General features: G+C 46.2%; 2 protein-coding genes and 1 long non-coding RNA gene across 3 annotated transcripts; all 3 read left to right on the top strand.

Moving 5' to 3' along the window:
* The first annotated feature begins 67,025 nt into the window (after positions 1-67,025).
* On the top strand, positions 67,026-69,107 carry LOC142803383 (uncharacterized). The gene is made up of 3 exons (XR_012894085.1): positions 67,026-67,079; positions 67,626-67,693; positions 69,007-69,107. It is a non-coding gene; the product is annotated as an uncharacterized LOC142803383 (long non-coding RNA).
* A 16,099-nt stretch (positions 69,108-85,206) lies between these two features.
* Positions 85,207-90,020, top strand: LOC142803382 (endothelin-converting enzyme 1-like). Its single transcript, XM_075888504.1, has 4 exons — positions 85,207-85,268; positions 85,529-85,633; positions 88,622-88,692; positions 89,793-90,020. The coding sequence occupies exons 1-4, from the start codon at positions 85,236-85,238 to the stop codon at positions 89,890-89,892; spliced, it is 309 nt and encodes a 102-aa protein (XP_075744619.1). The 5' UTR covers positions 85,207-85,235; the 3' UTR covers positions 89,893-90,020.
* Positions 90,021-104,443: 14,423 nt separating this feature from the next.
* On the top strand, positions 104,444-132,951 carry LOC142803381 (uncharacterized). Its single transcript, XM_075888503.1, has 4 exons — positions 104,444-104,523; positions 127,856-128,161; positions 129,294-129,579; positions 131,995-132,951. The coding sequence occupies exons 1-4, from the start codon at positions 104,491-104,493 to the stop codon at positions 132,450-132,452; spliced, it is 1,083 nt and encodes a 360-aa protein (XP_075744618.1). The 5' UTR covers positions 104,444-104,490; the 3' UTR covers positions 132,453-132,951.
* The last annotated feature ends 11,228 nt before the right edge of the window (positions 132,952-144,179 follow it).

The following is a 144,179-nucleotide window of genomic DNA, read 5'->3' as shown; positions in this document are numbered from 1 at the left end:
GGTTGGCGGTAACATCTTCAAGGCACAGCTGCCGTGTCGGCGAGTCACATGAAAGAACACTCGAGGCGTGGCGCCACACGTTGTTTCTACCTCGCAGTGAGCCGGCTTGCACCATACCAATACGAGAGCAGAACAGAACATGTTACCATGTATGATTCATCCTCACCGCTGTGGTTTAGTGGATAAGGTACACGGCTGCTGTGGCCACAGGTCGCGGGATTGACTTCCCGCAGCGGCGCCTGCATTTCCGATAGAGGCGAAAATGCTGTTGGTCCATATGCTCATGTTTGGGTGCATGTTGAAGAACCCCAGATCATCTAAATTTCCTGAGCCATCCACTATGACATTTTTTATAATCATATGGTTTTTTGGGATGCTAAACTCCGCATATCAATCAATCAAATGATACCATCATTCCTACGGGATGATACTAGGCAACTACATTTGGGTTTGTAAAGATGATTAGCATAAATTACAAGCGCCCACTTCTATCGCGTCACACTGAAAGACATCACATAGAATTCCTCACCTTTCTAAAGACGTCATCTCGATGTTTAAATGAAATTATTGCCGTGGCTGCGAGCAAAACGATGCAAACAACAGCACAAATCATGATAAATACAAGATGTGAAATAATGTGTTAGTGCTAGCGTACAAAGGAAGTTGTCAAACGGACAGTGTGCACCACTTCAAAGTGCGGGTGACGTCATTGCGTAGCGTTCATGTTATCGGGCACAACTCAGTAGTCCGGAGGACCTAAACACTGTACAGTTTTATAAGATCGGAAGTAAAGGCGCAAAAGTTTTTTACGGAGTCTTCGCTTTTGAACAAGCGTCCATACGCGGTCACCTGGTTGGTATTGCTGGTCACGTCGGCGAAGATTGTATCGTCGGGCGTAGGCTTACTGCTCTGCTTTGATACGGCGACAAGCTAATTGTCTAGCCTCTTGTACAAGTTGTATGAATTACTGTAGGTAGAGAGAGACGTCCAAGTTTCCCTCGTCGGTCACGTTCGGAAGCTTGACGTCGTGGTACGTTCTTTTTCATAAAGTAGTTTGAATGACATCATTTGGATCGTTTCCTGTACTGCGGTGTTGTAGGCGACGCATGGTAGCAAGCTATACAACAAATTATGTTCGATGTCTACGTACATCGATAGCCTGTCGGCGATGGTTTTGTCTATGACACAGTAAGGCAATTTGTCTTAGAGTGGTATGCCGTCGTCTTTCGGTGGCTTGTTTAACTTACACTATGAACGCCGTGCCTTTGTCAGTTATGAGCACCTCGGGCGCACAGTGCCACAGGGTGATGTTTTCGACGAAAAACTTCGCGACTGCTGTGGCTCACCCCTGTGCTAGAGCTTTTGTTTCGACGAAACGAGTCAAATAATCTGTTGCCACGACGATCCTTTTGTTGCCTTCTGCGGACATCAAGAATGGTCCCAACAGGTATATTACAATTTGTTGAAAAGGCCTTCATGGTCGCTCAATCGTCTTAAGCTGCCTAGCAGGTTCAACGAGGCCCTCTTGCGTCTTTGGCAGTCTCTACAGGTCTTAAATTACAGCATAGTGTCGGATTGCAGTTAGGGCCAGTAGTATATATTCTGAATTCTCACCAGTGTGGGGCTGTATCCCAAGTGACCCGTCACTGGTTCGTCATGACACGCACGCAGTGTTTCTGCACGAAGTTGCGGTGGCACGACAACTATAGGACATTGGCAGTCTTTGGGGAAAATGTTCAGACAAAATGAGGAGAGTCTGTGGCTGCACGCTTTGGGAACAGATGTGTTCCCTTTCAACTACTGAATGGAGTGATGAGTATGAGGGTCACATCAATGTTGTTCGGCAAAGCAATCTTCACGGATCGCTCCGAGAAAAGCATTGTCATCTGCGTCCTTTGGGGCAACGTCGATGGGAGAGCGTGAGAGACAATCGGCGTAGGCGTGCTTGCGCCCAGATTTGTAAACAACCTGCATATCGAATGCTTGAAGCTCCAAGTTCCAGTGCACTAGGTGATAAGGCTTGGAAGACAGCAGAGCCCGTGATGATCTGTGACCACGTTGAAAGGACGCCCGTTTAAGTAGGGGTAGAATTTCGCCTTTGCCCAGATAATTGCAAGACATTCCTTCTCTGTTCCTGAACAATTGGATTCACCTTTGGTGAAAGACCGGCTAGTGTGGGCAATAACGCTTTCATGCGCACTTTTCTATCGAAGAGCACTGCGCCGAATCCAATGATGCATGTTTGCAGCGGTGTGGATCTCTGTTTCAGTGGATCCATCGCATTCCGTGAGCACCGATGGTGATTGAAATCGGCTTTGAAGTTCGGCAAATGCGTCTCCTTGTGCAGTTCCCCACGTAAATTCAACGTCTCAATTCGGTAAATGTGTGCGAAGTTGAGCGATTCCGAAGAAATTCGGGACGAACCGTCTCTTATGTGCGCACAACCCCAAAAACCTTCGGACTGCTTCCTTGTCCTGAGGCCGCGGAAAACCAGCAATGGGTGACTATTTTCTGTGGATAAAGTTTCACACATTCTTTAGTGACAACGTGGTCGATGAATAGCATTTATTCGTAAGCAAACTATCACTTCTCTAGTTTCAGTGTCAATCCAAAAGATTTGAGTCGTGTGTAAGGTATTCAGCCGGCTTAAGTGTTTCTTGCGACGATAACAACGTCATCTAAGCATACGAGCGACGTTTGCCTCTTCAGACCAAGTAACACAGTGTCCATAACTTTCTAGAATGTGGGTGAGGCTGTGCAAAGTACAAATGGCAATATTTTGTATTTATAAAGGCCATCAGCGTAATGAACGCAGTTTTTTTTTATGTTGTTTCATCAATTTCGACGTTCCAATATCAGCTCTTTAGGTCCATCAATGTGAAGTATTTGGCGCGACAAATGCGGTCGAGGGTGTCGATACGTGGTAGCGGATAAACAACCTTCTTTGAGACGGTTGTTCAGCCAGCTGTAATGGACAAAGAATCTCAGTGTTCTCTCTTCTTTTTTTGACTAACACAGCCAGTGATGTCCAGCGCCTTTGCGACGGCTGGATGATGTCATCATACAACATATTGTCGCCGTTCAACGTAAGCAGTTCACCGAGACGTTGAGTACGAGAACCGACGGTGTGTGTTTTTATGCAGGAGCCAAAAGCAAGAGAGCTAAACAAAAGCACGTCGTCTTCTTCAGTGTCCCTTTTCACGAGAGTGTTGGCGCGCACATCGTCTTCGTTCTTTGTTTCGGGAGTGGCATTTGCGCCCCCTCTTAAAAAAGCATCGCCCCGATGCTATAGCTGAGCTAGTGATTCGCACATAAAGTCACTTTGTAGAAGCGACGGTGCCTCGCAGAGCCACTCGCTGACGGATGGCTTAATTCGCACTACGAGCACAAGTTCAGGTCGGTTTTGGCGATGCCTTGTACAGTTTGGGCTATCCGGAACTACTTCGTAGGTAACGTCACTTAGTCGTCACTGCACTCAATAAGGTTCGAAGTACCTTCTGAGCAACTTTTCGGATAGTCCCTGTTTTCGTACAGGCGTCCACATCCATATCCTGTCCCCGGTTTTGTACGTTACAGGTGTATGACGTAGGTTATAGCGGCCTGCGTCGTACTCTTGCTGGTGGTATATTCGCAGACGTGCGAGCTGCCTGGCTTCCTCTGCGCGTTGAGTAAACGCGTCAGCACTCGTTTCATTGTCATCGCATTCGTGTGGCAGCATTGCGTCCAACATCGTTCTTCTCGTCCGTGAACAAGGCTGAATGGGATCATCCGTGTGGTTTCTTGTTTAGCAGTATTGTATTCAAACGTTATGTAAGGGAGAATATCATCCCAGTTTTTGTGTTCGATGTCCACATACATTGAAAGCATGTCTTCCAGAGTCTTTTTGTGTCGCTCGGTCAACCCGTTGGTTTGTGGATAGTAAGCTTTCGACTTGCGATGAATAGTACCGCTGAGCACCAACACATGATCTAAAAGTGTGGCCGTGAATGCGGTTCCGCGATCTGTTATAACGATCGATGGCACACCGTGTCTCAGCACAATGTTCTCTATAAAGAACCAGGCCACCTCCTCCGCTGTGCCTCTCTGAATGACTTTTGTCACGGCGTAGCGAGTGAGGTAGTCGGTCGCCACTATAACCCAGCGGTTACCAACACCGGAGGTGGGAAGTGGGCCCAAAAAGTCCATTCTGATCTGGTCAAATGGCGTTGTCGGGATCTGGACAGAGTGTAGCGAACAGGCTGGTTTTGTCGAATATGACTTGCGCCGCTGGCAATAGAGGCAGGTCCGAACATGATGCTTCACGGCAGCGATGCTTCACGGCAGCGGGGAGTCTAGGCCAGTGGTACCTCCCCCGAACCCTGCCCAGTGTGCGCGTGTAGCCTAAATGTCCAAGCAATACTTTTTTTGCAGACTAGTTGGTTCATACTTGAAAATTGATTTGCTGCACAAACTGGAAGGAAAACAAGGAAAACTGCGCTCTTTCCTGTCTTCCTTGTTTTCCTTTAGGTTTGTGGAGCAAATCAATTTTTATAAATGTCCAGGTGTTACTTTGTTGTGGCACGCTTGCAATACCTCAAAACGAAGAGTGGTAGGAACGACAAGCAGGTAGGTGGACCCGTCTGACGAGAAGTTCATTTTGTAAAGGACATTGTTTCGCGAACAGAACAGAAATATTCCTCTTGCAAAGGCTTTGGGCGCATTCTAGCTTCGTCCTTCTAAATAATTAATCAAGCCAAGTAGCTCAGGATCGTCATGCTGGTGATCTGCGATGGTTGACGTGTCGAAGATTCCGAGGAACGCTGTCTCTTCATCAAAAGAAGTAGCCGACTCTATTGGTGATCGAGATAGGCAGTCAGCGTCCGTGTGTCGTTTTTGCGACTTTTACACCATCGTTATATCAAACACCTGTAGTCTAAGACAACAGCGTGCCAATCGCCCGGAAGGATCTTTCAGACTAGCTAACCAACACAACAAATGGTGGTCACTGATAACCTTAAATGGGCGGCCGCACAAGTATGGGCGAAATTTCATAACTGCCCACACGAAAGCGAGCATTCCTTTTCAGTGGTCGAGTAATTTGCTTCTGTGCGTGACATAGTTCTGCTTGCGTAAGCGATCACTCTTTCCTCGTCGTCCTGGCGCTGCACAAGCACAGCTCCGACGCCAACATTGCTGGCGTCAGTATGGAGCACTGTAGGCGCTGTCTCATCAAAATGGGCAAGCACAGGGGTCGTGAGTAGACGTTGCCGCAAGTCATTTAAAGCACCTTCCTGGTCGTCACCCCAAACAAATTCAACGTCATCCCTCGTGAGATGAGTTAAAGGCGACGCAATGCGCGCAAAATCTGAAATAAACCGCCGATAATATGCACAGAGACTCAGAAAATGCCTAACTGCCTTTTTATCTGATGGTGTTGGAAACTGTGCGATGGCGGCAACATTCTCGGGATCTGGACAAACTCCTGCGTAACTGGCGACATGGCCAAGAAACTGCAGTTCCTCAAAGCAAAAGTGATATTTCTCCGGCTTGAGCGTCAGACCTGCGGCCCGTATGGCCTGCAAGACCATTCGCAATCCTGCAAGGTGCTCGTCAAACTTTTCAGAAAACACAATGACGTTGTTAAGGTATATTAGGCAGGTTCTCCATTTAAGCCCAGAGAGAATGGTGTCCATGAGACGCTGGAAAGTAGCAGGCGCGGAGTACAAGCCGAATGGTAAATTCTTGAATTCGTAGTCCGTCTGGCGTCACGAAAGCGGCTTTTTCACGATCCCTGGGGCCGACTTCGATTTGCCAATATCCGCTCTTTAAGTCCATGGAAGAGAAATAACGTGCGTTTCGAAGCCTGTCGATCGAATCATCTATGCGGGGAAGCGGGTGCACGTCTTTTTTTGTAACCTGATTTAGCTTTCGATAGTCCACACAGAAACGCAGGCTGCCGTCCTTATTAACTAGAACAGCAGGTGATGCCCGAGGGCTTTTCGACGGTTGAATGACATCGTCTTCAAGCATTTTTCTTACCTGCTGTTCAATCGCTTCTCGTTCTTTTGAACCCACGCGGTACGGATTTTGATGGATTGGTCTAGCCGTGTCCTCGTTGATGATTTGGTGCTTGGTCAAGGACGTCCGGCCAACTTTCGAGGTCGACGCAAAACAGTCGTGGTACTCGGCTAGCAGCACAAGCAGGCGTTCCTGCTGTAGCTGAGTTAAAGTAGGGCTGCCGTCAAGGTTAGGTGCTAGGTCATGTGGGTCTTGTGTAGGTGTTGCTTCGAGTGCTAAAAAGCAGTCACAAACATCTGCGATCTCGTCAAAATGTACCAACGTTGGGCCTTTTGGAAGGTGTTGTCGCTCTGAGGTGAAATTGGTCAGCAGCAAGTTTGTTCGGTCGTCGGTGACATTGACTATTCCTCGTGCTACGGAAATCCCGCGAGTGAAAAGTAGCGAGGTTAGTTGGTCGGCGACTCCTTAACCGTCGAACGGTACGTCACATGCTACCGAAACGAGGATACATGATTGAGGCGGCACGACTATATTGTGGTCTTTGAGACGAAAGCATTTGTGCTCTGGTGATGCTGGATCAGTCAGAAGAGCACTCTCGTAAAACAAAACCACGCGGTCAGGGATGTTGAGTATTGAGCCATGCTGCCTGAGAAATTCCATTTCTATAATTAGGTCTTTGCAGCACTTTGGGAAAACGATGAAAGTCGCGACGAAAGAATAATCTCCTATTCTGGTTCTTGTTGTGCATCTTTCAGTAGGGAGCACCAATTGACCACCCGCTGCTCTTATATGTGGTCCTGTCCATGGCATTTTTACTTTTCTAAGATGATCAGCCAGCTTGTGACTTATTATGGAAAAATCAGCACCCGTATCGACTAAGGCTGTCACTTGCTCTCCATCAATAATTACGTTGAGGTCGGTGCTCACCATTTCGTCGTTGTTATTATTCGTCGGCGTCGAGTTGTTCTGTAGCGGCAGTACTGGGGACTTTTTATCGTCTTGTGGTTGGGCTGCGACCTTACCCCGAGAGGTCGCTGCCTTTAGTTTCCCTGGTAAGGGCTGGGCGACCTTGTTCTCCGAAGCTCAGAAAAAGTGCGTCAATTCGGTGATGATGTCTGAGCAGGGGATGGAGAGCGTGACCTGTGGGCAGAATTGGGCTGGCGATTAGGAAGCGACTCGTGATAAGAAGACCACGTTGTTGAAGGTCCTCGAAAACCGGGGTCGTTATGGCGAACAATGTAGTCAGCGTTGGCACGGCGATCATCGTACCCTGGCCGAGACGGGTGAAGCGATGTGTCGCGCTACCAAAAATAGCGAGCTATGTGACCGGCACCACTACAGATGAAGCAGAGTGGGCACCGATCGACAGTGCGCCAAGCGTCCGTTCTGCGAAATCATGGGCGTCCCATGTCCCCTTGTGGTGGTGGGTAAGGTCTGCAAGTGGTGACTGGTGGCATGAAGACATCGGAGATATGGGCCGAAGTCTGAAAGCCTCCTTTGCGGCTTTCGGCTGTGCGGCTGTAGGTGGCTGGTAGTATGACGTAATAGGCAGGACGGGTGGTGGACGACGGACAGCGTCGGCGTAACTCGACGCTGCTAGCGACCGAGATCAGCTGCTTAAAAAGCGTGCCTAAGTTCGTCACGAACGACTGCGGCAATGGCGGTCACTGCTGTATCCACTGAAGGAGCCCAAAGATTCTGAATTTCTTCTCGGACAATATCTCTGATCAGGTCACGTAGAGCCCTGATTGTCCAGAATCACTGAAGCGGCGTTGACTAGGGTGGTAGTGGATGAGCGATCACACTGCCTCGATCTTTGGTGCAGAGCATGCTCAATGGCAGTGGCTTCTCTTACAAAATCGGCCACTGTAGTTGGGGCATTGCGCACAAGTCCAGCGAACTGTTGTTCTTTCACGCCACGTATAAGGTAGCGCAACTTCTTTTCCTCGGACATATTGGGATCAGCCCGACGACATAGACGCGTCACGTCTGCAGCAAACATTGCCAGTTTCGTTAGGTTTAGGAAGCCTTAACTCGAGCAACTGCTGAGCCCGCTCTCTACGGTCGACGCTAGCAAAGATGTCAATCAGCTGCTGACGAAACTCATCCCATGTCGGTATACAGCCTTCTCGATTCTCAAGCCACGTGTGAGCGCTGTCATCGAGAGTGAAGTACGTGCGGGCAAGCTTCTGTCGAGAATTTCACTGGTTGATGTCAGCAACACGTTCGTAATGCTCAAGCTAATCTTCAACATCTTCATGTGGGGCACCACTGAAGTGACCAGGCACAAGTGGCTGAAGAAGTGTTACCAGGGCTGGATTGGAAACGGGGCTGCCTTGTATCCCTTGGACCACTTGTGGCTGGCTGGCGGAGGCCAATGGTATAGGTACGTAATGCCTGGTAGAATGTTCATCGAAGGAGGACAGCTCAGGAGAGAGGCCTAGCAACCGCCGACTGAAGCGGTGCACTGGTGTGGTAACAAGTAGCTGCGTGTCGGGACTTGATGGAGAGCTCCCAGATGAGGTGTTGAGCATCGGCAGGCTTGCTACCCAGCACTTCCACCAGTGTCACGGTTCAACGTAAGCAGTTCACCGAGACGTTGAGTTCGAGAACCGACGGCGTCTGTTTTTATGCGGGATCCAAAAGCAAGAGAGCTAAGCAAAAGCATGTCGTCTTCTTCAGTGTCCCTTTTCACGAGACTGTTGGGACGCACATCGTCTTCGTTCTTTGTTTCGGGCGCGGCAATTTTATTTACTTGCTTTCCTATATTGTGCAGCTGTCGTGATGAGACTAAATAAGCGCTTCGATCAACAGGTTGCACTATTTCTTCTGTTATGATTTGGTGCTTAGCGATTTTAGCTTTCCTTTCAGCTGTTCATGTCTGTGCATTGGTAGCGGAAGGCTTATGTAGAAAACAGGCTCCGCAACTGATGATTCGGCCACGTGTTCCGCTGACGAGTTGTCAAGACGCATGATTAGCTGATTTTAGTGAAACGTTCCCGGAAAGCGAAGGTCAGGCAATTGTTCATGTGCTTTTTTTTCTGCAGCAAAGTTTGTGAACAGCACTTTTGAGCATACGTTTCTGAAGTTAGCGATACCTCTGGCGACAGAAATGCGACGTTCAAAAAGCAAGTCTGCGTATCCCTTGCTACGTCCGGCGACGGTTCCGAAGTGCTGAGCTGCGAAATCCAGTACCTGAAAGAAAGCCACTTTTCAATGCTTTAAACAAGAAAATCCTTCTCCACTCTGCCGAATCACACGCCCATGGACGGCAGATGACTGGAGTCGAGTGATCTTCTCGAGCGAATCAACTTTTACAACTTGTCACGGCCAATAACACATGCAATCTTGGAGAACCAGCAGAGCCGAGCGAAACTTCAACCGAAAAGTACGCATGTTTTCACGCTCCCGTCCTTACCCCGATCCTCGCCGCATGCTTTTAGCGCGCAGCTTTTTTAGGGCTACAAACAGAGCCTTTGAGAGGCAACCGGAAGAAAACGCCGCAGCGAAACGCCGTCGTGGTATCCTCGGCATTGTCATTGGTGCCAACCCAGCAGCAGCTGGCTCAATTCAAGCCGGGGCTCTAAGCAAATTCAGCTGCAAAAGGACAGCAGCCATCACACTGCGACTCTCTCCCCGGCTTTGAGCGAAGCGAAGGTGCAAACCGGAGCCTGCTTGTCTCCTGCCACGGCCACGGCTACCTGCAACGGATACCCCCCTCGCAAGTAGCGCTTCCTTATCTTGTCTTTACCACTGCGGCCGCCACCCCACCTCCGGTGCACGCCTGCCCCCAAGCACGTCTCCGTGCTCCGATGGTCCCTACGTCGTTGGCGGCCTTCCTCCGAATACATGTGTGGTCACCATTGTCTTTCGGCCTGTCGGGAAGAAGGTCCATTTGCTGGCTGCGTCGATGGATGCGATCGACGCTTTCTTCTCGGGGTTCCCAGCCACCCAGCACGTGCCGGTGAATTTCCTGCGGAACCTCGTTGCGGTAGAAAGCCACCTTACCGCTGATCTGACCTTCCTACTCAAGGTTGACATAATGCGCGAAACCAAGGTTCGGGCCAAACTACACGACCTGAACACCTGCGTTGGCATGGTTCTTGGAAGTGGACTCAACGATCCCCTTCGATGACCTCACCAACAACATTGCGTCACCTGTGCCCTCGTGTCTGGTGTCGACAGAGGCAACTGCCTCACCCTCACCTGCGCAGGGACCATCGTCAAGCCGGAAATATTGCTTTATAAGGAAGGGTGCCCTGTTCGACCTCGCCAGCCCCAGTTTCTGCAGTGCTCCCGTTGTGGCCGCTTCGGGCACGCATCCGCCACCTGGGCACGATACGAACGGTGTTTGCGCTGCGGCCTCAAGCACGCCCCAATATTCTGTGCAGCACACCCTCGTTGCATAAACTGTCGGAGGAAAGCTCCCGCAACCGAGCTAGGCTGCCCATCCAGGCAGCTCCAGCGGAAAGCCGTGGTCATCATGGCCTCAACTGACGGCACCGTGACTCGCCGCCAAGCCCTGGAGCACAATAGGACCCCTGGCAGCATCGCTACCATAATCTAGGGACTCTCTTTCCCAGATGAGCTCGTCGGTACCGGTGACACGACCTCGGAGGCCGCCTCTCATGCAACAACGAGTGCGCCCGTCGTCCCCACTACAACGACGATGGCCTCGCCCTCATGCACACTTCAGCCAGCCCCTACCGTCGTCAATAAGTGCTCGACGGCAACGCAGACACCGCACGCTTTTTCGCCACCACTGGTTCCCGCCGCCGTCCCCAGGAGCACGATGACTGAGCCCGCTTCATCGACCTCCCGGGAACCTGACATCACAACCAGGAGTAGCATCTTGACCGGCCTTGCTTCGGGCCTTTGTGTGGCACTCAGGGCCCTCCTGGGTGGCTTCCACGAGCGCAATTTTTATCTTGTGCCCCTGCTCGCTCGCCTTCGAGGTCATGGCTCATTGGTTTGGCCTCTCACTCGGGCTCTCCCCGGGCGATCCGGACGCACTTCGTCAGTTCGTCTCTGGCCCGTGTTAAAACGTGCACATCACTATGCCCCCGGCCTCTTCTGTGGTCTTGTCGGTCGACTCTGTGTGGCGTGCCGGTGTTCTTGCGTGCGTACGAGTGGCAGATCGAATGTTTTGTTTAGTTACGAGTAAGTTATGTGTAGCACCGTATAGGCCTCATCTGTCCTCCTAACCTCACTGAGCCCTATTATATCCCATTTAACACCCTCTAGCTCCTCGAATAGTACAGCTAGACTTCCCTCACTAGATAAGGTTCTAGCGTTAAACGTTGCCAAGTTCAGGTTCCAATGGTGGCCTGTCCGGATCCAGAGATTCTTAGCACCCTCTGCTGCGTTGCAGATCTGACCGCCGGCATGGTCAGTTGCTTCGCAGCTGCTAGGGACTGAGGGCCGTGAGTTATTTGACGTAAGCATGTGGGAGGTTCCTAATTCACAGAAACATAGCTGGCAACATAGAGGAATACTATAGCATTCTTGAAAGGGTGGTAGGTATCGTAATTAAACTGAATAAAAGATACAAAATCAAGGTAGTACAGGCTTACACGCCTACATCCAGCCATGATGACGCTTCAGTTGAAAGCTTCTATGAAGACGTGGAATCGGCAATGAGTAAGGTAAAAACACAGTATACTATTGTGATGGGCGACTTTAATGCAAAGGTAGGGAAGAAGCAGGCTGGAGACCAGGCAGTAGGAGATTATGGCATCGGCACTAGAAACGCCAGAGGAGAGCTACTAGTAGAATTCGCAGAAAGCAATAATTTACGGATTTTGAATGCCTTCTACCGAAAACGAGAAAACCGCAAGTGGACATGGAGGAGCCCTAATGGCGAAAATAAGAACGAAATAGACTTTATAATGAGTGCACACCCTGGAATCGTGCAGGATGTGGAAGTGGTTGGCAAGGTACGATGCAGTGACCATAGAATGGTACGGTCTCGAATTTGCCTAGACTTGAAGAAGGAACGACAGAAACTGATACGCAAGAGGTCAATCAATCAGCTAGCACTGAGAGGGAAAGTACAGGAATTCAGAGTGTCGCTGCAGAACAGGCACTCAGCTCTTAGTGAGGAAACCAACCTTAGCGTAGATACAATGAATGATAATCTGACGAGTATCACTACGGAGTGTGCAGTAGAAGTTGGAGGCAGGGTAGTTAGACTGGACATTGGCAAGCTTTCCCAGGAAACGAAGAACCTAAATAAGAAGCGTCAAATCATGAAAGTGTCAAGTACAACAGACAAAATAGAACTGGCAGAGCTTTCGAAGTTGATTAATAGACGTAAGGTATGCGATCTAAGAAGGTATAACATGGAGAGAATAGAACACGCTCTGAAAAACGGAGGAAGTGTCAAAGCATTGAAGAGGAAACTTGGGATAGGCAAAAGTCGGATGTATGCACTAAGGGACAAAGAAGGCAAAATAACTACCAATATGGATAGGATAGTTAAAATAGCGGAGGAGTTTTACAGAGATCTGTACAGTAGCCGAGACAACCACGACCTTAATACTATACGAACTAGCAGTAACCCAGATTACACCCCACCAGTAATGATAGAAGAAGTCAGAAAAGCTTTGGAGAGCATGCAAAGGGGCAAAGTTGCTGGTGAGGATCAGGTAACATCAGATCTGCTGAAAGATGGAAGACAGATTGTGTTAGAAAAACTAGCCACCCTGTTTACGAGGTGTCTCCTGACGGGAAGAGTACCAGAGTCTTGGAAGAACGCTAACATCATCTTAATACATAAGAAAGGAGATGACAAGGACTTGAAGAATTACAGGCCGATCAGCTTGCTCTCTGTAGTATACAAGCTATTTACAAAGGTAATTGCTAACAGAGTAAAGAAAACATTAGAATTCAATCAACCAAAGGAACAAGCAGGATTTCGGACAGGCTACTCAACAATTGACTACATTCATACTATCAATCCGGTAATAGAGAAATGCTCAGAGTATAACCAACCACTATACATAGCCTTCATAAATTACGAGAAGGCGTTTGATTCTGTAGAAATATCAGCCGTCATGCAAACACTGCGAAATCAGGGCGTAGATGAAGTATATATAAACATTCTGGAAGAAATCTACAGGGGATCAACTGGTACCATAGTGCTTCATAAAGAAAGCAACAGAATACCAATCAAGAAGGGTGTAAGGCAGGGGGACACGATTTCCCCAATGCTATTTACCGCGTGCTTACAGGAGGTTTTCAGAAGCCTAGAATGGGAACAGTTAGGGATAAGAGTCAATGGAGAATACCTTAGTAACCTGCGCTTCGCCGATGACATTGCATTGCTGAGTAACTCGGGGGACGAATTGCAACTCATGATTACGGAGTTAGACAAGGAGAGCAGAAAGGTGGGTCTTAAAATAAATCTGCAGAAAACGAAAGTAATGTACAACAACCTCGGCAAGGAGCAGCGCTTCGAGATCGGTAATAGTGCACTTGAAGTTGTAAAAGACTATGTCTACTTAGGGCAGGTAATAACTGCAAAGCCAAACCACGAGATTGAAGTAACTAGAAGAATAAGAATGGGGTGGAGCACATTCGGCAAGCACTCCCAAATTATGACAGGTAGATTGACACTATCCCTCAAGAGGAAGGTATATAACAGCTGTATCTTGCCGGTACTTAGCTACGGAGCAGAAAGCTGGAGACTTACAAAGAGGGTTCAGCTTAAATTGAGGACGACGCAGCGAGCAATGGAAAGAAAAATGGTAGGTGTAACCTTAAGAGACAAGAACAGAGCAGAGTGGATTAGGGAACAAACGGGGGTTAAGGATATCATAGCTGAAATCAAGAAGAAGAAATGGACATGGGCAGGGCATGTAGCGCGTAGACAGGATAACCGCTGGTCTTTAAGGGTAACTGACTGGATTCCCAGAGAAGGGAAGCGGGTTAGGGGGAGACAGAAGGTTAAGTGGGCAGATGAGATTAAGAAGTTTGCGGGTATAAATTGGCAGCAGCAAGCACAGGACCGGGTTAACTGGCGGAACATGGGAGAGGCCTTTGTCCTGCAGTGGACGTAGTCAGGCTGATGATGATGAAGTTTATGTGTGGCTGAAATTGCGTGAACGTGTGGGACGTGATATCGAGGCATGTTCTCAAGACTCTGCATCGTATAGAATGTGCGTTTCCGTCGCAGCGCCTGTGGACAAAAATTTTGGACAATACGTCCACAGCGCCTTTCCCGATGGCGACTTTGTTTCAACATGACCTAGCGAAGGTTCACACCGGAAAAGTTGTCAAGGAACATGTGAAAAACCGCAGAATTGGCTTGCTTTCCTGGCCGGCCAAAGATGCTCACATGAACTTCTGCGAAAATATATGGGACTACGTCAAAGCAGGGGTGGTACGAAAACCAGTGCATCTAATGACTGGAGATGAGCTGTGGGCACCCGTTCGACAAGAATAGGCGAACATTGGAGTGCACTATGGCTTTGTGCCAGCGCTCTTCGCACCACTGCCCTGTAGGATGGCAGCAGGCGTTCTCCCAAATGGTTAAATGATGAAATATTAACAACATGAAATAGAAACTCATTCCGGCTTACTAATACTATACTTCTAAACGGATGAATGTTTTGCTTAACTTGCACAAATCAAAAGTTTGGATGCTAGTGTTCCTTTGCCTGTCCATTGCACGACAGGAGCACAGTAGAAAAAAATAAACTAAACACAGGTTTAAAATATTAACAAACAAAGGAGCACATTGCTCGGTATTGAAAGCATCAAAATTGTTGTTCCTGTCAATGTTTGGTTTCTATAGAAAAAAACAGGAAGCAGACGACACACGCGCGCTGCGATGACATCATGTGCGGCAAAGACGCCTTACTTCTTCGAGCATGCACTCAGATATTGTGGCTGCCGCCTGACGGCGCTGGTGATATAGAAAGCCACGCGCTCCTGTTTTCACCCTCAAAAAGATTGCCACTGTACATCAGCACAGGTTCGCAAGGCATGCGCGTCTGAAGCAGCACCTTTGCGCGCTCGTTGTCATTTTCGCTGCGAAATGACGTCAGGAAACAATGCTGCTTAAAGAAATACCAGGTAGACAGTGATGCTTTGCCGCTTTCGAACCATGCTTTGACGGTCTCTTCGAAGGACAAAAAACTCGCCTCAGCTGGCCATGATCTTCTAATTTGTGGAGAGTGGCTAGCCTTCCTAATATTGAGAGTCATTGCTGGGCGGCTTCTGTTGGTGAGCCGTAAAAATTCAGCACCTCTCGTGGGTACTCAATGAAGTTCTTTGTCCGTCTGTCTGTCTGTCTCATGGCTACTAGAGCACAATTGGCGTCGTAGCGGTGTCGATTGTGTTAGTTGCTGCAGTTTTCGTCATATATATTGCGAGGACGCCGAGTTCCACAGCACTCTGGAGGTAATGCCCCGTTTCCGTGGTCTAGTGGCTAAGGTACTCAGCTGCTGCGGCACGTGCATTTCGATGGAGGCGAAAATGCTGTAGGTCCGTGTGCTCAACAAAGTTGGGTGCACGTTCAAGAACCCCAGGTTGTCAAAATTTTTGGATTCCTCCACTACGGCGTCTCTCGTAATCATATGGTGGCTTTGGGACGTTAAACCTCACATAATATTTACCTACGGAGGTCAGTTCAGCAAACAGCGGCTTGCTCGCTGCACAGTAGCATGGTCAACGTTAAGCTTGCGATGGGAATTGCTGCGACTGCTTCCCGGAGGTGTCAATAGGGTGTTGCGACTCCGAGTCCTGCGGGTCTCAGTTTGGTAGCGGGCCCCCGTCCTAGGACCCATCGTTGAACAAGTCAGATGAGGCGCTCGTAAAACAACAATTTACTTACATGGTTAGTAACTGAGAATTCAAAAAGAGGTGATCAAGTAGACGTCAAACACTGTACATGAGAACCGTTGAACTGTAAAACTCATAATATACAAAAGTCTTCCGTTTATATAGCGCCTCGTTGCCAACCTTGGGCGCATTGTCCACTGCTTCAGCCAATACGGTGCTCCATGGTCTAGGGGCTACACCCAGCCCCGCCGCGGTGGTCTAGTGGCTAAGGTACTCGGCTGCTGACCCGCAGGTCGCGGGTTCGATTGCCGGCTGCGGCGGCTGCATTTCCGATGGAGGCGGAAATGTTGTAGGCCCGTGTGCTCAGATTTGGGCGCACGTTAAAGAACCCCAGGTGGTCAAAATTTCGGGAGCCCTCCACTACGGCGTCTCTCATAATCATATAGTGGTTTTGGGACGTTAAACCCCACAAATCAATCAATCAATAGGGGCTACACTCACGAAGGCAGAGAAAGACACCACACAATGCACGTCGAAAGGGCACAGTCTACACGATGCCCAAATATGGTCACAAACATACTGCACCGACGTTTCGCACACGTCACCAAGATTTCCTGCACGTCCGATGATCTAGATAACCTTACTTTCGAAGAACTCTTCTAGCAGTTGGGTGAGATTCAAAAAACCCGCTCCCGGTACACGTGTCCAACTTGCCTGGCTGCGTTCGGGTAGGACAATGTAGTGGTGCGCCAGCATATCGTCAAAACATGCTACTCTATTCAGCCGGCCTTATGGAGAAAGGGGGAAGAAGGAATGGTCCACTAATCCCTCGCCGTCGAGGTGGGCTCACGCAAGGGCTGCAGCAGATAGTGCATTATCCTTTCGCTCTACCACACATTCTAGTCCTCCTTCTTTGCTAGAAGCTATGACTTAGCTGCGAATATCCGGGGCTCCGATTCTCGTCGCAAGGTGCAGCCACAGCCAGTTTGGTTTTAGCTTTCAGCCCAAACTGCAAATACCACGCTGGTTCAAATCTTTCCAGATCCTCGGTGACCTCGAAAATAACCCAGCTGCTTTCTTGTTTCCCTGTAAAGCCTTGCATAGAGTGGAGCTCACAATGGTCTTTCTTGGCTTGTGCGTTTTCCTTGTGCAGACCGGTCTTGGACCCCTTTTTCACGTTTTGCTGACAGGAAACTAACCCGTCTTGACGGCATATCCTTGCTTGGATTGCGTCGAAATATTTTCGTTCAGTTCACAAAGGCCGAAAGACTTCAATAGAGATTACGGTCATAACAAGAGATCGGACATCAGCAACTCCTACAGATGTCACGTAGTGTTGGCTTGTACCGCAGGAACTTGAAGGCAGTATTTAGGCAACCCCTTTATTTGGGCATAACTGGGGTCCTGGATGCGGTAACATCCTACTGCAGCAGCTGCCGCGTCGGCGTGTCTCACTAAAGAACACTGGAGGCTCAGCACCACACCATCCAGTAACATATAAAGTTCGGAGAGAGGACTGCCGTAGGCTCCTGTGGCTGATTTAGGTTCGCAGCACTCCAAACGATCATCGGAAATCTTCGCAGCTGCAGAGATTGAAGACCACAGAAAACATGTCTCGAATTCTATTTTGTAGTGACTAGGAATATTACACAGCCTCCCAGACCACTTCTGCTAGTGTGCTCGTCTCTGAGACCATACTTTAATTTTTTTAACGCCAGATGTGTTCAACGCGTTATGTGTGTTTATCCCAACACATTACGTGGCAATATCTTCGCCATAGAATATTAGCTCATTTATACCCTTCGAAACATAAGACATCGGCTGAAATGTAAGTTTTGGATCCGTGCATTGCTTCGGACACATATTGAGGGGGCTAGTCAAAGCGTCATGGCCTCAAAATATTACTCTTTAGAGAGTCACGATGCCTACATCCCATTCCAGTCGAGAAGGTTAGAGTGGAACTTTATCGCAAAACACTAGAATTACATTTATGTATTCTGAGAGTGAATTCAGCGACTTATTGTGTTTAGTGACCTACACCAAAGATAGATCGCAGTCTATAACCTGCCATTGCCACGGTGGCGGATATAATGCTGGAGCTATCAAACAGTATTCTAGAAGTGGCTTGGTTGTTTCCTCAGCGAGCCTCCTGACACGGAGTGAGCACGGCTGTCTCAGCAAAGAACGATTGTGGAATAAAATACAATTGGACAGATCAATTATTTTGGAGTGAGTGGGACGTTCCTCGTCTCCGTTCACCCTGAGATAGTATGCAAAAGACGTATAGCATCTCTGCAGATGGAGCGACCATTCGTTTGACTCTGCATACAGGCTTTCTACGAAGCTACAGCGAAAAACACCCATAGAAAGGCGAATGCCTAGATGGTGGACTGGGCCAAGCATCTTTAAAGCTGATGTTGTCACAGACTGGTTGGTCAAAGCACCGCAATCGAGGCGCGTGCGCATAAGGCTTCTATACAGATTCATCAGGCATTTCCTCTACTACCCCACGTAGTGCGTGACAACAGTTTCAAAATACTCATTGTTTTTAGGAACCTGTTTCTTAAATACTTGATGTGGGGTATGAAGGTTAGTTTTGTGTCTAATATTACACCCAGAAACTTGTGCTCAGACTGTAGAGACAGACGTTGACTATTGTTGCGACCGGGGTTTGCAGGCACCGGAGGTCCGGAAGGAAGTTGTTGAGGCAGGAGGAAGAGAGACTTGATCAGGGTTTATTTGCATTATATACAAAATGAGCTCTCGTACATGACGAGCTCTTCCTTACAAGGCGAGCTTTCGAATCTGGCGTTCCTCTACATGGCGCTCCTTCGAATGAGCCGGGTGGCTCATTATAAAAGGTATACGCTTCCCAGATCCCTCAATCAGGGAACACGTTCGGATGGTACTGTTCAGGTGTTTTAGCATTTCATATGACACACGGTCGGAGCCTAGGGCAGACTTGTTGCAGCAGTTTAGTGAGTCCTGTAGCTCAGCTGAACAGAAAGGTGCATTGTATGCCTCGTGGGTTGCGTATTTGTTCCGTAGTTTCTCTTTTTCTAGTCTGACTTTGTATTGTTGAAACCCTGTGGTATAGTGCGACAACCTCGAGCTCGAGACCTACTCGAAGTGTTCGCCTGGTCTTCCAAGCAGTCGCCCGGCGTGTTTGCAAGTGTGAGTGAATGTGCTTGTCTTTCTGCTCCTTTACCAACCATGTTTCAAACTTTAGCTTCATCTGTATAAGAATTAATACCTGGTAAAAAGTTCTGCCAGCTCTCCCGCCTAGCCTCTGGCGCACTCTTCTACCTTGAGGCTTAATCATCTTGAAACGGTCGAAATTTTTGAGAGTTGGTGAGTCCCGAAGCAACTTCCACGCTTGGTTTTGTCTTTTACGTGAATCTCGACACTCACTATTCCACTAACGGACGCGTCGTTTTAGGCCAAGTCTTGTTTGTGGGATACACTTTGTTGCAGCATCAATTAGAAAAGCTGTAAGATTGTCTACAGCTGCGTCTATACGCTTAAGCAACACATATCAGACCACCTTAAGTTGCTAGCATTCCGAAACGTTTCCGAGTCTGCCTGTAATTCTGTCTTCTAGGAGCCTGTGGAGGACCTTTTCATCTATTGTTGTACTCAAAATTATAGAAAAATGGTCACTTCCGTATGGATTATTTATGACTTTCCATGTGAATAAAAGTAGGAGTGATAGAGAGACAGTGCTGAGGTCTATCGATGAGTAGGTGTTGTTAGCGAAGCTATAGTATGTTGGGTCCTTTCAATTTAGGAGACAGGCACCAGAAGAGAAAATGAACTGTTCAATTTGGCGGCCTCACGCATCACAGCGAGAGTCACCCCATAGGCTACTATGAGCATTCTTGTCCCCTCAGGCGAGATATTGTTCTGGGAGTTCATCTATTAGTGATTGGAATTCATGTTTGTTCACTTGATGTTATGAACGTATGTAAATACTGCAAATTGTTACCAGTTTATTGAAAATGGCAGCTCGAACAGCTACTGCTTCAAGAGACGTTGGAAGTGGTAAATGTGTGCAGCCTATTCCTCGACTAACTATTACGGCAACACCACCGGATGAAGCGACAGCATCATCTCGGTCTTTTCGAAAGAAAAATTAATCGCGTAGAAAGTCAGTGTGTTTTGATTTCAAGCTCGTTTCTTGTACACACAGCACTTTTGGTGTATGTTCGTGCAAGAACTCCTGGGTATCGTCGAGGTTCTCAACAGTCCTCTGACATTCCACTGTAGTACTTATGTCATTTTAATAGTGCCTGCTACTGTGTGTATAAAAGTGTTGCCTTAGGTAACAGGTCCTTTTTGGGGCTACGTCATTCAGCATTTTTTTTTCTTAGTGCGGTCCAAAGGGTTCCGCCTATCCTTCGGCATCTGAAGCTCCGGAGTAGTCGTACTTGTATTCATCACCTCTTGTGAGGTGGTGGATGGTGCCTGCTCGGAAAGCACGTTCACAGAACTTTCGGACTTAAGTACGCTTGCAGTTCTCCCAGGTTCAGCAGACACAGGGGGTCTGCCGACCCTGTTTGTCAGATGGCGGAGAAGTACAGCTGCTTCTGCCGGGGGCCGAGTGTGGCCTGACTGCGGACACACTCTGTGTGACATTCGCGAGTCCAGAAACATGCGGCGCGGCGCCCCGGCGCATTATATCTGCAAAGGATGGGATAAGAGGGCTTGTGCTGTGATAAACGTTTCCGCGCCTGTTGGAATAACAGAGTGAATTTGCCTCAAGTTCTACAATTTGTTTCTCTTTTTTCATGTGCGCCATGATTGTCAGTAGGCAGGGTGATTTCCTTCACAGTTCGAACGATGAGTTGCTTCTGAGGTGCAGTCGTCAGATATGTGTTGAATGGATGCACACCCTGCGCAAGTGGCGCACCCTCTGCAACTCTGCGGTCCGTGCGCGAAACGTTGACACTGGAAACATCCACGAGGATTGAGGATATATGGCCTTACACGGAGCTTACAGTAGCGGGTTTCAATTTATTCTGGTAAGTCACTAGTACCGAATGAGATAATTATGTGTTTGGTGGGTGCTTATTTTTTGCTTCGTCGTATAATAATTCTCCGTACTTTGAACACATTCTGGTCTTGCCAGCTTTCTCATTGTTCGTTTTCTGAGAGATAGAAAAGAGAATCATCATAAATGACGCCACGGATTGTGTTCATGGATCTATGTGGGCAAACTGATAATGGGACGTCCCCGAATGCTACAAGTTCGACAGATTGCCATACTGAAGCTTGTCGCGGACCTCTAAAAAAGGTCGCCGGTTCCCATCCTGGTTACATTATATCGCGAGTCAATTGCTTCCATGAGGGTTTTCGATACAAGAAAAGGGGATATTGATCGGACTGTCTTATTTTCTTTTTGGATAAGTACTCCATGATACTTCGGGAAAGATTGTTCTGGTTTGAAAAGTAGAACCTTTTCTTAGGTGCGCCATCTTTTCGGGCAGCGATTAAGGAATAGGGAAAAAGTGTGCCATGCATAGAATATAATGTTCGGCAGCGATGTTGGCCACCCACCACCGAGCCCAACAATGGGACGTTGCAAGGTAGAACACTTAAAGACGCCAGCCATGCATCGCCGCTACAACCATATATAACTACCCAACTTTGAGCAATTACACACGGTGAACCCTCGCCACCAGGATGTTTGGAAGTAAACGGACGAGAGTAGAAGACACGACAGATAAAAAGTGAGAGGTAAAGACAAAGTTGTAGGGAGAGAGAGATAGGAAAAGGTGACTGCCGGTTTCCCCTGGGTGAATCAGCCCAGGGGTGCCATCTACGTGAACCCGGGGCCACAGGGGTGTGTTGTCTCTGCCGGGGGGCTTGGAGGTCTTATCACTCGGCGTCAGCTTCAGATCAGGATCCCCTTTTCCCCGGACATGGCAAAGCCACGCACGGCTGGGCGTGAAAAAAAAATCGACCCCCCCCCTGATAGCTCGGGTCTGTGGTGTCAATACACACCGAACGCCTGCTTGCACAGACGCCCCAGCGGGGACTTGTTGCTTTTTTCTACGCCCACCGCGTAAAAGCTCTGTAGCTATACGTTGTGATTACTCCTCTATTTCGTGACGCAAATTTCTCAAGATTCAAAACGCAAGGTTTCACAACTAGTGAAAGCTTTTGAAGCTGTAAGAAGTTTCCATAATTTAGCTTGGGATCGGCAGACTACCGTTCGAACGGAAGATTTACTGTGAAAATGGTGATACAGGAGAAGACGTTCTTTGTTTTTATTGCGTACACCACGGAATGGGTGTTAAGATATGATAAGTGGTACTAACGTGATTTTACCGAGGCACAGACTCCGGGAATAGAACCTATCTATGCCGAAGCATCAGAAATAAAACTGGGACGTTTTCAATTCACTTAATACATTGCGCTTTACCGTGCAAGCAATGCCGCATCGGGAAATAATATAAATGGTTTCACAGAACTGCACTTGCTCCAGCAGGAGACATTACATAGATATGACTGTCGTAAGCCCTCACCTAACATATTTGTCAAATAAAAAAAACAGCACTGCCACACACAAAATGATTTCAAAAATAATGAGATACTTTCCATTTACTGGGATCATATGAACAGGTTTCTTGTCAACAGTTGCCCGAGATTATGTAGTCGTATACCCCAATATAGGTGAAATGCTGAAGTGTTCTACCACCGCGTCACAAACATTTAATGGGAGCTTCACGTGGGAGTACCGCCGATAGCAACGCTTCCAACACCAACGTCAGAAAGTCTGAATGAACTTTTTTTTTCTTCATGATCTAAAAAAGCCAGCGCAAAGGGAACACAAAGAAGAACACAAGTTGTCTTGCGTTAAGATCGTGGAGCTTAACCAACTCGCCCAGTTATGTACGCTGCTGCAGAACATTTTTTTTTTTCGATGGTGCACTCACCGACGTGGCTCATGCACGGCGAGACCAGGGGATGGTGCCCCGGGCTTGTGCTCTACCCCCAAAATATTTCCCCATGTAAAGAGAAAAATTACCATTTCAAGGGGGTGCCCTTCCCTCGAAAAATAAAATCGAGCCTACACTCTTAGTCAAATCCTGGCTAGACTACACGCCCGCAGGCATGAAATAAGTTCAAATTATTATTGCTCCATTATCACTGCTTCTACGTGGCTCCGTAGCCCTGTCCCAGAGAAACCGGCCCGATTTGAAGGGGCCTTCAGAATAACCGGGACAAAAATTAGCCGGGATTTTAGGTTAAATTTTTTCTCGCGAGATATGGCCTGTGGTTAGGTGTGACATTTCTGGAGGCGGCCCGGCCCTGATGCAATGGCGGAAAAAAAAGCATTATTTTACGCTTTTGAGAGCGGTTTCTCGCCGAGAACGCAGCGGAAATTACGACTACAGGTAATTAGAAGAACATAAGTATCCCACGTACTTACATTTTCGACATTAATTCTAGGGCTGTGATTTGCATAATAAACTCAGGACCACATGCACGTGAAGCAGATGTCTTACCAGTTTCACCACAGCGCCAACGCATGAAGGCGAGTCTTTTTGAGGGGTATATATCTACCAAGTGCATTTTTGTTAACCTTCTTCAGAACCTTGAAATGTTTTTCTGCCATGTGCATGCGTTTGATCAGCGAATAGTTTAGAGCACTTCATGAACTCGAGACAACCACTGAGAGCGCTTTCGGCTCCAACTTCGGTTCATGGTGCGCCGTTCCGCAAGACCGATGAATGCATGTTTGTGCTTCGTTTTAGTGCTTCCCCGTAAACTGCGGGTGTTACGCTCACCGAAATTCGTGGACGAAGCTGTGTTCGCCTGTCTAAACTTGCATATGATTCTAGCACGTGCCTGTGCTGTGAGAAATTTCGCTGATTTGTGTCGGGAGGTACACGCGTGTCAGTGAGAGCAGCCTATTTCAGCTGTTTGAAGACAATACGCTTTCGCACGTAAATGTTGCATGGGTATATTAGCGTGCCAACTCTAACATTTGCATTTCGTACGCGCGAACTGCCACTAACTGCAAGCTGGGGCAGCAGCACCTTTCGCCATTTCAACGATTACTTATTTTTGCAATTAAAATTTATGTGCATTATTTCGCTATATAGAGTGGTTTTTACTCATTTTCAGTCAATAACTGAACCTATTTATGGGGAGTGGCTACTCTTACCTTTATTCAGCATCACACCGCTGTTCAAGTGACTGCCGAAATGCGCGCCAAGGTCAAGTGTGACGCACACAAATTAGCGACGGACAGGCAAGTCTCCCTCCAAATAAATATTGCCTCTGCACAGGTCGTTTGCGAACGTCAGCGTGCAGTTGGGGTCGAGAAACGGTGCAGAAAAAAACTTCAAAACATTTATTGTTACTGCTAGCAGTTGCTTTTTAGAAAGTGGGGATTTCTGTAGCTGGTACATTCTTTCCATAGCAGTACACTCGTTTTCTTGGTCGTGGTTCACTGTTACATATCCATGCTGGAATATGAGAGCTGTGATTAATATTCAAAAGAGTGAGCAAACGCTTTCTTGCTGACTTCGATTGATTGATTGATATGTGGAGTTTAACTTCCCAAAACCACCATATGATTATGAGAGACGCCGTAGTGGAGGGCTCCGGACATTTCGACCACCTGGGGTTCTTTATCGCGCCCCCAAATCTGAGCACACACGCCTACAACAATTCCGCCTCCATCGGAAATGCAGCCGCCGCAGCCGGGAATCGAACCCATGACCTTCGGGTCAGCATCCGAGTACCTTAGCCACTAGACCACCACGGCGGTTGCTTCTGCTGACTTTTGCACCTGACTTCTGTACTTGACGTTGATCATCAAATTACGCAACCACTAATCAAGCATCGACCAATCGATTTTCAATATTGATCTTTTTGTGTCTCGTGGTCTCTGGTTTGTTTCTTTTAGCTCCTTATAGCGGCACCCGTTCGTCCCTCGTAGTCGTAGTCGTAGTAGTAGTCGTAGTGCGTAACAAGTCTTACACTTTGACCTCCAAGGTGGTGCCAGTGAGAGATTTCTTCTGTGCGTTGTTGAACAATAAAAAATTCGCAGCGTGCGCGTTAACTAAAAGCCGAATCCTCCTGTCTCTCATTCCCCCTTAGCAGCCATTCGCATGTATATTGAGCACAACCTGACAAGAAAGGGTTTCTACGTTATACTCGCTGGGCATAACCTCATTGGTTTTAGAAAGGTTTAGCGAGCGTTGGGCCGCAGTGCCATGAATACAGTGAACTAGTATATACCATGAACTTGAGGTGGTTAAAGGTGGGAAGTAGACACGAAGCGCAAAGCGTAAGGAAATGTGCGTGTGCCACCTCTCATTTAGTCCTTGAAATGTCCGCCGGATGGCGGTGCTTCTATATGCGGAATATATGATGAAACGATGCGAAATAATGGTACTTGGAGTGTTGACTAGATGGACGAATAGACACACAGACAGATGCATGGACGGACTCACGGATGGCTCACCGACGGATGAACACATGGACGGACGCAGGGGCGGATACATGGACGAACGCAGGGACGGACGCACAGTTGGACGCGCGGACGCACGAACATACGCACACATGGATGAGCAAATGGACGCACGGACGGTCACACAGACAGACGCATGGACGGACGGAAGCACAAACAAATTGACGGACGGATGCTTCGCCCCACTCTCCATCACTCACTTCGTGGATATGCTGCCGTTTTTCGCCATGCTTTGCTAAAATCATCAGTTCAACTTGTTTCGTAGAACTTGAGCATCAACATACGTAGGCCAGTGTTTCAGTAACCTGTCGTGCATGCACTAGCACTCTTTTTTTTAGTGCATGACACAGTGTCATACCTCGACAACTGGTGAACGGAAAGCTGTTTGTACTCATTTATTGAAGTAAAAAGAGTAACAATGGGTCTGCACATCCCAGTGTACGCCCGAATGCAGAGAGATGTATGATATCTTGAATAAAGTGGGCCATATAACACTGAAAACTGTTTCCGTCCCAGCCCATCCTGTAGAAAAACGGCCATCACAAGACACAGGGACGAAACGGCGACGCACAAATGCCACGGCATGCAGGCGACGGTGAACGTGAAGGCAGCGCCGGGCGCCCAGCTGGCGTGGCGGCGGCGGAGGGGAGGGGGGCGTTTCTTTAATTTTTTTGCGCGCTTGCGCTTGTGGCTGAACGGTCCTGCGTAATTTGATACCGGCTCTTGGCGCCAGGCTGGCGCGACGGAGACGGCGGCTCCCCTTTTGAAGACGATAGTATTTTTTGGGACCTTCGACGCCAAAAGTTTGGTCTGTCTGTCTGTACATTTGTCTGTTTGTCCAACCTAATAGTACCCTAAACGGCACCAAAGATGCCAAATGACACTCCAACAGCCGACGCCATCCGCGGCGCCCACCAGTGTTGCTCAAAATTTAGCGTTCATACTTGTGCGATGTTCGACAAAAAAAGGGCAGCATATCCACGGAGTGAATGATGGAGAGTGGGGCGAAGTATTCGTCCGTCCATGCGTCCGTCTGTGTGACCGTCCATGCGTCTGTTTGTGCGCCCGTCCCTGCGTTCTTTCATGCATCCGCCCCTGCGTCCGTTCATGCGTCCATCCATGCATCTGTTTGTGTGTCCGTTCGTTCATCTATTCAACACTCCAAGTCCCACCATCTCGCATCTTTTTATCATATATTCCCCATATAGAAGCACCGCCATCCAGCGGACATTCCAAGGACTAAACGAGAAGTGGCACACGCACACTTTCTTACGGCCTGCGCTTTGGGTCCACTTCCCACCTTTAACCACCTCGAGTTCATGGTATATTCTAGTTCACTGTATTCATGGCACTGCGACCAAACGCTCGCTAAACCTTTCGAAAACCAAGGAGGTTACGCCCAGCGAGTATAACGTAGCAACCTTTCCCTGTCATATAGGGCTCAATTTACATGCCAATGGCTGCTAATGAGAAATGAGAGACAGGGGAATTCGGCTTTTTACTTTCTTACGGCTTGCGCTTCGTATCTACTTCTCATTTTTAACCACCTTGAGTTCATTCATGGTATATACAAGTTCATTGTATTCATGGCACTGCGGCTCAACGCTCGCTAAACCTTTCTAAAGCTAAGGAGGTTACACCTAGCGAGTATAATGTAGCATCCCTTTCTTGTCCGATAGTGCTCAATGTACATGCCAATGGCTGCTAATGGAGATCGCAGCGTGCGCGTTGACTAAAAGCCGAATGCTCATGTCTCTTATTCCCCATTAGCAGCCATTGGCATGTACATTGAGCACTATTTTTTATTGTTAAACAACGCACAGAAGAAATCTCTCACTGGCACCACCTTGGAGGTCAAGTGTTATACCTATTTCGGGTATGTGCCACTGGTGGTTACATACGAGGGACGCCCAAGAAACGCCATAAGGAGCTTCGCCCCTAAAAGCAATTATTGCGCATATCTGAGGTACCATAACAGCACGTATATGATCTGCATGTGCGTCTCTTACTACAAAAGGCACACATAAGTAATTCTAAGGACCGTAGCGTCTATCACGCTGCACTGACCATGCAACGCTTGCACGAAAAGGCGAGAGTTTCCAACGCTTTGCTAAGGCTACACGGTGGTGGCACCTACCCGTCGCCTTGCGTTTACACCTTATCAACTCTGAGACGGGCGAGCACGCCCGTCTCGAACGCGCAACGTTTTGCAAGAGAACTGCCAGATGGCACTCATGTCTCACGTGTGACGTGACTTGATGCGCTCCTTTGCCTCCGCTGCAGGCTCGAGGCACTTTGACACAGCGCCACCAGATTGATTGATTTGTGGGGTTTAACGTCCCAAAACCACCATATGATTATGAGAGACGCCGTAGTGGAGGGCTCCGGAAATTTTGACCAACTGGGGTTCTTTAACGTGCACCCAAATCTGAGTACACGGGACTAAAACAGTTCCACCTCCATCAGAAATGCAGCCGCCACAGCCGGGATTTGATCCCGCGACCTGCGGGTCAGCAGCCGAGTACCTTAGCCATTAGACCACCGTGGCGGGGCAGCGCCTCCAGAATACCATTCACCGATTTTCTGGCGCAGAATATCAAATGAATGTTTTGTTCACTCTCTCCACATACAACACTATCGTATTTCGACTACATTTGCAGGTTAACATGCAGATACGGGGCCAATTTTTTTTTCTTTTTTTTCTTCTTGCGCCTGCACTTACCAGCTGTATGCATGACTTCCGCGCCACGCAGATGTCACTGGTATTTTTTATTGCTGGGCTTCCTATAGACACTATTTTAGTCAGTACGCAGGAGCACGCCGCCTATGTGCCGTTCGTTATCCTACACCTGACTGAGAGTGTATAGGCTTCTGGGCCCATGTAATAACAACCTTCACCTCCATGAGGCGACGACCAGTCTCACACGTCTTGTCTGCCAATAGGTAATCAATTGCAAGAAAATTCAACATATGAGGCTAGCTATCTAAACTGGTAGTTCGGAACGCCACCGCACCGCTGCTACGATTCTGCACGAAGACAGAATCCGACCGCAATAGGAATTTCCGTACCTAACCTCCACGACACTTAACCTGAATAATTACGGTCAAGTAAAGCTTCAAATGCATTGTGGGAGAAACGTGAAAATAAAAGAACAGTTCAGTGAGCAAGTACACGAGGAAAACACACAACAGCGGTAGTGGAATTCAAGGGCGAGCTTATTCCGATATATGTTGTGAGACTCGATACTTAACGTGAGCTCGGTGCTTGACGCACAGGCCTGTGAAAGCGCTGTCCGTATATACGTGGATTCCTCCGGTACAAATTATTTTAATGGAGTGGAAGCCCTGATATCGCTGACTGCGAAACGAATCACCTATTCACATTTACACTTAATAATGTAGATATTGTGTTTCATTCCTTCGCAAAATCACATGATCGCGCACCAATGAATTTGTTGTATCCAAACAGAAGAACAGAAGCGTTTTCTTGATTTTCACACCTGTCGGAATGCGGCTGTCGTCGCTACGAATGGAATTCATAATCAGGGTTAGCAGCGCGACAGAGACGTTTTTTTACTTCTTTGACATTGCTACACGACCCAGCGCGTGATTGTGCAGAAGGAAAAGTCAAATTTTTATTGTTTTACCTTGAACATTACCAATTCTGTTACCTTTGTTGCTTGAGGCAAGCAAAAAATCGGTCGCAAACCGCGGAACAGAGCACGACGCGAGCATAGACGCGCCGCGGCTGGCATCGAGGAGTTCATGCCGTGACGTCATCCGCCAGGCGGCGCCACTCGAGCTTCTCGGAGCAAATAAAACCTGCCAAAGGACCTCTGCTCCTCAATACTGCTTGGACGCAGGCCACAGAGCATCTTGATATCTAACAAATATTTGGGATGTATTATTGCAAAAGAAGCAAAATCTAAAGACAAAAATTTACCACAAATCAACATTGCATCACAACTTCATTGTTACATAACGTGAAAATACAAAATGAGATACTGATTGATTGATTTGTGGGGTTTAACGTCCCAAAACCATCATATGATTATGAGAGACGCCGTAGTGGAGGGCTCCGGAAATTTTGACCACCTGGGGTTCTTTAACGTGCACCCAAATCTGAGTACACGGGCCTACAACATTTCCGCCTCCATCGGAAATGCAGCCGCCACAGCCGGGATTCGAACCCGCGACCTGCGGGTCAGCAGCCGAGTACCTTAGCCACTAGACAGACCACCGTGACGGGGTAAATGAGATCCTGGTAGCATATTGCAAATTTATAAACAAGATAATAGAAAATTAAACCAACTTTATATAGTGTACTCACTGTCATGATGCATTAGTATGGTTTCGATAATGGTGTTAGAAGGTATGTAATTTTAGACTGCAAAGACGAGATGATACCGTGACCAACCACGTGGCTTCAGAAATTCTTGCGAAGCTGACATGCGTACTCTGCGGACTATCATCCAAAATGCGAGTTGGCTCACTCTTCATGAAAATTTCGGGTCTCGCGAAAACAAATCAGTTTTATTATGTCACGGACGGTTATGTTTAGTCACCGAGGCAGGAAACACGCGAAGTGGTTTGTGTTCGTTTTTTGCTAACGTATTAACACTGAGGCTAGCACAGCCCAACAATGGAGCGTCTGATCATCCTCGAGAGGACGCTCCTGATTTCTGCCTGGTGGAACGACAGTCTAGAGGCATGATAGGCCAGCAAAACGATTAGGCGGCGCAGCGAGTGCATTTCCGGTGAGTTTAGTCGCTTTTGTTTTCATCGAGGCCAAGTGTGAAAGCGCTAGATGTAAAAGGCTTTCTTTTTTATAAAACAAGTGAAGCAATTAAAAGTTATAACTAGTTCCTAATAGGTAAGTACTTTCCAGCAGCCATGCATTCATATCTATCTATCTATCTATCTATCTATCTATCTATCTATCTATCTATCTATCTATCTATCTATCTATCTATCTATCTATCTATCTATCTATCTATCTATCTATCTATCTATCTAACTTTTTTTTTGTATTTATCTCTGTTATATCTCCAATTATGTAGATTTGATTTCGCCATAGAAAAAGTATGGGACATGCACACTCCATTAGAGCAAATCTTCTGGGCGGCCATATGGTTCGTCATCATTATGTTGTGCATCACCACAACTTGGCTCTGCGACCTCGTGGTTATGCACAAAAAGGGTGAGTGATGTTTCTTTTCTGCTTTACTGCTATGTAACTTCAATAATTTTGGGGACATTGAATCGCAAAGAAGACATTCACATATATTGAGAGATGCAAGACCAGCGCAAATTTTTATCTGTCTTTATTTGAAGCTTCTCCCGCAAATTGACACCGAGAAAACAAACGTGCACAGTAATTGAAACGCACGGTCGCGTAACATGAAAACTTCACAAAAAAGATGCTCAAGATATTCAGTCCGTGCTTTTGCAAGCTTCTCAAATATATCACGCAGACTTCACCTGTTTTCCGTGCCTGACATTCTTTTAATTATTCTCTATATAGCTGTCTGGTTTTAACAGGCTTTCATATATGTGCAGTAGTGAGCCGAATGAGTCTGCCTGCGCTTAACTTGAAAATTCTCAGTGCATAAACGTACATGAAAGTTCGCGCCCTTGCTGTTTCTCTGTATCTATGTCGATGTCTGTTTTTAGGTTGTGATGTTCCTAAAATATGAGCACCATGTCGCCGAATATCAAGTCTCGTTGAACTTTACCGCATGGTTCTAAAGGGGAGATGACTCACTAGAGAAATAGGCGTTAGAACACAGAATAATTTCTGTTCGCGCCAAAGTAAACTGATATTGCGATAAATGAAAGGGCCACGCCACACGTACTCGTCTTATTTGCCAAGTACGCTATACGTTTCTTGCTTTATTTCCTCATCTAACAGCTCGCGAATGACGTTAGCGCCATCGCACGCCACTAATTGTATCTGTGCCTATAGTTATTACGGAAGTCAGGCATATATAAGCGAACACACGTGGTCTCTCGTAGGCATGAATGAGGGACAAAACAATTTTGCATAAACATGTTGTATGTTTTTGTCTTTATTGTTCTTTAATATTTTTTTTGCTTAAGAAGCGACATTTTGTTGCGTGTTTTTTCATCGATGAAAACGATAGTTATGTCTGTCATGTGCAGCATAATTGAGATCATCATTATTCATCGGCCTTGGTACGAGCGAGCGAAGACGAGAAGAGCAAAATGGTGGCGTCGACGTTTTAGCGCTCATGACGAGGCTACCGCATTTCAGTGTTCGTAAATATGCAATAGTGATACTCTGTAATAATCACTGCAAGCTAAAACGAAACTAAACAGAGGGAAATAATTGGATCAAGTTTCCCATCCTGTACTCCAGACTGTACGAAATGAAAGATTAATTATAAACGTGTTTTTGAAACACATACGTCTCTAACGTAGGTATTGCGGTGCGTCTAAAACAATGTCGTTTCTGCAAAGTGCTCGTGTATCTATCAAGCAGTGGTTATAGCGAAAGATATCTTTGAACCAGCTTGAGTGGGTGAGAGACAACACTTTCATCAATGCAGACGCACATTTTTGCGTTAGAATTGAATATATTCTGAATATATTTACGGTTTATTTGGGTTGGCTAGTAATGGCGTTGGTGGTTTAGTGGTAGAATACTCGCCTGCCACGCGGGTGACCCGGGTGGGTTGGCTAGTAGGGCTGTTTTGAGTATAATTGAATCCCAGTCGGTAGATATGTGTGACAATGCTATGATGATGATTTAACAAAAAGTATCCTCTATTTCGCAGCACTTCACGTTAGGCACGAAAGTCCCGAGTACGATTTTTGCACGAAGCCATGCTGTCTGACCTACGGTAAGCCGACGATGCACTGGCTTTATATCCGTAGTCTTAATAGTCATGGTAGTTTTCCAAGGCATCCTTAAACATTATTCCCAATAATAATGTAAAGACCTCGGTATCCGTAATTATTGCTCTATGACTCCATTATCTTCAAAAGTTTTTCGAATCCGTTAATTACTAGTGGGGTTGCGCGTAGTCACATGCTTTAGGTGCTTTCTTTTTTTTTCGTTCTTGAGAACTCACTGGAAGCTGCCCCGGAGTGAATGAAAAGGGGGCAGGAAGCTACGTAATTATGCAACATGAACATTAACGCACGCAAAGCGTTCGCTCACTTGCGGTGTGATTCATTGGCGCGATAAAGTTAGATATACTGCGTATGTGCACACTAGCGGAATGCTTGCCAAGCGGAGGCACCGACTGAAATGTGGACGGCATGTCACTCGGCATGCTGTCCACATTGCCGGCGCGATGTGTCACGAGATAAGAATGGACCTGTCGAAACGAGCGCCCGCCAGCTTATCGCTTCTCCCCGACAGACGGAGAGAGGTGGCACAGCAGAGGAGAAAAATGTTTCATTTGCTATGACGACGCCCGTGGGATGGCGAAGAGGAAAATAAAGAATGCGGTCATTGGTGGTTAGCTTGTGCGGCAAGCGGTGGCAGCGGCAAAAACAGCGGAGAGAGCGATTCACGCTAGAAATAGAGAGAAAAGCGCCTTATTGGGGGCGATGTGGGGCGCGCGGGAAAAGGCCATACCACCAGTATGTTGTGGATGCCCGGAGTGGCATCCACAACATACTGTTGGCATGGCCTTTTCTACTAAATAACGTAATACACATAGTGCCGGCCACTTGAAAGCGCTCGAGGACGAAACTGTACATGAATATAGTGCACATGAGAAAGGGCCAAGTTCGCGCCGTGTTCCTGACATCAAGCGCCACGTGCCGCTAAAACATTTGGCTGGGCTTCGAAATCAGTAACGTTTTTGCTGATTTTGTGTTTATTATTTACTCTCAGTTGTTCGTATGGTAACCCTGAAAAAAGAAGCCAATTTCACTACTCTACCCATTTGTAGTTCTGTTCATTTAGTGTCATACTAAATCTCCACATATCACCTGGGTATCCGAAATGATCTCATTAAAAAATGGTCCTGGATCTGCATGTTTCGCTGCAAATATCGAAAGACGATAGTCTTGCGTCTGCAGAGAGTGAACAAAACGTTTATTGAAGGTTCTGCACGAGAAAATCGGGGAATAGTATTCTGGAGGAGCTGCGTTAGAGTGCCTCGATGAGTGCAGTGGAGGAGAACTAGTGCATCGAAGCACGTCACACGTGAGACGTGAGCGCTATCTGGCAGTTATTTCGGAAAACGAAGCGCGTGGCGTGCACGCCCGTCTTGGAGGCGATAGTGAGTAGAACGCAAGGCGACGGGTAGGTGCCGCCACCGTGTCGTCTTAGCAAAGCGTTGGAAACACTCACCTTTTCGTGCAAGCGTCGCATTGCCAGCGCAGCGTAATAAACGCTGCGGTCCTCAGACTAACTTAAATATGCCTTTTCCACTATAAGAAGACACTTGCAGAATACGGACTTGTTGTTATTGTGCCGTCAGATATGCGCCATAATTGTCTTTTAATTGACAATCACACAAGTATGAACTCTGAAACTTGAGGATAGGCGCTGCGGATGGGGTTGGATTTTGGCCGTTTCGGGAATCGTTTCGACGGACAAACTGACAAATCCACCGGCAGACAGAGAGACCAAAATTTTTGCGTCAAAGGTCTCCAAACAAGACTATCGTCTTTAATACACATGTGCGCCGCCAGCGCGCTAGCCACGAGGCCGTCCATATTAAAAGCATCGCCTTGTAAGCAATGTATAGTCGCAAGACGTGGGACAAGGACGTGAGGACACGTAATGTGGGTGTCAAGAGACAGAAACGTGAGGGAAAATAAGATGGTCTAAGAAATGGTTTCCTTTTTGGACATGAACGTGCGACAAGCTGGCCGTTTCTAAAGCCAGCGTCGGCGAAGGGCACTGCTGCACACTTCCGACAAGCTTCCCGTTCACTGTTACGCACTTCCGACAACTTTCACGTTAAGTGCAAGTGTATAATTTTTTTTTTGAAATTGACCATAGAGTAGCCAAGTAGCCGCGGTAAAGTTTGTGCTTCTAACAGCCCGTAAAATAGCAAACTTTGCAAAAATTAGTGAAATTTTACAGCGCTGCTGTTATTTTCACATGAACGTTACCGGGAAGCCCACAGCTGAACAAATTAGATGTCCTTCGGAAGTGCAGTTTCACATTGTGAAGCCGCTATTTCTTAGCGTCTGAGTTCCTTTCGAGCATCAACTACAGCGTGGATCCCTGCGACGACTTCGAGGGCTTTGCGTGCACTGGTGCTCGGCAGCCTGCTAGCTTGGCCTCCAGACGACGTCACATCAGCGATCCGTGGTTGGTTCAGTTCGACAACGCAGCCAAACACTTGCAAGGTGGGAGCGTTCAGACCTGAAACAGACCTCTTCACGTAACTTCTCGGTGATGGCTAATGGTGTCCTGATTTCAAATATTTCTTCTGGATAATTTCATTGTACAATGTGAATTTTAAGGCTTTCGGTTGTCACATCCGAGCTGTCCATAATTTCTGTGAATAACTCGAATAACCACCGTACAGCGTACATATGACTACGTAACGGATGGGTTTCAACGCCAACACACTGAACTACTTCGGTTGGTTCATTCGCCATTTCCTGAGTTTGTGCATTCACGTCATAAGGTGCTCAAACAAGAAAACGTTCGTTTGAAAGCCCTAGGTGGCATCGCAAATACGTTTTACAAGGACTCTGGTGTTACGTTATATCGTTTGTAGTCAACGCATCTTGCTGGGTTAATGAATACGGATGCTCACTTTGATGTCCTGCGGAAGTAACACTTCAATAAACACCAAGCGATCTTTTTCTCGTTGTCCCAGAAGCTTTTTTTGCAACACGACGAATCAACGATAAGGACGAAACGACCATATACGGCATCGAACTCACTCCGATTCTTCGTACTTCCATTCTTTTAATCAGGCTACAAATGGTGCCTCGTTTGCTTTTACATCCTGCCTGCTCAAAAAATAGTTCTCAATCCCTGCGTGTTAACCTCAATCGATGAACATGTTGCATTCGAGCGTTCAGTGGGAATCCGTCAAGAGTAGCAACTTGGTAGAAAAACAAAAATCAGTGTCATCATCAGGGCGACGAACCATTGCGATAGAGACAAGTTAAAATATTCTACTAATGCAGACAGCCAGCTTTTTAGGATTCAATCTCACGTAACTCTTGAAAACGATAGTGTGAAGAAGACGGCCACTTCAGAGATAGAAGCACGTTTTGGCGCTGTCTCTTCGCGTGGAGAGAACAGCACGTGGACGATCAAGTCGTTTTCTGATGCTTGTCCAGATAGGGTGCACGCCAGCGATCGCGGCAGTGCCCTTGAACTAAATGTTGACTCTGTTGGGCAGCTGCTCGAGCGAGACAACACGGTCCCCTGCCTCTGACGTTACCTCATGCTCCTTCAAGACGCACGGTGCATTTCCTCTGTACTTACGTGGCAATCGGCGGAAGGCCTGCATCGCGCGTTCTTATGTACCCTCCGTGCATTGTGGATGAGCGTGCTCATCTCATCTCTGCTACTGTGTTTGTCGCCCCCCCCCCCCCCCCGCCACTCACGCATTTAACCGTGGGCAAAACACACGATGTACTTGGAGTCATTGTTCATTTAAAGTTTTTTCCAAATACGACGGCGCCCCGCCGCGGTCGTCTAGTGGCTAAGGTACTCGGCTGCTGACCCGCAGGGCGCGGGTTCGAATCCCGGCTGTGGTGGCTGCATTTCCGATGGAGGCGGAAATGTTGTAGGCCCGTGTGCTCAGATTTGGGTGCACGTTAAAGAACCCCAGGTGGTCCAAATTCCCGGAGCCCTCCACTACGACGTCTCTCATAATCATATCGTGGTTTTGGGACGTTAAACCCCACAAATCAATCAATCCAAACACGACGGCGACGCCAACGGCGAATTTCTGTAGAATGTATCCGTGTCATTGGCATGGCAATAAAGACCATTTCGAAATTCCAATAGACCTTTCCCTGTTTGTAAACAGTGTGATGTCACTGCGGGCACCCCGCCCCCTACACCCTCTCTCGGAGCAGGTGCTGGTTGCCAAGAAAGTTCCTCCGGCGGCATCTTTATGCATAGCAGAACTGCGTGTCTGCATTCTTTCGACAGAAACTTCTACAATGCTGTGTTCTAAAGTCACAGCTTTTGAAAAAAGGGGGTCGCGGAAGGGTCACTGCTCATAGTGTGGGAATTTTCTCGTCTTTGTTGGATGGAAAAACTTTGTTTAGAGTACTGAGAGATGTGACTAGTACGCAGTGGGCTTCACCTACGCATATGGCAGCCATAAAAAAAAAATCTGATCTTTCTCGAAAGCGAACGTTTCGAATGTACACGATTACTGGCACTTTGAGAAATATTTGCATGGCATGAATGTAAACTTACTCAATTTCTATCGTGGCATGTGCAATGCAGTTTTAAACGAGGTACAGGTTTGGCAGCAGCATGGTTTTGAGCTGCTGTGCGCAAAGTCACGGATAAAATTCTCACTCATTGCCCAAAAGTCTCATCGAAGATGATTGAAAAAAAAAAACACTTCTTGCCGTGAGTTAGGCGGAGGTTAACATATCCTCGTGAAAATTAAAGTGAAGTTCTGCCACTGCGTTTCTCGATAACCCAGTGAAAATGCATGTGATGTAAAACCCAACATCTTAAGAATATATAACATTATTTGGCACAGTTACTTTGCTGCATTTGACACCTGTAACGTGTTTTCGTACCTATCGCTTCTGTAAGCCTAATACACAAACTTCTAACGCGCATTTTCACTTCATAAGGATCCAGCCGTAAAAGTAAAAGTAGATAAGAAACCAAAACCTCCGCTGTTTCCAATAACACGTATCAGGTATCCGTTATTACAAATTATAGCCGTGCTTAAGCATTTATGCAGACTTGGCAACGCTACAACATGCTTATAGCTCATGCGTAGTCGTACATATCACCCGGAGATCATGTACTTTTACTTATCTGCACTCCGCGCATACGATGAGATGTACCCACTAACAGATGACCACGCCAAATGTATTTTTACCTTGACTACAATGTCAGATCGTAAAGTTCCATCGACAATCGGTTACTGAAACCAGCCCAAAACGAATACCAGTGTTTTGCACAAACAGGACGCATCGCATTATTCACACTGCACACACCACGCACAATATACCCAGTTTCACCGTCCGTAAAGATGAACCAATATTGTCGATGCCTTTCAACGCACACTACACGCCGCAGTCAACACTACACGTTTTCGAAGAAGATGACGCTGTTCCTCGCACAGGCCACCACGTGTGTTCCCTTCTCGTAGATAAACAGCCAGCCAGCTTGACGAATATTTCATCGCGCACTTTATCACACACCTAGATGTTCTCTGACGCATGCCACAGCTAATGTAGCCACTGCGAGATGAAGGTTAAGCTTTAAAAAAATTGCCCCAAGCACTGAGCGACTGCACCCCACTCAACCACCGGCGGGAGTGTTTTGCCAACTGCCACTTTGCACGCGCACCGGTGACGTCCCGCTGTGACGTACCCTGGTACAGGTCAATTACGTCGTATCGGAAGCCCTTGGAGTTTCCGGTTCACTATAGGAGCAGCTTGCCCACATCATGTGCACAAGAATGCTGAGAGGTTCTCTCACATAATAGTTGCGGTGTTTACTTGACCTGTGAAGGCATTTATTGTCATCTGTCTGCTATGTCAATGCAAATTTCGAGGAAGCAATCGGGTGGAGAACCAGCTAGACAGGAACAAATTTTTAGTCACCTGTGCTATTGACTGAGCAGGAACGCAGCTTCGTTATTTTGCCTAGGAGAAATGGAGAAACGTCATTTAGGCTGAGCCATGGTAAGATCGCCGAAAGCTTTACGTATATTGTGGCGAGACAGTGAATATTATTGGGTGAAATCACTTTCCATGGAGCGCTTTCCGCACGCGGTGAAGAAGAATATTAGTTTAATTCATTTTTTAATCCCGGAATGTGTCCGCAAAACTCTTTTCTTTAAGCCCTAATACTTAAGACCTAAGTTTTACGTATTCCAGATTGCGGGTCAATTTACAACTTCACACATGCGGCGCTTCTTTCAGATGTTCTTGTCAATTTTGACTTTAAAGATGAAGAGCCGCGCTCGGCCGACTACAACTTCATGCGTAGTTTCTACAAGAAGTGCAAACCCGGTAAGTTACGTCATTACTGGCATGTGAGAAAAAATTCATAAATTAAGTCGCAGCGCATTTGTGGAAGCCTGGCACGAACATGGTATCGACCGTACCTAGAAAATCATAAAAGCACGCTCATAGAAAAAGTAGTGGCGTTACCGAAAATGTAGCCACTCTACCAGATTTTCACTTTTTTAAATGCGGAGAATTCTAGAGTCACACCTACTCTCACCTATCCAGCGTTGGCGGTGTCGTCGACACCCCCACTCGTCCCGCAAGGCCGATGCCGTCAGCGTCTGCTAGTAAAAACCGACTGCTCGCGCTGCTAAACCATTCACTGGTGCCACCACGTATAAGTAGGCACTGAATCGCGCCTTTGGAATTTAGTCAAAGGAGTCCTCACTCTCGCTTTACTTCACGCTTTGCATGACTCGAGTAGATGCGATGGAAGCAACGGTACCCTTACAGTATACCAGTAATGGGGAACAACTCAACATCAGCGTCCCACCACTCGTTGCAAGCAACGCTTTTCCTTTATTTAATAAATAGGAAAAATAACGATCAAATAACAGTTAGACATTCCCAAACCATACCCAACTATGCTTCATTGACGTGATACCCTCAGCGCTGTGCGACGGATTTAGGCGAGTTCACCTAATGGGAAGCCGCGGGCGGCTTTTTTTACCAGTTTGCAGTGTTTAAAATATGTATCATTTCTCTACCTTGTCCTTCTTTTCTGATACTCTTAACAACTGAAGTCCTTTCATTCATCTTAGTAATGAAACAGTAGGTGCTTCTGGATTTTTTTCAGTCTGATAACTATATTATTCTCTATTGGTTGTCTATGCCGTACTGATACAGTTATATCTAAACAGCACTTTGCGAATATTTCTTGTTTTCTCGTGGTCTCGTTTCTTTTATACATGAAATGCTTCCATCTGAAAAAATAGTAGAAAAAAACGTCAGAAAATATTTGTGCTTCACATGATGCACGCTAGACTCTCACTTACCGCCGTTCTTTGAGCTGAATGTCTTACACGTTGCATGTGCGCCACCTGCAATGATTGATAATCTGACGCAGTATACGTTCGTTCTCCCCAGAGGTAACAGGCACGAATATTTCTTGGGTAGTAGAAAGGATAAGAGCTGTGCTTCAAGAAATCGGTCTGGTGCGGTGGCCAATGCTGGAGGTGGACGACAGCCTCGACTTGTTCGATGTGCTACAGAAGTCCTTTCTACATCTTGGCATCACGGGGCTCTTCACGCTGCAAGTAAAAAGAGACCTGATGTTTGGACAGACGGGTCACGCCATGCCGTACAGCATTCACGTAAGTAGAAAAACTCAGCACCATTGTGTTCATCAAGAAGAAACAAAAAGTGCCGGTAGTTTACACTAAGCCACGCAAAGCTTGGCACAGCGAAGCATACGCGGCTAGTAATCCCCGTCAACCGACACGTCTAGTCTCGAGATGCACTGCTTCCTCTTCGGCAGTAGGCACGTTTTCTGGACACCTGATGAGCCATGAATATCTTTACACAGTCAGGCACAGGCAGGCCACGCACAACAAAGCGGAGGTGGCGCGCAATGCCTCCGTAGGTGCGCGTGGCTTTTCGGCTGCGCACGAGCGGCTTCTCCAGGTGGTACGGTATCTGGTCGCTAGACGGTGCTGTGGTTGCTTCCTCTCTGTTGCTTTGTTTTTCTTCTCGCTCTCAACTTATTTCGCTCAGAGTTACTCAATCATATTAGTTGCCAAACTGCGTACCGAAGATAGTTAGTTATAGCACGAGAACAGAACGGCGACAAAGAGACAAGAAGGACAAGAAGGATGCGCTCCTGTCTTACTTGTCTCTTTGTCGTCGTTCTGCTTTCGCGCTATAGCTATAGTCATGTAATACCAACTATAGCCCAAAATGCCACACTTCTAAAATGCGTACGGAAACATGGACACGCACTTGGCCGACCTTGCAGGAATGAGCTTACTGTCGCGCCATCTGGGAGCGACAATGCAAAACACTGGATCGTCACCTGTGCGCGCGCTTTTCTTAGGCTGCTCAACGCGGCACGCAACACTGGCGTTGTCACCTCAGTGGCCCTGGCTTGCACGGCGCCCGCCACCCCTGTCAGCTGTTTTCGCTCTGCAAAGGCACAATCAAAGCCGTGTCTAAGCGTGTAGTTTCATTTCCTCGATGGTGGTGCTTATGATTTCGTGCTATGGTGGTTTTAACGCTGCGCCCTGATTATTTTTTACTCCTCGTTTGAAAGTTTGTGCTCGAGACATATTGCTTGCGGGAAGTTTGAGATTACAAATCCTCTAAGCCTTCTGCTCTGCGGTTCACGATGTGTCTCACAAACACGTCAATGATAGTCGCACAAACAAGACACTGATACGGTAGAGTGCGAACTAAAGCACAGCAGTACCGATCAGTACTTACCGCGAATTGGCCGCTTTGTCTTGCGCGCAGTGGCCAAATTCCACTTATCGCGAAACCAGTGAAACACAGGCTGGGATACCATATAATCATTACAGTACGATGGCAAGAAAGTGGAAACATTGAACATTCCTATTCACTTAAAACTACCACTGCAAGCGCTCTTTTCTTTTCATGTGCGATGTTCGTGGAGTCTTTCCGAAGGCATCTGTGTTTGCTCCTCGGGCAACGTTGTCTGCTGTCATTGAAAGGCTTACACTTTCAATCCACGTGGATCAACGCTGCACCCCACTTGCTTCACGCTCTACCGCTCGTTATTTTGCCGGAATGTAAACATCGTGGGCTCTCCACCTGAATCTGGTAAACTACGGACTTCACTGCACCGTCCACTACGCTGTGTGGTCAATGAAACTGAGCAGCGACGGATGCTGTGCAACGGATGTATAAAAAAAAGCACGTTCACAGCACGAACACACCGCCTATAGCCACATTACTTCTAGCGTAATGCGGAAGACGTGAAAAGAGACAGAACACCAAGAGAAAAGGGGGCTCCTCTGTTCTTTATCACGTCTCCACCACTGCGTCAAAGTAACATGTTCAGCACACTTAAGCACCTACTCACCTAAGAACATAGAGGAGGTTGTGCCACAGAACAAGTTATATAGGCGCTGCCATGCTATTTATTTATTTATTTATTATTTATTTATTTATACATACTGCAGCCCCTATTAAGGCTATTGCAGGAGTGAACATACAAATGATCAGGTGATAACAAGCAGAAACAAAAACATGAGCATATGGCACAAATTTGTGGTTCATAGTGCTACACAAGATAAAGAATTAACAAAGCAAGAGCACAGAAAGCAAAAAGAACATGCAAATATCTACTTAACACGCATGTGATATTGCACTCAGCAACTGCTCCAAAGGGAGCCCGTGGGTATCGCCGGGTAGCAAGTTCCAGAGCTACATAGTGAAGGGAAAAAAACTATACTTAAACAAATCAGTTTTGGGGTGAAGTGGCGTAATATTTAGCGCATGTTGACTCCTGGTGTGAACAGAGGGTGGTGTGGCAAACTGCAGATACCTGTGGAGCGAGGGCAAGCGCAGCTAATTAATCAAGGTGTACAGGAGCTTTAAGCATTCTGAATGGCGCCTGGCAGATAAAGGAGTTAAAGCCAAAGGTGCTAAGTTGGACGTAGGCGAAAAATCCTGGTCATATCTTCGGCAGATAAAACGGACGGCTTTTTTTTTGTATGGATTCTAGTTTTGCAATGTCGGACGCTTTGTGTGGATTCCACACGACACAACCGTATTCGAGTAATGCCGTACTAACGTTTTAAATGTTAAGAGCTTGGTTTCTTTTGGTGCTACACGAAGAACGCGCTGTAAGTAACCTAATCTTTTCAAGGCTTTATTATACGTAATATCAATGTGTTTGGACCAGGACATGTTGTGAGTGAAAAGAAGGCCAAGGTACTTATATTCCATTTTTCTTGTTAAATGACAACCATCGAATGAGTAGGGAAATAGATGAGCGGATGACCGAGTAGAAAATGTTATGCACACAGTTTTTTGGAAATTTACATTCATTTGCCAGGTTTGGCACCAAGTGCGAAAATTGGAAAATGAGTTGTTCAGTTTCTCGTGATCCTCAGCAGAAGTAATTTTTTGATAAATCACGCAGTCATCGGCGTATAGCCTAATCTGAGAAGTTATGTTACCGGATATGTCATTAATAAATAATAAGAAAAGAAGGGGCCCAAGTACTGAGCCCTGCGGAACACCTGAAGTTACATCAGCGGTACTGGATGCCGTTGAGTTAAAAAATACATACTGCGAGCGGTGCGAGAGAAAACTAGATATCCAACCTACGAGCAGCGGGTTTTTAAATATGAAATTAAGTTTAAGTAAAAGTTTGGAATGGAGAACTGTATCGAAAGCTTTCGATAAGTCAATAAAAATAGCATCTACCTGATAACCCGAGTCAATGGCTTCAATAACATCATGACTAAATTCGGTAAGTTGAGTCATTGTACTGAAACCGCGTCTAAAGCCGTGTTGAAACTGGTTTAGAATATTATTAGCTTCCAGAAATTCTACTATGTGTTTGTATATGACGTGCTCCAATATTTTGCATGAGTGAGATGTCAAGGAAATAGGCCTGTAATTAGCCAGCGAGGATTTGCATCCAGCTTTAAAAAAAGGGAGCACTTTAGCAAGCTTCCATGATAATGGAACTGTTGCTGTTGCTAGGGATTTTTTGTATATTATCATAAGGTAGCGGCTTGTACATGAAGCATATTGTACTAAAAAGTTGTTGAGAATAGTATCTGGGCCAGGGCTTTTTTTAGTGTCCAAGTTAAGTATCAAATTTAGAATGCCTTCTTCAGATAAACATACGTCACCAATTGAGGGTGCTGGGTTGGCCAGTGAAAAGGTAGGTGTTTGAAAATTATCAATGGTGAAAACAGATTTAAAATAAGAATCAAATGCATTGGCTATTGTGACAGGATCGCTTGTGGAAGCTCCATGAATGTCCATTGTGTTTGGTTCCGTTGAACTCGGCAAGATGGAGCTCCAAAATTTTCTTGGATTTGTTACCATCAGGTTTTTCATTGTCACTTGGTAATAGAAATCTTTGGCGGCTTTAGTTTTGGCTCTTAATTCTTCTTTAAGTTTATTGAACTCATTTAGTGACGGGGAGGTCTGACGTCTAATCGAACAATGTAACCTTTTTACGCGACGTGTCACTTGTAACAACTCCCTCGTCATCCATGGCAACCGGACATTTTTTTCTTAGTTTTTATTGGAATAAAGCGGGTGATACAAGAATGCACAAGACTTTCAAAGAAAGAAACCAAATCGTTGACGTCGCTAGATTCACTAAGCCGTTCAAAATTTTCAAATGAATCCTCTAGAACTGTTAAGATACTGACGTCATCCACACGATTAAAGTCATGATGAGTTGAATACACAATATTCGGTGTGGGTACACGACATGAGAGTGAGACGAAAGCGGCTTTATGATCGGAAATTCCTTCAGTGACAAGGCAGTTAAACGTGCTTTCTAAGAGAGTAGGGCTAACAAAGATTAAATCGAGAACTGCAGACTCTCTTGTAAATTCTCGAACAACTTGGGTTAGGCCGAGAAACAGAAAATTTCAGCAGCTCTGTGTCTGTTAGAGAAGGTGAATCGCTTATAGACAGGGTGGACCATTGAATTCCAGGCGCGTTAAAGTCTCCCATAAGGATTATATTTCCGCTAGTGTAGTTATGCTCACTAATAAAATTTGTCAAGGTGATCAAAGAATATGCTGACGATCCCGGAGGTCGGTAAAAAAACGCCTATTATGATAGTGATGTGCTCAAAGTAAAATTTGCACCACACTGACTCTATTCCGATAGGCCCTTGAATTGCACGAAACTTCAAGTCTCAACGAAAAAAAAGTGCCACCCCGCCTCCTCGCCCACTGTACCTGTCCGACCGAAGTACGGTAAATCCAGGGGGAGCGATTTCACTATCAAGGATACTCTCATGCAGCCAGGTCTCAGTGACACCAACAATGTGCGCTCCATGTGCTAAAATTATTGATAAGAAATCAGGAAACTTGTTTACTATACTTCTAGCATTGATGTTTAAGAGGTGTAAGTTAGCGTTCTTCTGTTGTGGTAGTGATCGAGGACCGGGAGGTGGCAGTGCAGTTCTAATACCTTTTGTGCGGCTGTTGGACCGAATGAGACAGTTAGAAGCATTGTCCCAGTCGTGACGAACATTGTCAATGAAGACGTGATCGTAGATAATGCGGACGTTTGTGCCAGCATCTCTAAATGACTTTCTTGCTTCCCGCAATTTTTTACGTATTATGTGTACGCGAGCTGTAAAATCCTCAGTAACGCGAACATTTGGGTCTTCGATGTTCCTGGCACTTTTCATAATCGCAACTTTGTCGTTGAAATCGAGGAGTTTAATGATAGTAGGAGGAGGACGGCCTTCGCTACCTTTCCCTAAGCAATGGCATCTTTCGATTCGCGGGCATTCTATTTTAAATTCATCTGTAATCAACTGTGACACCTTTGAAAGCAGTGACGTATTTGTTTCCTCGGGTTCTTTCGAAATGCCATGAAAAATAACGTTGGTTCTCCGGGATCGGTTTTCTAGGTCACCATTTTTTGCGGTAAGTTGTTCCACGATGGATTTCACTGAGTTAAGTTCTTGTTTTAGGGAACAGGTCCCCTGAGAAACAGCCGCTGATGCGGAGGTTGATTCAAGAGAAGCCACTCGAGATTCGAGGGCATCAAATCTAGAATTTACGGATTGATGAAATTGCTTGATTTCAGCTATATCGTCAGCCAGTTTTTTCTGTCCTGATAGTAGCTCATTCAACATGCTTTTAACAGAAGCAATGCTGTCTGTCTCCTCAAGCTTTTCGTTGTTATCCATTGCCGAAAGGTTAGTGGCAGAACTGCTGCTTGAAGCAATATTATTGCCTTTGTTGGCTGAACAAGACTTTGCCTGTCTCTGAGGGCCTGGATTTGTTTCTACGTCCCCGCTCTGAAGCAGTGTGCAAATGCAATGGAATAGATGCGAAAGCAATGAAAGGCACTTCATAGCAAGACCATCAGAACAGTCAAATGGGCAAGGAAACAGCAGCAAGAAGCGATTATCAGAGCGAAAGCAGTAAGCATTTTGGAGGTAGTTTATCTGCGCAAAGAAAACACGACGGATGAGCATCGTCGAAGCTTCGCTGTTTCCTTGCCCACTGACGTGCAGATGCGGCGGTGGTGCTTTTATATCCGCGGCCGGTGACGTCACGGAATGGAACTTGCCGAACGATGGACGGTGAAGCGAGGCATTATCAGTGCAAGGGGTGGGTGCCTTCACCGACAGGCCGTGACCATCGTCTACTGGGGCGATGGGGCAGTCTGTGAGCACGCAAACTGTAGCGTCCATGTGCTGTTCCAACGGTAGAAACTGTATTCCGGACACCGGGGTTGGGAAGTCAGGCACAGTAGCAGCGCGGCAAATTGAAGCACTCAAGCTGGCGTAGAAGAACTGCGCAAAGAAAACACGACGGATGAGTATCGTCGAAGCTTCGCTGTTTCCTTGCCCACTGACGTGCAGATGCGGCGGTGGTGCTTTTATATCCGCGGCCGGTGACGTCACAGAATGGAACTTGCCGAACGATGGACGGTGAAGCGAGGCATTATCAGTGCAAGGGGTGGGTGCCTTCACCGACAGGCCGTAACCATCATCTACTGGGGCGATGGGGCAGTCTGTGAGCACGCAAACTGTAGCGTCCATGTGCTGTTCCAACGGTAGAAACTGTATTCCGGACACCGGGGTTGGGAAGTCAGGCACAGTAGCAGCGCGGCAAATTGAAGCACCCAAGCTGGCGTAGAAGAACTGCGCAAAGAAAACACGACGGATGAGTATCGTCGAAGCTTCGCTGTTTCCTTGCCCACTGACGTGCAGATGCGGCGGTGGTGCTTTTATATCCGCGGCCGGTGACGTCACAGAATGGAACTTGCCGAACGATGGACGGTGAAGCGAGGCATTATCAGTGCAAGGGGTGGGTGCCTTCACCGACAGGCCGTAACCATCGTCTACTGGGGCGATGGGGCAGTCTGTGAGCACGCAAACTGCAGCGTCCATGTGCTGTTCCAACGGTAGAAACTGTATTCCGGACACCGGGGTTGGGAAGTCAGGCACAGTAGCAGCGCGGCAAATTGAAGCACTCAAGCTGGCGTAGAAGAACTGCGCAAAGAAAACACGACGGATGAGTATCGTCTAAGCTTCGCTGTTTCCTTGCCCACTGACGTGCAGATGCGGCGGTGGTGCTTTTATATCCACGGCCGGTGACGTCACAGAATGGAACTTGCCGAACGATGGACGGTGAAGCGAGGCATTATCAGTGCAAGGGGTGGGTGCCTTCACCGACAGGCCGTAACCATCGTCTACTGGGGCGATGGGGCAGTCTGTGAGCACGCAAACTGTAGCGTCCATGTGCTGTTCCAACGGTAGAAACTGTATTCCGGACGCCGGGGTTGGGAAGTCAGGCACAGTAGCAGCGCGGCAAATTGAAGCACCCAAGCTGGCGTAGAAGAACTGCGCAAAGAAAACACGACGGATGAGTATCGTCGAAGCTTCGCTGTTTCCTTGCCCACTGACGTGCAGATGCGGCGGTGGTGCTTTTATATCCGCGGCCGGTGACGTCACAGAATGGAACTTGCCGAACGATGGACGGTGAAGCGAGGCATTATCAGTGCAAGGGGTGGGTGCCTTCACCGACAGGCCGTAACCATCGTCTACTGGGGCGATGGGGCAGTCTGTGAGCACGCAAACTGTAGCGTCCATGTGCTGTTCCAACGGTAGAAACTGTATTCCGGACACCGGGGTTGGGAAGTCAGGCACATTAGCAGCGCGGCAAATTGAAGCACCCAAGCTGGCGTAGAAGAACTGCGCAAAGAAAACACGACGGATGAGTATCGTCGAAGCTTCGCTGTTTCCTTGCCCCGCCGCGGTGGTCTAGTGGCTAAGGTACTCGGCTGCTGACCCGCAGGTCGCGGGTTCAAATCCCGGCTGCGGCGGCTGCATTTCCGATGGAGGCGGAAATGTTGTAGGCCCGTGTGCTCAGATTTGGGTGCACGTTAAAGAACCCCAGGTGGTCGAAATTTCCGGAGCCCTCCACTACGGCGTCTCTCATAATCATATAGTGGTTTTGGGACGTTAAACACCACATATCAATCAATCGCTGTTTCCTTGCCCACTGACGTGCAGATGCGGCGGTGGTGCGTTTATATCCGCGGCCGGTGACGTCACAGAATGGAACTTGCCGAACGATGGACGGTGAAGCGAGGCATTATCAGTGCAAGGGGTGGGTGCCTTCACCGACAGGCCGTAACCATCGTCTACTGGGGCGATGGGGCAGTCTGTGAGCACGCAAACTGTAGCGTCCATGTGCTGTTCCAACGGTAGAAACTGTATTCCGGACACCGGGGTTGGGAAGTCAGGCACAGTAGCAGCGCGGCAAATTGAAGCACTCAAGCTGGCGTAGAACTGCGCAAAGAAAACACGACGGATTAGCATCGTCGAAGCTTCGCTGTTTCCTTGCCCACTGTCGTGCAGATGCGGCGGTGGTGCTTTTATATCCGCGGCCGGTGACGTCACGGAATGGAACTTGCCGAACGATGGACGGTGAGCGCCGATGAATTGTGAACAATAGATTGTGAGCGCCGCCGCAGAATGCGGCGGCGCTCACAATCCCGCTGAACGCAAAAACGCAGAATATTGCGTGTTTTAGTTAGTTTGCCAGTCAAGAAACGGCGCGACAGTCTGCTCACTCCCACTATTTCGGCCTATGCCGTGTTCGGATTTTGATAGATGGAGCCTACGCGGAGTTTCACAACTCGTGTAATTAGGACTACTAATGTACGGTCTCTTCTTTCCCTCTGTAATTCTTTCTCTCTCGTTTTTTTTTTCATTCCTTCCGTGCTAAGCTTTACTCTCTCCTTTCTCTCTATCTTACATTCACTCCCCTTTTCGACCCGCTTGCTACAACATACTGTACCATGCTCTGTTATATTCTCTGTATAACCGAGTGGTTAGGATGCTCGCCTTCGGATCTAGAGTACGGGAGTTCGAATCCAGCATCGTCAAAAAGTGTTTTGGGCAAACGTTTCTCTTTATTTATATATATTTGAGTATCTCTCTTTTTCTTTCTTTCTCTGTGTCCGCGTACTTGTTCTTTCACCCTCCAGAGTAACTACAGACCACGTCATAACGGTGAGTTGTGGCATTTGCGCTAGTTCTGTGGCACATACTAATTCGCGACTAAGATAGTTTTACGGTGTGGCCACGCATTTCACGCGAGCCGGTGCAGCCTCACTGTTGAAAGTGTGGGCAAACAAAGCTTGACGTGTGCGTGCTTGGTACATTTTCTTTGTTTGAAAGCTAGGCTGCTTAAGCTAGCCGTAATTTACAAATTTATCACCATTACAAACGGGTATATGACAAAAATATTGGGTAAATTTCACTACTGACCGCTGTTTTGTTAAAAATGAAGGAGGCGAACGGTTGCCCAAATAATCATGAATTGGTATGTGCCACGGAATCCGATTAAGTATCACTACTCGCCAGTCCACTGAAAATTAAAGAGGCAATAGTTTGCCTAACAAGCGGCTACGAAGCGACGGTGGTGAGCCGACAACCGCGAGTACGTGCAACGACAAAATAATACGGTTCGAGAAAGGCGACGGCGCCAGCGAGAATATAGTAGCAGTGAACCGGCGAATAATATAACGATGTATACTGGTTCACTCTGCCTACGATTATCTACTTTATAGAAAGGGCTAAGTTCCTTCCGTGAAGTCGCAAACCTTAGCAAAGGCCAAATCACAGGCTATTGAGACGTCGCAAAATTATAGTAACACAGCTATACAAGAGCTTAAGTCACTAATAGAATAAATGGAAAGCGCAATAGCCCAGTTCGCAAACTTAAAAGGGGCTGCGACAGAATGCAGAAAGAAAACTGAAGATACGCATAGTTGCGTAAAGGATTTATCCGCTGAAGTGGATGACTTGGAAAACCGCAGCAGGCGATGTAACTTGGTATTTTGTGGTGTCGCGGACCGTGAAAGTCGTGAATTGCCCACTGCTTCTGAGAAAAAAAGTTCAAGAAATCGTATCCGGTTCAGGATTATCGTCAGTGAAGATTGAGCGGGCTCACAGGCTTGGATGGTAGCAGAATAACAAACCTCGACCGCTTATTGCAAAGTTTTCAACGTACAAACACAAATAGACGATCTTAGCCAACGCTAAGAAGCTAAAAAGCTCCAGTATTAGTATATCGGAAGATTTCTCAGAGGCAGTGCTCAGTAAAAGAAAGTTTCTCTGGGAATTCGGCAAAAGGAATGCTTCTAACGGTGCTCGCGTACATCTGAAATATGATAAACTGCTTTTAAATGGGCAAATATACGTGTACGATGAAAGTCGCGGCCAGGTTGTACAAACTACATGGCGCATGCGCCGCTCTATAGCAGATGTAGCTTTCCTGGTTGTCAATCGCCGTAGCATGAAAAACAAAGTGGAAGATTTCCATAACCTGCTTTGCATGGTAAAATCAAGCATTGTGCTTGGAACCGAGTCATGGCTAGATGCTGACATAAGAGACGCCGAGGTCTTTCCAAGCTGTTACAACTGCTTTAGGAACGATAGAAATCGTCATGGTGGTGGGGTCTTTATACTTGTTGATAGTTCGCTGTCTTGTTCCGCACTTGATTTAGGTGGCGGCACTTGCGAGGATGTATGGTGCAAGATCAGATTGCCAAATGGAAAAACGTTATCAGTGTGCTCATTTTATAGGCCTCCTGCAAGTTCTACAACTGTCATGACCGATTTTTCAAAGACACTAGAGACCGTTCATACTGCTTATCTTGGCATAGGGGGGGGGGGGATTTTATTATTCAAGAGCTTTCGTGGAGTGATCAGTCTTCTAGTGCGGGGGCTACATCTGCAACAGCAAGGGAAATAAATGTTGCACATGCTTAACAGCTTTTCCTTAACTCAGATGGTAAAGCAAATTACGAGACAAAATGTTATCTTAGACTTATTTTTATCTAATCAGCCAAATTGGGTAAAAACGGTTTTGGTGGTACCTGGCTTTAGTGACCATAAAGCTGTTTTGTGTGAAATGAAGCTAACATACGAAAAAACTCAGAGAGCCGCATCAAGCAAAATGTATAATTACAGCCAGGGAAACGTAAACCAGATAGGCCTTGCATTGGAAGCTTTCTTTCCAGAATTCGAACACCGTTCCGGTGCTTGCATCATTCAAGAGTTATGGCTCCTTTTTAAAACAAAAATGCTTGACCTACAAGAAAAGTACGTGCCTTCATGGTTGCAGACTACACGTCGCACTAAATCGAAGCCATGGTTTAATGGTGAGCTGCGGCGCCTTACCCGTATATGAAATAGGGTATATACAATATTAAAAAAAAACTCCATTTCTGAGACTTGCCAGCAACTTGAAACCTTCACAAAACTTCTGCAAACAAAAATCCGTCATGCGAAAAGAGAATTTTTCAACGATCTGCCTTCTAGATTCGAAACAACAAAAAAAGTTGTTCTGCAATCTGGTCAAATGTAATAAAAAATATGGAGTGTGTATTCCTTCGCTTCAGCATGACGGTAAAGAAATGGAAAATAGCTTAGATAAGGGCAGCTGTTTTAACACATTTTTTTTTCTCCATAGTTTTGTTGTATTCGTCAAACTGCGTTTTGCCTACGCCTACTAACAGATGTATGACAGATATGCATGATGTAGCTGTTGATGAAAACGGCATCCAGTGTCTTATCGAACACTTAGACCCTAGCAAAGCGGGAGACCGGATGGATTGAGAGGCGGTTTTGATTGATTGATTGATATGTGGGGTTTAACGACCCAAAACCACAATATGATTATGAGAGACGCCGTAGTGAAGGGCTCCGGAAATTTTGACCACCTGGGGTTCTTTAACGTGCGCCCAAATCTGAGCACACGGGCCTACAACGTTTCCGCCTCCACCGGAAACGCAGCCGCCGCAGCCGGGATTTGATCCCGCGACCTGCGGGTCAGCAACCGAGTACCTTAGCCACTAGACCACCGCGGCGGGGCAGGTTTTCTCAAAATGTGTGCACCGTTCATCGCACCCTTCCTTAAGGTTATATACTCGAAATAATTGAGAACGGGAAGCCTGCCGCGCGACTGGAAGGTGGCATGCGTTGTGCCGGTGTATAAATCAGGTCCTCGTGAACTAGTCTACAATTACAGACTGAAATTCCTGACCAATATAGCCTGCAAAATATTAGAGCACGTCTTGTGCAGAAATGTATTGACACGCATAGCCAATGAAATCTTCTTAATCCAAGACAGCATGGTTTTAGACGAGGGCTTTCCTGTATAACTCAAATAACAGAATTTGTTCACGAAGTTTGTTGTTCACTGGATGAAAGCTCCTGTGTTGATTTGATATTTGTTGACTTCAGGAAAGCGTTCGACCTCGTAGATCACGGGCTGCTTGTATGTAAGCTACGTTAGTTTAATATCAATTAACAGGTGATAACATTGATTCGGGAATACTTGGCCTTGCGTTTTCAGTAAGTAGTGGTAAATGGCGCAAAATCGAGTATGGCTAGCGTAACATTTGGTGTCCCTCAGGGCTCTGTTGGGCCCCTTTCTCTTTTTGTCATTCATAAATGATCTTCCCGACACCATCGCTTCTTCCACCAGATTGTTTGCTGATGATCTAATAATATATAAGGAAGTTACAAGCGTCGATGATACTGTTCTTTTATACAAAATGATTTAACAAAAATGGAAAACCAGTGCCGTGATTCAGATATGCAAATAAACGTGCAGAAAACTGTTCATATGCGTTTCACAAAAAAAAAACGTATAGCATCGACATTTTATAGTCGGTCTGGTTCTCCGTTACAAACTGTTTCAAAGTATAAGTACTTGGGCGTATTCCTTACATTATCCGCGTGTTGGCACAGGCACGTCGATTACGTTACTGCAAAGGCATGTAAGGTGTTGGGATTCTTGCGGCGTAACACAAAGCTGTTTCCTCAGCAGGCCCACGATCTTCTCTACAAGAGCTACGTCAGACCAATATTAGAGTATGGGTGCACTGTGTGGGATCCTCCCACAAATGCCGATTGCGACAAGCTTGAGCGAGTTCAGAACATGGCTGCACGAGACGTTATCGGTAGCTATGAGAGAAACCTTAGCATTACTGCTACAAAGGAAACATTAAATAGGGAGCTTCTAGAAAAAAGAAGGCAAATTTTGCACTTGAAGCTTTTTCACAATATATACCATGGCCACCTTGGAATAGACCATAATCAGTATATTCTTCAGCCCCATTATGTATCAAGACGAACAGATCTTGAGCTCAAGGTTAGAGAATATAGCTGCAAGACTAATCTTTTTAAAAGCACTTTTCCCCCCAAAACTATTTCTGAATAGAAACATCTGTCTGCTGACCAGGTCAGCATAATAGATAACGAAGCTTTTGCGGCCGCTCTTTCACATCTCATTGTGTCTTCAGCTGCAGTCGAATTTTATGCTGTGTTTAGTTCTTATCACATCGTTTTTGTATTTTTTATGTTTGTACAGTATAAATTTAATTTTTGTTTTCTCTCTTTGTATGGGTTAGCCGATATTTATGAAATTCATTTGTATTGACAACAATGTATGCCGCTATTTCTCCTTAGTTTTTCACTACCAATGTTCATGAAATGTATGATTTATAAATTCACTGTGTATCCCCCCACCCACACTGTAATGCCTAAATGGCGCTGTGGGTACAAGTGTAAATAAATAAATAAATAATTCAGCTGTGAGGTCGACCATGCACACGCGTCTAGTATTGGAGGATAACGGTTATAAACGATAGTTCTGCTAGAATAAATTGGCACGGTAATCAGCCTAATGCAAGTCTTCCCATATCATCTAGTCTTTTTCCAGTTGCTCCATGAATGACGTACCAAAAATGGCGTCGCCTTTGACCCATAACGCAGATCGGCCCACCACAGCTTTACCTGCCAAATGAATTTCTGCTTCTCCGCGAAGAAAACAACACCACCGTCTTCGAACTTTATAGAGATCGAGTAAAGGACGTGACTCGTGCCTTCAGAAGGCGCGTGGAGCTTACCGGTATTTCTCGGGAGATCATCAGACTGCAGTACTATTTGAGCAAGGTAAGCAACGAATCAAAAAGAATACCCCCCCCCCCCTTTTTTTTTGCTCAAAAGAAATGGCTACCAACACTCTAAACCTTCTTCCATACTGGCGTTTTGTGTACTGATGTCAGTCTGGCGGTGGGTACTTGGTAACATCTGTAAATAGCTATAAATAAATCATTTATACACTATACCTCAGACGTACACCTTTGAATTTCTGTGCAATTCTAGATGATAACGAGGCAGATAGGTGTCTTCTCACGCTATTCCTTACCAAGTAGTTCCAAAAGTGAAATAGGAATGACACAGCAATGTAAATTTAGGCCTCGTCTTCTCGAATGCCGTGAAGCCTTCTGTGGACGTGCTGTTCACACCGTTACTGGGCCGTACCACTGATCAGATATGGTTTAAGCACCTATTGTGACAGCACGTCTAAGTAAAGCAGCTTCTTTTTGCTTTCATTTTTTCCTTTCTTTTTTTCTTCGCTAAGTGAAGCTCCGCTAAAAAGGATGCTTGGGGAGTTGGTTCATGTTTTGCTAAGACTAAAAAAAATGCTCAAAAACATACAAAACCAGAAAACGCCGCATTGCATCGCTGCTGTATCTATATGCGGCATTCCTGCTGTAAATATAGTATTCTGTTTATTATTGAAAAGCGAAATCTTCCCTGTTATTGGCTGCTATACATGAAAATATTTATAGTTCCACCATTCCTTTAGCACACCGCATGCAACCGAACGTGTTTTGAGATTATGGGCAGTCACACGGTGGAGCAAGGCGGGGGATTGGAAGCTTCAGGGCAAGATTATTGTGAACTGATCACGTGATACATGACAAGAGAGATGGAAAAATGGGGCAGCCAACTGCTACAAATGATATGCAGGAGTGCAACACGCAGTTACATAGATACGTATATAAGTCCCAAACCAATCCACCACTGTTGCTTCTTTACGCAACGTGTGCGCTTTCGTATCCACTTCAGACAAGCTTTGTCACGCGTTCGAGTTTCTCAAAACTTTCCTTACAGCGCTTTTTGTGCCAGTATTCTGAAAAAGTTTCTGATGCGTTGTATTTATGGGTTTTTCCCACAATTGCAGGTAACCAAAGCTGCAAAGCTCCCTATAGCTATGTATGACAGTTGTGGGATAATAGTCACAGATACATAGATGACTCGATGTGCAAAATGGCATTCACGGGGAGAAGGTGGCGAGGTCGATCGATTAATACCATGGTTAACGTGGGTGTTGTCTATCCATGTACAAATTAAGAACAAATTTCAAGCGTGAGGTTGGTTTTGCGCTTCGTGTACGTTGAATATGCAGCTGTCATTCTGCATACATTGCTGATAGGCGTACCGGCTCTTCGGTGTTGATTAATTGGACATGAATAACCTACCTCAGACCAACGGGTCTGCTGGCATGTGTTTTTTTGCCATGCATACAAGCGCAGCATTTGCGATCAAGAACTAGGTGAGTAAGATAGTGTCATACAATATCTATTACAAGCAGCAGGTCCATATTCGTGCTTAGGCAGCAATAATGGGGCAGCCTTCTGACCAAAAAAAGTGCATCGTGAGGCTTTTTTAATAGATACATGGCTATTTCATGAATCACCGCCCATGGTTTGTACAGCTATACTGATGCTCCAGTCAGACTCTTCGAGCATACATCAACACTTATGTGAAGGCGCGTTCACTTCACCTGTCGGTTTGTCAGTTTCCTGATAGGGTCACGCTGCCAAATGTCGCCACATATTATTTCGACATTTTTAAAGTAGTGTAACTTGAAGTTATGAAGCACAAATGGACATGTTGGAGGTGCAATGATGTTTCTCTCTCATGTGCTACAGTAGTATACATGGTTCGATCACTTCGATGAGTTAGATGCTTACTGTTAATGTTGACTGCGGGGCATAAAGTTGGACAATCTGGCAGCCCAACCACATTAACGTAACGAATCTATTCGACATTGGTATTGACAGTGACGCAATGGTTCAGGCGCTATTCACACTTAAGTATTTCTTTTGCTTTGATTTTTCCCAGATGTTTTTACTGGCACCAACTCTTGAAGATTATTACATCGGAAGTGTTCTACTACAGCAGCTGGCTGAACATGCTCCTTTGGTAAATTTTTTCTTATTCGTAAAACAACGCCTCTTCTCTTTTATCAATGCCAGACATATGCACCCGATCCAGACGTTCACTACCCTCTCATCTAGACCTTTACTGTCCTCGCCCATCGCGTATTGCCTTCACGCGTGTTTTGTGATCATGGGGGAGAAAACCCAATGCAATGCCTCATGACGGAAAACATATGGAGTATTTTGTGTTCAGTTTAGAACTGATGCGTGGGGCGGCGTCTTGCGTTTCTCGTGTTCACAATACTGGTTGTAACTCTGGCTCTGAATTAGCGCTTTCCATTGGGCGAGCAGAAGCAGTTCTTACTGCGCTCAAAATGTTCTCGCCATTTGAGGCGCCTTCCAGTGGTCCGACAAGAGTGGGGGTGTCTTGTTTCATTGGTCCAAAAGGAGCACTTTTTTGGTTCCAAGAGCAGCCTAGAGCAGTTTTTGGCGTTCCACCTCCAACAGCGCAGTAAAAATAGCTCGGGGGAAGCGAAGTGACCTTTCTCACGTCACTTATAGTTATATGTCTGCGTAGGCGAAAAAACCAGCGCACCGAGAAGGCGAGCGTGCGGGGCGACCATGGGTACGACTGATCATGTCAGCTAATCGACCGCGGTAAAAGAATTGGTCACATGACGCCTGACATCACGCGCCTGCAACCAGTTCTGCCCTCGGAGTAGGGTGATTCTTCATTCGGGAGATGAGAGCACATGTCCCCGCTGTCCCCGTGTGCTTATCTGGCTGCTCATTCCCCTTACTCCTGCTCGCCCGATGGAAAACACTATAGAAGATACGGTGTTTTGAGATAGCGCGTCGCCGTTTATGGACCGTCAATGACTGCATACGTTGTGATGTGCCGCGGCGGTGGCGTTGCTTCGAGCTACAAAGAAGGAGGGCAGGAGCACGTAGGAACAAAGCTGACAGACATGTGATATTGTAATGGGAAACACGTATATCGCATCCGCGGGGGAAAGCGATTGGACGCAAGCTGCGCTACACCTCATGTATAGCGTCGCATCGCGACCCCTCTCTGAACAAAGAGGCGGACCGACGGCTCCCGTCGAGAAGCGAGCGTCGGCACTAACATAGAAAGAAATAAAGGAGTCATTGCCTAGAATACAAAAAATATTTGAAATATAGCCTAAATAATGGCCCAAACCAACCACAGAGCTCTGTTGCGTTGCGGTCACCTTTCTTAACTAGTAACGTCCGGCCTGGATCAAACGAGAAGGTCATGGGTTAGATACAGGTCATGGCGGTCGAATTTCGCTAGAGGCGAAATGCCAATGACCCGCGTTCTCTGCGATGTCGTAGTGCGGGAAAGAACAACACATGGTAGGAACCTCCACTACGGCGTTTTGCTTATTCATATCGTCATTTTGGAACGTAAAAGCGCGCATATTATTATTATTATTATTATTATTATTATTATTATTATTATTATTATTATTATTATTATTATTATTATTATTATTATCATGTCAATACCTCTTGGCAGAGGGGCTGGCACTACTTCTTTGCTGGTCTCTACGACAGCCGCGATAACGAGTCCGTTGCTGACGCAGCAATAAACGTCTGGAACGTGGCCTACTTGGAATACCTGTCCAGGCTTTTCAGCGACCCCTACAACAAGCAAGTACTCTTTTTTTTTTGCATTCATTGGGGCAAATCAGCCTCTATTTCGTTTATGCGAGACCCCGCGGTTCTAATTCACCTTATATTTTTTGTGCAAATTATCGATGCACGATATCGTAAGACGTATTCGTGGTCTCGCAATCGCAATCCTGAATACGAAGAGTAGGCGTAAGATAGACTTTCGACTGGTGTTTGTGGGTTGCAAGGACATTACCAGCTGCTACGACAATGTGCTTTTTGCAAGTTCATTAGAAACTATCTCTCTAGCATCATCACCATCCCCGCAAGCACTACCACCGTCATCAGGAATAGCGCGCCCATTGCCAGATAAATGCCTCTGCCATGTTTCTCCAATGAGCTTGATAACGTGCTGGCTCCTGACACGTGATATTCTAAGAAATATTATCATCTGTCTAACTGTCTATCTAACTCATTTCAGCTAGCGGGCTGCTGTAACAAAGTTTAGTACCACAATGGCCTGGACTGATTAGATCGTAAGAGCAGAGAAAGGGCCGTTCAGCCGAAATGTCACTTAAAGTTGCCATTAAAAAAAACGCCTAGTTCACGCCGCATGTACGGGTAATTTTTTTGAGAGGATTCGACGTCAGGTTTCGTAGAAAACATAATGATGCCGATTTCCTGAATGACAAAAATTTCGACGCCGATTCTAAATTATGCCACATTTCTTTCACGGTGATAATTAAGCTTACAGTGAGTGCATGAGGTGCATGAAGCAGAAATATTGTTTGACACTAGTACCTTCTCTGTAGCTTATCCGAAGAAATCACTATTATTTGCAACAGATTAGGGAATAAGGCGAAAACAATTTTTCAAATTCACGAAACTTTATGCCGCATGTATCAGACCCCTTCCTCGTAGCAACATTTATTTCAAGAACACGGCATCACATATAGCTGGGTTTGCTTTTTTCCGAACTCACGCAGGCGCGCATTGGTAAATTACCTGGGATGGATAATTGTGGATAGCCTCAGCGGCACCGCCTTCAGACATCAACTCGACTTTTACCGCACCGGTGCCGAAGTGGTCAGCACGCGCAACACCGTGGAGACGTGCGCGAGGCTTGCCATAAAAATGGCACCGGCCACCAGCGCAAGAATCGTCTTCCATGCGGAAGTCTACCGCAGGGCTTGCGTGAGTCTCCTGCGCACTGTCCTTACAAAGCGGATGAGACATGTCAGTTAGCATGAGAACAGTACAACACTACAAACTGCACAGAATTGCGACATATGCAAAGTTAGACTTCGAGGAAAAGATTGAACTTGATAAACAGTATATCTCCAACCTCGATTATTACTTTATTTTCATCTGTTCGCGCTACCGCCACAAAAACGGCTAGCAACTCTCGGCGCCGTCCACACCGCAATGTTTTGAAACCTTTGCGATTGTATGAGATTATTTTGTGAAGGTGACGCGCAAACCGGGAATAGTCAAGTTTGTTCGAGAGCTCAGGCGAGCACCAGTGATAACTCTGGAATGTTCAATGACTGCTTTATAAAAGACGACGTGTCACACCGCTGATAAGATTACTCGACAACCGGGGACTGCTGTTGCTGCTATCAGCTTAAAACGGGAACTGCTGTACCTTGACTGTTCATTTTTCTGGCCCAAGTTTGCCCAATAAGGGGTTCAGTATTGCGCTGCAGTCTTGCTGCAGTCTTTTTTGACGCCACAATCACGTTACAATATGCTCGTAAAGCAATTTTTCATTAAAAGTGTATCAGCAGAAGAACAAATAGCAGTACCTAAGTGCCCAGTGTAGAGCGAATACCTAGGTCTTTCCTCTACACTAGACACTTTTAGAGCTAGCTAGCTCTAAAAGCAACTTTTGAATTGACCTGTTCCTGCGGAAATTTGCTTTGTTTCATTTTATACTTGCCCAGTTTTTTTTTTTCCTTTCTCAAGCACACCTCTGCCGTTTTGGGCCGCGTTTCGCTTATTGCCATCAATTCAGTAGTTCTCATTATCTTACGGTTTTACATTATTAGCATTTCAATTAAATAGAATTCTTGCGTAGATTAACGTTGTCATGAAATTATGTTCGCGACATCCCATAGGCAGTGTTTTGAGGTTCGATCACTTTTGTAGACAACAAACTTGTGTTTTAACCGTGTCATAAGTTAGTACAGTAAATAAAGGTGGCTCACTGCTGGAGCCGCACGACCCGGATAGACGTTTTGTAGGTAATTTCGTATGTACTTGGCCATATGACCTCGGGACGCTCTTACATACGCCCTGTCCACGTTGCAGAACAGCGCGCGCATTGCTGACGTTCAACGTTAACTTATTACCTCCGTAGCACGCAATGAAACCTTGGGTGTTCCTCGGTATTGAATAATCCGAAATGATAAAACGTGTATAACAACTGGAGTACTGTAACACGGGCCGATGTTTCCGTCCTGAGTCTGGCCTGGTCCGAAAATTTCATGCTCCGACCTATCAGAGCCTGGCTCGGTGTTTTTAAATACAGCCAGCACCTGGACCAGGCTCCAAAGGTGGGGCCAGCTCAGCCCCGCCCGTTTCAACCAGTTATGTCTTGAACATAAACTTGGCACTTTCCACTCTTCAGTGTTTGTGAAGATACTTGCCTCACACAAGATATACTCTATAGTAACTGTTTTGGAACATCTTTAAGTAGCACGACTTTCACTGGTACTGGCTATGAGGACATACCGCGGCGCCACTTCTGTGGGGACATCACTCATAGAATGCCGGGTTGCGTCATCCGCTACAACATCACAGGTTTTGCGCTTGTGCCACCACTCGCTTTTGTTGTGGACACCATGCTTGCTTCGCTTCATATTGAATCCTATCAATTGAAGAAGTAATATGACTTAATAATACGGGCAAGCAAACCATAATTTGATGCCTCCGGGGGCATTCTCGTGTCTGATTCGCATCGTAAAATTGCGACCAAGAGACAGCTGACGCCATGGAGGAGGGTGCAAATGGTGTCGCAAAAGCCAAACTGCTAACATAATGATTAATTTGTAAGCTTTAGCTTCCCCAAAGCACAAAACCACCATATAATTATGAGAGACGCCGTAGTGGAGGGCTCCGGAAATTTCGACCACCTGCGGTTCTTTTACATGCACCCAAATCTGAGCACACGGGCCTACAGCGACCTGCGGGTCAGCAGCCGAGTACTTTAGCCACTAGACCACCTAGCCGGGGCAAGCTGCTAACATATCGTGAAATACTTTCTCCATAACATAAATATAATCAGACATTGTATAAAACACACGCGTGAGCTTACAGCAATGGGCGGAACGTGTCACCAAACGGTGATATTGCTCACCATTTTTGCGGTACACATGCACTGTCGTAAACAGACACGTGGGAATGGTGAGCGGAGTAAATCGCGTAACGAGCTTGGACGTCCTCGTGGGTTGTGTAAAGGGATGGCTTACGATACACTGTTCATTTATTTCTGCTCCGATCTTCTGATTGACGAGCATCAACGTTTCGTGTGTTTTTTTTCGTTGTTTTGCTACTGATACGCTTACTTTTCGCCTTGGTTTGCTGTTGTCGGCAACGTATCGATGTAGGTTTTCAGTGCCTTTCCTGCGAGCGTAAAACAAACTTTTTCATAATAACGAGTCGTCCGTTCGCTTCTTCATTTACCAGTGCTTAGATCCGATTGAACATCGTGCGCGTAGCTCTTTGGATTTTTACTACTGATATGTTTACATTTCTCCTCAAGTCGGCAACGTATCGACGTGAGTTTGCACCGCGGGAGGTTTCGTCCATTTACAGCCGGGTTCTCAACATCGCCTGAGCTAGCGGGCTGTAGTCATGAAATTCAGTCCCGCGAGAGCCTCGACCGTGAAGAAGTCTAAAATGTGGGCTGCTTGAACAAATTGTTATCTGACGTCGCCATTTGAAAGACTTCTTTTCCTCTGTCTCCTGCTCACGTCTCTGAAGAACATTTGGGGTCGGAATTCGTGAAACATGTTGATACTGATTTCCAAAATGACTAAAACCGGTATACGCAGATTCTGAAATGTATACAGTTTTTGTTCCATTGTTTTGTTTATCAAATCATGACTGCATGATGCGCCTAGCGCAAGAAATGCTTGAGACTATATAGTCATGGTTTAGTAGCTTCTGAACATATTCTTATTAAATAAGTTTGAAGAAATCTTGAGACTAGGACAGTCATGTGCGAGCCGGTAGCGAAAGGCCGGTGGGCCGCATGCGACCTGGTTGTTCATGTCTTTCAGAATCCTACTTTACAGTGCGTCTGTCATTCTCCGGTATGAATAAAGTAATCTGAAAACGTCTGCGGTAAGCTACCGGGAGCGCTCGCGAGCAGCTGTTTCTGAATATCTTAACGGCGGCGGCATACAGAAAATTTTGGTCACGAAAGTCCGCAAAACAAACCGCAAGCTAGCGTTGTTGTCTCTACCTATTTTCAGCGTCACCAGCTAAGTATCGCGCATTTCATAACAATTCGGGTAATCATGAAAACACACAGCGGGATCTGTCGGATACGTCTCGCACTGCGGCATAAAACAATACCTACAACAAGCTGCTCAGTGGTTTGCACGCTACCGAGAACTGATTTTACGATGATAACATCTCCAGGTGGAAATATTGGGCTTCACAGGTAGTGATTTGAACTTCGCGCAACACTATTTCACCCGAATGCCTAAATTCATCACTAATTTGAAACAGGGCGAGTGACCGCATCCTAACAATCGCAGCGCTGGCCGCTGAAGTGAAGGCACTTGCAGCCAGCATTCAGTATAAAATCAGTTAATTATGCTCGTAACACTTTTGCGTAGTAATTTCAGGGTAATTTATTTGTAGTCATAACTGGCTGTCTCATGTACCCAGTGCTAACCTCGCCCCGCCACGGTGGTCTAGTGACTGAGGTACTCGACTGCCGTGATCAAACTGCCGTGGTCACGTGATCAAATCCCGGCTGCGGCAGCTGTATTTCCGATGAACGCGGAAATGCTGTAGGCCCGTTGGCTCAAATTTGGGTGCACGTTGAAGAACCCCAGGTGGTCGAAATTTCCGAAGCCCTTCACTACGGCTTCTCTCAGATTCATATGGCGGCTTTGGGACGTTAAACACCACATATAAATCAATCAGTGCGAACCGCACAATCTGTTTTTTATTTGCATTCTAAAGACGAGCACAAAATATACTACCCCTATAATGTGGTTTATATATACTCAACCATTGCTTACGGTATGCAAGGCCGTATTTCATTCAGTATAATGATGTAAACCTATAATACCAGTTTTTTAAATTACTTGTGGCATTCCGATGGAGAAAAATTCTAGACGTCTTGAAAATTTTCATTTCAGAGCGTGCTACAGCACTTGATTGACCAAAGCCCTCAACTACGGCATTTTTTATAACCTGGGTCGTTACGGGATTTAAAACACCACGAAAGAAATAAACCAAACAGTGTAGACAAGCCATTATACCGGTACACAAAAAACCCGGGCCTAATAGGGGCCTGACTCAGGCCCGAGCCCCAACCCGATCCCGAAGCTTATGTGTCCAAGCACGATCCAACAATGCATTACCCGGCCCGGCCCGGGACAGTGCACTGCTCTAATACTAACCACAGCATAGAGCTATTTTCTGCTCATGGAGTTATACACGTGTGAAAGTTCTATCTTGGAGGCAGAGTCTGCAGATACCAGAAGCAATTCACCTCCATCACAACTCTGCCATTACCGTGCATTACACGTGATCTGTGCGGAGTTGTCGTACACCACCTTTTACTATAGAGTTTTTAGGCGCCACAGCAAGGGGGTTACGGATCAATTTCGACCACCTCTTGTTATTTGAGCTATCATTCAGCTGGGCGGTCAAATACCAATGGGCCCGTGCATTGTGGGTGACCTCACATCGCGTTCCCAGTCACTGACAAAACTGAATGCATATGGGCACTTCGATATATCGCGTTGAATATCAAGAACTCTTTTTTTTCGTAGGTATACATATTGAGGATTGCCAATGAGCTCCGCGAAACATTCTTGAGTCAAGTGCGCTGGCTGGACTGGATGGACAAAGAAACAAAGGACGTCGCCAGGAGAAAGGTGTAGCCAACACTTGTGTCTTCTTTGTTATTCGTTCTAACGTACCGTGCTGCTGCAAGCTTTGGATAACGTCACTAGTTCAAAGCAGCGCCTTATTTTCAATCAGTTTGACTACAGGGTGCTTTTTTGTGCAGGTATACGCTTTGACGTTATGCTCGTGTAATGACCAATTTCATTCTAATTTCTGTGGTCAACAAGCGTTATCATTTCGCTGGTTCTCTCTGAAAGTACAATCGTCGTCAGCGGAATGCTCATTAAGGTCACTTATAAGGGAACATTTAAGCGCAAACTGCGACAAGGACAAGTCGGGCAACTACACCAGCTCGTCTGTCCTTCTCGTTCGCAATTCAAATTTCAATTATGCACATTCATTGTCTAGATTTTTTTCAACCACCTTCAGCTAACTCCGAGAGCCTTTGGGCTAAAAGGCGCTCGCTTCTCAATGGGCGCTATCACGCACCCATAAAAAGGGGGCAACAATTGCTCTTTTAGCTGTTTTCGTCTTTTGTTTTTATACTGGTGGAGTGTGCGGACGAAGATGCAGTCGATAAGCCTTCCTTTCGCCAAGTTGATTGATTCATTCATAGCAAACACGTTATTTTGAACTGTTGAATGCTCAACGTTCGCGTCCATTTCGATGCAGATTGAGGCCATGAGAATTGAAATTTCTGATGGAGTTGCATCCCAAGACAGGGTAAGCAATAAATTTTGAGCAATTTTTTTATGCATCAATTTAATTTCGACTGCTTTGTCCACCCTATAACGGCCTACAACAAATATTCAACGTAGGCATTCGAAACAGTTTGTGGTAAGTGGGCATGTGCATTTTAACTAGTAAAATGCATATGCAATCGGTGTCTAGCGCCATTTAAACAAAAATGGTGCTAGACACCAATTGAGAATTGAATGAGGTAAACTTCTGCCATGCATGAGTAGGACCGACAAGGAGGTGGCAGTCATCAGCGTACGGCACAAGCCACACAATTTCGGCATCCGTTTGACTGGGGGGGCCTATCGACTGGTTCCCGGTATTATATTCAATGCAGAAGCCAGCCGTGCGTGGAGGAGCGCAAAGAGCTGCCTCTTGAAGTTATGATCATGAGATCACATGCAGCCTTCATCAGCTCATAGGGCTCTCCGCAAGACCTCTCTTTGTCTCTCTCTCTCTCTCCATATATATATATATATATATATATATATGTATATATATATATAAGATAGAGAGAGAAAGAGAGCGAGAAGAACTTTCAGAATGTCTTGTATATACAAGCGAAGGTGAATCAACATCTCCGATTTGTGTTGATTAACGCCACAAGCAAGAAAGCAATAGCGTTGACATGCGCGTGTACAAACTGGCTCTCTGTGAACTTTGTGATCGGAAATGCCTGTTCGTTTTTTTCTTTAAAGGAACTTGTCGAATTGTACCTTACGTTTTCCAACGTCCTATTTGCAGATTGTTGAACTGTGGCATGATGACATGTCTTTCGTTGAAATGGAGCAGAAACTAAGGCAAAGCTTGCAAGCGAAATCAGTTGAACTGCTGCTCAAAAATGAGACAGGCGATGACTGCGAAGGACAAGGGTAAGCGCTGCACGACATTCAAGCGCAAGTTTCTCAGGGCCGCAGCGACTTGCACGTTTTGCTCGTTTATGTGTTTTTCATTGAGTGCTTTCAGAATTCACACTATTGACAGAATAGTCTTGGTCAAGTTCTCACTTTTTTTTCCGTGGCTCAGGTGGCATAACGCGTGGCCGCAAATTTACACACAGATTAGGATTAGTCAAACGCATATTCTACAACATTGACTTTTGAACTTGATAGTTTATTAGTTGTATTGCAACCGCCACGGTGGCATAGTGGTTATGGAGCGCGACTGCTGACCCGCAAGTAGCGAGATCAAATCCGGGCTGCGTTGGTCGCATTTTCGATGAAAACGACAAGGCTTAAGGCTCGTGTACCTTACATTTTTCTGCACGTTACAGAAAACCTATGTGGTCGGAATTTTCAGAGCCTTATACTACGGTCTCTTATATAATGTCCTCATTTAGCACGTTAAACCCCAACCGTTAATAACATTAGATACATACTGTTCACGTTGGCGCAATCTCAAATTTACACTTCGTCTCACACTCTCGTGGAGCGTGTTTAGAGCGTGACTCGTCGAAAGTGTACGGCGCGCAACGACAGCGTGTGCAGCAGCAGAACGTTCCGTACTCTGCATATTGCCATGATGTAATACCTAGATTCCCGATATTGGAGGGACACTGAGACCTCCCGAAAATACACCTGCCTTACTTATGAAAAAAAAAATTACAGCATATCTACGTAGTGAATCATGATGAGTCGGGCGAAGCGTCCGTCCGTCTATCTGTCTGTGTGTGCGTTTGTCTGTATGTCCATCCGTCCGTTTGTCTGTCTGTATGCCTGTCTGCCCCTAAAACTAGCACAATCTAGTGACATTATATGCACATATATATATATAGAGAGATGGACACTTATGCTATATATTGAACACTTTATAAAAGTACAGGTGGCCATGTACGTCTACATCGGATGAAGGTACAAACCAATGCCATAAGGAGGTTTTCTCCTATAGAAGTGTTGAGAAGGTGGCAAACATAGTGTGTGGGAGAACGGACGTGTGAATGTCCTCTACGCATGTACCACATATAAACGCTTGCTGGAATCGTGAACGCAAGTAACTAGTTTATCCAAGGCCACTTTCGAAAACCAATTAATTTAGCGAACACGTAAATGAGACAACTAGTGACGTCTCCCGTAATATATCCTTGCCCCACTCCCTAACCTACGTAATCTATTAGCAAGCGGAGCACTCGCTGACCGCAGCAGTGCTTTTTCAGGTATAGTGTTGCTATAAGCAATTCTTTGCGAGGTGTTATATTTTGGCATAAACACTTCTACAGGGTTTGCTGGCATAAGCCATTTGTGTTCAGGTACTCTGAAGGCCATGAAAACTTCGACACTTATTTACAGTGTCAGCAAGGCTATCACACACGAACAAAGCTTGGCCTTAAACCAGAGATTTCCAAAGCATGTTTACTCTAGTGACAATGGCTCCTTCCACACGTAATAATAAATATTACGCTTTTAAATAACTCTTAACTGCGCTTCTCTGTGTACCCCCTTTCCATTCACAAGAGAAAGATGATGGGCGCTTTGACGACGCCGATAACTTAGATGTGTTTTTTTTTTGCGCTTTTTCGGTTTTGCATGTTTTATCTAATGTTTCGTGCTAGACGTTATTATTAAAAATTGCGAATACCGAATAGAAAAGCTCACATTTTGATATATAACTTCTTTGCCATTTTTTAGTGCTGCTACTTCATTGAGAGCTTACATGTATCGAGTGGACTAGTAAAATAAACCATAAAACAAAAGAGTGGGAGCTTTACATCAAAAATGAAGAAAGAGTTTATTATTGGTGGAGAATTGTGAAGGTATTTTTCTATTGCAGATCCACGACTCCTTTTTCAACCAACGTTCATTACATACACTGGTGCAATAAGATAGGTAAGGCGCAACAAATTACTGGGGTTTATATTCCTCAAGCTAATTGTTAGGGCTTATCTGCACTGTCTTTTTTTTCATGCAGTGATCCCAATTGTTATGATTCACAACGCAACGATGCTGACTGAACTTCCTCCGTACGTATTGGGCTTATTAAAATAACAATTATAGAACACTGAACATGTCTGCTCCGCACATGTTCGTTTGGTTGACAACACTCTCTTCATGCTGCATCGGCAGTCTAGAAAGGGGCTTCAGCGATGCTTGAGCAATTACATCAATGCGCTGCAAGATTACTCAGGTTTGCTATAGATGCGATCATGTTTGTGCAGCATGCAGAAACGAAAGCTTTAGTATAGCAGAGACAGAGAGCACAACACAAGCGAATACGTTATGCTTCCCCTGTATCCGTATGCGTTTCCCAGCTTGAGTACCAGTGAACCGTAATGTGCATCATTAAAGTACTCACTTAGCTCCAACCTGTGCTCAAGAAGTTTTTTAGGGGTCCAGAACGTCGCCAAGAAGTCAGAATTAAGTCTTTTCTTCATCACGATGAACGGCCATAGCTGAGATCGCACTGAAACAAAAGAACACGTGCGCCAGGAAATTAACCAAGCTATCAGCCAAATTACTGAAGAGCATTCGATTGAAGTCCTGCAACTCTGTCTTTTTATTTGTTGCAGTATCTACGCATTTAGCACCATTGGCGCTATGATATCGATCAAGTTTATGGAATCCATCATGTTCACAGGTGAGAAATAGTGTATCTGAATTTCGCGAGGCACAATCGTCGCACGTGTAAAACGCTAAACAGTTGTATAGGCGCAGCGGGCTCGCACGCAGACGTCGCAGCTGGAGAAGGCAGGGCAAGCCGGCCAGAGCAACAAGCGAACACAGCTGGGTACAGACCTAAGATCCAGGCTCTTGTTCAGTGCTTGATGTACTTTTCTGCCTGATGGAGACCCCATGGCTAGCGTTGATAGCCAACCCAATTTTAGCCTGGCTGTCCAGCCATTTTTTATTTGCTGGCTTCACTTTCAGCGCGCAGCAGTCAGCAACTAAGGGTTGCGACATGCCTATGCAGCTTGAATGCACTACCAATGTCCTTTAAGGTGTTACTACCGATGTCCGGAGGTGGCAGCAGTCTGACTGCCACCAGATGTGGGAAATCTTCAGTGGGGCGCTTTAGTGCTTTGGAGCCGTTGTGATCGTCGAAGTGGTTTAGCACTGAGCTCTTCAATGCACAAACGAAAATTGTGATACCGGCAGCATGCGCTGCGACTGGGCTACGTATTAGCTACCAAGGCATCACACATGTTTTTATGGTTTGCAGTCGCTAGACTGTTAACTACTAAGAAAAGTTAGTAGTCAACAGCAGCTAGTAAGCATCGCAGTTTTTTTGTTGAAGTCACCGTAGTGAGTGTGTATGAAAAGATTGCGAAACAGTTTCCGAAATGTGCTACTCTTTGCACTAATGTTATTAGTCGTGTAATAAAGGCGTAGACTAATGGTAGATGCTTCATCCATAGAAATGTCCCAGTTCTTGGCCAGCTATGAACAATTTACTTAGTGGCAAAATAGAGCCTATTCGCACTTTGTAGATTTAGATTGAGTTCGAATTGTTTCTCTTGTTCCTCACTAGCATTGATATTGTTTGCAGTTACGTAGAACTAGAGATACTGCATATGCTACCTATACAGTAACTCCACGTAGAGCAAGACCGGTGTCACCACACTTAACTGTGTTGTCATTCACCATCACGTTACAAAATCGCACTCGGTGGAATCCACCGCCTCCTCTCAAATGGAATCTGTAGATCTCCTGTTCCTTGATATGAGGTACAGCATTACAAAGCAACATATATGCATATTATTATAGAAAACTGCTTTAAACTCCTGGTTACGAGTGAAAAATATTGAGTGGCGTTGGCATTATTTTGTTTCACGGTTGTTGCTACTGCACTTCAAGGTTGAGAGACGTATGTGTTGTGCACAGAAGCAAAGCTTCCGACGTTTAAATGACTTTTCAACAAAATTTTGCCCGCTTTTTCTTTGAACTCTGCAGGTGCATATATCAATGACCGAATCGAAATTCAAAACTGGCATTCGAGCGACACCAGGAATAAATTCAGCGATGTGGTGAACTGCACTGCTCGAAACGTTGACGCAATCGCGGATCGAAGTGCCCTACTTGAGGTAGGTTGTGTCATGCCATTCCGCCGCTTATATGCAGCAGCATGAACTCTAAAACGAAGGTCCACCACAGTGAGTCGGTGGCTAGAGGGCTCTGTCGCTGATAAAAAGGTCGCGGGTTTGATTAAGGCCGCCGCGGTCGCACTTGGTGGAGGCGAAGTGGTAAAAGCAACATAGCTCAAGCTTGAGCATGTTGCTCAAGCTTGAGCGTTCATGCTTGTGCAATTGTCAATTGAAAAGCAATTATTGCGCATGTCTGGGGCACCAAAGCAACACGTATATATTCTGTGTGACTTTTACTTGAAAAGGCATACGTAAGTAATTTGAAGGACCGTAGCGCTCACGGTGCGCTGACCATGTAACGCTTGCACGGAAATACGAGTGTTTCCAACTCTTTGCTGAAACGAGACGGTGTTGGCACCTACCCATCGGCCTGCGTTCTACACCTTATTACGTCTGAGATGGGCGCACACCCCCGTCTCAGAGCCACGCGCTTTGTTTTCTAAAAAACTGCCAGATGGCGCTTATGTCTTACGTGTGAAGTGACTTGATGCGTTCGTTCGCCTCCACTGCACGCTCCAGGCACTCTAACGCAGCGCCTCCAGAATATCATTCACCAATTTTCTTGCTCAGAACATCAAATAAATGTCTTGTTCACTCTATCCACATGCAAGACTATCGTCTTTCGACGACATTTGCACATTACATGCAGATACGGGGCCATTTTTTGCTTAAATCATCTAAATACCTACTCTGAACTAGAATGTGGAGTACCGTAAAAGGATCTCCACACCTCTCACAGATGGCTTGGTCATCGCCAGACAAAAGGTATGAATGTACAGTATTTGTGCGTCCTATCTACATCTTTGTACGTGTAACTTGTGTGCATCGTATTCTGGACACTGGTGGCCAATTCCAAGTATCAGTTTAATAACACGTATTTCGTTGCCTGTTTGCCTATTCCATAGGCGCTGCTAGCACGCCCTGAGCTCCCGTCGTAAAAAAAATAAGGTTTCATGTCAAGTGAAGGCACAGCCACGTGTGTTTTGGCGGGTGCGTGGTCGTGTGCAGACGCAGCTAGCTGGTCTGCTGCCCCGTTTCCATTGATCTCACGGCGACCAGGCACCCAGCACACAACAACAGGTTGTTTGAGGGCGTAGATACTGAATAAAAGATAGTGAAGTGACACAAATACAAGATTCTTCTGTTTTTTTAGTGTTTTCAGAGCTGTCAGAACGTTCAGTTAATCCGTGTATGCAACCGTGCGTTGTGGTTGTAATTCATTAATATGCCTGACAGCCACAGATACTGCATGGGCTGCTGCAGTGAAAACGCTTGTTTTGGGGTGCAGTATACCGGTATTTGAAAAAGATGGGCCAACAGTTGCAAATGACACGCCAGTGCGAGACTCAGAAGCATCTGTAAAGAATTCTGGGCAAGTATACTTGTGTTGGATTTCGAGAGAGTACATGCGTATATGTGGAGTAGGTGCGTCTTTAGTGATTTCCACGAAAGATAGAATGCAGTCTATAACCTGCCATCGCCACGGTGGCGGATATACTGCTAGAGCCATCAAACAGTGTTCTACAAGTGTCAGGGCTGTTTCCTCAGCGAGCCTCCTGACACGGAGTGAGCAGGGCTGTGGCGAAGGACAGTTGTGGAATAAAGTAGAATTGGACAGATCATTAATTGTCGAGTGAGAGGGATGTTCCTCGTCTGCTCTCACCCTGAGATAGTACGTAAAAGACGCATAGCATCTCTTCAGATGGAGCGACCATTCGTTTGATTGTGTATACAGGCTTTCTGTGGGGCTAGTTCGAAAAGCACCCGTAAAAAGGTGGATGCCTAGGTGGCGGACAGGGTCAAGCATCTTTCAAGCTGATGGTGTCGCAGACTGGTAGGTTATAGCACCACAATCGAGGCGCGTGCGCACAAGGCTTCTATACAGATTCATCAGGCATTTCCAGTCACTACCCCACGTAACGCGTGACAACACTTTCAAAATATTCATTGTTTTTAGGCACCTGTTCTTCAAATACTTGACGTTGGGTATGAAGGTTACTTTTGTGTCTAATATTAGACCCATAGACTTACGCACAGATTGTACAGACAGACGTCGACCAAGCAGGTCAATCTCATGATCGGGATGAACACTCCTCTTCCGGCAGAACGAGACGCATGTGCTCTTTTGCGCGCTAGGTTTAAACCACTTTAATCTGCCCATCGATAAACCTCGTTCAAACCTAATTGAACCTGTCGTTTACATATCCAGAGATTTCGCTATTTAAAACCAACGTATACATCATCAACATATGCGCAGTAAAACTTACTGGGAGGGACAGCGAGGCGCATTGAGTTAATTTTGACCATGAAGAGTGTGCAGCTCAGCACACCCCCTTGCAACACTCTTGTTTTCTGAAAGAATGTTCGCAACAAAACAGTGCCTAATCAAACACGGAATGCGAGATTCGTTAAGTAGCTTTTGATTACGTTCAACATTTTACCCCGAACACCGAAGTGTTAGAGGCCTTACAGTATGCCAGAGCGCCACCTGGTATCTCTCTGAGTTCCCCGATATGGCCTTCGCCATACCGAGGAACGCCCCGCCGCGGTGGTCTAGTGGCTAAGGTACTCGGCTGCTGACCCGCAGGTCGCGGGTTCGATTCCCGGCTGCGCCGGCTGCATTTCCGATGGAGGCGGAAATGTTGTAGGCCCGTGTATTCAGATTTGGGTGCACGTTAAAGAACCCCAGGTGGTCAAAATTTCCGGAGCCCTCCACTACGGCGTCTCTCATAATCAAATGGTGGTTTTGGGACGTTAAACCCCACAAATCAAAAATCATACCGAGGAACGCAGAAAAAAAAACTGATTACGAACGAAAGCATCAAGAATTTGAGCCTCGATACGGACAAGGTGGTCCGCGGTGGACGTAGCCTCTCGAAACCCACACTGCTACGGCATGTTGTTTTAACAAGCTTCAGATGCATGGTTCCACATTCTGTTATAACTCGGTAAATGATTGCGTTGTCATGGTGTCAGCAAATGAACAATTCTCTCTTGAATGACCCTGTAAAACACGTCACCACACGCCAAACTTGTCAAAATCGGTCTCACTACTTTTATTTAATTTTCGCAGCGTTTATAAAAAGCTTGATGTAATAAACGCTCTCATGTACACGTGCTCAGCTGATATAGTCGTAGGTACGGAATCACGGTTGACCAAGAACGTAAAGAACAGCGAACTTTCGTTCCCCTCATCGTTCGGTCTGTTTCGTAATGATAGGACGGGTTGTCGAGGTGGTGGCGTTATTATTGCCATAAAAAAATCTATCAGTCATCGCCTCTTCCCTCAGAGTCCCTCTCGGAATTGTCTGGGTTTCATCATAGTTTGATCACATTCATTGCATAATTGGTGCCTGTTACCGACCCCATGATTGCCGGCAGGTTAGTTTAGCTTCTTCAGGAAGCCATTGATTCCATTCTCCTCAAGCTTCCTCATTGTTTTCTAGTACTTGGTGGTGACTTTAACCATCCTTCAATGAACTGGTCATATCCTTCAATGAACTGGTCAACTTTATCTGTCCCTCCTCATCCTAATTGCCATGAACAGCTTAGCTTTTCGCGCCTTCTCCATTATCACAATCTACAACAAATTGTGCGGGAACCAACACGTGACAGCAATTTTTAGACTTTATATTACCAATCATCCCGACAGCACTAAGGTTGAGATCTTGGAAAAAATAAGTGATCATAGGGCAGTTCACCGCTCTCTGCCGCTTCCGCATTTCAAGAAAACAAACGTTCGAAAAAATATACTTAACTACTCACGCGCAGACACAGATAAGCTTAACAGATTGCTACAGTCTTTTTCGGATGAATTTATATCTAACTTTCCTAATAAGTCTACTGGACAAAACTGGTGCTTATTTTGTGACAAATTAAAAGAATTAAAACGTCTTTGTGTGCCGGTGATTACAATAACTGAAAGATCGGACGATCTATGGTTCACCCGTAACATTAAAAGATCAATTAATAGAAAAAAAGAGCGTACACTAAAGCGTCGAGAACGAACGCGTCGGAGGACTGGCAGAACTATAAAAACGTTTCCAAAGAAACTCAAGCTGCAATTTCTGAAGCGAAAAATAAGTACTACAATGACACACTACCAAACATGTTCAAAACTGACCCTAAGAAGTTCTGGAGCAGTGTAAATCCTAAGAAAAGAGAGTCGGTGCCAGCACTCTATTGAGAGGATGGCAACACCCTGAGCTTAGCCGGCTGTGCTGAAAAACTTGACCATTTTTTTTTCTGAAGTTCACACAATCGAGAGATCGCTCGATAGAAACCTAAATATGCCACAGCTAACGATCTCTAATGAATTTTCCCCTATCACAATTACTGCGTACGCTGTAGCTTGTGCAATAGATCGTTTAGCTCCTAAAAGCAGCCCCGGCCCTGATTTTCTTAAGCTAAGCTTTTAAAGCTAACCAGCCACTTCTGAACCTCTTTGCTCGCGGTAATTTTTCAATTATCTTTAGATACAGGTTGCTTGCCAGAGGACTGAAAATCGGCTTACGTAATCGCAATATTCAAATCTGGTGATAATACTCAGCCCAATAGCTACAAACCAATCTCTTTGATGTCCTTATGCTGCAAACTTCTCGAACATATCCTATTCACAAATATAATGGCTTATCTTAATTTAAATAGCATGCTCCGAAACAAACAACACGGTTTTCGTCAAAGCTTCTCATGTCAATGGCAAATTTTCGAACTAATTTCTGACCTTCATTCTGCGCCTAACTCTTCCCGTCGTGTTGATGCCATCTTTATTTATTTCTCAAAGGCATTTGATAGGGTCCCCTACAAACGTTTAGAACTAAAAATGTGTAATATAAAGCTTGAAAACAATACAACATAATGGATACTTCAAATTCTTACTAACCGCTTCCAATCTGTAAAATTCAAGAGCTACAGTTCTAACCCTACTAGCGTTTCATCCGGTGTTCCACAAGACTTGGTTGTAGGTCCTCTTTTGTTTTTAATATATATTATTGACAAAGCATGTAGCATAAAATCGCAAAGTCGGCTATTTGCAGACGACTGCGTAATTTACAAAGAAATAACTTGCCCTGCCGATAGCACCATTTTACGATCTGACCTCGATAGGCTGGCTGAGTGGTGCGACACGTGGCTGATAGAAATTAATATAAAGAAAACAAAGCAGTTGGAAATTAGTTCTGCTCTAATCCCTTTGCATAACTTATACACCATGAACGACATTCTAATTGAATCAGTACAATCCTTTAAATATCTTGGGGTATTTTTCACAGCCAATCTAAACTGGACCACTCACATTGAACATATCACTACTAATGCAATAAAAAAATTTGGCATCCTCAAAAGGCGATTATACGTTGCCAACAAAAAAAAACTAGACTCTATTCATACATTTCACTGATAAGACCATTGCTGGAGTATGCTTCAATAATATGGCATCCTCACACTGAAAATTCAGCCTACCTGGTTGAATCAATTCGAAACAAAGCTGCGCGCTTCATAACGTCATCATACTCGTCGTATGAAAGCGTAAGTTTCATACTGAAATCGCCTAATCTGCCCTGCCTTGCCACACGCCGTAACCTTGCAAGGCTATCAATTTCCACTCACTCTTCCACAGCAACTCCCAGTTTGCGCGCAAGCATATCCTCTCACCATCACACATTTCAGCCCATGTTGATCACCCTAACAAAGTTAATCCCATCTTCCCGAGAACAAAAAATACCAATACTCGCCCTGAGCCCCGTCAATAACCAACTGGAATTCCTTGCCAGCTGATGTAGCCACTCTAACAGAATCTTCATCCTTTCTGAAAGCGGTAAAAGTTTTCTTATAACTTCCAAACGATTAATGTAGTTATGCAGTGATGTTGCTCTTGTGAATTACTTGAATATTTTTGTGTGCGTTATTTGCGCCTACAATTGGTTACCTGGAGCCTATTGTATTTTTATTACCGTACCTTTTCTTCTACAGAGTATATATATATATATATATATATATATATATATATATATATATATATATATATATATATATATATATATATATGTATGTGTGTGTGTGTGTGTGTGTGTGTGTTTATTATCACTACTGTCGTGTGTACTTTTTTTCATTTAAGTTTTATATAATGATGCTTCCGAAGTTTTAATGTATCTTACACATGTTACGGGTCCTTAGGGTATGCAAATAAAATAAATAAAAGTAAATAAATATATAAGCAGGCCATTATACTCAAGAAAGTGCATAAGTTATTTGTTTATCTTTTTTTAAAGACCTTGCAAAGACAACTGGTTAATGCTGTTGGCCTGTAGCTTGAAACTGAGGACGGGTCCTTGCCTTGTTTTGAGATAAGAATAACTATGGCGTCTTTTCAGGTCGAGGGCATCTCGCCGGAAACCATACAGCATTATAAAGGCAAAGAAGGGCTTTTTGGGTTTCGATGGGCAGGTGTTTCAGCATTTCATATGACACAAGGTCGGAGACCTGGGAGAGACTTCTTGCCACAGTTTAGGGAGGCTCAGCTAAACAGAGAAGCGCATTGTACGCCTCGTGCGTTGTGGATTTGCGCTGTAGTCTCTCCTTTTTTATTCCGACTTTGTATTGTTGAAACCCTGCGGTATAGTGCGACGAGCTCGAGACCTCCTCGAAGTGTTCGCCTGGTCTTCGAAGCAGTCGCCCGGCGTGTTTGCAAGTGGGAGTGAATATGCTTGTCTTCCTCCTACTTTACAAACCGTGCTCCTAACTTTAGCTTCATCTGTATAGGAATTATGGCATGTTGCGAATTTCTGCCAGCTCTCCCGCCTAGCCTGTCAGCGCACTCTTCTATCTTGAGACAATCATCTTGAAACTATCGAGATTTTCTACAGTTTATGAGTCCCGAAGCAACTTCCACGCTGTGTTTTGTCTTTTACGTGGATCTCGACACTCATTATTCCACCAAGGGATGCGTCGTTTTGTTCCAAGTCTCGTTTGTGAGATACACTTTGTTGCAGCATCAATTAAAAAAACTGCAAGGTAGTCAACAGCTGCATGTACGCTTGGGCCACACATATCAGACCACCTTAAGTTGCTAGCATTTCGAAACTTTTCCGAGTCTGCCTGTCAATTTGCATCTGGGAGCCTGTAAAGAACCTGTTTTATCTATTGTTGTACTCAAAATTAAAGGAAAACGGTCACTTCCGTATGCATTATTTATGACTTTCCATATGAGTAAAGGTAGTACCGATGGAGAGACAATGCTGAGGTCTATCGATGAGTAGGCGTTGTTAGCGAGGCTATAGTATGTTGGGTTTTTTAGGTTTAAGAGACATGCACCAGAAGAGGAATAGAGCTGTTCAACTTGGCGGCCTCGCGCTTCACAGCGAGAGTCGCCCCATAGATTACTAAGAGCATTGAAGTCCCCTAGGACGAGATATGGTTCTGGAAGTTCATCAATTAGTGACTAGAATTCATGCTTGTTCAGTATGTGGAGGTACATAAACACTGCAAACTGGTACCAGTTTATAGAAAATGACGGCTCGAACAGCTACTGCTTCAAGAGATGTTTGAAGTGGTAAATGTATGCAGGTTGTTGTGCGACTAACTATTATGGCAACACCACCGGATGAGGCGACAGCATCATCTCGGTCCTTTCGAAAAATAACGTAATTGCAATGAAAGTTAGTCTGTTTGATTCTAGGTGTAATTCTTGCACACGCAGCAATTTTGATGTATGTTTGTGTAGAAGTTCCTGGATATCGCCGAGGTTTCTCAGCAGTCCTCTGACGTTCCATTGAAGTATCTGTGTCATTTTATTGTTGAGAGGTGCTGTGTGTACAAAAAGTGTCACCTTAGGTTACAGGGCCTTTCCGGGCTCAGTGGTTTGATGTTTTTCTTTTTGGGGGCGCTCCAAAGAGTTGTGCCTATTCTTCGGCATCTGATGCGCCGGAGGAGTGGTACTTCTGTCCATCACCTCTTGTGAGGTGATGGATGGTGCCTGCCCGGCAGGCACGTTCACAGAACTATCGGACCAAACTGCGCTTGCAGTTGTCCAAGGTTCAGCAGACACGGGGGTCTGCTGGCCCTGTTTGTCAAGTGGAGGAGCAGTAAAGGCTGCTCCAGCTGGGAGCGCTAGTGGCACTACCATGGGCACACTCTGTGTGACATTCGCGGGTGCAGAAACGTGTGGCGTGGCACCCCGGCACGTCACATCGGCGAAGGACGGAAAGGGCGGGTTGTGTGTGCGAAACGTTGATGAGATTTTCGGAATGACAGATTGAATTTGACCTTAAGTTCTACTATTTGTTTCTCTTTTTTTCATGTGGGGCATGATCGTGTATTAGCAGGGTGATCTCCTTCACAGTTCGAACAATGAGTGCTTTCTGAGGTGCTGTTGTCGGATATGTGTTGAATGGATGCACACTTCGCGTAAGTGGTGCGCCCTCTGCCACTCCGCGATCAATGCACGGAACGTTGACACTTAAAACATCGACGAGGATTGCGAATGTATTGTCTTACACGGAGCTGATAATAGCCGGTTTCGATTGATTTTGGTAAGTGACTTGTTCCGTGTTTTATTATTACGTGTTTTTAGGGGTCTGTTTGTTGTTGCGCCTTATTGTTATTTGTTGGTCTCTGACTACGTTCTGGTCTTGCCAACCTTCTACCAGTTCACTTTCAGAAATTTCAATGAGATCATCGTCAGAACCCGTGCCTTACACAGTATTCATTGACCTGCGTCGGCCCACCAAAACAGGGGTTTCCCCAAACGCTACAAGTTTAGACAGCTTATCATATTGAGCTTTGTCATGAACCTCCAGAAGATCTCCACTTCTCATCTTTGTCACTTTATAACCTGGGCCTGTTGGTTCTGTGGGACTTTGGACACAAAGAATTGTGAAATGGCTCGGACTGTATTCTTTTCGTTTTGACTGTGGATAACTTGGTATTTCGGGAAGGTCGGACTTGGTGTGTTGAGCATGAATGGGTCTTCGGTACACCACTTTTCCAGGGAGCGATCAGGAAAAGGGGAAGAAAATCATGTGTCATAAAAGCCTATAAAGTTCGGTGGCGATGGTGGCCGCCCACCACCGAGCCCAATATGAGCATGCTGCAAAGCTGAACAACATACACTTAGAGACGCCAGCCATGCATCGCCGCTATAACCTGCTATAATTACCAGAGGTTGGACAGCTACACCAGGTTAATCCTTGCCGCCAGGAAATTCTGAAGTAACCAGAAAAGAGATGATGACAGGACACATAAAAAGTTTGAGAGAGAGACCAAGATGTAGTGAGAGAGAGATAGGAAAAGGGGACTGCCGATTTCCCCTGGGTGAGTCAGTCCAGGGGTGCCGTCTACGTGAACCGGGGCCAAAGGGGTGTGTTGATTTGCCGGGGGGCCTTAAAGGTCCAATCACCCAGCGTCGGCTCAACCCTCAGGATCCCCTTTTCCCCTGACACGGCAAAGCCACGCACGGCTAGGCGTGGGAAGGAATCGAAACGCCCCCCCCCCCCCCCGTTAGCTCGAGTCCGTGGTGTCGCTACCCACCAAACACCTACTTGCGCGGGCACCCCTGCGCGGGCCTTGGAACTTTCGATCCCCTTTTACCACCATCTGCCAAATAAATACTAATTGATAATGCCACGTTCCATTTCCCAAGTTTTTGTTATCGTCCCAAAACACCACACGATTCTCAGCGCAAACCGCACCTGCAGTTTTCTAGAGGGTTCCGGACTGTAGTAGATCATTTCGATAAGATCACGCCCACTGTGCGAATGGTACAGATTGTTCTGGAACACACGCCGCCACCAGCGATAGCGCTAGAACATTCGACGGCGGGAGTATAAATGCCGACGCGCTTCGCCGCTTGTCAGTTGTTGATGGAAGGCCGACGCTCCGTTCGCCGCTATCAGTCTGAGACTGCTATCTGTGCGAGACTGCTGCTGTAATTGGACTTTCTGTTTACCGGGCACAGGTTCGCCCAAATAAACAGTTAAATTCTAACAAGAAGTCTCCTGTCTTCAGCCACGTCACCACCCCGTGACATTTGGTGGAGGTGCTGCTTCGTTCATGTACCGGACGCCCCCGTCAAGCCGTGAACCCAGCCCACGTCACGGAGAAGACACCGACGCCAACCAGGAGCAGCGAACAAGCCGCCGACAGCAAGGGCTACCACCGGAGTACGGGCTTCTACACGACAAGCCGCGGAAGACCAAGGCCATGACCGCGACTGCAGCGACAATGACAACCGCAGCGTCCCAGCCCACGATGGTCATGCATCAACCCAGGGAACCACCAATTTTCCATGGGTCATCGTTCGAAGACCCGGAGTCCTGGCTAGAGACATACGACCGTGTGGCCGCCCTCAACCACTGGGACCATGACGAAAAGCTGCGTCGTGTGTTCTTCTATTTAGAAGACACCGCAAGGACCTGGCTCGAAAATCGGGAGTCCACGCTCCGAACGTGGGATGTTTTCTGCGGCGCATTCCTGCAAACGTTCGCGAGTGTCGCTCGAAAAGAAAGGGCCGCTGCTTTATTAGAGACCCGGGTTCAGCTTCCAAATGAAAATGTCGCCATTTTCACAGAAGAAATGACCCGACTTTTCCGTCACGCTGACCCAGACATGCCTGAGGAGAAAAAAGTTCGTTTCCTCATGCGAGGGGTCAAACAGGAGCTCTTCGCGGGGCTGATGAGAAACCCACCGAAAACCGTCCAAGAATTTGTAGCCGAAGCGACCACTATTGAAAAGACTCTGGACATGCGCACCAGACAGTATAATCGTCGTCTGACTGTAGACTGCGCTGCTGCTCAAGCCAGTAACTCTGGAGACCTGCGTGAAACGATCCGAGCGATCGTGCGGGAAGAGCTGCGCAAGCTGTTGCCTTCGGCGCAGCCTCAAGTGGATTCGATCGCCGACATTGTGCGAGAAGAAGTTCGGCAATCGCTTCAAATTCCCCACGCACCGCTGCCCGAGCCGGAAGCTATGAGCTACGCCGCTGCACTGCGCCACAACGCTACTCCCCGTCCACGCCAAAACGCCGCCCCATCGCACTTCCGTCGACAGACGCCACCGCCGCCACCACCCCCACCGACGTCATACCGTTCGCCAGCGGCCCAGCGCAGTGCACCGAGGAAGACTGACGTCTGGCGCACCCCTGACCATCGCCCGCTCTGCTACCACTGCGGCGAGGCCGGACACACATACCGCCGTTGCCAGTACCGACAGATGGGATTGCGTGGCTTCGCCGTCAATGCACCGCGCCCACAGCCAGGAGAACGACCACGTGACATCGCCGACTACCTGACAAGAGCTCGGTGGACACCACGAAGCCCTTCGCGTTCGCCGTCGCCCAGCCGCCGCACGTCACCGCACCACCGACAGTACTCTGGCCCAACGCGCGGCCGGTCTCCTAGCCCGTATCCGGGAAACTAAGGGCAGCAACCGGTGGAGGTGCGGTTGCTGTGCGACGAACTACCGAAGATCCTCCGACGACGACGACGCCGCGACGGAGCTTTCCGAACACAACGCCAACCAGGCAAAGCCCTGATGACGAAAGCTCACTTACCGAAGGTGGCCTGACGACGCAACATGGAAGCAGCGGAACAAGTCGACGCAGCCGTGACCCGACGCCACGCCCTAACTGTAATGCGAGACGGCGAATTAGCGACCTCGACGTTCTTATCGACGGCCACAGTGTGACCGCTCTCATCGATACTGGAGCCGACTATTCTGTCATCAGTGGGTCGTTCGCCGCGAAGTTAAAGAAAGTTAGGACAGCTTGGAAAGGCCCTGAAATCCGCACAGCCGGAGGTCATCTCGTAACGCCTGCAGGAATCTGCACAGCGAGAGTCACCATTAACGGCCGTATTTATTCTACAGACTTCGTAGTCCTACAGCGTTGCTCGAGAGATGTCATCCTTGGCATGGACTTCTTATGCCTCCATGGTGCTGTCATCAACCTAAAAACAAAGTCGATAACGTTATCCACAGAAGAAGCACTACCGCCGCGCACGCCGTCTAGACACCATGCCTTGAATGTGCTGGAAGAACAAGTCACCATTCCGCCTCGCTCAAGCGTCATTATTTCAGTCGGCGCTCCTGAACCACCTGACTTCGAAGGCGTCGTTGAAGGCAGTCAGCATCTGTTGGTCACCCGAAATGTTTGCGTCGCAAGAGGAATTGCAGAGTTGCGGGAAGGCAAAGCAACGGTTATGCTCACAAATTTCAGCAATGAGTACAAACATGTTAACAAAGGAACAACGGTCGCATACATCGAAGAAATTGTCGAAGCCACCAGTGCTTTCGCCCTCGCCGATTCTGCGGAACCTGCTCAGAGGAACCAAGCCCCTCCCATAGCTTTCGACGTCAATCCCAGACTTCCGAACGATAAGCAAGAACAGCTCAAGGCCCTGCTCCTGCAATACGAAGATTGCTTTTCGTCGTCATCGAAAATTCGGCAGACCCCAATCACGAAACATCGCATCATAACCGAAGAAAATGCCAGACCACTCCGTCAGAGTCCGTACAGGGTTTCGACGCGAGAACGTGAGGCCATCAAGAGACACGTTGATGAAATGCTGCGGGATGATATTATCCAGCCGTCCAACAGCCCATGGGCATCCCCCGTGGTGTTAGTGAAGAAAAAGGATGGGACCCTACGTTTTTGCGTCGATTATCGCCGCCTGAACAAAATCACAAGAAAGGATGTGTATCCTCTCCCACGAATAGACGACGCACTTGATCGGCTCCATAACGCCAAGTACTTTTCGTCAATGGACCTCAAGACTGGCTATTGGCAAATCGAAGTCGACGAAGAGACCGAGAGAAGACGGCGTTTATAACACCGGACGGCCTCTTCGAGTTTAAGGTGATGCCCTTCGGCCTTTGCTCAGCGCCTGCAACTTTTCAACGCGTTATGGATACAGTACTGGCAGGATTGAAGTGGCAGACTTGCCTTGTGTACTTGGACGACGTCGTCGTGTTTTCTTCGAGTTTCGACGAGCATCTTCGGCGCCTTGAAGCTGTACTTCAAGCCATCAAGACTTCCAGACTCACACTGAAGCCAGAAAAGTGCAGATTTGCGTATGAAGAGCTCTTGTTTCTGGGGCACGTTATCAGCAAGTCTGGAGTTCGTCCTGATTTACGGAAAACAGCCGCCATCGCCGAATTCCCGCCGCCCACTGACAAGAAAGCCGTGCGCCGATTTCTGGGCCTGTGCGCCTATTATAGGTGGTTCGTGAAAAACTTCGCCCGCATCGCCGATCCTCTCACTAACCTTGTTAAGGCCGACGTGGAGTTCAAGTGGGAAACGCCACAGGAACACGCTTTCCAGGAGCTTAAACATCGCCTCCAGACGCCTCCGTTACTTGCCCATTTCGACGAATTCGCCGAGACAGAAATACATACTGACGCAAGCAGCGTTGGTCTTGGCGCCGTTCTTGTGCAGAGGGCTGACGGACTTGAAAGGGTTATTAGTTACGCCAGCCGATCGCTATCCAAAGCAGAAGCAAATTATTCCACAACAGAAAAGGAGTGCCTCGCCATCATCTGGGCTACGTCGAAATTTCGCCCATACCTCTACGGCAGGCCCTTCAAAGTTGTGAGCGACCACCACGCCTTGTGTTGGCTAGCCACATTGAAGGACCCTTCAGGTCGCCTCGCACGATGGAGCCTGAGACTTCAAGAATATGACATTACTGTCATTTACAAGTCCGGCAAAAAACACTCCGACGCCGACTGTCTCTCTCGTGCGCCTGTCGACCAACCGCTACCCGATGACCCGGATGATGACTACTTCTTGGGAACGATAACTACCGACGACTTCGCTGAACGACAGCGGGCCGACCCGGAACTTAAGGCCCTAATAGAATACCTCGAAGGCAGGACCGCCGAAGTCCCGAAGGTATTCAAGCGCGCACTTGCGTCGTTTTTTCTACGAAATGGTCTTCTACAAAAGAAAAACTTTTCACCGCTTCGGGCTAAGTATCTCCTTGTGGTGCCTTCAGCTCTGCGACCAGAACTCCTGCAGGCCCTGCACGACGATCCGACGGCAGGGCACCTCGGTGTTTCTCGCACACTCGCGAGGATACAAGAAAGGTACTACTGGCCGCGTCTTACCACCGACGTCACTCGTTATGTGAGGACATGCCGGGACTGTCAGCGACGCAAGACACCGCCGACAAGGCCAGCGGGACTTCTGCAGCCAATTGATCCACCTTGCCGACCTTTTCAGCAGATTGGTATGGACCTATTGGGGCCGTTCCCGACGTCGGCTTTCGGAAACAAGTGGATCGTGGTAGCCACCGACTACCTCACCCGCTACGCCGAGACAAAAGCCCTGCCAAAAGGCAGTGCATCCGAGGTAGCTAAGTTCTTCGTCGAAAATATCGTCCTACGTCACGGCGCCCCGGAGGTCCTTATCACCGACAGAGGAACGGCATTCACTGCCGACTTAACTCAAGCGATCTTGGCATACAGCCAAACAAACCACCGCCGGACGACAGCGTACCACCCACAGACCAACGGCCTCACCGAGCGGCTTAACAAGACGATCGCCGACATGCTGTCAATGTACGTCGATGTCGAACACAAGACGTGGGATGCCATTCTTCCGTATGTGACCTTCGCATACAACACGGCGGTGCAGGAGACGACGCAGATATCTCCATGCAAATTGGTCTACGGAAGGAGCCCGGCAACGACGCTCGATGCCATGTTACCCAACGTCACCGACGAAGAAAACCTCGATGTGAGCGAGTACCTTCATCGCGCCGAAGAAGCCCGACAACTTGCGCGTCTCCGTATCAAGAATTAACAGACGACTGACAGCCACCGTTACAACCTTCGACGACGCTTCGTGGAATACCAGCCCGGTGAACGTGTTTGGGTGTGGACGCCGATACGCCGACGTGGACTAAGTGAAAAGCTTTTGCGACGGTACTTCGGACTGTACAGGGTGGTTCGACGTCTCGGCCCACTTGATTACGAGGTTGTCCCCGACGGCATTACGAACTCTCAACGACGCCGATCGCGACCTGAAGTCGTCTATGTCGCGCGCCTCAAGCCGTTTCATGCGCGTTAACAAACTGAACCAGTGTTTTTTTTTTATTATTGTTGTATCGTAATTTATTCATTGTACTTTCTTGCATTATTATTGTACCTTCATCTTTAGTTAAAGCATCGAGACGATGCCTTTTTCAGAGGGGGGCAATGCCACGTTCCATTTCCCAAGTTTTTGTTATCGTCCCAAAACACCACACGATTCTCAGCGCAAACCGCGCCTGCAATTTTCTAGAGGGTTCCGGACTGTAGTAGATCATTTCGATAAGATCACGCCCACTGTGCGAATGGTACAGATTGTTCTGGAACGCACGCCGCCGCCAGCGATAGCGCTAGAACATTCGACGGCGGGAGTATAAATGCCGACGCGCCTCGCCGCTTGTCAGTTGTTGATCGAAGGCCGACGCTCCGTTCGCCGCTATCAGTCTGAGACTGCTATCTGTGCGAGACTGCTGCTGTAATTGGACTTTCTGTTTACCGGGCACAGGTTCGCCCAAATAAACAGTTAAATTCCAACAAGAAGTCTCCTGTCTTCAGCCACGTCACCACCCCGTGACAATAGTCAGCGTTCTTTTCTGCTCTGCCGTTTTTGATGCATTCTGGCGTTGTAAAATTTCCCGTAATGAAACGAATACAGAGCAGTAGGTCAGGCACTAATGCAAGTACGCATGCAAGTACACTACGCCAACGTAGCTTTCATGACATAGGCACGCTCTTAATATGATGTCATTCGTCATTCTGTGGGAAAGCATGATACCGAGTTTACATCTGGAAAGTGTAATGTAGTGTTTTCGGCCGTGGATATGACGAAGACTGCTGAATTTTTATGAGTATTGTTTAGGACAACTCGCGTGGTAAAATTGTCATTGAATCAGGCTAGATTACGTTGCTTACGAGAAATTTTAGCGTGAGCGTTTATCTAAGTATAACCTTCTAACTTTTTCTTTGTTCTTTTTGTTCTCCCAGACAGACTATCCGCAACTACTAGAGGAATTGGTCATGATGTCTGGCGGCCTGTCACTCGCTTATAAGGTACTTCATGCTTGACGTATGTGGATGTCGGATGTAGCGCATATACTTTTCACACAAGGCTTTCCTGTAGGCAGCCATAGCAACACATTGTTAATTGTTGGTAACACAATGGCTTCAAACGTGGCCATTCATTCTTGCTGAATAAGTTGAATTCTTACTAGCAAATAGCGCATAAATATTTATTGACACATAGAGAAGAGCGCTCGTTGACTACTTGTCAAAGCCTAAAACCATTTGAATTTATTCAATTTTACTTCCAGAGCTACCTAATATTCATGGCTAAGTACGAAGAGGAATTTGTGAATTCCAACATTCCTGACATGAAGCTCACCTTAAATCAATATTTCTTTCTGCAGTTCTCTATGGTAAGTACTCAGTATTTTAGCCGCAAAACAGCCAATCGGTTAAATCTAGTCAACAAGATAGCATGTGCGTCCGAACACTGTTGTTTTGAGAAGAATAGTGCTGTGAAAAGAAATTGTGATATAAGTAAGCATTGTTTTTGCATTCATAAAGTGCCCCTTAAGCTTAAGGTTATATGCTTACTCATAAGCATATAAGACGCAGAAAATCACAGTCATACCAAATAACTGTTGATAAGTATTGAAATACCTAATTTGATCATGTCTCAATAGATTCACGTTGTCTGCCAAAGGTGTTCTGATTGAGCGATTTCTCGCTAAACCTCCATTTGTCTTACTTAATATTACATGTTGAGAAAAGTATTCAGTACATATAAATGGCTCTCAGCGTCCTATGTTAGCATTTTAGGCACTTTCACGAATAACTTCGGCGGCTGATGATGTGTCTATTTTGGACTATCTTGAAAGGTCCTTTGATGAATTTCAGGTCCTTTACAACACTGACTGCAGCACTGATAGGCTATGGCATTTCTTTTCAATTGTTGTAGGGAAGTGCATAGACAGCTATGTACCTAGGATTAGAAAATGCATTTGTAAAACCAATCCCTGGATTACCAGAGAAATCATTCACACAAAAAGAAAACTAAAACGGAAACGGAAATCTTGTGCAAAAAATTGTACCCCTGAAGGAACAGCTTGCATTTCTTCAATGAGACAAGAACTGAAACGTCTGATCAAGCAGTCCAAGGATCGGTTTTTCAATGTGACATTGACGAAATACTTGAAGGAAGCCCCCTCAAGGTTTTGGCGCTTTGTAACTCCCCCAGCAAGCTCTCCGAGGCCACCTGAAATTACTCAACAACGTGTTGATGACTTCAATTCTTTTTTCGCTTCTGTGTTTACTCATGATAATGGCATTTTGCCCGAGTTTTCTACGCCACCATTGCAGCGGCCGATCGATGATGTGGTAATTAGCGAAGAGGGTGTCCTAAATCTTTTACTTAATATAAATATAAGAAAAACCCCCGGCCCTGATGGTATACCAAACGAATTTCTGTACAGATACGCTGAATGGGCGGCTCGCTTCCTTACAAAAATATTTCAGTCGTCCCTGCGCAGTGGCTGTTTCCCACTAGCGTGGAAGCAGGCTAAAATTACCCCTGTTCACAAAAGTGGCTCCTCTCGGGACGAGCGCAACTACCGTCCTATTTCGCTTATCAGTACATGTTCAAAGATACTCGAGCACATTATTAACAAACACTTGATGTCCTATCTTGATACGCACAATCTATTATCTTCGAAGCATCATGGCTTCCGCCGAGGCTTATCTACAACAACTCAGTTAATCGAATTTGTTCATGATCTTTCAAAAACAATCAATTTGCGTGGTCAAACTGATGTGGTATATTTGGATTTCGCAAAGGCATTTGATAAAGTATCGCATTCAAAGCTACTGTTTAAAATTGACAAAACGTTTCAAAATATTCACTTGACAAAATGGTTTTCATCCTATCTCAGCTGCCGTCAGCAGTTTGTTCAAATAAAAAATAAACAGTCTAGAGCAGTTGCAGTGAATTCTGGAGTTCCCCAGGGGAGCGTGCTGGGTCCCCTTTTATTTTTGTTATATATAAATGACCAACCAAACCGCGTTACGGTCCCGATAAGGTTGTTTGCCGATGACTGTGTTGTTTATAGCAGAATCGAGACTGAACATGACCAAGTTAATCTAAACAACAATCTTCAAAGAATAAAGGATTGGTGCGAAGAATGGCAAATGAGTTTGAACACAGAAAAAACAGTCTTTATGACTATAACTACAAAGAAAGCACCTCTAGATTACAACTACCAGATTGGCAATGCTTTCCTCAAGCGTGTACAAAACTATAAATATCTTGGGTTATGGTTCACGCCCGACCTCCGGTGGAACACTCATATTGATAATGTATGCTCCAGGGCTACCAAGGCATTGTATAGCCTTAGACGTAACCTTTATACCGCCCCATCTGATATAAAGTGTCTTGCTTACAAAACTCTTGTCAGACCTATTTTCGAATATTCTAAAATTGTCTGGGACCCTTACACAAAGACAAACTGCAATAAAATAACAAAAATACAGCGACTTGGTGCGAGATTTATTTTTAATAAATATCGCCGACATCATTCTCCTACTGAACTTTGTAAAAAAGCTGGACTGGATAGTCCTGAACTTAGGACGAGGATTGAGCGTCTGAAATTCCTCTTCCAGTTAATTCATAATCATTTTAAACTAAACTATTCAGATTACTTCCAGGTCAACACACAAGAACACTCCAGACATCGCCATAATATGTATATACCACCCCTAGTCCCACGTAACGATTGCTTTAAGTTCAGTTACTTTCCACGTGCTATTGAAGATTGGAATATGCTGCCAGAGTCTATAATTGGTTGTTCCTCGCTTACATCATTTGAACAGAATCTAAAACGTTTATTTTCCGAATAACAGTGACATATGTTTTTTTTTTTTTGGCGTGTGTGTGTACTTTTTGTTGGTTGCATGATTCTGCAGTAGTTGTCTTTCAAATCTTCAGCGCGGTGCAAAAGTGCCGCCTCAAATGCGTCATGTGCTGTTCTGCGCGTATGTATTGCATCGCATGTGTGTTCCATTTATGTATGTTATGTATAACTTCGAGTTGCTGGTCACAATAATACCGAGAAATTATCTCGAGACCTGTACGGTACTTCTTTTTTGCAAAGAATTGTTTGTACTTCCACCCTGTAACGGCCCACTTCTGGGCTAACAGTATAAATAAATGAAATGAATGAAATGAAACTTCGTGAAGCCAATGACGAAATTACTTGAATGAGAACTTTAACCAGTTATAACCTAGATTTTGGTATACCTGGTTCGTAGCATGTTTTTTTGTATAAAGTGCTTGTGTTCTAGTGTTAAGTGATGCCGCATCAAATCATTTGAGTCTGTTTACTCACCCATTCACATTTTATCGGCAGAACTTTTGCACAGCGAAGGCAGAAGAATACAATAACATGCTCAACCAGACGGAATTGATCAGTAAGCTTAGGTGAGTATAGTGTGAACACATCTTCAGGCAAACATCATTACCTTCTTTTTGAGCCTGTTTTAGTCCACAGCACGAAGACATCTCCCTCTAATCTGTATTTTCACCATCATGTGCGAGCCTACTTTATTTTGTACGTGTGAAATTATTTTTTACTCCGTCAAAATCGCCTGTTTCCAAAACCTTAGTAACCTTATTGTTGGTCTCACTGTCCACCATATAGGGTGACGATCCCTGTTTGTCGGGTAGACGCTGGCTGCAAAAGCGCTTTGTAGCTTCCCATACAAAATCGCTCAAAACTTGCAGTTTACGGGACCGAATAACTAGTCTGTAAACAGAAAACCTGAGCTCAGTTAGAAATACAATTTACCTTTCTACAAAAAAAGGAAACGTCTAAATATTCTGTTATCACACCAAATTTCTCTGCTAGTGCAGTCGCAGTAAACGTTTTACATACAGGGGGAAGACTATTTCATTCAGAACAAAGTAAATGTTATGTTCTTTTTAGCTTTTGTTGTAGCGCATCTACAGCAAATTATTACTTTTGAATTATATCACTGCCGATATTTGATAGTGAAACTGCAAGTACCACAAGAACCAACGTTTATGCATCAATATGGTGAAGAATATCAAAGGTCACCTAAACATTTGTTGAATATAGGTAAGTAATGCAATCAGAAGCAATAAGAGACGGGGTATATCAACGAAATAATGCTTAATAAGAATGAGAAAAGTTCTTTTATAGACGCAGTCAACGTGTGCAGACAGGCCCTGATTTTAGACAACAGTATTGTACGTCTTCAAATGCCATTTCAAATATCCCGCACGCTAATAGTGAGTAACGAACTCTTGCTATTGATTCGCGGACATTTCGTCGCGTTTGTTTTGTGTCACGCCAAAACACGTATCACTACCTTGTGAAGTACACGTACTCTCTCTCGCTCTGCTCATATGAACTCTGATCGTAAAAGTATGTTACTTCCAGAGTTTTTTCAGTCATGGGATAGTTCAGCACTAGGCGCTACATTTTGAAACGGACCTCTGTAACATAAGGTGATGACTGTTTATCATGCTTTCTGCTATGTTTTTTTACCTTCACGCAGAATCGTGATACCGATGCAGAGCTCCTTTCGAATGTCGAAAGACTTTGTCTGTGCGGATGCGAGCGTCCTCGGAACACCCGACAAGTGCTCTGTTTTATAATACCTAAAGCTGCAGTCACAGCGGAATATCTGGGAAGGGTGCATAATGACGAATATTTTGAACATAGCGTCTGCCATGTTAAATGTCCGGTGATTTTCTACTCGACTCTGAATATGTATGCACTAGTGTTATAGGATATTCATATGTATAAAATGTGAAGTGTTCATTACAGTACAAATAAAGTGAAAATTTCATTAGTATTTCTTTCGAGTACTGCTTCGCTGTTGTGATGGTTCCCTTATGATATACACTGCGAGAATCTGAACTCTGCGTACACACGTTTATCCCTAAAACCATCCTCCTAGCACTCATGTGGCAATGACTCATGAAAATACCTTGGAGGTAGTGTGGGCACCAATCAGTCATTCTTATTGATTACTGCAAGCGTGGGTGCTACAAATGCAAATAACAATGGGGGCTTTTTGGTATGGCACTCCAGAGTAATAGGGTGGTGCAGATAAACATTCACACAGAAAAGATCCAAGAACACATGTCCACGCACGTGGGAGCGCCGAGTATTCGCGTCTTGTGTGCCAACATGACTGCCTTTTTGTTTGCACACATTATTAATCAGAAATGCTACAAAGGTAACGTGACTCAAACGACGCCCGCATAATACGAGTCCCAGGTGGCAGAGATTGAAAACGCAATATTAGTGCAAGTGGTCGAAACTGATGATTGCTAATGCTGCAGGCGCCGTTAACATTCCCACACGCATCTTTAGCGCCAATCTGTGAGAGGCCCTGTGCAAAGAAAAGACTATCACAGTACACAAAACCTGCACACACAAATTGTGCATTCGCCCTCACATCATCTACTTGAGTTGAGATTTCGTCTGCCTTCCAACATCCATTGACAGTCCTCCTATACAATGCGTGGGCAGTTATGTATATCGGTAGTGAAACTAACCGCGTCACACCACGAATGCAATCAATGAAGAATTTGTGAATTAGGGAACTAAGACACCGAATTCCCATAGTGCATTTGGTCCACATACCCCGTTCAATCCAAAGGTTCTTTTGCGTCCGGAGGATTAGTCGAGTTTGATAATTGGGTCAAATGCAGGGGATGCCGCATTTGGCGAAATTAAAACAACGCAAGTCGTGGGCCTTAATGCATCGTGACCCACGTTGCGTTGCGTCTGCGCTGTCTCGCTGGCGACGTATGGCACCTTGAAAACCCACGCCAGTTTTTCTTTTCTTTTTTGTCTGGGTGCTAGGCGAGGCAAAAGGAATTGGTCGTAGCGCGGAATTGACTCGAAAGCACCAGAAGACAACACACATGCATTTGTGTCAAGTGCGCACTACAACCGATTTCTCATGGATTGCCAACAGCCAACTTCGCAACTATTGCCGGGGCAAGAGCCCAAAAGTGGCTTGGGTTCTGCAACCTGGAGGCTCGTCAATTCCTTGAGTTCCAAGGCTCCTTTGGCTCCACTTCTCAAAATCTAATGAATATGTGTGAGCATGTACGGTTACGAAGATATTTGTACATATGTATTAAACGACAGTACTTCAAATGTACATTTCATTACTTGATATATTTCAAAATGGATGCGAGTTCGTCATCCTCTGATAGTAAGCTTCAGTACATCACCCTTCAGTAACTACGACAAACACGCTGCTTCTTAGCAGCAAGTATTTAGTTTTCCAGTAGAATTATACAAAATTTTCTCATAGGCAACTATCGTTCAACGTAGATCTTTCCCACTTGAGCACGGCAGTAACAGTCAACCACACCATCGTGTCACACACAAAAATGCATCAATTAGCATATATTATGAGGAAGGACAGTTCCAACTGTAGTGCTGCTTTACAGAGCGTTACCGGCCAGCTACCATCGCCACACGACCAATGGAGATTGTACGGGCCCTGCTTCAGAAAAGTCACTCTTTCTGCACAAAGCAGAAGGTATGAATGTGATAGCAACACATTGGGCTCTTGTACGAACTAAGTCTAGAAGATTTAGGAGCCATACAAAATGTAGTAAACATGGTGGATTGTGCTTGAATTGACAGTAATGCAGTAACCACAATATCTAAACAGGCGTTGTGAATACTTGACTCTGTGTGTCCGACAGAAGGCGAAGTCGAAGTTCATCGTCTAAAACACAATTCACTGGTTTTCGCGTCGTAGTACATTAACCTTGAAGTCTCCAGTGAGTATCACCAGCACATCCTGTAGGCACATCGCGAGAAAGTTGTGCAGCAAGAAATTCATGGCATTAATCCGCAAGGTTCCTGGTTAGATGTACGTTGTTTTGACGACGAAGCTGTGAGATGTGTTGCGTACGATTGCAGCCGCACGACAACGAGCAGGACAACCGAAGAAAGAGGAGATTATTGATTGATTGAAATGTGGGGTTCAACTTCCCAAAACCACCATATGATTATGAGAGACGCCGTAGTGGAGGCCTCCGGAAATTTCGACCACCTGGGGTTCTTTAACGTGCACCCAAGAAAGAGGAGGTTAGGCACGAGCCCTAGGAATAAAAGGACGTTCTTGGTGTATTCAAGACTCGGGTCTTGAATACACCAAGAACCAGAGAGACGCCGGCACCAGAAAGACGTCACGTATTCAAGACTCGGGTCTTGAATACGTGACGTCTCTCTGGTGCCGACCCCCCCCCCCCCGTCACGCCCATCCAAGACTTCTAGTTTCGATGACGTCGTTGGAGTGGCTGTGCATGAACCTTGGCGTCGTCAGGGCCAGCGTCACAAGAACTATCACGCTCCTGACCGACGAGCTGCAGTCCTCCGTTCCCGATGCCAGTCAGGTCGACTCCCACGTTGCCTACCTCAATCAGAAGAACGCCGAACTGGTCACCTTAAACAAGGAAATGTTCGATGCGACTGACGATAACGACGACTACGAGGAAGAGCTCGAGGTCGCGGAAGAGTACGACCGAAGGGTCGCTTACGCCGAGTCCCGAGTGCCCTTCTTCCTCCGAGAGGCCGCAAATATGGCTACAGTAACGAGTGGTGCGAGGTCGGTGGCTACATCAACCAACGCCAACGCCGGTGGTGCCAGCACCGCAGCCCAAAGCCAGGTCAATAGTCTTCTCGAGTAGCCGATGTGATTCCCGATGGGATTCCCATCGCTGCACAGTGGTCCTGCCAAAACTACAGATCCCCACGTTTTCCGGCGTACTTCGCGATTGGCAGTCCTTCTGAGACCGGTTAAGTACTACGATTCACCTGAATGAAGACCTTTTACAGATCGATAAGTTCAAGTACCTTCAGTCGTATTTGAGTCGTGCAACAAAGAGAGCAATCGAGGGCATCCGAATAACCGAGGACGCGATTTGCTTCTAACGAGCACGTTGACCACCTGCTCGCCTTAGCTCCGGTGAAGTTGTCGGCAGACGTGGAGAAGCTTCACCTGCTCTAGGACAAGGTCAACTTCCGAATCTCCGCGTTGACCTGTTGGGGTGTCCCGCCTGACCAGTACAACGTGGTCCTCAACCGCATTCTGATGAAGTGTCTGTCGGTTGCTCCCGCAATTCTCTACCACCAGAAGGTGCACGAAGCACCACAGGAAACGTCCGGCATCGCAACACCTCAACAGAGAGCTCGCCAGGCTGCCGATTTGCTAAATATTCTGCGCATTCAGATTGAGGTTCGAGAAGAAGACAGGCCAGAACAAACGACGTCTGGTTTTTCGCGGTCATGGCGTGAAGAGGTCGAACCTCCATCGGCACCGATTGGACATTCTCCTACGGCGTCCACACTTGTTGTCAAATTTGTTACAGTTACGAAAAAGGTGTGCCCTTTATGCAGCAGTTGTCAGCAAACCATCGCAGACTGCAACATTCAACTCTCGGCTGAAGAAAAACGGGCTCGGTTGCGCGCGGCTCGCTGCTGCTACCGTTGCGGCTTGCAAAACCACATGGCGCATTTCTGCCGGCGTGCACGCAGCATCACCTGTAGTAAGTGACACCAAGGACACCTACCTCACTATGTTCTGTGAATTGTTCGCAAGGGCAGCCCCAACCCGTACAAACGCAACGACAGCGAATCAGGACAACCCGCGCATCGCCGGGCGATGCACGAACACGCCTTCAGTAATATCAGCCCCAAGCGTCATTAGCGAAATCAACGCCGTTCTTCTTCAAACAGGACGAGTCTGGATCAAGTGCGGGTCCCGGAATCGTCTCGTGCGCATTCTTCTTGACAGCGGCAGTCAGCGCACATTCATCCGAGCAGATGTTTCAAAGGACCTTAGATGCCCTGTCATCGGAAGCGAAAAACTTTCCTTGGTTACGTTCGGCCACTCGAATCCCCGCGAAGTAACACGCAGTCGACGGGTGGCCTTGACGCTACGAGGCCAACGTAGGGACATAGAGATAACCGTGGAGGCCTTGGATGTACCCGAAGTGTGTGCACTTACAAGCCCGCCACTCAGTACTGATGTTTTGCAACTTTTGTGTCACAAGAGCTATTATGCTGCAGGCAACTTTCATACCGATACCTGGCACCCACAGGAATTAAGCGTCTTACTTGGTTCCGACGTTCACTGGAAGGTCGTGACTGGAAGGGTTGATCATTTAACCAGCAACCTGACGGCTGTAGAAACTAAGTTCGGCTGGACCGTTCAGGTTGCCATGAAACGCGAGAGAACTTCAGCATCCACAAGCGTTCTATTCCTTGACTGTAGCACGATATTTGTTCCAGACGGTGATCTTTTTGCGATGTGGCGTCTCGACGTCATGCGGATCAAGACGCCTGATGAGGAAAAGGGCAAGGATGAACCAGAACTTCAGACATTTGAAGAGGAAATTATCAAGCCTAATGGGCACTACCAGGTGCCACTGATGTTCAAAGATCCAGGAATACCTGCTGGCATGGACAATCGATGGTTGACGGAGCGCCGGCTGCAAGCACAAACTAATGGGTTCAAACCACAGCCCGAATTCCTGAAGCAGTATTACAGGGTCATCAAGGCATACTTTAACGAGAAGCACGCAGAGTGAGTCGAAGAAGAGCAACTACCAAGAGAAAATGTGTATTATATGCCTCATCATGCCGTTATATGAAGAGACACGGTTACGACAAAATTTCGGGTGGTGTTTGACGCTTCGTCGCACGTGCATGGCCACCCCTGCCTGAATGAAGTCTTGTTCAAGAGTACGAGGCTGGGAGTAGACATTGTGCAACTGCTGCTCACCTTTCAATGTCACCCGGTGGTCCTCATCGCGGATATCAAAAAAGCATACTTGCAGATGCTTAATCGCTCGGAAGACCAAGACGTGCTGCAATTCCTCTGGATTGCTCGGTTGCCCACGGACGATGATCAATCTCCATGTGGTGACGTGGAGAATGATTTGGGTCCCATTCGAAGCCTCGCCTAGCCCATTTTCGCTCGCAGCAACCATTCGACATCACCTAGCGTTTTGTCGAGAACGATATCCGGAGACTGTAGCACTACTGGAAAAGGCCTTTTATGTTTATGACCTTAGCTTCGGACTTCCAAGTGTGGACGAAGCTGCCCAGGTGTACAATGAAGCACGCAAGATATTTTCGGAAGCAAGCATGGAATTGCGCAAGTGAACTTACAATGCACATACCTTCCGGAAAATCTTCCTTAGAGACAAGATTGCTTTTGAACACAAAGCCGGAGAGAGCAACCGAATCAAGATCCTTGGCATACCTTGGGAACGCAATGGTGACGGAATAATTCTCATGGTGCGCTAAGCGTCTGACTTCGCTGCAAACAAGCCTTCAACCAAGCGCGTTGTGCTCCAGACGTTAGCAAGAGTGTATGAGTCGTTTGGATATCTAGCTCCATTTTCGCTCAGGGCAAAGCTACTGTTTCAAGACTTGTGGAAGAAGAAATGCGCAAGGGACGATGTCCTCCCGCCAGAAGAGCAAGCAAGCTGGAACAGTTGGTGCAATGAATTGGAAAGAATGTATCCCTATTCTGTTCACCATTACGTATTCCTGCAAGCAGCTAATGCGAAGATTTCAATCGAACTACATGTGTCCTGCTACGCAAGTTCCAGAGCGTATGGTACCTGCATCTACGTACGGGTGCGCTCAATGAATGTCGAGTGCAACTCACAGCTCCTCATGAGCAAGAGCCGCGTGGCACCACGTAATTTTATTTCACGGCCACGTCTAGAGCTCTTGGCATGCGTTGTCGACGCAAGGTTAATGTGCGCACGCGTGAAAACTGTACCAGTGCTAAACTCCGTTCCTGTACACTTCTGGACCGACTCACTCGTGACTTTGCATTGGATTCGGAACACGCCTGCCAAAAGAGAAATGTTCGTACGTCATCGAGTCTCCGAGATTCATAGCCTGACATCGCCAACCCAGTGGCATCATTGCTCGGGAGAGGACAATGCCGCTGACATGGTTACACCGAGATGTTTCATCACCTCATCTTCTTGCGTCAACAATGTGGTGGCATGGTCCAACTTGGCTTCATGATTCCGGAGAGTCAATGCCTACTGAGCGCGCTGAACTGACAGAAGAATTTGCAGTCTTCAAACAAAGTCCAGAACAAACGTCGGTGTGTCCCGCGTGCTTTGTTGCGAACACTATATTATCTGTAAGCAAGTACAGCAAGCTTGACAGACTGCTAAGAGTCACCAGATGGGTGTACCGCTTCGCCGCAAACGCGTCAAGGAAACAGTGTTCTACGGCCGGACCTTTAAATAAGCACAGCTTCGTGATCGTATTGACCTTTTGGGAGTATGTTGCGGATGATTGCAGCCGCGTGCCAACAAGCAGGAGAACCGAAGAAAAAAGAGGTTAGGCACGAGCTATCGGAATAAAAGGACGTTCTTGGAGTAGGGCTCGGGTCTTGAATACGCGACAAGTTGTTTTAACGGCGCAAGCGTCAACATAACTCATCTGGAGCATCGATGGGAGTTCGTACGTCTAAAGTGAAGGTGGTGCGCATTATGATGGGAACCAAATTCGCAGGCATGACAGGTCCAGCAACTTCCCGAATAGTCCTAGACTTGATGCGAGCAATTCTTCCTGATGTGCATCAGAGTTAAAGAAGGGCCAGAGACATCTTCAAATGCGGCTTCCACCCAGCCGTATGGGCTTCAGTAAACTCGCCCCTCCAATCATGCCACGTCAATGTACGCGTCAATGGACACGCCAATGGACACGTCAATGGACCCGTCAAAGTTTAGAAAAAGCATATCTGGCTTCTCCAAAGTGCATGATCTGGTCGAGAATGTTTGTTTTAAGTCCATCGAGAGTAAGTCAGTAGTACACGGTGTATATACACAGCTCGCTATTGGTGAGTTGGACAGCATAAGCAGCGTGCTGAGGAGTGAGGCGTCGCTGCTTCATGATGGTGATGATGTTTGATGTTTTGTGGCGCAAGGGCCATTTTATGGCTAAAGAGCGCCAGTTCTTGTCGTAAGAAATATGGACACTGTTTGTTATAAGCGGCTGTACATCGGCCATAAAATTCCTCGCTCTAAGGCGGGTAAAAAGATAGAAGTAATAAAAACATGATCATGCCATGAACAGTGTGTGGTGTTAATGCATGACAAAAGTTTGTGATAATAAAAACGATGATGGACATGCATGGAATCAGCACAAGTGCTTCCACCATTCACACTCTTGCGTCCAAGGGCCGTGAGGAAAATGCTTTGTTGAGTGTAGCCACCGCAGCGGGGACCTCTCGAGCGAGGTCATGCAACGGAACTCCCGGGTATATAATATGAAAAGAATGAACCTCTTCTAAAAAGCTAACAATGATTTACGTGTAAAAAGTGATTCCCTACCGACGAACATTGCAGGGTGAAGGGGTATCTCCTGTCGGTAGGGTAATGGAAAGTGTTGTCTTCTTAGCGTGTCTAACTCCTTACACGGGATAAAAGGTGAAACACGGTGAGCGCATCTTTACACCTTTCACACAATGGTGGATCGCCACCAGACAAAATAAATGAATGTGTAGTGTATGTATGTCATGTTCTTAACCCTGTGAGTATTACTTCTGTGTGGCGTGATTTTGATGCAGGCCGCGAATGACCAAGTTGCGGCTTGATGACCTGTAATTTATTACATGTTTGTGTGTACCATGTGCTCTGCCAATAATCCCTGAGCTTTTGTTTTAGAAAGGCTTTTAAGTCGAGTGCAGGAACTGGTATCGATGTATTGCTAGCTGTTTTGTTGGCAGATCCAGCTAGCTAGTCCACTAGAACGTTGCCTTGTATTTCGCGGTGTCCAGGCAACCAGCAGACTACATGCTGCTTGGATGAGTACACTGTGCATAGGAGTCAATAAAGCGAGACAAGGACAGGGTTTTTGTGTTTTAGGTGTTTTCAGAGATTTTACTACGCTTAGAGAATCTATATATATATATATATATATATATATATATATTATTGCCTTCTGTATATTTATTTGTTTATTGTGTTTAACGGCCGCAAATATGGCATAAGCTTTGCCGGTGAAAATACTTGTATCAGAGTGGAGAACGCCGGCTTCCGAAAAGGATGGGCTGACGGCTCTTGTGGGTGCTGCAGCGTTGGCAATAAACCACTATCACCCGCCCATCCCCTTATCACTAGTTAGCAAGCTAGCCCCAGATGTACTTGGCTGTCACCCGTGCCTCACGTGGTTTCAGACTATAAAAAGATCATGTATCAAGGAATAAACGGTTGAGTTCGTGTTGCCACTACGTTGCCTCACTTCACTTGCGGCGAGGATGGGATAGAGGCCGCCAGAGTTTGACGAGGCAGCGAACAGCTGGGATGCCTACCGGGTGCGTCTCGAGGCATACTTTGAAGGCAATGATATCACGGACTCCTCAAAGCGTCAGGCACTCTTGGTAGCCTCACTCAGTGAAAGCGTGGTTCAAGTCCTTCAGGGACAATGCCCGTCGACGCCCGTGAACAGCCTAACGTACGAAGACGTCTCAAAGGTGTTGGAAGAACACTACAAGCCATAGGTGAACGAGACTGCGGCAAGTCACGCATTTTTTGTGTGGAGGCAAGGAGACAACGAGACGGTCAAAGATTTTGTCACAGACTTGTGACGTCTTGCAAAAGACTGCAACTTCGGCAACTTTCTGGACAGAGTGTTACGTGACCGGATAGTGTGCGGCATACGGGATGATGAGGCCAGGCGATTTCTGCTGACCCAAAGGAAGCTGACTGTGCAGGAAGCTGAGGAATTCGCCATGTCGTCAGAAACAGCCGACCGTATGGTCCGGTCCATGAAAGATGTAAACGGCGAGAACGACGCGGGTAACGTGTACCTGGTTAAAAAGCGTCGTAGCAGCGGACAAAAAAAAAGTCAGCAGGTACGACATAGGCGCACCGCGTCAATCGTGCTGGAGGAGCGGCTCCAACCACTCAGAAGACAAATGTCAGCATGTCGGGAAGGCGTGCCACAAGTGCGGTACTAAAAGACACTTGGCTAAGATGTGCCAGCGCAGGCGCAGTGGCCGGCAAGGATCGTACGCGCTCAGAGAGCTTTCGGGCGGAGAGGACAGTAAGGAAGAAATGCTTTTCGCCCTTTCTGCCCAGAACAACGTTGACCAGCCAGATACACGGCCCATCGAACGGAGCCTTGTCTGGGGCAGCAGGACATTGCGGATGCTGATCGACACGGGTTCATCAGTTAGCGTGATTCCAGAAAAGGTCTTCAGGAAAAACGGTAAGTGGTGGCTAAGACTAGAAAAAACGCCACTTCGGCTATCCTGCTTCTTCGGTCTTCTTTCAGTAGTTGGCAGAGTCGTCATGAGCATCGAATACGACAAGACTCGAGCGAATAGTTCGCTCGTGGTAGTGGATTGTGACGGTCGACTTCTGTGCGCCCGAAAGAAACACCATTCAGGCTTTCCACGAAGCGGGCGTGTCACTTTTAGAAGAAAGGGCTCCTCCGAGTGTCTACGTGCTGCAGGTGGAAGTTGACCTAAAAGGGCTGCTGGAAGAGTTCTCAGACTTATTTCAAGATCGACTCGGCTGTTACAAAGGTACGCCTGTCAAGCTGTACAAGAAAGAAGGGGCCATGCCTCGGTTTTTGAAGGCCCGCCCGGTGCCCTTAGCGCTTCCCAAAGCAGTCTCAGCAGAAATCGACCGCCTCGTGCAGCAAGGTGTGGTAACTCTCGTGAGCGTGTGCGAATGGGCTGCTCCCGTCGTACCAGTGGTGAATAAAAACGGAGACATCAAATTGTGTGGTGATTTTAAGCTCAACGTGAATCCGGCCACTCACCTGGCACAATACCCTTTGCCTAAGGTGGATGATATTTTTGCCGCACTTTACGGGGGAGAAGTCTTCACTACACTGGATTTGAGCAATGCCTATAACCAGCTCCTGCTTGATGAAGAAGCGAAGACGATGACCTTTATCAATACGCACCGGGGCTTGTACAACCGACTAGCCTTCGGCATCTCGTCGGCTCCCGCATCGTTCCAGTGGCGCATTGAGTCGTTATTCCGAGACTTGACAACAGTACATGTATACCAAGATGGCATCATAATCGTCGAGAAAGAAAGGGACACTGCCATGCTTCGACAATTTTCTAGAGACTTCGTGACAATGGCCTCCAACTGAACAAAGCCAAATGTCGGTTCCGTGAAAAAGAAGTGCAGTTTCTGGGGCACAAGTTTGATGCGACTGGCCTTCACCCACTGCGGGACAACCTCGAAGCCGTAACAGCTGATCAAAGGCCAGCATCGGTAAGTCAACTCAAGTCATTTCTGGGGCTCGTAACCTATCACTCGAAATTTTTGCCGAATTTGGTCACGACCTTGGCTCCGCTCTATCGCTTACTGGGCAAGGGATAATGCCGGCATTGGGAAAAAGAGCATCAAAGAGCGTTCGAAGGAGCGAAGCGCGCCTTGTTAAGGACGAATTTTCTGGTTCACTACGATCCGCAGAAAGAGTTGCGGCTGGAGTGTGATGCTTCATCTGATGGCTTAGGGGCAGTATTACCGCATCGCATTGATGGCGTGGATAACCCTATAGCTTTTCGTTCAAGAACGCTGACGCCAGCAGAACGCAATTATTCCCAAATAGAGAAAGAACCGCTGGCCTTGGTGTTTGGAATTTCCAAATTCCGCGATTTCTTGCTGGGAAACCGTTTCACGCTGGTGACAGATCATAAGCCACTAACCGCGTTTTTCCACCCGAACAAGCCCATCTCGCAGATGGTGGCAGCTCGAATTCAGCGTTGGGCGCTTCTTCTATCAGCTTACCAGTACAATCTAGAATACCGCAAGGGAACCCAAAGCGGTAACGCAGATGCCGTCAGTCGCTTGCCTTTGCCAGGAGACCATAAACGTGGAAGTCAAGAAGTAACTGAATACGTACTGTATACGCAGGGTTCGGACGCAAGTGCACTTACGTCTAACCAAATCATTACTTTGACCCAGGAGGACGGCACACTTCGGCAAATCCGGGAGTGGATCGAGCAGGGCTGGCCATCACGTCTTACAAGGCAACAGCAGCATCTGCAACTGTACTTCACGCGCCGACATGAACTCGTCGTTAGCCATAGCCTTGTTTACTGGGGTCATCATGTGGTCGCGCCAGAGGGAGTCCGTTGGTGCCTACTCAACGAGCTGCACAACACGCACCCAGGTGTTGGGACCATGAACAGGCTCGCTCGCACGCTCTTCTGGTACCTAGTATTAGCCAAAGATATTGAAAGGTTGGTGCAAAACTGTCCTCAGTGTGTGCAAGGGTGGTCCATGCCGGCAACGCAAGTGCTATCACCTTGGCCCAAGACAGGGAAGTGGTGGTTTCGAGTGCACATGCATTTTGCAGGTCCTGTTAATGGGTACCTAACTTTTGTCCTAGTGGACGCGGAAACAAAGTGGATAGAAGCAATGCCGCTAAAAACAGCTACCACAGACACAACTATTCAATTACTTAGGAAAATTTTTGCTCGTTTTCGTATCCCACAGTGTGTGGTTTCTGACTACGGCCCCCAGTTTTCGAGTGCGACGATGGCAGAATACATGCGTGAAAATAGCATACACCATGTCCGTACGGCGCCGTACCACTCTCAATCAAATGGAGAATCTGTCTTGTTGGTGTGAGTGGCAAATGACTCTCGTAGCTAAGAAATTCGTTACGCTTACTGTAGCTAGAAAGAAAGCAATTTCTTATTTCACGTACACTATTAATGACACACCTCTTACTCGCGTATTCGAACATAAATATTTAGGCGGCACTTTAATGCACGATCTTCGATGGGATGTCAACAATATAACCTCAAGTGCACTAAAGCGGCTTTTCTTTTTGAGAAGACGCCTTCATCTGGCACACCCAAATAAAAGCTGTTGGCATACAAGATGCTTGCCAGACCAATGTTAGAATACGCCAATATTGTTTCCGTACACAAAGGAACTAATTGCAAGAATCGAAGGGGTGCAGAGGAAGGCAGGAAGGTTAATTTATAATAAATATAGGCAAAGGGATTCTCCTACAGAATTATTACACAAAGCTGGTCTGTCAACACTACAAAGCCGAGCGAAAATAACAAGACTAAGTTTTTGATTCAATTAATTCGTGGAGACATAAACATCGATGCGTCAAAACTAATCTTTTTCAGTCGATCTAGGTTAACACGTTACCGGCACTCTCAAGCAATTTATGAATACACTTTACCTTCAAACTGCTTTAAATATTCATAATTCCCGCAAACCATAAGAAATTGGAACCAACGTAGCCCTTCTGTAACCAACACTTCATCTTTTAATGTGCTTTTAGATATGGTAGAAGCAAAGGTACACGCTGAGGAGTTTTTCTGAAAATTGTTGTTCTTTTTCTTTTCTTTTGTCCTCTTCTAATTCGTATGCAGGCTCTGTATATTGATAACGTGATTGCATCATTGTACATTTTTGTTTTTATAGTTGTTGTAATTCGTAGTTTTGCAGAGTTTTGTGCCCTCACCTTGCTCATTGCTACTACTGCTTCTCATGTATCGATTGCTTGTTGTTTTGCATGCTAGAAATGATTGCTTCGTGTTTCTTTTCTGTATCATATGTATGCCCTCCCTGCAATGATCTCCTTGTGAGATCGGCAGTATTGCTAAATAATAATAATAATGAGCGTGACATGTAGTCACATTGTTACATTACACGCATCTCATGATTATCATGTTTGCACCAGTCACATACCTTTGTCATTCATTCACGTACTGTAATACCAAATTCCGTATATGTGATGCTAGCGAAACGGCCGTGAGTGCATCATGAGCGTGGCATGTAGTCATGTTGGTACATGACACGCATGTCATGATTTTCATGATGGGGTCTGTTGCTTGTTTTCGCCATGCAATCAAGCCATACCATGCCAGTTTTGCGACATGTCATGTGTACGAAACCACCGCAAGAGCTGCATGACCATGAAATCTAAATCATGACATTGATGACAGAACTATCATGATTTTCATGTTATGACTAGTCAAATATGTTTTTCGTACAGTCATGTTAAGCCATACCAAGTTTGGTATCGATACCACTATCGAAACAGCCAGGAGAGCTAAAAGTCTTAGGCAGCTAGATAGATAGATAGATAGATAGATAGATAGATAGATAGATAGATAGATAGATAGATAGATAGATAGATAGATAGATAGATAGATAGATAGATAGATAGATAGATAGATAGATAGATAGATAGATAGATAGATAGATAGATAGATAGATAGATAGATACGCTCAATGTCGCCGAAGTTCGCTAACAAATGATTTGCATTTAATAAAACGGCCGCTTGGTACTTACTTTTATTCCTGTTGCAACGTAACACGCCTTGGACGTTGTGCAAAATTTAACTCCTTGAGTGTGCTGGTAGTACATCGTAAAGTCATGAATACCCGGAAGGCGACCACTTGCTGTAGGGTACGCTAAGCCTCATCCACAGCTGTGCTGGATAGAACGCTGGGGTGAATACAGTGCGGCCGTGCCCGATCACACGTCCTTCTTACATTGGTTGCCCAAGTTCAAAACAGCAAAGGTGAATGGGCATATTCAGTGCACCTAGTAACGATGCTAAAAATCTACACAGTGAACGCCATGGCATGACTGGTACTAAGGTGGCCCTTACCCTCCAGCAGTCAGGATGTTTTTCGCGCAGAATAGAGAGGCTACGTTATTACAGGGACTTAGCAGACTTCTAACGTGGGTGGCACTGATAAGCATTCTAAATCCTTTCATCTCGCATACGACAGAGCGAACGCCACGCCTTGACTTGTACGCTGGTGGCCCTTACACTGGCAGGCAGGATGTTTTTTTTTATTATTCGCCGCTCACAGAGGCCACGTTATTACTGGAACCTAGCATATTTTTAACGTAGGTGGCGCCTATAAGCACTCGATACCCTTGCATTTCGAATTTCTGATTGAGTGATACGCAACAGGGTACGTTAAACTAAAACCATTGTCACACGCTTTGCTTGCAGTGTACACAACGTAACTTTCACAGGGTACGCAACTTCTCCGTACGCTCAATTAAAAGTGTCCAATAATAATTATCCGCCTGACTCTTGGCCGATCCCCTTGAGTGGGTAGATGCGAATCTGCCAAGGAACATCATCATCATCACCATCAATAGAACGCGCTGGGATCCCGCGTGCGACGGCGTTGTCATCTGTTCAGTGATCTTCTCCTGGGCCAATGCAGCGTGAAAAGAAAACACCATCTGCCAAAGTAAGCTGTTGCGTTCTGCGTTGCTTTGCCGGCTGTTGACCTAGCTGCCCAGCAGGCTATTTCATTTCAATGTCCTACCGCAGATTGCGATTGGCTGCAAGAATTTCCTTCAATGATACTAAGCCTGGAGTAGAGGCTTTCTCTGTATTACATCATAAGATTCCCAGGGAATATTAGTAAGGATGCACCGCGTCAGTATAGATGTCGATAAATCAGGTCTCTACCTGAGTCGCCTGCTGAAAAATCACTGCGAGATTTTGACGAAGCTGCAGGGGAGCATTGTCGTCGCGTCAGTGTTAATAAGCGGTCGACAACACGCATTCAAGGACATAGCGGCACCTAGGTTTGAGCTGGTCGTTTGAGAATTGTTCACGGCAGTCAAATGGTAATACATACACCATTGTTGGCCAGCTTACTGCATCGAGCCTGTGTAACCTACCTATTACATGTAATACATTGTAATATGACAATATATTGGGTGGTGGCCTTCGGTTACAGTCATGTTTTGCATATCGTGTGACGCTGTTGCTTACTTTGTTTGCATATGCCCAGCTTTGTTCTGCATGTGCCACAATACAAATGGTGTTGCGAAATTAAGCCAAGCTTGTTTCCTGCTATGGTGGCTACAGAAAAAAAAAGGCGGCTGATCTTCTCTTCTAGGAATTGGTATAACACGAAAGTAGAACTTGAGTTCACAGAAGCCACTTGGCTTTTATTGCGCATTGTTCCGCCTAAATGGTGCGACAAATTTTAATGTCACACAAAGAACGGCAAGCAATTCGAAACTTGCAGCACACACTTTAAACAGAAACTACTCAAACAGTGAGCATACATAATACAAACGCAGACTAACAACGTCAGAGCTCGACACTTCCAGTACGCTGTTGAAACAGAAAAAAAAGGCAGCATATCTACGGAGTGAATGATGGAGAGTGGGACGAAGCATCCATCTGTCCATTCGTTCTTGCTTCCGTCCGTCCATGCGTCCATCTGTGCGACCGTCCGTGCGTACAATCGCACGTCCGTGCATGCGTCTGTTCGTGCGTTCGCACGTCCATCTGTGCGTCCATCCCTGCGTTCGTCCATGCATCCGCCCCTGCGTCCGTCTATGCGTTCATTCGTCGGTGCAGCCATCCGTGAGTCTGTCTATGTGTCTGTTTGTGTGTACGTTTGTCCATTTATTCAACATTCCAATTACCACCATCACATCTTTTCACCATATATTCCGCATATGCACCGCCAACCAGCGGACATTCCAAGGACTAAATGAGAGGCGGCAAATGCACACTATCTTGCGGCTTGCGCTTCGTGTCTACTTCCCACCTTAAACCACCTCGAGTTCATGGTATATACTAGTCCACTGTATTCATGGCACTTCGGCTCAACGCTCGCTTCACATTTCTAAAGCCAAGGAGGTAATGCCCAGCGAGTATAACGTAGCAACCCTTTCTTGTCAGATAGTGCTCAATGTACATGCCAATGGCTGCTAAGGGGGAATGAGAGACAGTAGAATTCGGCTTTTATTGAATCCGAACGCTGCGAATTTTTTATTGTTCAGCAACGCACAGAAGAAATCTCCCACCGGCACCACCTTGGAGGTCAAATTGTAAGACTGGTTACACACTACGACTACTACTACGACTACGAGGGACCAACAGATGCCGCTATAAGGATCTTCGCCCCTAAAACACGAAAAAAACGCATAAGTAGGCACAAGACGAGCGTGAGAAACTGTCACAATTCTTACTTCGTGCGTAAGTAGCGCACTGCTTTCGTAAATGCGGCAGCAGTAGCAAGATAAAGTGACCTTCGTGCTCCTATTCCCCAGCGTAACCTCAAACAGAATTGTCGCTGGATGGACGAGGGTCAAAACGCGTCCAAAAAAAGGAAAGGTAAAAAACAAGAAAATGTTCTGTTGCCGGGAGTGAAACTACTACCTCGTGCTCTGAGCGCGCGTCGCTAAACCGCTAAGCCACAGAGGGTGCTCTGTGCAGCTCCCTAACGGCGACTTACGTATATACACCATGTACCGTTCGCGTACCTCAGAGCTCAGCAACTTCAGCGTGTTTTTGTCATTAGTGGGGAAATGGCGCTAAAAGTGCGCGTCAGCTTCGCTGTAAAGGTCGGCGCCCCATACGTGACGATGCACGCGTGCCTCCGCAGGGCATGGTCCTTAGTGCTTGCTTTGCTTATCTAGTAGATGTGGTGTTTTGCACGTCTTGTGCTAACACTAAAATTTCGCTTTAGAGCTGCAATATTTGAAGAGAGACCGAAAATCACGGCGGACGCTCGCTGCCGCCACTTCACTTACGAAAAAAAAATTGTTTGATCCCACGTAAAGCGGGAATCTATGACATGCGAAGCACGAGGGAAAAATGTTTATATGTCACATTAAAATCAGCGCAACGTTCCGAGGTGTAGGTAAATGATACTGTACATGACTTCCGTGTCATGATTATTATGTTCAGATGTGTCGGTGACCTTCGTCATCAATTCACATCACGTGATATTAAACTTAGCATATGTGGAGCTAGCGAAATGGCCGCGAGCACGCTATGAGTGTGGTATGTTGTCATGTTCTTACATGATACGCCTGTTAGGATTATCATGTTTGCACCAGTCATATATTTTGTCATTCATTGACGTCGCGTAACACAAAATTTGGCCTATGTGGATCTAGCAAAACGTCCGCGAGCGCATCATGAAGACCCCAATATACTCCAATGCTGCGTTGACGCGCGCGCATGCTGGGCACAGCGACGCTACGTTAGCAAAACGCGACCACTGTAGTAGTCTGATGCCAGGCGCAACCAGCCTCCGTCGACGTGGCCCGACGGCAACCGGTGCGTAATGCGACATGTTGCATTTCGCGTTAATGGGCTACCTAGACAACTCTGTGTCTGCCTCTTTTCGACACGGAAAGATTCCGGACGCCATGAAACGCGCATGCGTCCAAGCAACGCAGCGCGGCGTGGGCCTGCGAGTATATGACAGGACCGGTGCCTGGCCTGGCAACGCCACGTGACGCGGCGAAAGGAACTCTAGCAAGCGCGTGCACCGCATCACGTCGAAATGTATTGACGCCTTGGCTGTGGCATGTAATCATGTTCTCACATGACACGCATCTCATGATTCTCATGTTTACACAAGTCCATACCTTCGGCATCCATTGCCATCACGTAATACCAAATTTGGCATATGTTAAGCTAGCGAAATGGCCGCGAACGGATCATCAGTGTGGCATGTAGTCACGTTGTTACATGACACGCATGTCGTGATTATCATGTTTGGATGCGTCATGTACCTATGTCGTCCGCTCGCGTACTGCATTACCAAGTTTGGTATATGTGACGCTAGCGAAACGGTCACGAGCGCATCATGAGCGTGGCATGTAGTCATGTTGTTACATGACACGCATATTACGGTTTCCATGTTAGGGTCTGTCGCTTGTTTTAGCCATGCAATCATGTCATACCATACCAGTTTTGCAACATGCCATGTGACCGAAACGATGCAAGAGCTGCAGGATCATGAAATATAAACCATGACATTCATGTCATACATGTCATGATTTTATGTTATGACTAGTCAAATATGTTCTTCATACAGTCATGTTATGCCATACCAAGTTTGGTATCGATACCAATATCGAAACGGCCAGAAGAGCTAAAAGTCCTAGGCGGATAGATAGATAGATAGATAGATAGATAGATAGATAGATAGATAGATAGATAGATAGATAGATAGATAGATAGATAGATAGATAGATAGATAGATAGATAGATAGATAGATAGATAGATAGATAGATAGATAGATAGATAGATAGACGGACGGACGGACGGACGGACGGACGGACGGACGGACGGACGGACGGACGGACGGACGGACGGACGGACGGACGGACGGACGGATGGATGGATGGATGGATGGATGGATGGATGGATGGATGGATGGATGGATGGATGGATGGATGGATGGATGGATACACTCAAAGTCACCGAAGTTCGATAAGAAATGCTTCGCATTTAAAAGTGCGCTGTTCACGCTGAAAAAATTGTGACAGTTTTCCGCGCTTGCCCACTGTAGGCTTGTCTGTTCGTTTGAAGCGTCTTTTTTTGCGTGTTCGTGAGCAGCACACTTCGGGTGCCGTGCTATGACAGTTGTTAGTCGTAGCGTCCAGTGTATGCTCATTTTGTACGTGTTTCCTGCTTAATCCTGCCGTAAGTTGCGAGCCAATCGAAATATATCCTGGTAAACACTTGATATACGCTTTCTGCCTGTGTGGAGACAAATTTCACTTTTGTATCTGACCCATTTCCAGACAAAGGGACGAACCACTGTTGTTTTTGCGATGCTTTAGTGTATATTGTACACGAAAATACGCAGATATGTGGGGTATAACGTCCCAAAACCACAGTATGATTATGAGAGATGCAGTAGTGAAGAGTTCCGGAAATTTCGACCACTTGGGGTTCTTGGACGTGCACCCAAATCTGTGCACACGGGCCTACATTTCTCTCTCCATTGGAAATGCACCCGCTGCAGCCGGGATTCAATCCCGCCACCGCGGAGACGCAAAAAAATAAAAGAAAAAAATGCGCACTTTGCCTTCTTGTTTACATGAATATGCGTGCCGGTGTATAAGTGCCTCGCTTGAGGTCTTTGCAGGCGCTACTGTATGTTTCTTAATTTCGGAAACAAACGTGGAATTTCAGGGCCTTCATCACGAAATTCTATGCATGTTTTAGAGGTCTTGATGCGCTTTTTTCCCTTTTCTGACCATACAAGTCGTCAGCGCAGACAAACTGACATAAATTTATAAGCTCTATTGCATTACCTGTAAATACAGAGCACGTGTTTCATTCAAGGCAACATTGTTTCCTCATGTGGGGAAAAATGAATTGATACCATCATCGCTCCACCGCCCACACATCTCCCTTTCATAGTGTTTGATGTGGCTTCTTTGTCTTTTAGATGATTTATAAGGTATTCGAACGAAATTCAAGCAATTTTACATTGGCTAAGATTGTTTTTTTTTTTTGCGAGCATTGCTTTTGATCAATACCACAATTCCTTACACGTCTCAGTGTATTGAGTGCTAGAAACATTGTTGTTAATCTCTGCAAGTATTTTGTATTACTCTGTATTTTCTCTGTCCTGTTATTCAGGCTTTACTTCCCTGAATACTCTACAGAACCAACTAGGACGCATCTAGACGTTAAACGTTATAAACTGTTACTCCCGCAGAGTCAGTTTTGTGTGTATGGTATGGTGCTATTGAATGCAAGGCCTTGGGTTCAACTCCACGGCACGACGACCGCATCTCAATGGCGACGGATTCCACGAACACCTATGCTCTGAAGAGTGTGCGTGAAAGGGTTAGGGTTCACTTTAAAGAACCCCATGTGACCACGAAAGCTGACAGGATGCCTAGACCATTTGCCTAAACTATGTTCTATTAAATGCAAAGCATGCCTTGTTGAACCAAAGGCACCTTCAGCGTCTCTATGTACTTCATATCTACTAGCCTATGTCTGGGTGCTCTCATGAATTTCCACTTGTCTTGGCGTCGACAAAAATTTGCATGCCTGTCTGTGTGTGGGGAAGGGGGGGGGGGCTAAGAAGGTTTGATGAATGTGACTCGCTCGTCATGACATTAATACCGTTCCAATCCTGTAGCGAACACCGTCAAACCCCTCCCTTCGGGCAAGCGTGGCACATAGACGTATACCACAGACGACAGCATGCGGATGTATGCCATAGGTGGTGGACAGTTGGTACTTACCCAGCAACGGCGAGAGCTGTCATGGGTAGATTGATTGCGAGAGCGTTAAGAAAAACTGGCATTGGTAGCGTGGACAACACCAATGCAAATAATGAAGATATCAGTATTTTAGCGAGAGCAAACATATAACAAGACCTTACCGTGAAGGTCAGGTATTCCACCACAGAACCACGCCACGTGTTGAAACTGCTTTCTAAAAATTCGCATTCCCGCGTAGGCGTAATGTCAGTGCTAACTCAATTGTGGATTCAGTGCTCGCTATTCAATTTTATTGGAAATGAATAGCATAACATATATGTACACCTATAATAGAGGTGTCATGTCGGAATAACGTCAAATCTGGTTCCAGAGTTGGCTCGGCTTTTTGCTCCACAGTCAATGTACTGATCCTAGCTTGCTCGCTACCGAGTGCTTTTTGTCTACCTTATTTATTCATGTCATGTTCTCCCGAGGCAGGATACAGACGAGGCTTGGTTCAGTTGCCGACTGACTTATGCGGCAAGCAGCAAGTTTATTTCAATGGTCACAAGAGTGGTAAAAAACGCCATCTTGTGGCGCCATGTGAAACTCATTAGGCTGATGGCAGCAACATAACATTCCTTTCTCCCTAATAAAAGTGTAAGAAGAGAAACAAACAAACAAAATTAAAAAGCGTTATAATGGGCCAGCACAGAGTTCAGCTTGATTATTGGGGCATATAACGTATAACTGGTTTCTGCACTCTCGAGCTGCGGTGAATGAGAGTCTGAGAAAGGGCCGCTGGCTTCGGAGCGTCCACTTTCGCACTGGCACAACCACCCGGATCCCTAGTCAAATATGTGCCCTCGAATTCATAGACCTCCATAGACCTCTATAGTAACAGGGGTCAAGACCTCCATAGTTGCAGGGGTCTCAGTGCTCTTTGTTGGCCCCGCCGCGGTGGTCTAGTGGCTAAGGTACTCGGCTGCTGACCCGCAGGGCGCGGGTTCGTATCCCGGCTGCGGCGGCTGCATTTCCGATGGAGGCGGAAACGTTGTAGGCCCGTGTACTCAGATTTGGGTGCACGTTAAAGAACCCCAGGTGGTCAAAATTTCCGGAGCCCTCCACTACGGCGTCTCTCATAATCAAATGGTGGTTTTGGGACGTTAAACCCCACAAATCAATCAATCAATCAGTGCTCTTTGTTGGTGCGTAGGACGTGGCAGCACCCACAGCCTCCAGAGGCACGGCTTGTTTCACGCTTGAAGCATCTGGGGAGTCTGTGTAGGAGCGGCCAGAATACTCTGACAGCTCAGGCTGCCACGGCACCACCCGCAGATGATTATGGTGCCATGTATATTGGCGACCATTAGGTAATCTTAGCACTGCCGCATACCCTTTGTCTGCTGCCGTTGCCGGTACCCAGGCAGGACTTGGATGAAAATTACGAGTGAAAACAGTGGTTCCTGGCTGCGTGGCTACGGATCCTGCCGATCCTCTGTTGACCCGGAGATTCTGAGAGATCTGTTGAGACATCACCATGGTCCGTAAGCGAGGCCTTAGTAAGTCTAATACCGCTTTAAACTTCCGGCCCATTGGATATTCAGCGGTACTCTAACCTGTTGCTTGATGCGGAGTGGTCCGGTATGTGAGCAAAATTCTCGCTGTCTGTAGTTGGCAAATCATCTTTTGGCTGCGCTTTCTTCAACTTATGTTTAATGGTCTATACAGTCAACCCAGCTGCTTCATTAGAGGCTGGGTGGTACGATGGTACAAGAATTTGTCGGATGCCGTTTTTACGCAAGAATACCTTGTATTATTTGACAAGAATATTTTGATGACAAGAATAGATCGATGATAAGAATATCTTGTCATCGTCCATGGCTGGCCACCAAACATGGCTGCAGGCCGCCGCTCTCATTTTCGCCCCTCCTGGATGTCCTTCATGTAAAAGTCGCAGCACGTCGACCTTCATAGACGCAGGCACAACCACCCTGATTTCTAGCACAATGCAATCTTATTGCACAATCATTTCATGAAGACGAGTGGCATAATGTTTCCATAGAGCTTCTATGGAAACTCCCCTACCAGTCCAAAGTTGTTCGCGAAGGCGTGACAGCAGCGTGTCTTTGCTCGTAGCGGCCGCAACAGCTTGCGCTGACATCACTCTCTGCCAAGACCCTTGAAGCATAAAAATCTCCGGTGGATTCTCAATCTGAAAATCAGCTGTTGAAAGCGGAAGTCAGCGCACAGCATCGGCGTGTGGAATGTGACCAACAGGTCTGTACTTTAACGTGTAATAATATCCCAACATAAAGAAAGGAAGGAAAACAGGGGGAAAAGAACGGCGGGGAGGTTAACCAGCCTATAGGCAGCCGGTTTGCTACCCTACGCATAGGAGAGGGGTGGGGGAGATGCCCAACTTAGAGTACCCAGCGGGATAGTGGAGGTAAGCGAGACTCTGTAATCGGCTTATTTGCCACCAGAAGCCGCAAAAGTGGCTTGTGATCAGTTGCTATCTCGAATCGCCGTCCACAAAGGAACTGCTTGAAACATGTTACCCCGAACCCAACACCTAAGGCTTCTTGATCAAGCTGGGCGTAGTTTCGCTCAGCTGTGGCCAAGCTTCTAGACGCAAAAGCGATTGGCCACTCTTCTCCCGACGCTTCCCGCTGGGCTAGAACTGTCCCAATACCATATGGCGACGCATCTGTTGCAAGCGCTGTAGGTTTTTTTTTTGGTCAAAGTGCGCCAATATCTTAGCAGATGCCAAGAGCTGGTTACTTCCGCGGAAGGCCTCCTATTGAAGTGGTGCCCAGGTTCATGGTGTACCTGGTACCAATAGACTATTCAATGAATTTAGCACCACCGACAAGCGAGTGATGGACTTCTGGTAGAAGTTTGTCAACCTCATAAAGCTTTGCAGAGTATTCACGTCTTGTGGCCCTAGTGCTGAAAGGATGGATTCAACGTTCCTGGGGCTGCGATGCTAGCCTTCGGCAGTGGTGACGTGTCCTAAGTACTCAACGCGCTTCTTCATATATTCGCACTTTGCTAGCTTCAGGCGCAAGCTGCCATCTTATGAGCGCTTGAGAACTTTGCTTGCGTTTCTGCAGCGGTCCTCGTCTGTGATTCCCCGTCACCTTGATATCGTCAAAATAGACAATGACGTGAGAAGGAACAATCAACAAGTTTCCCATTTCCCGCCGAACAACGCGAGCGCTGAAACAACACCAAACGAATTGCTTTGATATGTGGGGTTTAACATCCCAAAACCACTTTATGATTATGAGAAACACCGTAGTGGAGGGCTCCGGAAATTTCGACTACCTGAGGTTCTTTAACGTGCACCCAAACTGAGCACACGGGCCCACATTTCCACCTTCATCGAAAATGCAGCCGCCGCAGTCGGGATTCGATGCCGCGGCCTGCGGGTCAGTAGCCGAGTACCTTAGCCACTAGACCACCGCGGCGGGGCAACACCGAACGAAAGCCTCGTGAATTGAAACAAGTCTATCACTGTGTTGATAGTAACTAGCTTCTGCGATTGCGCATCTAGCTTTATCTGCTGTTTGGCGTCCATCAAACCTAATTTTTTAACTTATTTCCGCCACAGTTTTGGTGAACAGTCCTAGGAATCGGGTACCATTCAGTGGTCACGACGGCGTTGATGGTGCCCTTAAAATCACCACGCACGCGTGGTCTACCATTTTGCTTCACTACTGGAACTACTGGCGCGGCCCACTTGGACATCTTCAAAGGACGTATGATGCCATCGCACTGTATCCACTGCAACTATTCGACATACTTTTAGACAAGCGCCACCGGCACTGGTAGCACCTTGAAGAACTTTGGCCTGGCTACATCTTGCAGTGTTATCCTGGCCAAAACTCCCTTCATTGTACGAAGGTTGTCTGAAAAGACGTCAAAAACTGTCCGACCAGGCCTTCAACGGTGCTGATTAATTTCATGTCTAACGGCTTCAAGATGGTAATACTGAACGCTTCCATCCAGTCACTTCCAAAAAGTGTCGGGAACGCTCCGCTCACAACTAATAATTGAAAACTAGCCTCCTCTGCACCCGCATTTACTGTGGCTGACTTCTCCCCAATACTGCCGACAGCTCTCCAGAATAGCTTTTGAACTGCACGTCCGTATGCTGCAACGGCTTTCCTGGGAACAAAGCGTTAAATTTCGCGTCGCTTATTATTGAAACACTGGTGCTGGTGTCAAGTTCCTCACTAGGGGTACGTTATTCACACGAGCTTCAATTTTGATGGTATCCGGTCTGGTGGCAAGAAAAGACCACAAGGTGTATTCCTCACCTTGTCCATGCTTTGTTGCTCGAAAGTCGTTCGTGTTGTGCGCGGTGCGAGAGCCCATCCAATTTTTTCGTTAATCGCAACTGTCCTGGAAACCCTTGCAAAGTGACCCTCCTGACCGCACTTGAAGCAGGTAGCGTTGCGGTGTCGGCAGCGCGTCATCTGGAGTCTGCCACTGCACTGGGCGCATCTTTCTTGTCGGCTGACCTAAAAAGTTTGCTGACTGTACCACATCTGCAGGAAATGACAGGACGGCTATACCATGTGCCAGTCTCTTCTTGCGCTTTCTATCGCCACGACAAGATTTTTTGTCGTTTCCAGTTTTAAATCTACACTTGCCAAAAGGCGAGTCTGCATTCCGGCATCGTTAATACCACGGACAATCTGGTCGCGCATCATTCACTCGCGCACTGCGCCAAAGTGGCAATCGTCCACCAGCTTGTTAGGTGCAGCTGTGTAGTCACTAACGGCCTCGCCTTCGTACCTTTTTCTAAGAACAAAGGCGTGAAACTTGCGACCACTTCAGAAACTTAGGGCTTGAAGTGTGCGCAAAAGGCTGCGAGATAGCTGCACGTGTCACATCACTCGGTTTTGTAAGTGACAGCAGATTCCGTAGCAACCCCCCGCAGGGGCGTTTCACGAGCAGGCATCTGGTGTGTAGCGACAACACGGACCCGAGCTAGCGGGGAGTTTCGACTCCCTCCCACGCCTAGCCGTGCGTGGCTTTGCCATGTCCGGGGAAAAGGAGATCCTGGGGGTTGAGCCGACGCCGGGTGATTGGACCTTTAAGGCCCCCTGGCCGAGGCAACACACCCCTTTGGCCCCGGCTTCACGTAGACGGCACCTCTGGGCGGGGCCACCCAGGAGAAATCGGTAGTCGCCTTTTCCTATCTCTCTCTCTCTCTACATCTTCGTCTTTTCTCCTCCTTCAATCTACCCAGTCTTCTTCTCTTTTCCATTTACCTTATTGATTCCTGGCGGGTATGGTTAACATCGTGTACGTATCCAACCTTGGGTATGCTATATCCGGCTTTAATGATCGCGTACAGCTGGCGTTGTGCAGAGTTGGTTCAAGTCTTGCCGCGTCCCCTTGTTGGACTCCATGGTGCGCGGTTGGCGCTGTCTCTGAACACATGCACTGCTCCCATGGCTAAACAAGCTACTTTACTCCTTGATCGCCATCAAAAAATAGGGCGCACCGAAGCACCCTTCCACTTTTTTTCTGAAAAGCAATGACACATTTCCAAAATATTATGTGATACATATTGAGGGCAACCAAACTGCTCGCAAATTGTCTCCTTTTGTGGCGGCGAAATGCATTGGAAACACCATTGGACCAGGCTACAAGGCCACGAAAATGACTAGCGGTGATTGCTACTTGATTTTAAGGACAAAGATCAATTTGAGAAAATGAGTTGAAATGGATTGGTGGCGTACCAGTCACAGTGTCTGCACATAGAACAACGAATATGAGCCATGGTGTAATATCAGATGGCTTCTTGCAGCTTAGTGATGAACTTTTTGATGGGTCCCAGAATGAAAACGTTATAAAGGTTGAAAGAATATTGATTCACCGCAAAAATGAGCAGATTCGTACTAACCACATAATACTAACCTTTGACAGCTGTGTGCTTCCTACCAAACTGGATGCAGGCTACATCAAACTTCGCGTGAGGCCGTACATGCGAAACTCGGCGGTGCTATAAGTGCCAGCGGTACGGGCATAGATCGCAGACATGCCGCGGAAAGCAGGCATGTGCCAAATGCAGCTCAAATGAACGCAAGTCGGACGATTGTGAATCATCTCCTCATTGTGTGAACTGTGATGGAAGTCATCCAGCCTACTCTACAACATGTTCTAAATGGAAGATCGAAAAAGAGATCATCTCACTAAAACTAAAAGAATACATAATATTCCGTCAAGCAAGGAACCGTCTCTCAGACCTTGATCACACCAGTTTTGCCGAGGTGGTGCAACGGAGGGTAGTGCCACAGGTGCCTCGGTAGCCTACTGCGGTCGCCCGCCCAGAAGTAACTTCCTCCACCTCCCTGGTGGCTGCTTCTATTGCCGCGCCACCAACATCAAAGATGAGTCCTCAGGCTTCGGCTCAACAGGCCCCGAAGCTGAATCGAATTCCAAGGCAGGAGACGCAAGTGTCTGTGCCCAGTCCTCGACCTTCCAGTGCCTCGGAGAAGGCAATGGAAATCGATGGACGAACACCAGCGTCCTTCGACGTCCAAAGATCAGTGCTCCTTGGAGCTCAATAAGAAAGGGAAACATGCCGTAACCACTCCACCCAAGGGGTCGATAACCTGAAGGGTAGCCTTCCTTTAACACACATTTTAGCACATTCATCTGAACACAGGACACATACATTTCTTCGCAATATGACAACACAAATACTACAGTGGAATACCAGGGGCCTATTTAATAACCTAGATGATATGAAAGACTTGCTAAATGGCTATCAGCCAAAAGTGTTCTGTGTTCAAGAAACCAATTTATAGTCAACTCATGTGAATTTCTTAAATCGATATGTGGTTTTTCGTAAAGATCGAAATTGTGCCAATTTCTGTTCTGGAGGTGTGGCCATCATGGTACAAAGAAGCGTAGCATGCCAGCACAATGTGCTGCAAAGCTCTCTTCAGGTTGTGGCTGTTCGCACTGTTCTATTCAACCATCTTATATCTATCTGCTCGGTCTATATAGCCCCCGATGAACCATTCAATAAAACAGAGTTCGAATAGCTTATTGATCAGCTTCCAGAGCCATATGTGTTAATTGGAGATTTCAATGCTCACAGTTTGCTATGGGGTTATGCCAGATGTGACGCGAGAGGTCGTGCAATAGAAAAGTTTCTTCTCGCATCTGGAGCCTGTTTGCTCAATAAGGCAGAGCCAACATACTTCAGTACCACACACAATACATATTCATGCATACATTTAGCCATTGGGTCACTGTCACTCCTGTCTTACTTTGATTGGAAAGTTATTAATAATTCATATGGAAGTGATCATTTTTCAACTCTTTTAGTAACAAGACAACGGGATGACCGACCATCTTATCCTAAATAGTGCAACTTTCATGTTCCAAACTGGGTGAAATTTAGAGAGCTATGTACTACGCCTCGAGGAGGTAGACCATTTGGAAGTAGAAGAGATGGCCAACTATATCTCCGAATATGTTCTTACATGTGCAAAAAAGTGCATACCGCAGTCCAGCAATGATAAGCTTAACACAAAGCGATGGTAGAATCGTGAGTGTGGAATTGCTTAAAAACAGCAAAAGAAAGCATGGACGACTTTTTCTCGCTACCCAACAGCAGAAAACTTGAGAACCTTTAATAGTTGCAAAGCGAATGGCAGGCGTATTCACCGTATAGCCAAAAGGGAAAGCTGGACACACTACATATCCTCAATAAACTCCTACACAGACGTCAGCAAGGTGTATAATAGGGTGCATAAACTTAAAGGACAACTCACAAGAGTGGGAGCTTGGGCTTGTTCGTGCGTAGTCATATTTGCAAGATTGTTTCAGCGCGTGAACAAAGGAAAAAAGGACAGGCTAGATAGAAAGAGCGCTGACATCACACTAACTTTATTTCACAGAGTGACAAGAATCTAAAAAGAATGATTGCAAAGCATGAAGGTAAAATGGAAGCCTAATCTACACATCAGAACAAAGCACGTGTGACGGGCTCTCTATTGCCTCAAATTCCAGCCAGGTAATCACGTTCAGCCTGTGATAAAGCTACCGATGAAACGCTTACGCATTTATCTCCTAGCAAGTGTATGTTTTTCGGCTTCCATAATTTCTCGGGTGAGCTGGTCCCTGTGCCTTGCCAATATAAAGCACTGATCAAAGAGGGGGGTGCGCCCACAATCTCGGCAATGAATGTCAAGATGCCCTTGTACCACATTGTGCATATTATTTCGGTGTTCCTGGAGGCGGTCATTTCTGCACGGGAATAATTGCAGAGGCTTTGCAAACAGGTCAACACACCTCGCGCAAATTCTGCCTCGTGCTCTGTCGCGCACAGGACACGCTACGTGCCATGCGCAGTGGGAGTCGTATACTTGATTCCACTGACGTGTGGGTGCATCTATGTCGGCCAAACCGGCAGGTGCATAAATGACCACCTCCGAGAACACCGAAACAATGTGCACAATGTGGTACAAGGACTTCTCGGCATTCATTGCCGAGATGGTGGGTGCACCCACCACTTTGATCAGTGTTCTATATTGGCAAGGAACAGGGACCAGGTTACACGAGAGATTATGGAAGCCGAAACAATACACTTGCTCAGACATAAATGCGTAAGCACTTTATCGGTTGCTTTATCACAGGTTGAACGTGATTTCCTGACTGGACTTCAAGACAATAGAGGACCCGTCACACATGCTTTGTTGTGATGTGTAGATTGGGCTTGCATTTTACCTTCATGCTTTGCAATCATTCTTTTTAGACGTATATATTCTAGCCACTCTGTGAAATAAAGTTAGTTGGAGGGCCATATCTGCTCGGAGGGCCATATCTGCTCATCTTTTGACCTCAGCCATGGTAATCATCGTATGGACAGCGCCGTAAAGATGAACGAAAATTCCTGCTGTTTTACGGAGCCACCTTCACTGGAACCGCCCATCCTACCTGCTGACTTCCACGTCACCTTCCGGGGAGCGTCATCGACGGAGGACCTTATAAATTCGCCGGCTTGGTCCTGTAGCTCCAGTGGGCAAGGTGGCAGTGCGTCTGCAACTATGCGCTACAAGCCTTTTCTGTTTCTTATACAGGTCCTGACCCTTGGTTGGATCACGCATGCATCAACGGAGGGCCGTATCTGCTCATCTTTTGACCTCAGCCATGGTAATCATCGTATGGACAGCGCCATAAAGACGAACGAAAACTCCTGTTGTTTTAAGGAGCCACCTTCACTGGAACCGCCCATCCTACCTGCTGACTTCCACGTCACCTTCTGGGGAGCGTCATCGATGGAGAACCTTATAAATTCGCTGGCTTGGTCCTGCAGCTCTAGTGGGCAAGGTGGCAGCGCGTCTGCAACTATGCGCTACAAGCCTTTTCTGTTTCTTATACGGGTTAGTTATTTACCTGGAGATAAATCATTTAAAAGTAATAATGTTTTTCTCGTGCTGCTACCTTGCCCACAATGTCTAGAGCGTATTGTTGTGATTTGCCTACACTTACTGAATTTATTATCCCTCTGTGGTGACGTTGAGTCGAATCCTGGACCCAAGGGATCTAGTGAGTCCGTGCGTGGCAAAGAATCATCATCAAAAAACTTAAGGGATCGCAGCCTACTTCTCGAGGTACTCGCGGGCCAAAAAGAGTTGATGAAGCGAATGAACAAATTTGACCGTTCACAGAAAGACATAACAAACACATTAGCTCGATTTAAAGATCGACTAGAATTATTGGAATGTGGTTTAGAAAATCTATCAGTATGCCAAACCAAGGTTGCTGCTGTTGAGTTGCACGTAAGCACGATGAAAAGCGCCATTACTTTCATAGCAGAAAAAGTAGATGACCTTGAAAATCGAAGTCGCAGGAACAACATTATCATTCATGGTGTCTCTGAACCTCTAGATGAAACACTGCCATCGCTTACTTCACGCATAACTGATGACTTCTTTAAGGGCAAGTTAGACTTAACAGTAACCGGAATCGAAAGATGCCATCGGCTTGGCTCAAAGAGGCCTAATAAAACAAGACCTGTAATCGTCAAATTAATAGATTATCGCGAAAAACTGGAAATTTTGAGGAACTGTGTGAAACTTAAAGACTCGGGCTTATATGTAACTGAGGACTTTTCACAAAAGGTGCGTCAGGCCAGGAAGAATCTATGGGACAGCACAGTTGTAAACAGGGAACAAAATGAACGTGTTAAACTACTCTTCGATAAGGTGTCTGTGAATGGAAAGCTGTTCGTTTGGGACGAGGCCAAGAATGATATGGTTGCCCTTCCCAGGTACGTGCCGAAGTGACAGGAAAGCCCGCGTTCATTGAAACTGTTAAATGTGAATTGCCGTAGCATTCTAAATAAAGAGCTCGATTTTGAACACCTGATAGCACTTCATGACCCCGACGTAGTCGCACTCACAAAACATGGCTTCATGACGGTGTCTATGACAGCCAAATTGCGCATTCGGGGTTCAACGTGTACAGAAGGGATCGTGATTCCAGAGGGGGCGGAGTTGCGTTGCTGGTTAAAAATATTTACAGGATAGCACGCATGCCTGATGCCCCTGGCGTTGACGCTTTATTTTGTAAGCTTATCGATAGAAAAGGAAGCCTTGTTATTGGAGTTGTGTATAGGCCTCCTGCCTCAATCCCTGAGGTTTTAGAACAATTACAGCTGTATATTTCGTCTAAAAAAATCAAACTACCAAGCTTATTTTATGGGGAGACCTCAACCTTCCAGGCATCAACTGGTCTTCGTTTAGCGCAGGAAGTTCTGATCCCATTAACGATGAAGCGCTTATTGACATTGCCTTCCGTTTTGATTTAACGCAACTAGTTAGTGATTGCACTCGTGTGCAAGATAACAGTAAATCTATTCTTGATCTTGTCTTTGTGAATGGTAATATTTCCGGAAAAATTGACTGCGAAGTGGTTACAGGTATTTCAGATCACATAGCAGTCTTGGTTGAGCTTCACTATCTGAAGTACAAAAATGGTGTTAAATACACACGTGTGCCAGTATTTCATTCTTCCGACGATGCATCCATCATAGACAGACTGGAGGTAGCCTACGACAAACTTTGCGAAAGTGTTAATCTGGGTTTGAGTGATGTTAACGCTCTGTGGTTAAAGTATAAGAACACTGCGCATGCGTGCATACAGCTTTTTGTTCCTTTCAAGAAAACGAAGGTACATATGTCGAAACCCTGGATTACACGAGATATAATTCACATTAAGAGAAGAATTAATTGTCTTCGGAAATCACTAAAAAAGCACACGAGTATCACAACACGTTCTCTGATGCGCGATTTGTCTCGACAACTAAAAGATAAGATAAAGATCGAACAACGCAGTTTTTACGATGTAAAGTTAACTCGCATGATGAAGGAATCGCTGTCTCATTTTTGGCATTTTATGAAGCCTAAGTCATCCAATAGAGACACATTTGTTATAAATAACGTTTGCACATCAGGTGAAACAGAAATAGCCAATGCATTTAATGAACACTTCGCATCTGTTTTTACTTGTGATGACAAAACCACCCCCACTTTTAACAAGTTTAAGGACCTGCCTCCCATTGAAAATCTGGAAGTCACAGAAGCTGGCGTAATTGAATTATTACTGAATTTGAATGTAAGAAAATCTTGTGGCCCAGATGACTTACCAAATGCCCTTTTAAAGAGATATGCTGAATGGTCCTCAAAATTTTTGACAATTATTTTTAATGAATCGTTATCCAGAGGTGTCCTGTCTGAGGATTAGAAATTCTCTAAAATTAAGCCTTTATTCAAACATGGAGATAAACAGTTGGTTTGTAATTATCGCCCAATAGCTTTGACTTGCACATGCTGCAAGTTATTGAAACACAAGATACATTTTTTTTATTTTTATTTGTGCAGTACTGCAGGCCAAAAAGGCCCAAGCAGGAGGGGCACAAACACAACCACAAGATCAGTACATGAGTGACACAGCTTCACCAAGATACATCTGTGTAAGAGAAGAGCGAGTAGAAGAGAAACATCAAAACAAAGAAAGCACGCGATCAGTACATGAGTAACACAGCTTCACTAAAATACATCTGTGTAGGAGAAGAGCGAGTAGAAGAGAAACATCAAAACAAAAAAAAATCAAGCGATATTGAGAGGGGGCGGGTCAAGATTCACAGAATTAAACATTGGGTTCATCAAGATCGAAGGTTTGGAGGAAATCAGAAGGCAAGTTATTCCATTCTGTTACAGTTCTCGGAAAAAGGGAAAACTTAAATAAATCTGTCCGCGCAAAATACGGAGTTAAAGATCAGACATGAGAATGACGAGTTTGCCTGGTCGAAGCTGGGGTAACGTAATGTGATGGGTCTAGCCCAAGTTTATTGTTAATTAGTGAGTCCAAGAATTTTAGACGGAGAAGCTGGCGCCGTGATTGTAGCGTCTCGAATTCGTTATCTCGCATTAGTTCAGTAACTGATGTACCACGACCATACTTCGAGTAAATAAAACGCACTGCTCGTCTTTGAATCTTTTCGAGGGAATATATGTTAGACTTAGTATGCGGATTCCATACAATACAAGCGTATTCAAGCTTTGGACGTATTAAAATGTTATAAGATAATAGTTTCACTTGCGACGGGGCGTCTCTGAGTTTGTGCCTTAAAAGACACAGTTTATGGAAAGCCGATGACGAAACATCGGCAATGTGGGCATTCCAGGACAACTTATTCGTTGTCATCATACCTAGGTATTTGTATTGACTGACTTCTTTTAAGGGTTGGCTTTTGGAGGAATAGGAAAACTGAATGGGATTTTTCTTGTTAGAAATTCGAAGGCAAACAGATTTATCGAAATTGAGCACCATGCCCCATTTGTTACACCACAAAAGAATATTGTTAAGGGCAGTGTCGAGAGCGACCTGGTCATCTGGCGAGTGTACATCTGTCAAAATAACGCAGTCGTCTGCAAAAGTCTTATTTTAACCAGATCAGTAATAGCATTAACAATATCATTGCCATAAATTATAAACATCAGCGGACCAAGAACACTACCCTGCGGTACGCCGGAATCTACTGGGAGATGAGGTGATGTCTGTCCACAGACGTCGACATACTGTTTCCGGCCGTTCAGGTAAGCAGACACCCAGGATACTAGGTAGTTTGGAAGCCCTATATTCTGCAATTTCTCGATGAGCTTGTTATGGGGAACACGGTCGAAGACTTTACTGAAATCTAAAAACAGTACATCGACCTGATCAGCTTTGTCTAAAATAGAAGCAATGTGATGAATAACTGAGACCAACTGGGTGTCTGTGGAAAACCGTTTTTTAAATCCATGCTGAAAGGGAGATAAAATGTAGTTATCATCTAAGAAGCTGTTTATACGAGTGGCAATTATATGTTCTAGCATTTTGCAACACGCGGAAGCCATAGAAATACGACGGTAGTTTGGTATGCACTCTGGGTCCCCCTTTTTCACAAAGGGCAGAACACGTGCCGATTTCCAATCGATGGGTAAAGTTGCTGAACTTATTGAGGCTCGGAAGATCACAACAATGTACTTTGCCAATATTTCGGCATATCGCCGGAGAAATGCATTGGGTATGTTGTCTGGTGCAGGGGCTGATTTAACTTTTAATTGCAGCAGTAAATTTAGGACACCATCGAATGAAATGAGGTTAGGATCTGAATCAGAAGCGTCAATGCTAATTGAGACAGGCAGAGTAGAAGTTGAAAAAACACTATGAAAATAGTTGTTGAAATTTTTCGCGATCGTTTGGGGATTGTCAATTATAGTGCCGTTAAACTTGATTCGGTTTACAGAGCTTTTACGATCCCTAATAAAATACCAGAATTTTTTAGGGTCCTCTTTGGTGAAGGTTTGTAACTTGACAGTAAAATAGAAATTCTTGGCACCTTTAATAGCTTCAAAGAGGGAGTTACGAATTTCCCTGAGGATGTTAGCGGGAGCACCTTTTTTCCGATAGCGCTTGGCTTTACGCTTCATTTGTATTATTGGCCTTGTGATCCATGGTGTGAGCTTTGGGGTTTTTTTTTTTTTTGCTTGTTTGGTACAAACCGTTCAATGCAGTGGAAGCATAGTTTCGTAAACTTATCCCGGAGAACAGCAGCGTCGTCGCCATCAAAATTCACCAATTCAAATTCAAGATAATCTTGGATGCTCGTATTGTTAGCACGGGAAAAAGTTTTGACCTGTTTAGAGTTAGGTGGGCTATCGGAGCGATTACAATGCAAGGGAAAAGAAACTGTGACCATGTCGTGATCAGATAAGCCGGGTCCAACACAAACACAGCAATCAAGAATAGTGCGATGCATGAACACAAGATCTAAGAACGTGGACGAAACATTACCAACACGTGTCGGTTGCTGAACAATTTGGGCGAGATTGTGGGAAAGCATTATATCGAACAGTATATTTGCATTAATCAAATCTGATGTCGACTGCATTTGGTTCCAGTCAATATTAGGCAGATTGAAGTCGCCGATGACAATTAGCTTTTGATTACTGTAATTTTCTATATGGGTTTTCAACTTAAACAAATAATCCGGCAACGAATTCGGCGGCCTCTACACTGCATACAGTACAAAAGACTTATTGAAGAGTGAAAGCCTCAGGCATATGCTTCCTGTACTTTCAACGTCAGGTGAACGGGTGACAGTAATTCCTGTTTTAACAAGTACTGCAACTCCACCACCTCTTGAGGCCCTATCTCTGCGGTACATTTCAAAAGCTGGAGGCACTAAGTCTTGGTCACACATTTTGCTGTGGAGCCACGTTTCCGTTATTACAACTACATGAGGGTTGTATGCTAAGTGTACAGCCTCAAGTTGTTCGGTGTTATTTCCGATGCTTCGAGCATTCATATTAATCAGTCTAACTTGCTTCTGCGCAGCTGGTCAAGACTTGCTACCCGTACTTTCGTTATCGGGTGCACTGCCCATAGACTGAGGCGACGCCGTGGCACTCCGACGGTTTCCAATTGACTGACGTTTGTTTGTTACGTCATTACAAATATACAGATCATCTCCTACACGCAACTTATCATGCACCAAAAATGCCTTCTTGCTTTGTTCTTTGTCGGCTTTTGCACTTTCCCACAGTAATTTACGTTTTGCCAACGTCTGCTTTGAGTAGTCGTTCTGAACAAAGATGATTTGATTGATTTGTGGGGTTTAACGTCCCAAAACCACCATTTGATTATGAGAGACGCCGTAGTGGAGGGCTCCGGAAATTTAGACCACCTGGGGTTCTTTAACGTGCACCCAAATCTGAGTACACGGGCCTACAACATTTCCGCCTCCATCGGAAATGCAGCCGCCGCAGCCGGGAATCGAACCCGCGCCCTGCGGGTCAGCAGCCGAGTACCTTAGCCACTAGACCACCGCGGCGGGGCAAGAACAAAGATGTTAGTTTCCTTTAGGTTGCTCGCCTTTTTCAGCACCACTAGCTTTTCGATGAAGTCTTGAAGATACAAGATAATCGGCCTATTCGAGCCTGATCTTCCAAGCCTCTGAATCCGGGCAACAGAAGTGCATTTAACGCCGAGCTTGCTGTGAAACGTTTCAGAGACGACTTTCTTTTTAAGATCAGAGTCAGTTTCTTCCGGCTGTTCTGGGATACCAAAAACAATCAAGTTTGAACGTCTGCCTCGATCTTCAAGATGGCCCCGCCGTGGTGGTCTAGTGGCTAAGGTACTCGGCTGCTGACCCGCAGGGCGCGGGTTCGAATCCCGGCTGCGGCGGCTGCATTTCCGATGGAGGCGGAAATGTTGTAGGCCCGTGTGCTCAGATTTGGGTGCACGTTAAAGAACCCCAGGTGGTCTAAATTTCCGGAGCCCTCCACTACGGCGTCTCTCATAATCATATGGTGGTTTTAGGACGTTAAGCCCCACGAATCAATCAATCAATCAACATACCAGCAGTTTCACGGCGGAAGCCTATGGCATCCTGCTTATTATACAACACATTAAACAACTCAAGATACAAAAGTCTACAGTGTAAACAGATTCTTTAAGTGTTGACAGGGCCCTGTCTTGTGGCAATACTGCAAGAACCCCACTTTCAACAAGCTCCTTAACGAAATCTATGCAGCTTTTAACCTAATACTTTCTATTGTGGGCAATGAAATAGTGGACAAGAATGCACGAGAAGCCGCTGGTCGGCAAACCATAGATATAACCTCTGTTCCGGGTGTAGATCTAAAACCTGTTGTACGTAGAGGTCTACGCAACCACTGGCAAGCTGAATGGGACAAACAAGTCGACAACAAACTCCACCTTGCAAAGCCCTAACTGAGGATAGTCATCCCACAAAAACTCAACAGATTCGCCGAAGTCACTATAACACGGCACAGAATAGGCCGCACTTATGGCAGATATAAACACCTTTTGACAGGCACTGATCCACCTACATGTATACACTGTGGAGAGAGTCTAACCGTTGTACATGTCCTCATACAATGTCCTGTGCTTCACCAAGCACGACTGACCCTTTTCAGGGAGCTCTAGCGGTATCATATCCAACTTCATCCCGCGCTGTTTTTATCACTTGATGCAGTGGTTGACTTTAAGAGACTTTTTTATCATCCTGGGAAAGTCAAATTTTTAACAGCGATATCATTGCATACTGGCCACCAGGCTGCGCCTCAAGTGTGAGGTACCGCCTGGTGCATGAAACAGAATGTCTGCGCCTTCGCAGTTCTTGCTCAGGCAAAGACTGCAGTCGTGAGGGTCTTGGACCTTGTCGACTCATCTATCGTCACAGACATTTATTGCCAACGAAATAAAGATATTTTAACAAAGTGACATTTCTTTTAAATGCACTGTGTTTTAGATATTTCATAAATATTTACTACACACCATTTGTTTTAATTTTTAGACTAATAACCAGAAAGGAGACAATGTTTGTACTGGCGCTCTGTGGCCTTAGATGCCCTTGCGCGATAAAACTTAACGTAATAATAAATAATTCCGTACCAACGAGTATACGTTGCTGCTCCGCAGCTTGTCAGAAATACCACCAGAAATAAAATCAGAAATACCATCAGAAATAGAGCGATAAAAAGCGTTATCTTGTGGCTCTATGTGAAATTGCTTAGGCTTATGGCAGCACCATAACAATTTTGTTCTGCACTGACTGTAGGATCTAAAGCATATTAGGAGTTCTGCACCTGGTCTAGATTTGGGTCACCTTTGCAATCTCGTCAGTTTTGACTTAGTGAATATTGTCTGCTGATGAAGTCGTGCCTTGTCACAGGGAAATAATCACATGATGTTTTTTACTCGTCTTGAAGCTGACGCCACTGGAGGCTGACGGTCAATTTTTGTCTTTGATGAGACGGCGATAAAGACCTGGTTACACGCACCAGTTGCAGCGCGTTACCACGTGTTTACGCGCTGACGCTCTGCAACGGGTGCTTGTGGTAGGGCCTTAAGGCTTCCGCGTTAATATCGTCAGAACCCGCCCACCACGGCGTGCGTTAACCATATTGTGACGTTGGTGCGCCAAAATCCTTGACCTAATTGTCATTTTTTATTAGTAAACGACCACTACTGATTCGCAGAATCCAGCGGGGAATGGCGCATCTCGCATCGAAGACTCCGCGATATCGAGAGATCAGCGAAATCGGGGTCCTTCGGGAGACGGCATCGCCGGTGACCCAAAGCCTTCGTCGTGCCATCAGCGGGCTCCGCATAGCGATGCCGTCAAAGTTCGCAAGCGGCTCGGCCAGTCGATGGCGCAGCTGCGCCGCTCGATGCAGCAAGTCGCTGACGAGACGGTCCGGCTTTGCAACTTCAAGAATGACATGTTCACGCTTCAGGACGAGACCTCACAGCTGAAAATGGCACTCATTATGGAGAAAAGGAAGGTGCGCACTGCTCTGCTGGCCCTCGTCATACGAAAGATTTGAGCTTGATGCATATTCTTGAGTGTAATTTCTAGCAAAGCTGTTCATTTGGAGCAGTTTGTCCTATTAGATACCTTGGTTGCCTAAAATTGAGTTATGTACAGCTTTCGCGCTAAAGAGCGATTGCAGCGAACCCTGTAAATGTCGCTCGTGCGCCTCCGTTCGAGTGCACTTGGATAACAACGTTGTTCTGATATTTTTTTTTCTGCACGAGCATTATTCACGCCGTCTGGCAAAAGCCCTTTTCTGAGTTTGAAGCGCTTGATTTATTCTCGGAATGTTTTCAACGCAGGGGTAACAACAACGTTGCTTTTCTTTTTTACTGAAACCACTGTAACAGCAAAAAAAGTGTACCCCCCGGCTATATTAGTACAGGACGTAACGAGTACAGAGTGCGAGAAAAGGCAAAGTGCAAAAACATGATGCCAGACGAACGCTTATGTCAAATACTTATTTTTGTTTTTATGATCGACGTTTTAAGTAGTCTTTCCGAAAAAAAAACGGATAAACGAGGGCAAGTAATTGGCCTCGTTATTAGGAAATGACAAGCGACTTTTCTTGTAGCATGCGGCGAAGGGATCCTCATCAGCACACACACACACACAAAAAAAACTAGGAGGGTAACCTACCGACACAATAAGGTACAGTACTCAGGGATTGAAAGGGAAAGGTTCACGGCTGTGTAATACATGTACTTTGGCTTCCATCTTCTACAGTTGGACTCATAGTTGCAAATTTTACATCAGAGTCACTTTTATCTGAAACGCTTACCGCAGATCCTACATTAAAGCACTCACAGAGTAAGTGCTGATGCCTAATTCAGGGCTAAGTAATACTCATACCTTTGCTTTCTGCGTCAACCGTTCTTCTTATCCCGATGTAATTTATACCAGAAGCATTCATATCAGTAACCCTTGAATTACATTCAGCATATATTTTAGGGGCTACATTTGTACTGACAAGACGCCGTTATCATGAATAAGTGGTCATGCTGGTCGTTTCTCTAAAAAAAAGACATTCTTCAATCCGTTAGAACTGTACATGTTTTATGAAATATCGGACCCGTAACGCCTCACCTCTACGGCTTTCCTAGGCGGAGTCTCTTTGGAACGAAACCGAGGCGACCAAGAGGCCACCCGGCATGTCGCCTCCACGACCTGTACTACGACTGTCCCGGTATTATGCCGGACCATCCGAGCACGAGGCTCCTCCAGCGCCGCCAGCAGCCCTGCACTTCTACATGGATGGTGACATTAACGCGGAAGGCGAGCGTGACGCCTCGGCTTTCCATCCGCTCATCGTGCCTTGGGACATGAACGACAACGACATGCCAGATTTCGAAGGTTTTCAGGAAAGCCTGGAGCAGTACATCACCTGTGGTGAGCTTTCTGCCCGTTGACCTCGACCCGGGTTTTTTTCCAGCTCAAACACCGCTGCAGGGAGAGTCAGGCTGGTGTTTCAACCTCGTAACCCGCTTCAAGGCGCAACCCGGTCCGGGCAGAGAGACGTATGCTCTTGGCAGCCTTGCTTGCCCAAGCCAGTTAGATACACGAAGTTTTGTCGGTGTGTATATAGGCCAGGCTTTCGTTCAATATTGCACAAAGGCGCCAACACGAAGACTGTACTGCTTACAGAGTTTGCAACTGAGGTTAGACGAAGGGTATACGGAAGGGCACACTGCCACTCAGTTTCCATGACGGGAACGGAGATATGAATTAGGTATGACATTTTCACTTTGTCAAGTAGAGCTAAGAGACACGGCATTTTAGCACCACTTTTTGTCTCACCATCCAAGCTACGGGCAGCGTTATCCAACACTCAAAATTTGATGTGGCCAGGGGGATCAATGCTGTCGTAGCTGAATTGATAGAGCATCGGCAGAGTTATCCGAAGGTTACAGTTTCGCACCCTGTAGATGGGAAATCTTTTTTGTTCACTTGACTTTGATGCATCTCAATAACGTCACCTATAATTCCATTGGCGCTTTTGTGTGCTAGTTCTAAATAATTTTGTGTATAGCAACAAAAATGGCCTTTGAATTTCTCCTTTTTTGCGATTGCAATTATTACAGAATCTCGGCCGATATTCACCGTCACCGTCATACCTCGCATATTGATAGATACTACTTATATATGTAAAAATGCATGAAGAAAAAAATAACAGCATAACTAAGAAGTGAATGATTATGGGTGAGGCGAAGCTTGGTAAATTGCAAATCCCTGTTCTTTCTGTCTATTCGTCCATCTCTCTGTCTGTCTGTCCGTCCATCTGCACCCATCTCACTATAGCACGCATCGGACGGACCGATGAACGCTTTGCCCTACTCATCATCATTCACTCCGAGGATATTCTGCGAATTCCGTATCATAACAGCGCCGTCTATCCTCTTTAATCGTCAGCTATACGGAAACCAACCACGCTATCTCGTTATATTATAGTTCCAAGGACAAGGGCATATATACACAGCACCATCTAGAGAAATTCATAAACTGCATGATAGAGGTGGCTACTTACTAAACAAACAGAGGAGGGAACGACCCACACCCTGAGCAGCTATGTGCCATTTTTTGTCTGCTCACTAAGAGCCATGGGCCACGCTTGTGCCGGTGATTGTGCCGGCGATACTACGGAGAGCTATTCATAGGCGCCATCGACTGCTCGCGGTACGCATATTTCGGAACGGCTTCAGCATATTTTCTATCACCAACTTTTTCAAATTTTCTTTCAAAAAGAATACAGCTTTGAGGCGCGTCAAAAAAAAAATGTCACCCTTTTTCTGTTTCACTTACGGTGCAGCGAGGAAAAAAAAGAACACGGGTCACAGCGTCAGAAGCCACCACGTGGCAGGAGACGCAGGGGGGACATTCCATGTGCCACAGTTAAAACAAAAACTGCGTCAGCATCTTCATTGTGGACATTTTCAGCGCGTTCTTCAAATACGAACACGTAACAATAAAAACGGTCTTTAGTTCACACCTGTCATTTTATACGTATGCGTTCTTCTCGAGCTTCTTTCTTTGTGCGGCAGCGGCGTGCTGAAAGTATCGAGCTACTTTCCGTTATTGGTGTAATAGTCTCATTTTTTGCTATCGCATTTATTGCTTACGTCTGGCGCCGAAACTGTTAATATTGCTTTTTTTTCTCTTTGCGGTTAGCTCATAGCGACATAGTAATTGACCCCAAACAGTTAACGTTAAAGTCTTCCACAATTCCAGCGGAAAGTGAGCATGAAACTTATACGTACACGCAATTGAAAATTAATCAGCAATCAGCGTTCTTCCCATGATATACAATGCTTTTCTTTGCAAAGTTCACTGTTAAAGATTCCCAGGTGGTCGAAATTTCCGGAGCCCTCCACTACGGCGTCTCTCATAATCATATGGCTGTTTCGGGACGTTAAACCCCACAAATCAATCAAATCATCAAAGTTCACTGAATCGGATAAGAACATAGTGTTTTTTTTTAGAACCAAAAGGCATCCTCGGTAAGCGTCTGGCTTCTCCCATGAGATTTCCGCGATTGAGAAGCACGCGTGCAACATGTTACGTTCATGCCTAATGGACAGTTTGCGATAATCTGCAAGTCGGCTTTCTTGTACGGCTTGCTTTCCAACCAAAAACTCTCGTTCACAGACTGCTTTTCTCGCTCATTCTGTTGTACTCGCGTGCCATCGCTGCACAATGAGCGAGAAAAGCACTCTGTGAACGAGAGTTTTTGGTTGGAAAACAAGCCGTACAAGAAAGCCGACTTGCAGATTATTTCACATTGTCGATTTTCGTAACATTGCGACGCAGGTGGTTCGTCGCCCGTCGAAAACTGCATGGACGGATGCAGCGCCCCATCCTCGCTACTGTCTTCTGGGGGGCCCGAGGAAGCCGTCGCCATTGACCCATGGATGCACACTCAGCACTTCCAGTGGGAAGACGAACATCACCGGCGCCAGCAAACGGAACATCATCGGATACGACAGCGCGAGCAAGAAGAGCAGCTGACAGAGCGAGAGGTACCGCGAGAGCAACGAGAGCAGTTCCTAATTGAGCAACTACGCAGCCTCTTAGGCTGTCCACGTACGCGCCGCCAGGAGCAGACGGCGTCCGCTTGCGCCTCAGCCACCGATGAAAAGCACGACGCTGATCAAGAGCAAAAAGTGGTGCGGCACAACGGCGGCCAACTCGATGACGTCAAAGATTCAAACCGACGTCGCAGTAGTAACGCGGCGAACCTGCAGTACGAAGAACTGCCACTGGACTGATGAAGAACGCGCCACATAACCTTTCGCTTGAGCGGATGTTTGAATGCATCGTCGAACTGCCCTAACATTGCGACAGTTATAGTATTGCAGCTATGACGGGTTGCGGTCCCTTTGCACCGCTCACGGCGGGCGAAAGGCTCGTTTGCTCGAAGCAGTGGGCACACTGAGAAGTGGTTTCACATAGGTGATTGCTGCTGAGCTGTTGACTCACCAACTGGCGGACCTACAATTGAACGTACTATGCAGAGAAATACTGGAGGACTGCTACAGCTGTATACACACAGTTCCAACACTCATCCGGTCATCTGAGAACGGCGAGCAGCACTGACTTTTGTGAAACCATGTCCCACTTCGTGTGTGCATTACTTTCCATTTATTTGTGCATTCATCGGAAGAATCCGTTGCGTAAGTGTTACTTAGGCAACTGTCTTCAACAGAACGTTCAACTGGTCCACCGTTAGCTCATAAAGGTTTCTTTGAAAACGCTCCACTCTTTTCCTGGAATAAAACATCCTTTCATCTGGTGTGTGCTGATGAACCTATTATTACTTACCGTGGTGGTCTATACTCTGTTATACCACTTTCGTTCAGTATACTACAATAGGTATCGGGTGCAAGAAACCCACATGCTTGCGCAGTGAAACGTAGTCCTCCTTCGGCGGAAACAAATTAGGAGAAAAGGGGCGTTGCAGCGGGAGACTGGAAGGAACGCACCAATTGGGAAACAGACATACGAGAGACACGCACAGCGTCAGAGAGAAACAGTCTCAAAGTGAAGAGTATCCGCCGGTGTGAGATTCTACCGATCTTCAGCAGAGCAACAGATGCACGCTTCTTCAAATTCTCTCTGTAGTTGCTTGTTTATTAGCTTTACTGCATTTTTAACTTAATAAACTAGCCATAATAACTAAAATTCCTTAAGCAGACGCTGTGAATACGGTGGGAAGACGATACGGCGCGAATGAATACATGTGCAGAGGCTAAGCACCCTTTCTATTGGCAGAGGGGCCTGTAGCCTCCACAGTGCTGAAGGGAACTTCTGAAACAGAGTATAGTGGCTAAAGTGCTCGACTGCTGACCTGAAGGCAGCTGGATCAAATGCCGACCGCATTCTCAATGGAGGCGAAAATGCTTCGGGACCGTGCACTTAGGTTTTGGTGCTCGTTAAAAAACCTCAGGTGGTGGTAATTTCCGTAGCCCTCCACTTTGGCGTATCTCATAATCATACCGTGGTTTTGGAACATGCATTCCGAACGCTTATTATTAGAAATTAGTGCAGGAAAAATTAAAAAAACGCATTTCTTGCGTACTGTTCAAAACGTTTTTTTTTTCGGGTATGGTATATCTCGCAACGTGCACCCTGAAAAGTTTTAGCAGTATCACGCGAGCACAGATCGCGCGATGTGTGAGCGTCTAATATCCTTCAATCAGACGAAAGCTGCCCACAATACGCCAGCGCACTGAGCACAATGAGTTGGAGTGTTGTCTTCTAGACTTACTTCATATCTTTAGGTAATCGTTTCGCAGCGCAGTACAACGAAGCACAAAGAATAAATGGTGAAGGTGGTACGCACGCGCAGAGAAGTGTAACTGTCTTAGACTGCCACATATGTTTTCTGCTTTCCGTAAGAGATACAATGCTTCTTGCTGCGTTATCAGATGGATGTGTGAGGTTTAACGTCCTAAAACCACCATACGAATATGGGAGACGCTGTACCGGAAGACTCCGGAAATATCGACCACCTGTGGTTCTCTAATGTGCACCCAAATCTGAGCACATGGGCCTACAGCATTTTAGCCTCCAAATGCAGCAGGCGCAGCCGGGATTCGATCCCGCAACCTGCGGGTCAGCGGCCAAGTACCTTAGCCACTAGACCACTGCAGCGGGGCGTGCTGCGTTATACGTTTTCAGTTCCATCATATATTGCTTTTAAAGTGAAAGCTGTTATGACGCCGTTGTTTGCGCCGTAGACGTCCGCCGCCACCGGTGCCCGTAACCGCTATCACACAAAAACTTAGGATAGAATGGTGTTGCAAACTCAGCCCTCTCCGTGGCTGAACCATGACTACAGAACCATGACTGTGCTTTAACAATATGCAAAAAAAAAACGTAACCACGTCGACGGATGTGATATAACGTTGTTGAGTAAAATACGAACCAAGCGTCACGCGGCTCAAATTCTGCAACCAGGCATCACGCAGCACGATTTCCGTAACGATTGGATCGTTGAATGCTCCACATTCTTTAAAAACTAGGGGACCCTAAAGCTTCGTCTTTAGAATTTCAACGCTATAGCGACATCCTGTTAATATAGTGCGTACTTCAAAGACTCAGTGCATAATATTTTCGAATTTACTATGCATATACTACGTGACCTTAAGGGAATAAGCGCAGTAACATGTGTGTTTTGTTGTGGGGTACCAGCTTTTAAACATGAAGCCATTATGGTAATCGCATATTTTGACACCCGTTTGCAATGGACGCTTGTACCATGCAATATTTCTGCAATATTTCATGTTTTGTTGTGAAGCATGTATAGAGGACGCGTATGTTTGTGAAGCATGAAAGCTACTTTCAGTGCATATCTAAGCAGAGGAAGTTGTTTTCACTGTTTCCACAATCAGAGGCGTGGCCGTGTGGTAGAACATCCGCTTGCCCGGTGAACAACCTCGGTGTGATTCACTCTTAGACCCAAACAACAGTGAGTCGGTACCAACTCTGTTCTATCATTCTTTTATTTCATTTATATTTTTCTTGATTTTTCGGTCACGCATATGAGGATGATTTTTCGCTCGCAGCTAACTACGCCGACGCCGGAATTACTGAGAAATGAGCTCTTTAACGTCATCGCGTCAAAAAGGCCTCAGCCAGCATTCCTCATCGTCATTGGTCAGAGCACTCGAGAATAGTCCCGGAGAATGGTGTGGGACGAATAGCCCGACGAGAGACCCTGGGTCATAACAAAGATTTGGAAGTGGGGTGGCGCAGTTTTCTTTCTGCTATCGCTGATCTTGAGATGTGAAAGTGTGGGTGAGCTGGCGGCACTCTTCGGCTTGTCGAGCCCGTCGGAGATAGGTTGACCGAGTTCTACTATCGGAAGCATCGGGGCGGTACTGAAGTAGAATTTCGATAGCAAGTGACGGCTCGCGTCCGTAAAAAAAGAAAGAAGACGGAAATCCAGCAGCTGCCGGTATCGCGGTGTTGTGTGCGAATATACGTTACTACTACTAAGTTGTTCTAAGAGAGAGAAAGGAAGAGAAAAGTGAGCCCCATAACTGTCTGCTTCAGGGAGCGACACGTCAACAGTAGCTCACAAGGGATGAGGGTGAGGAGGGATTAAAAGGATGGGAATATAGATGTAGAGAGAGAGAAAGAAAGATGAGGTGAGCCAGAGAGCGACGACATATCGAGAGGATAGGAGAGGTAGGAACGATGGAAACACGGCCACAGGAGTCCGAGGACGGCGCACCACTTGCGAGAGCTCTTGTTGGCGTCAGAAGGTGGCGTACAGCAAGTCCGGTAGGTCAGAGCTACACTGTCGTCGGAGGTCGGCGTCAAGAGAAGACCAAGGGCCAGCCCAGTTGGCCAGACCTACGCTGACGTCGGAGATCGCGTGAGCACAACCGGTCGGCACGAAATCTAGCGAGTGAGAGCGAAAATAAGGTGGAACATGGTTCCAGTTAGATGGCACGTACATTGAAGGCATATCACGAGCGTGCGGTTAAACCATTGTGTGAGCTCGTTAGCCCACGAGTAGTATGTAATTGTCGTTCGATGAATCGTGTTGCCTTAAATAGACCATATAGCTTTAACTACCTCAGAGAGGAAAGCACGTCCTTTGTCACTAAGGGGCTCTCAAGGGTCGCCATGTTGATGCATGAAGTGATAGGGGACAACAAAGGCGGCATCCCGAGCGGTAGCACTCGACAAAGCGGCAGTTTCAGAATAACGCGCCAGATGGCCTACATCAGCTATAACCCAGCGATTTCCAATCAGTGCCAATAAAAGGGGACCGTAGAGGTCAATGCCGACAACATCGAATGGCTAGGCAGAGCATGGAAGCGACTTCCATGCACTTGTGGCCCGTAAAGATGGCGGTTTGCGTCTGTCAGGACACTACCATATTGCGGATCACTAAGAAGATAGGCGTATATCTGTGACCACAAGCAGCGTGGAAATGACCAGTAGCCATAGAACTACCGATTGGAAGCTGTAATGAGAAAAGCCGTCAAAACGGCGCTCGGTTTGCCTGTGAGTACGTCAAATTATTTGTTGTTGCGGCTGGGTTCGCGTAATACTCTTGTTGAAATTGCCGAGGCTCAGCATAGCACAGAGAGAGCGGTTGCTGAGTACGCCAGCTGGTAGGTATATCTTACAGTCAATGGGAGAATTGGTGGCGACTCGTGATGGTGCGCGCCTATACGAGTTTTCACAGTGAACATCAGGGCTAATATCACGGTTCATCGGTTTCCGCGAATCGTGCACCCTGTGCATAATGTAGGGAGGCGAATGGCGAGAGCTATGGCTTTCTTGCGCGAGGCTAAGGATCAGGAGGAAGGGTCTGCGTTTGTTTACGCACCATGAATTAGCGGGAAATATGCTTACTCGGTGGCAGTGGTAGATGGGGAAAAGGAGCATTCGAAGTGCCACTTCCGTTTATACGAAAGATTCGAGGGCCGCTGAGCAGGTGGCTACTGCCTTAGCACTCATTGATTCGTAAATATTTTAGTATTTAGCGACTCTCGCTCTGCAATTAAAGCCTTCTCGAGAGGAGTTATTAGTGAACCGGCTTGCAGACTGCTGCAGGGTAAGGACATCACTCCGAATACCACTATATACTTGGTTTTCGGTGCACATGCGGTCAGTGGAGAGAGCCCCACGTAACCTCAACGAGGTGGCGCACAGGGAGGCACGAGGATTAGTTTGCCGTGCAATCCCTGATGCGGCTGAATCTCCCGCTCCGGAGTTTAGGGACCAGCTGTTAACGACAAACAATATACCCAAACATTATTACTTAAAACGCAGGGACTTCCCCTTGCCACATTCTAGACTTAACAGGCCACAGGCGGTGATATTTAGACTTCTGCAGATGCGGACGTACCCCAACCAGGTCGTCATGAATAAAATTGTGGGGTTTCTATTTATTGTATTAAGTGTGGGGGCTTGCTCGATTTTGCATGCATGCTCTGGCACTGCTCGGAAATGGCCGGTGCAGCATCTAACGCTGAACAGTGGTGGCAGCGAATGCTGCACAGTGACGCGCTGGCGGATCAACTCAGGGCTGTCCAGAGGGTCCGTGTGGTCGCAGATGAACTTGGCCTCTCTGTCCCGACATGGGTGCTGCCAGCATCAGTCCTAGACTGATCATCAGGACTTTAATTAAGGTCTCGCTCCATACCATACTGGCGGCTATCAGCAGAGTAGGTTTGGCGGTGAAGCAGTTGGTCGTGAATGATGTAACGGAAATATTGGCGCCGTAGAGAATCGAGGTAGAATCAGGGTGGATGTGCCATAGATAATCAAGAATAGATACGATTCACGGGGCACGGCGCCGTTTGGTGGCTATCAAATCGAAATCAAGAGATGAGAAGGGCCGGACGTAGGCCTGATCTGGAGGTAAAGATGAACGATACAAGGCTTCTGCATCAAAGTACTTGCATCCGAAGTGCTATACGTCGCGAATGTCATATTCCTGAATAGTCTTTCAACGTGGCCAGCCAACAAAGCGCCAGGTCACACGGGCGACCTTATTAATATAGCTGGTACGTTCTAAGCGCCCACAACAGAGCCCAGCACTCTTTTTCGGTCGCACCGTAAGTAACCGTTTTCTTAAGCGCGCGACATGCCCCAACGTTTCAACGGCCACAACGTATTATGGGTAGCCGGGCTTTCTTTGTGCGAACACAGCGCCGAGCCGTACGCCTCTGGCGTCTGTTTTTACTTCGGTAAGAGTTGTCGGATTGAAGGTTGACAGTAATAAATGGTAGAAAAAACGTTGAGACCACAGAAAGAAAATAATAAGAAAAAAGAAACAAAAACGGGGGGGGGGTTATAGGCACTTCTTTGAAGGGAGAGAGAGAGAGAGAGAGAGTGTGTGTGTGTGTGTGTGTGAGTGAGTGTGTGTGTGATTGATTGATTGATTGATTGATATGTGGGGTTTAACGTCCCAAAACCACCATATGATTACGAGAGACACCGTAGTGGAGGGCTCCGAATATTTCGACCACCTGGGGTTCTTTAACGTGCGCCCAAATCCGAGCACACGGGCCTACACCAATTCCGCCTCCATCGAAATGCAGCCGCCGCAGCCGGGAATCGAACCCGCGACCTGTGGGTCAGCAGCCGAGTGCCTTAGCCACTAGACCACCGCGGCGGGGCCGCGACCTGCGGGTCAGCAGCCGAGTACCTTAGCCACTAGACCACCACGGCGGGGCGATGTTTCTGTTGATGGCACTATACTAAGCGACAGTCTCTTAACTGCAAATGCTTTGAACGAGTACTTCTCCTCCGTATTGACGAATGACAATGACGAGACACCACCCATAGATATTCTTGATGATATTCCACCCATAGGTTCTCTCGATGTGAATGAAGCGGGAGTGCTGTGCATGCTTCTTGACAATGATGTAAAAAAATCGCAGGGTGTCGATGAAATACCGAATGTCTTCCTCCGGAGGTACGCCAATTGGTGCGCCAAATATCTTCCCATTATCTTCAAAAAATGGCTTTCGCGTGCAGAACTACCTCATGATTTGAAGCCTGTGAAAATTATACCTATTCCTAAACGATTGCCCGACGATTGGAAAAAAGGGAAGGTCATTCCAGTCTTCAAAGCTGGTAACGAAAATTCGCCTCTAAATTATCGTCCCATCTCATTAACTTCAGTGCCTTGCAAAATCATGGAACACGTCATATTCACTCACATTATCAGTTTTCTTGACAAGGTTAATTTTTTTCATCCTGCACAACATGGCTTCCGAAAAGGGTTTTCATGCGAAACTCAACTAGCGCTTTTTGTTCATGACCTTCATTCCAATCTCGATAATAACCTTCAAACCGACGCCATATTTCTAGATTTCACCAAAGCATTTGAGAAGGTACCTCACAAACGCCTGTTACTGAAACTCTCCCACTTAAACTTACATCCCGCTGTCTTAATCTGGATCCAAGAATTCTTACATAACCGTTCCCACTCTGTCCTTGTAAATGATCAGCTCTCCAACTTTATTCCAGTTACATCAGGTGTCCCTCAGGGTTCCGTCCTTGGCCCCTTGTTATTTTTAATATATATTATTTACCTACCAACGGACTTAACTTGTAACATACGCATGTGTGCTGATGACTGCGTTTTGTACCACACAGTAACGAATGTATCTGATCAAATTAGCCTCTAAAGTGACATTAACCAAGTGCAGCGTTGGTGTAAACGGTGGCAAATGGAACTTAATCCTAACAAATGTAAACTTGTGTCGTTTCAGCGTCGCCATAACCCGCTCACCACTTCCTACGTAATCTCTAACACTCCTGTTCAACTTGTGCAATCCTACAAATACCTTGGCCTAACTTTGTGCAGAGACCTAACTTGGGCTGAGCACATCCGGACTATCATCGCAGCTGCTAATCGTACTCTCGGCTTCCTAAAACGTCATCTGCGCAACACACCCCGCCATGTAAAATTATTAGCATATCAGTCCCTCGTAAGAAGCAAGCTTGAATATGCATCGTCAATTTGGAGCCCACAACACGCGTATCTCATTGCTGCACTCGAATAACTTCAAAACCGTGCTACTAGATTCATTCATTCCTCATATGCCTATCACATTAGCGTGTCATCTCTAAAAGAAGAAATTGGCCTGTCCCCTCTATCTTCCCGCCGCCGCATTGCCACCCTTTGCTTGTTTCATAAACTTTTTCACAGTCCACTTGCTATCGAACATTACATTTCCCCCCCATTTCGCAGGTCATATCGCATTGGCCATGTCTTCCAAGTTGCCCGTCAACGTTCCCGCACCGTTACTTTTGCTGCCTCATTTTTTCTTCGTGCAGCAAATGACTGGAATGACCTCCCCCACCATATTGCAGCAATCACCTGTCCATCAACATTTATGCATAGCGTCACAAGCCATTTTTCAAACTAATTCATGGCTTTTTTGTACGTTTTTGTAACCCCACCCCTTGTGTAATGTCCCCCTGGGGACCTTTAAGGTAATAAAATGAAATGAAATGAAATGAAACCAATGCATTGTTCACTGCTTGCCTCTTACCGTCCTATTTTGTTACTTTGCACCTCAACAAAACTCATAAAATACATTACGTTTAGGCACATTTGTGGCTTTATTGAAATGAATGGCCTCTGGAATAACCGGCTATACGGCTTCGGTTGCAAAAAATGAACTGTACTCGAACTACTGGAAACTTCTCAAGAAATAGCGGCAACACTGGACAACCAATGTCACATTGACATAAAATTCTTAGATTTTGAGAAGGCCTTTGAGCCTATATCCCATCAGAAGTTGTTATCAAAACTAAAACATATTCTAAAAAATGACTGCCTTCTTTGATGGATAGAGGCATATTTGACTAGTAGGTGGCAGACAGTTGTTGTTGAAGACGCTAAATCTGTCTCATCGGATGTGCAATCTGGTGTAGCACAAGGATCAGTCCTAGGTCCTCTATTTTCTCTACTGTTTATTATTGACATAGTGACAAACATACGAGTTAAAGCTCGACTGCTTGTGGACGACTGTATACTTTACCAAGAAATTCGCAGCGAAGTAGATCAGGCTCAGCTCAATTCATCTTTATCCGTTATAGCTACATGGTCCTTAGAATGGCGGAGGAGCTTTAACCTAAAAAAATAGTTTCGATGGTCATAACATGCAAGAAAAATCCATTACCCTTTGTATACTGCATCAGCGGTCATAACTTATCGTTTCTTACTGAATATAAATGTCTTGGCCTAGTGAAGACGTCGTAGTGGAATAGTCACAAAGCTTACATTAAAAATAAAGCCAAGAAAAAGCTTGGATATCTGAGGAGAGTTTTCTCTAAATGCCCGAGTAACATAAAACTACTGGCATACAAGACATACATTAGGCCACAGTTAGAATATGCTGCTCCTGTCTGGGTTTCCCTACCACCAGTCAACCACAAGCGAAATCAAGAGCATACAGCGAAAATCAGTCAGATTCATTTTCAATTCCTATCATCGTCACACATCCATAAGTGCTTTACTACAAGACGCAAACCTTGAACCTCTAGAGACACGACGCCATTGAGAACGACATAAGATGTGATACCTAATTCACTACGAACACGATAAAATAGACAAGGTTTTGTACATGAAACCGTGGGGCCGGTGCCCTACTCGCTCATCTCAATCGCTCAAATTAACAGTATATTCCTGCCAAACCAACAACCTTTTTTTTCCTCGTGCCATCCATCAATGGAATGCATTGCCTGAGTATGTACTGCAGAGCCCAATCATGTCGTCGTCTGTCCATGTTCTTACTAATCTATGACACAAGGTGTTTCAACACAAACTTATTCTTTTTGTTGCTGAGCTGAGCGCTCAGTAATCAAGTGCTGTTTTGCGCATTCGTGTCACGTTTTTTTTTCTTCTGTCGTAACTTTTTTTAGCTACGGTTTGTTTATTTTGTTCTGTTGTTTTTACGAATGTAATCGCTTGCTGGCATTTTCACCTGCAATACTTTGCGTTTTTTTTATAGTACACTGTTTCCAGTATTTCTTTCACACGCTGTAAATACTGTTTAAGACAGATCCCTTAGCTTTGTTTTTTTTCCCACAATGTCCATTCACAGTTCTTTACTTTTGTTTCTTTTAGCTTTTTGTACAACCCACTCCTGCTTATGGCTTGCGAAACAAGCCAGCAAAAATAAATAAATGAAATATTTAAATAAATAAATATCGCACAACGTGCTGCGGCCAATTACCATCGTATAGTGAGAAACTGTATGACACTTCTCACTTTTGCACTCGGAAAGAACAGTTCTGAGAACTTATGTTCAACTGCATCATACGCAGAGTATTCCGAAGCAGAAGGAAATTTTTTCGCACGCTCGTGATTTTCGCCCCTGTAGGCAATGAGCAAAGCTCGGCGCAGATCGCGTCGCAATGTTCTGGGGGCATGATTGTGATCAGTTTAGTAAGATCCCGTGCATGACGCGAATAGTCAAGTTTATTTGAGAGGTCTCGCAATGGCTAACAATAACGCTAGAATCTTCAGTACCGCATGTGTATATGAAGACGAACTTCGCCGCAAATCTTATTACCGACGACCGACGCCCTGTTCGCTGATATCAGTGTACAGCCTACATTGCTTGATGGAGTTAGAGTTTCTGTTTCCCGGCTAAAATTTCATCCAAATGAAGAATTTCCTATTCGACACGCCCACTCCTGTTGTCACCGATGTCACGATTTCGTGACATCTAATGGAGGTGTAGCACCTCAGGTATCCCCGGAAACCTCAGTGGAGTCAATCTGGAAAGTTAAAAATTATTTTGACCAAATTGGCACGTCCGGCTTGGGACATCGCCACTGAAACGTATTTGATGCATGCAATTTTATTCAAGAATACCAACGCATGCCAATAAAATGTCTGCATTAATAGGTTTATTCGATTCACCTGCACCAATCGGAACCGGTTCCCGGCTGTGTACACGAAGTTCAGAAACAGTGCAGCACGACTTCAACGGTGCAGGCACAGCGCGACACCCGAAACGAATGACTGTGCGCCGACAAGGGGCAGGCCTTATTTCTGTTCACTTAATTTACACCGTTCAACTAACACTGACGAATGGCAAACTGCACATGCGGACAGTTTATGAGGTGCAAAAATCTGATCAAAACACATCGCGTTAGTATATCGGCGGGTGCAGCGCCTATACGCCTAAACACTGTGTCGTCTGCTCAGCTGCACAAGCGGCAGCACCAAGCCAGCACCGCCAGCGTCGAAGGTGCAGAAAATTAGTGGGGTGCTGCATTTATTCTGCGCCTTTTGAAACGAATGGCATGGTTCACATGTCGTCAATGCTGCACCACTGAAATGAATGGCAAGGTGCAGCACCTGGCGAACTGGTTCATGTGGTGCAGGTGAATTGAACGTACCTAATATATACTTGACGAATACTAGTGATATACTCGACAATGTAAATGTAGGTCATGCATTTGATTTTGATCGGGTGAAGTACACTCAACTGTCTGACAAGCTCAAATTTCAGTCTTTCAATGTGGTATTAGCTCTCTTTTTCTTTTGTTAATTTTTTATATTCCTTAATGATATTTTTCTTCTAAAAAGATTGTTTGAATTTCTTTGTCTATATTTGTACATTTTTGTAATAGGCTGAGAAGCATTGTATGGTGTTCACATATTGACTACTACAAGGTTTTTTAGCCTATATCCTCCAGATTGAGTTTGTGCCAGTGTTGTCTGACAACATACAAACAAACAAACGAAGAGACTGTCGTCTGGAGCGGCCACACAGAGTTTCTTCGAGTTAGTTTCTTGGGCACACGTTCGCCCCAACTACATTGTTTCATACAAGTGTGCCATTAGTCGTGTTTTACAATATGATTATGGGATACGCGGCACTACCCAAAAGGATCCCGGAAATTGTGACAGTCCGGTGTTTGTTATCTTGAACTGACATCCCACAGTGCGCGAACCCTAAGCATTACTCCTCCATCAAAATGCGACCACCGCTGCC

This window comes from Rhipicephalus microplus, chromosome 3, assembly GCF_043290135.1.
Source record: "Rhipicephalus microplus isolate Deutch F79 chromosome 3, USDA_Rmic, whole genome shotgun sequence".
Lineage (NCBI taxonomy): Eukaryota > Metazoa > Arthropoda > Arachnida > Ixodida > Ixodidae > Rhipicephalus > Rhipicephalus microplus.
The sequence above is the reverse complement of the archived record's forward strand: the minus strand, read 5'-3'. Positions and strand labels throughout refer to the sequence as shown.

What these genes read in the sequence shown, in the direction of transcription:
- LOC142803382 (XM_075888504.1), top strand. Translation starts at nt 85,236, where the DNA reads ATGATGTCTGGCGGCCTGTCACTCGCTTATAAG. An exon ending in GCCTGTCACTCGCTTATAAG is followed by an intron (nt 85,269 to 85,528) that starts GTACTTCATGCT and finishes TTTTACTTCCAG; the next exon opens with AGCTACCTAATATTCATGGC. An exon ending in TCTTTCTGCAGTTCTCTATG is followed by an intron (nt 85,634 to 88,621) that starts GTAAGTACTCAG and finishes TTTTATCGGCAG; the next exon opens with AACTTTTGCACAGCGAAGGC.
- LOC142803381 (XM_075888503.1), top strand. Translation starts at nt 104,491, where the DNA reads ATGCAGCGTGAAAAGAAAACACCATCTGCCAAA. An exon ending in AGAAAACACCATCTGCCAAA is followed by an intron (nt 104,524 to 127,855) that starts GTAAGCTGTTGC and finishes ACTGATTCGCAG; the next exon opens with AATCCAGCGGGGAATGGCGC. An exon ending in TCATTATGGAGAAAAGGAAG is followed by an intron (nt 128,162 to 129,293) that starts GTGCGCACTGCT and finishes CGGCTTTCCTAG; the next exon opens with GCGGAGTCTCTTTGGAACGA.